This window comes from Gossypium hirsutum, chromosome A08 (assembly GCF_007990345.1).
Source record: "Gossypium hirsutum isolate 1008001.06 chromosome A08, Gossypium_hirsutum_v2.1, whole genome shotgun sequence".
Taxonomy (NCBI): Eukaryota; Viridiplantae; Streptophyta; class Magnoliopsida; order Malvales; family Malvaceae; genus Gossypium; species Gossypium hirsutum.
In genome coordinates this window covers 126,383,106-126,521,855 of record NC_053431.1, presented here as the reverse complement: position 1 = coordinate 126,521,855, position 138,750 = coordinate 126,383,106, and the positions used below count along the sequence as shown (strand labels likewise).

Genomic DNA, 138,750 nt, shown 5'->3' with positions numbered 1-138,750 from the left:
TATTTTAATTTAAGTTAATTTTTAGTTTAATCTTGAAATTTAATAATTTTTTTCATTTTGAATTCCGTTAAAATGTGATGAGTTGAAAATTTAAAAAATATAATACATATTTTAATAAAATTTAAGGTGATAAAGTGACATCATACTTTAACAAAATCTAAATTTAGGGACTAAATAAGAAAAAAAATATTTAATTTAGATACTATTATGGACCTAAAAAAATTCAAAGACTAAATATTATTTTAGCCCATTTAAATTTTAACATAAACATAAATAGTAAAAATAGTGCTAATGTGTTGATTGAATTTTAGCTTGATCGGCATCGATATTGTTGTTAGTACAAGAGGACGTGAGTTTAAGTGCGTTGAAGCGCATTATCCTGCTATTTAAGGGTTAGGGAGAGATTATAGATAATTTTAGATATCATATAAAAAAGAATAAATATAATAAAAACTTATAACGAGATTAATGTTTAAAAAAAATAACCTGATATCTTTAACTTTTTCCTTTTAATTTATTGAAAAAGTGAAAAGAAAAAAAAATAAATTCTTCTCCAAGCTTTGTGACTTCTTTTTTGATCTTCTTATAAATAATTATTGTTCGTGTTTCTTTAAAAAAAAAGTACAAAAACAAAAACCAATCAAAGCAAAACAATTGTATGCCAAAAAGCTCAAAGTTTCTAGCATTATCCTTATGGACCACATTGCTAAAACATCAAATATCTCTAACCATAACTCTTCGTAACCAAGCAAGGTATATATATATATATATATACATATATATATTTGATGCATTAATAATATATAAATATATGATACTCATAAATTAAATCATGTTATATGGTTAAAAGAAATTCATACAACATGACATAATTTAATTTAAGGGATCAAATATACATGAGGGCAATTTGGTCAAAAAGCATACTTTTTATTTATTTATTTAAGATTATGCACTAATGACTCGATGGAAGTATATGGGGCAATGTTTTTTGAACGAAATATGAGATTTTTTTCCCCGATCTTGTCAAACTCTAACATTGATATACTTTTTTAATGGAGGTTGAAGTTAAATTATAATTTTTTTGTGAGCCTTATATATTAATTTATGATTTATTACTTTTGAAAGGATTAAATAAAAAAAATATTTTTATATAAAATGTAATTTTACCGTACAGTAACTTTTAAGGACAGATTTTCTATTAAGGGTCAAGACCGTTGTTTGCCCCTCTAAAATTTCCCATATTTGTTTAAGCAATCATATTAATTATAAAAGCAAATTATTATGGACTCGGTAATTAAGCATGGTTAAAAGTAAGCAAAATTTAATGAACAAATTGATTAAAATTTTTAATTGAAAATCTTAAAAGAATTTAAATTTTTTTAATTTAAATACTAAATTTCAAAATTTTTCATAGACTAAGGACATAATTTGACCTTAATGATTCCATGGTAAAGGACTAAACCCATTTGTAATTGTATTTTCTTGCATTTGCATTGGAATTTCATCCCCGAAATACCCATTATTATCTTCATAATACCAAGGCATGCCACTGGGATTCAACAGCCACCCGTCAACCGGGTCCATGCACACGAACTCGGTCCCTGACTCAACAGATTCGTAACTTGTCCCTAAACTCGGCAACTCCACTATCTGGCTCAGCTCCTCAGGTGTCGACACTTCATCCATGTTCATCGATGACGAAGACGAAGAAGACAAAAACGACGTCGTAGCATCGACGTTGTTATTAGTATTATTACTTAAAAACTCCATTGCGGCTGCTTTAGCGGCGGCGGCTTGGACATCACGGGGAGAGTTAGAAACCGGACGCGGCAACAACTCAGCGAATTCAGGGAAGTTGAGGATCGCCGAGTTACCCTTGATGCTCAACGCGGCAACGTCGTGAGCACGTGCAGCCATTTCCGGCGTCGAGAAAGTACCTAACCAGATCCGGTTCTTCTTTCGGGGCTCACGAATTTCGGATACCCATTTACCCCACGCCCGCATTCGGACCCCACGGTAAACCGGATGTTTACTAATACTATCCCTCGGACGACGCTTTTCGGGTATCGGGTCAGTTCCCGATCTCTGTTTACCATCATAAGACTTATTGCTGCGAGTGATCAACTCAGTTTCAGAGTTTGGTGAGTCAGCCATTGCCTTTTTTTAACAAACAAAAATTCAATATAATGCTAAATTACTACGTAAATCATGCAAGTTTCTATGAGTTTATGAAGACAAGAAATGCAGTTAGGTTTTTTTTTTTCTTGGTGGATTTTCTAAGAGAGGAAAAAAAAAACAGGAAATGAGAGGAAAGAGAGAAAGGAAAGAGAGGGAAAGTGGAAGGAAACAACGAAATTTGAGGCAAAACGTGGGCGTTTTATAAGTAATTTTCTCACGGTAATATAACGGACCAACTCGACCGACCATGGATTTTTAAAAATATCTCGGTGATTTAAATAATGATTTGTTTAATACCAATAATAATAACAATAGTATAGTAATTATAATAAGGGTTAAATCTTAGAGTTATCCCTCAATTTTGGTCTAATATTTAATTTTATACATAAAATTTTGATTTGATTTAATTCTAATAAATTATTAACATAGTTATAATTGATATAACACATCATTTTATGTTTTTATATATTATATACATAGATAATTATATTTATCTAATATAAAAATAAATTGATATTTTTATCTATTTACATGTGTATAATTGAATCAATAAATTTCATGTATCAAATTGCACATTACATCAAAAATCATGTATAATTTTGAGATTATCCCTAATAATAATAGTAATTAATAATGATTTATTCAAAGGTAAAAGTACCTTGGAGATCCCTGTATTATATGGATAGGATCAAATTAGTCCCTATACTATTAAAATTAATCAAATAAGTCCAATTGTAATAGAGTTAACATTTATTGTATACAAAATATATACTGTTTCTCAATTGCAGTTCAATTCCAAACAAAAATTCCAAACAGAATATTTCATTTACAGAATTATAAAAACTTCAAAAATATTATCTTTTTTAAACAGTAAACGTTAACTCTATTATAAATTGACCTAATTTGATTTTTTTAGTAGTACGTGGATTAATTGATTCATTTAATAATAGAGGGACCTCTTAAGTACATTCACATTTATTTATATCTCGACTAGCGAGTTTAATAGTATGATATAACATAATTTGGTAATTTTTCAATTTGGTTTTTAGATTTTTTTTGTCAGTATTAATCTTAGAATTTAACCATGAACTTGAATTCCATTTAGGCGTGATGATGCGACACTTTCGTAAAGTGCCATATTATCACCTATATATAATCTAAAAAAATACAAAAAACTTTAACGAAATCTAATTTTAAAAGTTCCACGTCATCACAATGCTACATCATCACCTATATATTTTAAAGTGCCACATCATCATACTTTAACGAAATTTAATATTAGTGACCAAATTGAAAAATGTTATGTTTCGAGACTAATATGAAAAAAAATGTTAAATTTGGGGACTAGATTTTACATTATGCTTTTTTAACCATTTTGTTGACCTCAAAGCTTTGCTACATGTGGTTGATCCACATTCGATGGTCTAATCTTCTTTAGAAATGCTATCATTTGTCGCAAATAATAGGATGAGATGCCATTTATTTTTATTTTTTTCATAATTTTTAATAGGGTTAGCTTGAAAGTTCAAATTACTATTTATAATAGATATATAATAATGGGGCGACGGAATGGGTTGCTGACATCGAAATTAAACTCTAACACCTACAATATTTAAATATTATTAGTTTTATACTTTTATAACTAAATGATTGAGATGTTCATTAGGTCGAGTTTAACCAAATTTGGGTTGGATCAATGCATCGTATAATTATCTAATCTCAATTCAGTTCAAAATATTATACTCAAAATTTATCAAAATCTGTTTATATTTATTAATGGATAACCAAATCTATTTAGTCCTGCACATATATATTTTTTGAATTTTTTAAAGCTATAATTATTTTTATTTAATATTTAGTAAGTATACATATTTTTATTCTACTAGTTTTTTTTTACCTTAAGTTAATTTTTTGAATCTAATATTTTTATTCAAACATTCTCAAGTTTCCGGTGGACTTTCAAATTTGGACGAATAATCCGACCCTTTAACATGTCTACATGAGGAATTAAAACATTCCAATGACAACATATTAAATATTAACCATATAAATGTATATATTAAGGATTTGTAGTTGGTACACTGCCAATAACTGCCATGCATCTCATGCTTTTTATCTATTTAATTTTTCTTTATTATACCCTACAATTAGAGGTATTTATTGATTGGGTTCATCTCGAGTTTATGTATGATGTTAGTATACTTTATGTTTGACTAAGCCCAATTTAACCTAAAATATAGGCCTCAAATTTTGTCAAAACTCGCTCATATTTGTAAATGGTTAATCGAAGATTCAAAGTCCATTTTAGATTTACCTGTATTATTTATAAAAAAAATATTTAAACTATTTTAATTAAATATTTAATATTTTAAATATAATCAACTTAATATATATTTAAAATGTTTATATCATAATATTTATATATTAATATAATTTTATTATGATATATTATAAACTATATAATGTGTAAAAATAATATAATATAATATAGGGTAAACTATAATAAACATCACCCAATTACGGTTTTATTTGGTCATCTAACTATGAAAAGTTATAAAATAATCACACAACTATTAGTAAATTTCTTTTTTGATCACTCAACTATGAAAAATTACAAAATGATCACCCGACTATTCAAAATTTTTTTTATCACCAACTAGCTAACGTAAAAATGGAAATACCCAAAAATATAATATAGTTGGGTGACTAAAAAAGACAAAATTGAATAGTTTGGGTGACCATTTTGTAACTTTTCATAGTTGAGTAACTACTAATGTAGTTTACCCTGTAATATATTACACTTAGAAAACAGGTTAGGTTGGGGTCAAGCTTTGGATGTTTGTGTAATGCCCTGAAAATTTTTATAGTAAAATATTATCCGTGATATAGTAAAATAAGTAAATAAAGTGACAAAAAGGGAAATTTTGAGTTATGTCATTATTGGGAAGTATATTATGACATATTGATTCAAGAAAGGATTAAATTGTAAAAGTGAGAAAAGTTTTGTGGCCCAAGAGTAAATACTCAAAATTTGAAGTATTAAAGTGTAAATATGAAAAGTTGAAGGACTAATAGTGCAAATATTTTAAGGGTGGAATGATTTAGAAACCAAGGAAAATTGATGAATTAGGACCAAATTGAATAGGTGAAGAATTATGAGGGACTAAATTGCAATTTTACCAAATTAAGTGATGACTCAAGATTGGAATTTTAAAAGATCACAAAGGGCAAAATGGTCAATTGGAAGAGAGAGAAATCTAGAGACAATGATGATGTTGGAGATATTTTAGATAAATTAAATAAATAAATATTAGTTTATTAATACTTTAAATTAATTTTTAAATGATATTTTATTATTTTATTATTATTTTATTTAATATATATATATGTAAGGAAAGAAAGGGGAGGATGATCACCATTATCATGCAACTAACGTGAGAAGAAGAAGAAGAAGAAGAAAGAAAGTTTTCCTTTTCTTACAATTTAGTCCTTCCTCCAAAAATTCATTATTTTCACCTAAAAATTGAAAGAATTTCCATAGCCATCAAGAGAGAAAGATAGCAAGGAGATGATGGGGAGCAAGAATATCAAGTTGGATTCAAGAAATAGAAGCTGGAGGAGAGAGAAAAATCAAGTTAAAGATTGAAGTCAATAAGAAAAGGTAAGTACATCAAGATTTCAACATGTTTTTAAGTTTGTTATTATTAACAAAGCATGGAAATAATGTTATAGTAGAGTTTTCTTACATAAGGTCCTATGTTCTTGATATGTTAGTGAAGAGAAAATAAGAGAAAGTGATGAAGTCGATAAGAAAAGGTAAGTACATCAAGATTTCAATATGTTTTTAAGTTTGTTATTATTAACAAAGCATGGAAATAATGTTATAGTAGAGTTTTCTTACATAAGGTCCTATGTTCTTGATATGTTAGTGAAGAGAAAATAAGAGAAAGTGGTGAGAAATGGTGTAGAAAAAGAAAATAAGGGTGTTATAACATGGAAATTAATATCTTGCACTAAAACAGTTATGGACAGCAGCAGTAGTCTAACTTTGAAAAATCACCAAAAATTGTAGAAATCTAATTATAGGATGAATAAAATATGAGATTAAAGCTTATTGAGTCTAGTTTCTTATAGAAGAAACGGTGTAAGTAATGGATTTTTAAAGGAAGGACTAAATTGTAAGAAAAGGAAAACTTTCTTTCTTCTTCTTCTTCTTCTCACGTTAGTTGCATGAGAATGGTGATCATCCTCCCCTTTCTTTCCTTACATATATATATGTTAAATAAAATAATAATAAAATAATAAAATATCACTTAAAAATCAATTTAAAGTATTCAATTTATCTAAAATATCTCCAACATCATCATTGTCTCTAGATTTCTCTCTCTTCCAATTGACCATTTTGCCCTTTGTGATCTTTTAAAATTCCAATCTTGAGTCATCACTTAATTTGGTAAAATTGCAATTTAGTCCCTCATAATTCTTCACCTATTCAATTTGGTCCTAATTCATCAATTTTCCTTGGTTTCTAAATCATTCCACCCTTAAAATATTTGCACTATTAGTCCTTCAACTTTTCATATTTACACTTTAATACTTCAAATTTTGAGTATTTACTCTTGGGCCACAAAACTTTTCTCACTTTTACAATTTAATCCTTTCTTGAATCAATATGTCATAATATACTTCCCAATATTGACATAACTCAAAATTTCCCTTTTTGTCACTTTATTTCCTTATTTTACTATATCACGGATAATATTTTACTATAAAAATTTTCGGGGTATTACAGTTTGAGCTCGAGTCCAATCTATATTTTAAATGAATTCAAATTTTTTGTCTAAACCCATCTTTCAGGCCTAATATTTTTGTCCCAATCCTCCTAAATTTTAGACTAAACTTCAAATTTAGATAAATAACTCAACCCTTAAACAAGTATACCTATGTTACCCTTACCCTCTCAACTCATATATTAACGAACTACAATCAATGGAATCCATTAAATAACAATAGATTCAAGAGTGCTTTATGTTGGAAAATATGGACATCACGTATATGTGAAGAGTAATTACATGTTATTATTTACTATCATAAAAGGTTAGCCCAATTTAAAAGTGGTCTAATTTGATTAAGGTTTATTAGACTTTAGTTATTAAATAAAGTATAGGCCAAATATGTGTAGATAGTCTAGTAACTAATTTCTAGTTAATGAGGAACTAATAAAAAATTAGGATTAATGTGCAAAAATTATATATATTAGGGTTATGGTCCTTAAATTACATATACGTAACTTTTCTAACATCCCATCTTTAGAAACCACATTCTCTGAATTACTTTGTGCCAATTTGAAAGATCAAAACCATAAGATCCGAAGATTTTAAAAAATCGATAGATTTAAGTATACTTATATATCTAAATTTTATAACACTTTAATCAAAAGCTTTGTTGAAATATTCATATCATATCACGGATCCAATTCTTGAAAAAAAGTAATATCCTTAATTCAAATGAAGAAGACCACGTACATTGTGACTTTTCCAATATTCTACTAATTTTGGAATGCTTGAAACATTGAAAATGACTTATTAGAAAAGAAATAAATTAAAGAAAATGGAAAGCCATGAATGGTTTTAGAATATCCAGTGAGTGTAAATGGTTTGATTTTATAATTTCTTTAATAAAACTTAAAATTGCGTACCAATTTTGATTTAATGTGCAATCTAATACGTGAATTTTTTATTTGGTGTACTCATACGTATGAAATTTCAATTTTGAATCAATTGTAGACATTTAAATAATAAATACATCAATTTATTTACGTATTAGATAAATATGCAATATATAAAGGTAAATGGTTGTATATTAATAATTGTGTCGGTGATTTGTAAAAATTGAATCAATTGAAATTTTCATGTGTAAAGTTACACAAAATCAAAGTTTATATGTATTGTTTTGAGATTTATCCCGAAAATTTTTAGTTGTAGAATTAAATTAAAATTAAAGTTTTATAGTATACATGAATGTTTATGAGCTGAGTCAAGTTGGGCAGTGACTCGATTTAAAAAAAACTAATATAATATTAATAAGGGAAATTATTATTACATTGTTAGTGGAGCTTTTAGACTCTATCATTAGAATTAGAAGGTTGACAAGTGTATTATAAGAGTATAGTAAAATATTTAAAAAAGAGGCACATATCAAATTTTTAAAGTTATTTGTGGAATAAAAAAATACGCCACCAGTATACCAAATACTTACCCTATTAATAAAGATATTTTTGTATTAATATTTAGGGTTATTATTTAGTTTATTAACAGTGTATTTATTTAACTCCACAATTAAATTAAAAATTACCATGTTTGTGGAGTTTTTGAACTTCACTAGTAATGTAACAAATATTCGAGTTAGGGTAACTTGAGAGAAAACTATTCCTACCCAAGTCAGGCAAAGAATGAATCGAATCACTCGATCGGTGAACAAATTTGTGTATATAATTATATTAAAATCAATGTTTCTAATGTATAACATATGAAATCTAAATTTTTATTGATGGAGCTTAACCTGACACAAAAAAATTTAGGAAGTGTCGTTGATTTAATGAAATTTAAAATTTTTAAAGAAAAATTAAATATCACATTACTTTCATGTCATGTGATTATCATCTTTTGTCCTTGGACTTTCTTCTTAATCATTCCAACATGATAATGACATGATTGGAAGAGATTAATTCGGAAGGTTATTTTTTAATATATTTTAATTATTTATTTCCTCTTCTATTTCATCATTTAAATTAATTTTATATTAATTATTTTTACTAAATAGTATGCTCAAAGTTTTTGTATTTTTTTTTATATTTAAAATTTCATCTTATATTTTTATTTTAAAGTATTTAATCCATTTATTTTTTGGATTAAAAAATTCAAGTTCAGTTGTTAACACCATTAAGATTAATCTGTTAAAATTATTGGTGTGACATTTTAAATTAAAAAAAATGTACTCACTCAAAAGTGACGTGATAAAAAATGACATTATAATGAACTTGAATTTAACAAATAATTTTAACGATGTTAACAATTCTAAAAATTCACGTTAGCATTTTAATTAAAATAAAATATTTAAACTAACTAATAATATTATAAACGTTAAGGTACCAAATTTATGTCGATTGAGTCTTAGCTCGATTGACATGAGTATTGTTGACAATGCAGGAGAACGTGGGTTCAAGTGCGTTGAAGCATATTATTCTCCTATTTATGGGCTGGAGAGGGGTTATAGATAATTTTAGGCAATGAGTCAAAAAGAATATATATAATCAGAACTTATAATAAGATTGTTCTTATTCGTAATTAAATTTATAAATTTGACATAAATATTAATAACTAAAATTAAATAAAATATTTATTAATAGTAATTTGAAAAAAAAATTTATAGACTTTTTATTCTAAAATTTACTTTTTATCTATCAAATTTATGGAGACAAAGAAATAATCCTATTCTTAAATGACAAAACCTAAAAAAACTACTAGTCTTTGGATTTAGCAAAAAATAACAATGGCCTAAATTCTCTTACCCAAGTTAATGTTCCTCTTCATATAACAAAACTACAAAAGTGTCTCAAATCAATACCATGTTTGTGAGCTGTTAAAAACAAAGAATCTAATTGATGAATTAAATTTGTTTTTATGCCATTTTCCTTTATTTTTAAATTTACGGGTAAACTGTACTAGTAGTCACTTAATTTTTAGTAAATTTCTTTTTTGATCACTAAACTATTAGTAAAAAAGTTGTAGTCACCCAACTATAAAAAGTTAAAAAATGGTCTCTCAACGATTTAGTTTTATCATTTTTTGTTGCTGTTGGGTAGGTAATGGTGGAAGCTTTTGAAATTGACATAGTAGCAACTTTAACTCTCAATATTTATAAATCATTTCAATTTAATATTTATTCCAAAAAAAATTTAACCATCAACATTTACATGTTGTGTAATTTGATCCTTTTTCTTGCAGTTTTGCTTTTCTTTGTGATCATTTCACCTAAAAAACTAAAAAACGACAGCCAATCAATATAGCACATGCCATAATATTGCTAACAAACATTTAACTTTGATTTTGTGCAATTTTATACATTAAAATGTTAATTTGATCCATTTTTTACGGACCACTAATATAATTATTATTATAACATTATTTTACATAACATGTTGCATATACTAATTATAGTTACTATAAAAATAAATTGATATATTTATTTATTTAAATGTAAATAATTGAATCAAAATCAGAGTTGTATATATATATTTGAACTACAATCAAAGATTCATGTATATAATTGCACCAGATAAAAATTTAATATATCAATCTGCACATTAAAACAAAATTTATGTATAAGTTTTATACTTACCCTTTTTCTAAAATAATAAAATTTCATTTATCATCTACTAGTAAAACCAAAACCCTAAGGGTAGAAAAGCTCTAGATTAGCTTTATTTTGCGTTTTGGTTTTTTATCCTATACATAATGAATGGCCAAACCAAACCCTTTTCTATGTTTTGTTTTTTTAATAATTATTTTTTTCTATTTTTTATGATTTTTGATGATTTTTTTTATTTTTTATGAGAATTATGTTTTTATTGATGATATGATCGAACTATTTTCCTATTTTATTTGTTCAAATTTTAGTCTATATATGAGTAGGATAAGAAAAGTGTTTTTAAAATGGTATAAATTTTTTTTATTGATTGAGTCTTAACTCGATTGACATCAGTATTGTTGTCAATGTAAGAGAACGTGGGTTCGGGTATGCTCAAGTATGTTATTTTTTATTTAAGGATTGGGGAAAAAAGAGCAGATATGATAAAAGCCTATAATGAGCTAAAGACTCCTCTGAGCCAACCAAATTTAATAAATTGTACAAAAAGAAACCTCTATATTTAATAAATTGTAAAATATACTCTAAAAAAATTAATTAATATATATGTATAATTTATTTTTCCTCCACAAGTACCAATTACAGTATCATTAATGGGCTAAGGACTCCTTTGGGCCGACCAAATTTATTGCTGAAATAATGATTTATGGGATTTCAAGTTTAAAACCCAAAGTATCATTTTCATTATGGATCCATATACTCATACTTCTATAACTATATAACAATGTAAATTGCTATTTAATTAATAAAAAATTATGGATAATTAATTTTGCATTCTGAGATTATTATAAATTTAATTACGGAGTTTTTTATTTTACAATTAATGGATAAAATAATAATTTTTTAATTAAACACAAATCGTTCAGATAATAAGTGAATATTACGTGTTTAAACACATTCAAACCGATAACCTCCAATATGCTACAACAACTTAATCTGCATAATCCTTAACGCAGTATTATGTTTGTTATGGTTGTGTGTTGCAAAATGTTGTTTTATCTTTTTTTCTTGTTCCATAACTCTTTAGCTAGGTCGCGCCAATCGGTCATTAACGACCACCCTGAACGGAGGCTACAACACCGTAAAAGAACACAAAAGGCGCTATCACTGCTCGTTGGAAAATATACGAAGGAGTTGTCAATTGGACACCGTATAGGAAGACCATATGAACGGAAGCAATCACTAACCACATCATTAACCGAACGTACTCCCATCGGATCGAATTCGCCTTGAGCTTCGAAGGGCTCGTCAACATTACTATGATGTTCGTGGATGCCAAGAATCCAATGGAGTCCCACACCAAGAACCAAGTTAGGCTCTTCGGTGAGACGTCTCCCGCAATCGATTTGCCTTGTCTGTGGTTCCCCGTAAGTGGCCTATCCACGTTCGAATCTACATTTCCCCCGTCTTGCCAAACTCCCCCAGGAGGATTCAATGCTACTTCGAATGTCACGGTAGCTATTAGTACTGCCGCTACCATGGTACCTCTTCGCATTTCCTCGAGCCATTTGAAAGAATCCATGGTATTCTTTTCCGAGGTTGAGTCTTTCATCGTCATGTCTACTTCGATCACTGCATTGTTAGCTCGAGATGAGTCGGTTAATACTTGGTTTTCAAGTTTTGGCATGCTTGCAAGATGGAGCATGTGGGCAATCTCTTCATGATTTGATTGCTTTGGACCTTTTAGCAATATATCCAAAGCCTTTAGATTATTGGAATTCACTGCGTTCACATCAAGTTCAGGTTGTTGTAGTAGTAAATTCATTACCTGCATAAAAAAGTTCAAAAATATATTTGCTAATACCTGTACTTTGACAATAATCAAAATTTAGTCCTTATATTAAAAACAAAGGTAAAATTAAATCTAGATTTAAAACATTCTAATCTAATAGTTTAGTGTGTCAGCAGTTTCCCTAAAAAATTGTCATCAATAAATCCATAGCATCATACTATCTTGAGAAAAAAAATAAAAAATCATTATAAACTCAATAAATATATTTAATATTATGCAAATTTTGAAGAAAGATACAAATGAAGTCCGCAATTGAAATAGAATTTTTAAATAAAAAAACAAATCTCATTAACTTGAACCCTAAACTTGATTTTAATCATAAAAGCTAACAACTTGAAGCCATAAGCCTAAACTAAAATCTAATTTAAATTCAAAGTGATTTAAATTTAAAATATATAGAACTTGTAACGGTTCGAAATGATTTAAACTCTGAGTTCAAAACAGCTGAAACTCAAAATGATTCAAATTTGAAGTGATCAAACTCTCAATTACCTAACTTTAACTTCAAGGTGGTGTCAAAGGAGTTGGTAGGCTAGATCCCCTAAAATGGGAAAATATCATATTGACTCCTTTAAATTTTATAAAATTATATGTTAGTATATAATAAATTTATATTTTGACTCTAAATAATAAAATTTTAATTTAGTCTTTCAAAAATTATAAAGATATAAGATAATATATAATAAAATTACGGTTCCAAAAATAATTTTTATCTTTCCCTCTTCGTAACTTGAAAACTTAAACCTTTAAATAGAAGGACCCGAATAAAAATTAATTAAAATTAAAAATAACTCAAATCTAAATATGACCAAATTCAAAATAACCCAAATCAAACTAAATTAAATAAAAGCAAAAAATTTAAAATTTAAATTCACCAATACAAATACAAAGTTTAAAAGTTTAACATATACCTCGTGCTGTTTCCTCAAAGCAGCCAAGTGCAACACAGTGTTACCATCTTCATCCTTCAAATTCAACATCTCTTCAACTTTAATCCCATCAATGAAACCCTTAACAAATTTACATCCATTTTCATTCTTCACAGCTAAATGCAAAATCGTGTCCTTTTTATCAGTAATCTCTTTAATAGATTCCGGGCAAGCCATTACCAATTCTCCGACGACTCTTTCTCGTCCTTTAATCACCGCTAAATGCAAAGCAACACGGCCCTTATCATCTTTCCTTCTACAAAGCTCGTGGCCGCCGATCTCCCTTTCAATTTTCAGCAACTCGTTCACCGTTTCGACGTGTCCGTTCGCAGAGGCCAAGTGAAGTGGGGTGTACCCTTTGCGATTCGCCGTTTTGGCGAGACCTGGATTTTGGTTAAGGATTTGGCGAACGAAATCGGCGTGGCCGTGAGAGGAGGATACGTGCAACGGAGTCTCCAGTGAAGCGTGGTGGGTGTTGTCTTCGAGGATGAGTGGATCTTCTTCGATGAGTTGAAGTAAAGTTGAGGTTTCGCCTTTGCGAGAAGCTTCGAATAGCTTCTCGTCCATGGCGGAAACTCACTGTTTAAGCGGTTTTTGGGGGTTAAACTCAATAATTTTGATGCAAAAATTTCATGGAAGAATGAACCTTTTGTGTTGCAGAGTCAACCTTAATTGGTCAACATTATTGACAATAAGGTAATAAGCTCCATAACTGTGACGTGATAAGGTTCTTCTAGAACCTGCATAGTTCTCTAGAGTGAAAGCAATTGGTAAGTATTTGGTAAAACTACCACGGACGTTCTTGTGTTAAGTAATTGTTAAAAATTAGTTTTTTAAATCACCGTAACGTACATATAACACATCACAAGACATTATTTGATTCTTTTTGCAGCTAGTTTTTAACAATATAAATTAATAAAATTTTTAATAGAAATAACTAATTTATTTTTTGATTTAGGACTAATTTAAGAAATTGATCTCTGTATTATTAAAAAAAATCAAATAAGATCAAATTTCAACAAAGTTAACATCTATTGTTTAAAACATGTAAATTACTGTTTAGCAGAGTTCATATTTTGAAAGCTTTTATGGTTTTGCAAATGAAATTTATTTGTTTGAAGCTGAATTGCAAATAAAAAATAAATTTCATATCATCATTTAAACAATAATATTAACTTTGTTATAATTTGACCTTATTTGATTATAACTAAATTTACCTATTTTATATAATAGAGGGACTAATTTAATTTAACCCCTAAAGTAACAAATACATTCACCATTCTCTAATGCTAGTTTAGTATTATTTTTTGAAAATGTTTTTTAAAAATACAATGGATGAGTGATTTTAAAACGTGATGCTGAAAAGTTTAGTTTATGATTTAAGCTTTAGCATTCTTAAAATTGCTTTTGAGAATATAAAATATTCATTTTAAATATAATGTTGTAAAATAAAATATGTATTTAAATGGTGTTCAAATTCGTTAGTATTATTATAATTCGATAAAAATATAATAAATGAATTTATTTTAACTTGTTATTAATATTTCGACATGTACAATATAATTTTTTGTTGATGAGTGGTATCAACAAGGGAGGATACAAAGAGGAGATGAGGGTGATGGAAAGAAGGTCAGTTCACTTAAATATGTAGAGAACCAAGGAAGGACAAGAGGAGTAAGATTGCTATGAAGGTTGAGAAGCCTAGGCATAAAAAGTAAATGCTCAAGGTTGCTATGCAGAAGAAGATCCTTTCTCCTTCATCTTGAAAGGTATTTACATGAGATACTCCTTTGTCTGATAGTTGTGACATGACAGGTTGTTATTAAGGAGTTGTTATTGTGGAATGTGTGAGAGATGTACGTGGTGGGATTCGTTCTGTTATTCCTTTAAGGCAATACAATATTGTTATTATCAGGAAGAGATTCACAGCCTTTGAAAGGAGTGTTTACAATTGGATGAGTATTTAGACTGAAAAGTGGATAACTAGGCTATAGTATCAGTTGGTTAGATGTTGGTGATGTTCTCGCTACTAGTAAGTGGTCCTACAAGAGGTGGCTCGTCTGAGAGGTTGGATAGCTGGTGATAATTTGAAAGACTAGAAGTGAAGGACCATCCATGGATGTCTTTCTATCATCTCTCAGAGTGCCACATGTCAAATTCAAGCAACATTTATAAAAATTGTCCTTTTAGATTTAGGATCAATTTTATATAATGTACAAATATTAGGGGCCTAAATTTACTATCATGCCAATAAAACAAAGGTCGCGTTAGAATTCTATCAGACAACTAATGAAAGAGTGACTAAATATTTAATTTTAAAATGTTGGAATGAATAAAATGGAAAAAATTTAGTTGAGTGAAAGGACTCGATTTGGTTAAACCGTATAGATTACCATTTAAATTGCTCCTCCACCCCTCGTCATTAAGATTTTGTAATTGAGATTTGCAATTCAATAATTAAACTAAATTCTCATTCTTTCTTATAGGTATCATTACAAATTAAAGTGTTTATGGGTCCAGCAAGATAGGGCCTAGGTTTGTTTTTAAAAAATTTCCAAACCTAGCCCAACCTGCCCAAATGGCGACTCTCATTGTTTAAGATATAATATAGTATTTTCTATTTATTTTATTTATAAAATATATAAATATTAACTTAAAATTAATTATATATATTTTAAGATTTTGAACAATGAATTAAACCATGCCAAAGTTTAAAACACTAAATTCAAGCCTAGTACAAAGCGGATCAGACCAATCGAAACTAGTGGGCTGCTGGTCACGAACACCTTTAATTACAAATTATAGACGTTTGAATACTTATAATTAGAATAAAATTAATATAAAAACATAAATTAAATTGAAATACATTTATGAGATTTTTTTAAAAATAATTTCATTATAGGTTTGTTCTTTTTTTAAATAATGATTAGAACGATCAAGGGCGAAGTTAAATTTTTTTTAAAGGGGTCGAAATTAAATTGTAATTTTTATGATAGTAAAAATGTAATTTTACCATTTTAATAGCCTATATATTTATAAACGTTAAAGGATTAAATCAAATTTTTATCATTTTTAGAGAGGACCAAAGTGTAATTTTATATTTACTAATTTAAAACTTTAAAAATTTTAAAAGGTCTAAATGAAAAACTTTCCATTTTAAGGGGGTTGAGACTCTTACCAACCCCCTAACTACGCCTCTGTCCATAAGTAGGAGGATAATGCGTTTCAACACACTTGAAACACATGTTTTCTTACATTGATAACAATATTCTATATTGATCATGTAACGTCCCCCTACCCGAGACCGTTGCCGGAGTCAAGCAGGAGACATTACAAAACTTATCTTAGCACTTAAACAGTTTTCGTAGTAAACTATCCATCTGCGTCACGGTCGCTAAAAAAATCATATCTCGAGTTACGAAACTCGAAATCCAATTCCATAAATTTTCCCTGAAACTAGACTCATATATCTACTTACTAATTTTTTCTAGAATTTTTGGTCAGGCCAATTAGTACAGTTTATTAGAAAAATTCTCCCATGTTTCAGGGTTTAGCTACTCTGACCCTTGTGCACTACGAATAAAATTTCTTCCTGTACAGAAATCCAATAACATATTTGTCAATTATACCATATGGAATTCTAAAGTCTAAGTCAGAACAGGGAATCCAGAAATTGCTCTAACCCTGTTTCACCAAAAAGTAAATATCTCATAAAATACAACTCTTTTACCTATTTTGTTTCTTCCATATAAAAATAGATTCATTAAGCTTCAATTACATATTTTATTCATCATCTAATTCATTTTATACTATTTTTGGTATATTTTCAAAATTAGACTACTGTTACTGTCCAAATCTGTTTTAGTATAAAATATTGATAACTAAGTTTATAACATCTTCATTTCTTCTCTCTACAATATTTACCAACACTTCCTCTTATTACTCTTCACTAACATATCAAAACATACCATACTTAAGGTTTTGGTAACATTTACAAAACATACCAAAATATCACTTAACAACTTAGATACTTTCAAAATGACCAAAAGACATCCTAGGTACAATGCCATTTTCCAAAAAGATAGAAACTTCACCAATTGAGTTCGGGGATCGGCTTGTATGTTGAGTCCTTATACTTTCGTACCTAGCCTGTGCATGGAAACAAACCGTACGCTGAGAATACTCTCAATGGTATTTCTATAAACAATAGCTTAATCAACTTTAAAACATGGTAATTCAAACACATTATTGCTATTATTCAATATCAATCAGTACTTTAATAATCTTTACTTTATTTACCCTTATTAACATAACTCGGACACTAACGGATACACGGATCCAACCCACATTCCGGGATAAGCACATAGTGCTTCATCGGAACAAATCCGGAACTTTAACATTATAGTACACAAAGTACTTCATTGGAACAAATCCGGAACATTAACAGTAGTCGACACATAGTGTCTCATCGTCTCAATGTCGGAATATCCCAATACTTCCAATTCCTATGACATGTCAACTATATCCGACTAGCCCGACACTGTTAATAGGGTATTCAAAATCACATTCATTTCAATATGGTAAAAATACTTACCTCATTCACATTTTCATACAATATAAATATCAAATATAGAAATAACGATTAAGCTCGGTTTATAGAAATACAAACCACTATTTATCGAATTTAATCGATATCTTCGTTCACTTTCTCTTTTCCCTTCTTTGATGACGTATCCGGTGCTACGTTTGCTACTAACAATCATACAATTAAAAATCATCAATATACTAATTCATAAAACACATTTTCACCTTTCTATCAAACTTTTACAAAAATTCCAATTTCATCCTTTTTCCATTACTAATCTTTTTTCTTTAACTTAAGCTTCATATTCTCCTTTAATCAACTCATTAACAATTTCTAACTCATAAAATTCATTATAAAACATATATTTTGAGCTCTATTCAACTTAATCCCTATTTAAACCTAACTTAGAATTCTTTTAATAAATCACTCAATTTTCACTTCTAACTTCAATTTCTATCAATTTAACCCATAAAACCTCAATTTGTTCAACTAAATCAATATCTAAAAATTTTCTATTTTTCTTCATTTTAACCTCATACATGTAGAACTTTCAATTAGGCATCCATAAACATAAAAATTATAAGAAAATAAGCTAAAACATCTTACCAATCAAGCTTTAAGGCCTTAATCCTCAAAATTTCCCTTTTCTATTTCTTTCTTTCTTTCTTTCTTTCTTTCTCACGTTTGCTCTCTGTAACTCTTTCTATCTTTCTTTCTTTTTTTTTAACTTACTCATAAATCTATATTCTATATAATAATATTAATAATATAATATTCTTCTAATAAAATAACTTAATCTATAAGAAAAACTATTTTAACACATTTAATATCTTTACCAACTATTACACATGTTATATCATACATTCATACACATGGCACTTAGGGTCTAATTGCTAGATTAGTCTCTTTACTAATCTTTAATCTATAATTAAACTTTTATACCGTATGCAATTTAGTCATTTAAACTAAATTCAAGCTACTTCACTTAATTAAACACTAAATAACCATTCAACTATAATTCATAAATATTTCTAATAAATACTCATGAATTAATTTCACGGAAACAGTACTCAAGACTCAATTTCCAATACCGTAACTTTCGGTTCATTACAGATCAAATTAAGACTCAAATCACTGAAGTCGTGAAAAGTAAATTGAAAATAAATATGAGAAAAAATCATACATGCTAATTCTCCAACATCAAACAAGACAAATGAAAGTATTTGCAAAAGTAAATTCAATGTATAATTATTATATTAGAAAACGATAGATTAGGCCTTGATTATAAAAAACGGTTCACATTTTTTGAGTTAGAAACTAAAAATAAAAATAAAAGGAGCATCTTATCTTAGTCGAGGACAAATTGTGGATCACATAAAGGCAATGCAACCCTCAAAAAGGGTGGGTTAGAAAATTTTTATATTCTTACTTTTTATTTTAAATATAATATAAAATCATTTTTAAATATATTATAGTAAATATTTTATTTATACATATCAATTATCAAATACATATTTTTATCGAATCTAAAGTCTAAACATATATACTATGGCCATATGAAATTTAAAAAAAAAATCTTCATTTAGACCTCATAAAATTTTAATATCACACAAAAAATAAAAAATAAAAAATAAAAAATATTACTATAATAATAAACAATATAAATCTATTATCAAAGCATATCATATCAAAATAAATAATTAACTCATTAAAATTTAAAGTAAAATTGGCTTTTAGATTCTCAATTAAGTATTTAAAGTTTTGATTTTATTTCAATTTACCCCAAACATGATAAAGAATGTGACGCATGACACATTTTTACGATAAAAGGGGACGGAATAACCAAATTTAATTGTCAATAACGAGATCAAATGATAAATTAATTTAATTTTCGAATTTTAAAAATTATAGAGGGACTAAAATAAATTTATACCATTTTTTATATCATCGTTAATTCACAACCTCACTCACCCTCGCTCACGCACTCTGGGTTACCACTTTGCACAGACAAAAGCAGAGAAACAAAGAAACGAAACTCAGGTAGAGGGAGAAAAGGCTACAGTTACGGTCACAGTCATAGACAGCTCTGCTAGGAAATTGAAACTGATTGGAATTTTCATTTGTTGTTTTTAAAATAAACAAAATTTAGTAAATAACAATTCGTGAAGATGGTGAGGATAATTCCCATGGCATCGTCCTCAATACGACCTTCGTTATCTCCGTTTAGGTGCTCAAGCGGTGTTTCTTCATCGCGGTTTGGTGTTTCCCTTTCTCCGGTTCACCTTCACCGGCACCTCGGTTTCTCTAATCTCGGCAGCGGTAAGCAGACTTTGTGTGTGTGTTTATATCAATTTAATTTCCTCTTATGCCCTAGAATTTCTTTTACTGATTTAATTATTGATTGAAGAAATATATGGAATCGAGCATTGATGTGAAATCTCCGGAGCTCATAAAGAACAGATTTACAATGCAAATTATATTAGGCTTAATTGCAGTAGGCGTACCAAACTATGGCCTAGATTCTAGATTGGTCCCAAACTTCAAAAGACGTTCAATTGAATCCTCAAAGTATAGTATCATCGTCAGTCGCACCATTAGCTTTGTTGAGGGTCCCTGATTCTGTTTAGAGAAGTCTGTGAGGTATTGTCTGTTGAGAGCCGGTCAATCCTCTAGCATGTCCGGAATTGTCCCTAAGGAGGTTTTGTCTCCTGATTATGTCACAGGAAAGTCCGGGAAGTGTCGTTTGCATCTAAACAGACTGCCGAGTTGGGCCACAACTGTGGCTCCTAGCATCGCTATTAAACCATGTGAACCACCCTGTACCAACTAAAAACAGCTCTCAGGCTAAAATGGAGCATAGACACCCAAAAACACAATACCAGCTTAATTGTTAAGTGCCAGCTTAAATTTGGGATGTAGCATATTTAAAACATGTAAGCCAAATTTGTAAACATTACATGAATATACTTACGGTATGATTTGCTTGGATTTGATGTGTTAAAAAATAGTCCTCCTGAATGTTAAGGACACAGTTAATTTTTTAGTAAGTCAAGTTATTCATACAATAGATATGAGCGTATTTACAATTGGATTCCCATGTTTTTAAAATATTTTATATAAGATCTGAACTGGCATTTAATACCTAAATTGATAGTTAGCTGATACAATATCGATACTTTGAGGACTTATTTAGAATGTTTTGAAATTTAGGGACCAATTTAGAATCTAGGTGATATTTAGGGACTAATTTATTGAAATACTTTAATTTTTCTCACTTGTCAGATTGTGAGAATGAGTAACAATATCTGGAGTTTCTATTGAGTTTTATAGAATGGAAGAAATGATTTTGAAGATATTTGATGTAAATGTAATCTCTTTTGAAATCTTATCCAGTTGTTCCGCAGTCGCAATTCTTTGGTTTCAAAGCCTCTAAGATGTCGAGAACTGAAGAAACTAAGCAAGGGAAGCCTCTGGTTGGAAATGTGGTACGAGCAAGCACCGCTGCTGCACAAGAAACCGAGGCCCTAGAGTGGGTTGAAAAGGACAAACGAAGAATGCTCCATGTCGTTTATCGAGTTGGGGATTTGGATAGGACCATCAAGTATGTTATTTCAAGATAATGCTATTGTTGTCCAAAAAAAAGAGATAACGCTATTGTTCATGTTTCTTTTTATTGATCTTGTGAGCGGAATGTGAGTTAATGGATTTATTCTTTTGTATACAATCTTGTGTTTGAATCTTTGTATCAAACTCGAATATTTTGTGGTTGCAGATTCTATACTGAGTGTCTGGGGATGAAGCTGTTGAGGAAACGGGACATACCAGAGGAGAGATACACGAACGCCTTTCTTGGATATGGGCCAGAAGATTCTCACTTCGTTATTGAACTCACTTATAGTAAGCTATCGCCTAGTGGACTACTCATTGGCTTTTCTAAGCTATAATAAATCTGAAATGTATCTATATAAATATATATATTTGAGATAAATTTCGTGTGTATCCATGAATAGTAGAGTTGACAGTACATATGAGCTTAGCCATAGATAATTTTTTTCCTTGAATGTTATTACCAGATTATGGAGTTGACAAATATGACATTGGAACTGCATTTGGTCATTTCGGTATTGCTGTTGAGGATGTAAGTTCGAACTATTTTAACAAGATGATAGACTGTTACGTATCTTAGAACTGCTATGTCCTTGTTTGCATAGCAGAATGCTTAAATGCTCCCCTGATTAGGTTGCCAAGACCGTGGAGCTCGTAAAGGCCAAGGGTGGAAAAGTAACCCGAGAACCTGGTCCCGTGAAAGGTGGTTCTACTGTAATTGCATTTATTGAGGATCCTGATGGTTACAAGTTTGAACTGCTTGAAAGGGGACCTACTCCTGAACCTTTGTGCCAAGTAATGCTCCGTGTAGGCGATCTTGATCGTTCCATAAATTTTTATGAGAAGGTGAGAGTTTCAGATATTTGGCCGCGGTATCTGATGTTATTCACAGTCTTTTTCATGAACACCCTTTTATTTTATTATTATTACTTTTGGTGCGTGGGGTTTAAGTCTTGCCATAGGTCTTAGTTTCTATCTCCTTTTGTTGCAGGCATTTGGCATGAAGCTTCTTCGTACACGAGATAATCCACAGTACAAGGTAAATAACTTTCCTCTATTCCGTATGGTGAATAGAAACTGTTAAAATATGTATTCCAGGGAGAGATATGGAAAAAGAAAGGATTCAAGTGTATATTCTTATGTTGCTCTAACGCTTCATTTTTGTTGAATTTACCATGTTCAACACTCGTGTCTAATACACGGATATGAGAATATAATCCACAAAGATCCTCCATAGTCATGTAAAAACCTAGGAAAATCTGACCATCCTGTTTCGGGCACCCATGTCCTGAATTGCTTTGTTTATGGCTATATGTTTTGGTTTTTTGTGTTAATGCGATTGATGAAAATATTCCGTGAACCTTTTAGTAACAGTATTAGGATAATATACATTGACATATGTCTCTGAATTTTCCTTCAGTATACTATAGCCATGATGGGTTACGGGCCTGAAGATAAAAATGCTGTGCTTGAGTTAACGTACAACTACGGGGTCACTGATTATGACAAAGGAAATGCTTATGCTCAGGTAGAAAATTTTCTGCTTTCTTTTCACTTCAATGTGAAAAAGATCATTTTCGTAACTGCATTCAGTATGTTTCATGATTCTACTTGTTTTCTCTGACCTTATTTCTTATATGCTGGAAACAAGTTAAATGCATATTAATCGCGTTTCTGCAGATTGCAATCGGCACAGATGATGTTTACAAAACTGCAGAGGCAGTTAGACTTTTTGGTGGAAAAATTACCCAGGAACCTGGACCTTTACCTGGTATTAACACCAAGATCACCGCATGCTTAGATCCCGATGGTTGGAAGACGGTATATATACCTTTTGAACCATTTATACATTGATGCTTGCTGTCTGAAACCCAAACTTTTCTTAATTGCTTCATGTTCATCTATACCACCTATATCTCAAAAACGAAGAAAGTATATGACATTGTTCTCTAATTCGTATGCATTGCTCTGATGCCGAGTTTTATTAACTTTCTGGACAAAAGACTCTTCTGTCAGTTAGGATTATGAGACTTCTTTACTTTATTTGCAGGTTTTCGTCGATAACATTGATTTCCTCAAGGAATTGGAGTAAGTTTCGGTTGAACTCGTGTTCTTATCCTTCAGAAAATGAAATTCAAATCCAAGCTGAAAGGATTTGTCGAAGAAAACCTCCATAGAGAATGGCAGCCAATTCCGTTTTGTAGATAAATGTTTTTGGGGTGACAATCGGGTAGCCGTTAGATTTGTTAAAAGCGAAGAAATCTTTAGATATAAAGTGTACGTTCAGTGATCTTCCTGTTTTTATTTCAATGAAGCATTTATGTATTTTTGTTCGATACATATTTGGATATGGATATTGAAAAATATGATCTTTTAAATATATTAAAAAATCTTGAAAAAAAATGAATATATCAGTTTTATACATATACTTTAGTCCAAACATTTACATCTATATCAGATATATACCTCTAAAAACGAAGATATTTTTAAGGATATACAAATAATACTACTATGGTACAAAAATTTTCGAAGACAATCAAAATAAATTATTTGTAAGGAAAAAGAAAGGTGTTATTAGTAAATTGGCCTCTAATTTATACTTCAATTTTTAAATTGGTCTTAAATTTTTTTTTAGTTATAAATGGTCTATGAACCATCGATTTTATCTTGGTTTATCAAAGATAAATATCAATCTATAACAATTTGACATGTGACCTATTATTATTGGCCGTCGCATATATTTTGAATTAAAATAAGATAAATTGATAGTTTAAGAATCACTCCGGATAATTAAAAAAAAACACTTAAAAAGACCAATCTAAAATTAGAAGCTACTTTAACAATAAAATCATTAAAAAAAAAAACAAAACCAAAATTATATAGAAGTATAACATTTTATGTATCTAGGATAAGACAAATTAAAACAAATAAAAATAAAAATCCAATATGGCTTACTAAACCACTTTCTTTTTAATTATTTAAATATTTAAATATCTTTAATTAAAATTTTTAAACTTTCATCAGATTTTATTTTTTTAAAACTATTTTTAGATTTTAATTAGATATTTTTTAACTCTTATATAGTTTTGTGATATGTAATTTATTTAATCGTCAAAATCAACAAATTATGTAATATTATTTTTGTAAGTAGATGAAATAAAAAAATAATAATGAAGTTGAGTCTGCGGAGTAGCACGAGTTAAGGTTTCTTTAGTCTACCTTGTAGCACGAAATTCTCTTTTTTAGGGTTTTATTAGGGTTTTTTTTTGCGATTCGAAAGGATTTTGATTCTAAAAAATTAAAGAAGCGATATGATTGACATCAATACGGTGGATGAAGGTCTAGCCAATCTCAACATTATGAATGAAGAGGAAGATCCCATGGTGCTATTAGGTGACGATATTGCCATTGATAATTTATATGAATTATGTTTGGTAGGGAGAGTTCTTACGGATAGTGTGGGGAATTTTCCATCTTTAAAAAATACTCTGGCTGATTTGTGGCATCCACTGAGAGGGGTGACTATCACGGAGATGGAGGACAAGCGGATCTTTTTCAAATTCTATAGCGAGATCGACTTGGAACGAGTTATGGATGGTATGCCATGGTTTTTGAACTTTCATCTTATTATTTTCCACAAATTAACAGGGGCTGAGGAACCAAATACAGTTCCTCTTTGGGATACGGTTTTTTGGGTTCAAATTCACAATTTTCCAATCGGATTCATAACGGAGGGAACGGCATGATAGTTTGGGGATTTCATTGGAAATTTTTTGGAATATGACACATCGATGGTGACAAGAGAGGTTAGCAAATTCATACGAATTGGAGTTATAATTGATACTCGTCTCCCGATCAAAAGGAAGAAACGATTTGGCATTGGATAGAATAGATTCATTTACGCATTATTCCAGTATGAAAGATTGTCACTATTTTGTTTTCTTTGTGGTCAACTTGGACATGGTGAAGTGGATTTTGGTTGGGATTTGTCGTTGAAGGTTGCACCAAGAAGGGGTGGTCAACTGATGAGTAAATGGCTACGAAAGGAACTTGAAACTAATATGTGGATCAATATGAAAATCGATGGGGAAATAAGAGAAAGGAAATTTGGAATGGATGTAACAAATAATAGTGATCATTGAGGAGGAAGAGGATCATTGTGACGATTTACAAGGCATATACAAAAAAATATGGATATAAGGGTCCATGAAAAGTCAGAGCAATTGGAGGAAAAGGGTGAGGAATTTGTTGATGGAAAAAAGAGGCAGAGGTTTAATCCGGAAGTAGGTAACTCTTGAGATAACAAAGGGGTATTGGAGTTGGGGTTGGAAAATGGAATATCAGCGGCCACTATTAAGTTGGTTGATAGAGCACAATGAAAATTATTGGCCGGAATGTTCGTGGTTTGGAGCAACCACGAATAGTTAGACGTCTCAAAAACAAATTGAGACATATTCAATCCCAAATTTCGTTTCATATGAAAACAAAGGTCACAAGCAAATGAAGACAATAAGAAGACAATGTGGATTTATGAACGGTATTAATGTTGAAGCGATAGGAACGAGGGGGGATTATCATTAGTATGGAGGGAGGGATTGAATTTAACTTTAAAAAGCTTTTCGAAATCTCATATTGATGTGGAGGTCAAAGAAGAAAATGAGTGGAAACATGGAGATTCATGGGATTTTATGGGGCACCAATGGAGTATGATAGAAGGGAGTCATGGGAACAACAAGCCCTGGCTGATCGTCGGAGATTTAATAAATTTTTTTTTGAAAAACAATAGGGAAGAATTAGGGAGGAAAGATAGATGGCTACATTTAGGGAAGTATTAGAAGATTGTGAGATGACTGATTTGGGATTTTCTGGACAATGGTATACTTGGGAAAGTGGTAGGCTTGTTAGCAACAATATTAGGGAGAGGTTGGATAGATGAATTGCAAATCCAGAGTGGTGGGATTTGTTTCCAGGTCATGTAGTAAGCTATTTACAACATAGTTTCTCAGATCATTGTCCGATAGTTGTGAATACAAATGGGGATGGGGGGATGTAAGTTGGGGGGCGACAATGGCAATTTCGATTTAATGCTGTTTAGATACTGAGTCCATGTTTTGAGGAGCAAATTAAATATGAATGGAATTCAAGTAATCAGGATGTATTAGTGAAATTGAAGAAATTGGGAATGAGTTTGAATTATTGGGTGAAAAAGGAGAAAAAACTAAAGGAACAGCAAATAGTAGAGCTAAATGCTAGATTGTTTGAATTGGGAGTAGCGAGATCAGTGAAGCAACCTTGGAGGAAATTACAGAGATCAAATTTGAGCTGAATTTTGAAGCTCACAAGGAGGAGATTTTTTTGGAACAGAGGGCGAGAACTAATTGGCTTCGGTTAGGTAAAAAATATGACATAATTGGCTTCGATTAGGTAAAAAAATACGACATTCTTTCATAGAAGTGCATTATATCGCAAGAAGAAAAATATGGTCAAGGAGTTGGAAGATGAATCTGGGATTTTAGTTACTGATATTGATGAGATGTCTCTGTTTTCATCTAAAGAGATTAGTGATTGCAATAGACTGCTTGCGTTATGCTCACTATGTATAACGGAGGAACTCAATAGAGATTTAATGGTAGAATTTAAAGTAGAAGAGGTCATTGTGGCGATAAAATCTATAGCCCCCTTAAGGCATCAGGTAAGGACGGATTTCCTGCAATTTTTTATCAAAAGTACTGGCATATTGTTAGGAATGAAATTAAAATTACCAGGTACTATTTGGATGTACTAAACGACCGGAGAAATATGGAGGAAATTAACAAAACAAGTATCGCCTTTATTATTAAGGTAAATTCACCGAAGTTAATGAGCTAGTTTAGACCCATAAGTCTTTGCAATGTGTTCTATAAAATTATTTCAAAAGTGCTAGTCAACAGGTTTCGCCAGGTCCCTAACTACTGCATCGAAGATAATCAAGGGGCATTTATCCCAGGAAGGCAAATCATAGACAATATTTTGTGGCTGACAAAATTCTACACTCTTTCAAGAAAAGAAAAGGGTCATCAATGAAAGGCTTTGCTTTAAAGCTTGATATGAGCAAAGCATATGACAGGATAGAATGGAGTTTTTTAGAAAAATTAATGCGCATGTTAGGGTTTTGTGAAGCCTGGATCTTACTTATTATGAGATGTGTCATTAGTGTGGCGTATACAGTAGTGCTTAATGAAAGACATGGGGAAGAATTTTGGCCTCAAAGAGGATTACGACAAGGGGATCCACTAAGCCAGTATTTGTTATTTTTTGTGCTGAAGGATTCTCACGATTAATCGCACTAGCTATGAGGGGAGGCTTGTTGTTGGGACAAGGGTGGGAAGAGGTAATGTCTCAGTATCGTACCTATTTTTTTGCGGATGATAGTGTGCTTTTTGGACTGGCATCAATAGAAAGAGCAAATAATATGAAGAATATGATCAAAGAATATAAAAAGATTTTAGGTCAATTGGTTAATTTTGACAAGTATTTAATATATTTCAGTGGTAATGTAGATCCAGAAACACAGGAGCAGGTGGGAGGAATTTTGGGAGTAAGAATTTCTAATAATCCTGAAAAATATCTGGGGTTGCCGACTATGGTAGGATGACAGAAAAAGCATGCTTTCATGGATATTAAAGAGCGTTTTGTTAAACTATTGAATAATTGGAGTTTGTTTGAGTTTCTTATCGACTGGGGGAAAAGAGGTTTTCTTAAAGTCCATTTTACAAGCGATACCGATCTATGCAATGAAATGTTTTAAGTTACCGATTTCAATTTGTCGAGATCTAGAGAACTTAATGTTTAAATTTTGGTGGCGTAATTCCAAAACAAATAAAGGCATACACTGGTGCAAGTGGAGTAATATGTGTATCCCCAAAGCGAAGGGAGGGTTAGGTTTTAAAGATTTAAAAAGTTTATTTTGGCCCTGTTAGCGAAGCAGGGGTGGAAAATTATTACGCAGCCTCATTCTTTGTTTGTGCGTGTCATGAAAGAAAAATATTTTCCAAAAGGGGAGTTTATGAGTGTTGGTTTATGCTCTTACCCTTCGTATACCTGGTGTAGTATTTGGGGTGCTAGACAACTTCTCGAATAGGGAATTGGTTGGCGAGTTGGGAACGTTGATGCAATTAACATATGGAATGATATTTGGTTACCGGGGCCTGGAATGGAAGAATACAATGTCAGAACATAGATATCAGATATACTGTTGTTTCTGATTTAATCAATAGGAATACTACTACCTGGAAGCAAGACACTATCCGATCACTATTCGGAGAGGAGCAACTGAAAAATATTCTTTCAATTCCATTGGTGTGTAGCAGACCGCAGGATGAGTTAATATGGAGAGGTGACAATACAGGGGTATACACAGTTAAAAGTGGCTACAAATGGGTTATTATAATGGGGATCCTATATTACATAATGAAATTTCATCTACTTTCTTTACAAAGTTATGGGGTCTTATGGTACCAAGTAATCTGTATACTTATGTGGAGAATAGCAAATGAGTTCATACCCACTTTACACAACCTAAGAATCCGTAAACTGGTTGTAAATACACTTTGCCCTTTGTGTCAAGCAAATGAGGAAACAGTGAGCCACCTATTTAGGGATTGCACTTTCATGCAGCAAGTATTGCGAGGGATGGGAGCGACAAATACAACATGCAATAGAGAACCCAATTGGAAAAAATGGTTAGAAACAGAGTTCGACAGTCAGAATACAGAAGCATGTAAAATAAGATCTATCGTATACTGGGCTATTTGGTACAATCGCAATAAGATTTATCATGAAGGAACAAGAGAACAAGTAAATGAAATAGTGGCGTTTATCAATGCTTATTATGCAGAAATAGCATTTATGAGGGAGTTTTTAAAAAATGCGAATGGAGTCAATGATTCTGTTTGGAAACCACCGGATGATAACATTATAAAAATCAACTTTGACGCCTCATTAAACCAACACACGAGAAGATCAGTATAAGGAATTTTAGCTCGAAATAAAGAAGGGTTAGTAATGGCTGCTTGTACCTTTCAATGGGAGAATATTCCAGATCTAGTTATGGCAGAGGCAAGGGCGTGTTTGCAAGCAATCACTATGGCGGAGGAAATGGGTTTCCAAGACATTTGTGTTGAAGGAGATGCGTTGACCATAATATGTAAAGTAAACTCCTTAGAAGAAAATAAATCGAACATTAGCAATATGATTAAAGAAATAAAGGGGAGAACCCCTAAATTTAGAAGACTAAGCTTTAAGTACGTACCAAGGGAAGCCAACAAAACGGCTCACGGGATGGTGATAGAAGGACGACGATATGAAAATTCCCAATACTGGATGGAGAAGGTTCCACATGCGGTGGAAAGACTGGTGAATCGCGATAAAGGAAGCGGTGATGACGATGGTTAAATGGCAAAATAGAGTCCAGATTATGTGACATTGGGTCTGTCAGAAGAACTCGTGATTTTGACAGAGAATGAGGATTGAAATGCATGATTTTAGAGCAGCATCAGTCTTTTAAATGACTGATACATGATAGGCTTTATTTTCAAAGGACAGAGAAGAAGGGTTTCCAGGCCTGAGTTTCTTTTAGTTTTCTAGTTGATTCAGTTTCTTCTTCTGTTTTATTAGGTTATTTTGCTTTAAGTTATTTTATTGGGATTTTCAAAGCACCGTTTTGGTGCCCAGTAGTTAATAAACAGCTGTTGTTTTCTTTTTGAATGCCTGTAACCGAATTATTACTTCTTCCATTAATAACAGTATCAGTTGGTTTAAAAAAAACAAATTATGAAATATTTAATATTTAATTATAAATTATAAATTATAATTTTTTATATAATTCAAGAAAATGCATTTCTATTTAATCTTGAAAATAAACAAATCATGTAATATTTCCTGTTCCACGAGTCAAGATTTAAATAGTTAATATTTTAATTATAATTTTTTTATTTTTATATAATTTTTAAAAATAAATTTCTATTTAATCTTGAAAATAAATAAAATCATGTAATATATCCTTTTTCATGAGTCAAGATTTAAATATTAAAATTTTAAATAAATTTAAATTGGAAATATAAATCATAAAATTGTAGTCAAAGAGAGGACAACAAAAAAATTCGCAAATAAATAAATTCAATTCTTCAAATGATCTTCAAAACAATAGTGGGTGCAAAAAAAATGTAAACAGAGTACTTCATATATTTATATATATATAAAAAATAAAATAATTATATATAGTGTCTTCGACGATTCAATGCTTCCAATGAAATATTTATGGCAAAATTTGTACCCACATCGATCGAAGGCAAGGCACCCCATTGTAGTTCACAAAGAGCATGTAATAACCAGGTTGTGCAATGTTGCCATTCATGGGAGCTTGAAGAACAATGTTGTTTGTATTTGGGGCTACATCTTTATTAAATTCCAAAATTCCCAATTGAATTAATCTCTGATTCATGCAAATCCCGTGGGTCACAAACGGCGGCGAGTAAATCGTCACTTGAAGTTTTTGTTGGTCGATTACGCCGTTTCCCCGAATCTGTACTGTGAATTTCTGGCCATACTTCAATTGGTTATCAGACTTTTCGGTGATGATCTCTTGTCGGAACATGGCCAAGTTAGGGTCCAAGTAATGTGGCGAGAATTTCTCGACCCGAACTTCAGTGGGAAATAATGCATCATCTAGGTAACCTGGGTTCGTGTTGCTTCCGGCGATGAGGACTTTAGCATCAGGGAGGATAGCGAATGAGGAGTGGTACATGCGAGGGATGTTGGATGGGTTAAGCACAGTGAACTTGGAACCAGTTCCATCGGTTTGGAATTTGTACAAAACAGGGTTCAAATTCGGCTCCCTAGCATCATCCCAACCGGCTGAACCAGTCTTTGCACCGTTAACAATAAGCACATCTCCTGTTGGAAGAACTGCCATGTCTCCCAACAGACGAGCCGAAGGCATGTTAAAGATATTCCATTTGCTGTCCCTTTTAGTGAAATCAAGGCGAGCACAATCACAGCTCCCGGGCAAGAACACTTTAGGACGCTGCAAATCAGCTTTTTCATACGCATCGTGCGGTGCTCCACCGCATACCAAAATCTCAGCGGGGATCACTTTGCGATCCTCATTAGGCTTGAGTATAATCGGAAGGAGGCAAGCACTTCCTGATGCTGGATAATTACGAGCACCATTAGGGAGCACCGGAAACTCGTGGATGATATTGTGGGTTTTAGGGTTCAAAAGAACCGAACGATTATTAGCGAAGATGAAGACGTTGCCATCAGTCGAAAGGTAAACGAAAGGGTACAAATTATTCTCTACGGGATCGTGTGTTTCCACCAAGAACTTGAAATCGACCACATCTTGGTGGGTGTTTTTCTTGCCTTCTGGTGGAACAAATTCATATGTCGGAAAATCTCGACCTCCGAACACCATAAATTTACCGTCACCTAAGGTTACTTGTGTGGCATACCTTCAAACCCCCAACCAAAAAAAAAGAAAAAAAAGAGAGAGTCAAATTCAAGCTTTTAATCCTTAAAAAAGTGAAAAAAAAATGTAATAAAATTTAGGATTCTTACCATCTTCCATTTGCAAGTGCACCAGGATATTCTTTCCAATCACAAGTATCGCATAAGTCGAGGATTCTCACGGTGTCGGAGCCATTGTTATACCCGCCAGTGCTTACCAATCGACCATTGATATCAAGACCACCCGATGAACACCAAGTGTCATATTTCAACTATAACAAAGAAAATGAAAATGTTAAAAAAAACATAAAATTATAAGAAATCATGAAGCAAATCAAAAATTGCGAGAGTTTTTTTTTCCCTCGTTGAGGCTTCATCCAACTACTATTGATGTTACATCTCGTCTCAAACTATAATATTTTTTTAAAAAATATTGATCTTAAATAATGGGGTTAGATCCCAGTAATAACTAAGCAAAATAAGATTAAAAAAAGTACCCTAAGTGGCCTAAGCTTTCCTGTATCAATGTCCATGAGAACCGAATGAGCAAAGCAATCTTCTTCATTGGTTCCCTCAACGTGTCGGCATGGCGGTCCCGGTAATTTTATCTTCGAGATCTTCCACACTGTGGCGTCAAACATCAAAGCCTGATTGATCTTAGGAAGCAATATCAAATGCATGGCGGAAACACCGCCATTCTCAAGGAACAATTCCCAACTCCCTTTAAACGTAGTTGCAGCCTCAATCATATTTGCATTGCCAATTCCATCATTGGCTAGAGAGGTTTCGAGGGTATCATCTCCGGGCTTTCCAACCGTCACCTCGGTAGTTCCACCTTGGTTGCCTGTAGTAGCAGCTACATCATCATCAACAATCAAGGGACCGCTAAAGAAACCGCCACCATCGGTAGCAAGAGAGTCCGGCCCCTTGAAACCGGCTAACTCGGCTTTGCCAGGATGACGAGAAGGGTACGTAAAATGTTCACCATTCACATATGCAAAAAAGAAAGGTAATGCAACAAGAACTCTCCAAAACAATCCCATCTTTTATTATTTAGATATATAATGTAAAATTTAACTTTTTTTTATTCTGTGAATCATCTGCTTTGTTTTTCCAAAATGCGTTTCGTTGCCTTTTATATGCATTTTTACGTTTCAAAGTGCATGAATTTTAGGAGAAATTTGTGATCTCACCATGTTTAAAGGAAGATTAGTTAATAAAATGTTAAACTTGGCTACTAATTCCTGTATTATATTTAAATTGTGAATTTAGTCTTTAAACTTTAATTTGATATTTTTTGCCCCTATACTTTTCAATTTTAAAAATTTTAGTCTTGACTAAATGGTAACTGTTAAATTCATTTAGTTAAATTATGCTAATTTTAAAATATAATATCATATGTGTAATGCCATGTCAACTTGTTATTTTTATCCATTACTCTAAAAAAGTTGATGGATTTAATGATTGTTTTTTGTGTCAAAATTTAAATTTCAGAATTTGAAAAGCATAGAAACTAAAAAAAGTGATGCAATTGGTAGGGGTGTGCAAAATTCGGGTAAAACCGAAAAAATTCGGTTAACCGACCGAATTCAGTTAATCAGTTGGTTAACTGAAATAATTCGATCGGGGGTCGGTTAATAATTTTTTGAGTTTTGGGTTAACGGTTAATTCGGTTCGAAATCGGTCGGTTAACCGAATTTTTTCGGTTTAACTGAAAAAATTAATAAATAAAATTATAATATATAAATAGTCTACTATTCACTCAAACCCAATCCAACATAAACCCAAATACCCAATCTAATATATATTAACCCAAGTACCCAACCCAACCCAACCCAATTACCCAACTCAATCATAAAAATTACAAATAATTTAATAAATAAAAATAAAAATCTAAAACTAAAACTAAAAATAAAAAATATATAATTTTATACAAATAATTCGGTTAATTTGGGTACTTCGGGTAATTAAGGTAATTCAATTAATTCGGTTAATTTTATACTTATTTTAACAAAAAATTAAAAAATATATAATTTTCAGTTAATTCGGTTAACCGACGAATTAACTGAAAAAATTTCGGTTCGTTTAACGGTTAAAAATTTTGAAGGGTTGGTTAATTCGGATAATGTTTTTTTGGGTCGGTTAACCGACTGAACACCTTTACCAATTGGAGAATATGGATTAAATTTACAATTTTATACAATTGGCATCGAGCTATTTTTTCGCAAAACCTCTTACAATATTGTTATCGCAATAAAGTTTAAACACTAAGCAGTGGCGAAGTTAAGGGGGCAGGTAAGGGCCCCGACCCACCTAAAATGAAAAAAAAATCATTTAAATATTTAATATTTTAATTATAAATTTTTAATTTTTATATAATTTAAAAAAATGCTTTTTTATTTAATCTTGAAATAAATAAATCATGTAATATTTCCTTTTCCATGAGTCAAGTTTTAAATATTAAAATTTTAAATAAATTTAAGTTGGAAATATAAATCATAAAAATGTAGTCAAAGTGAGGACAAGAAAAAAAATTCACAATTAAATAAATTCTGTAACACGCCTAACCCTTATCCATCGCCGGAATAAGGTTACGAAACATTACCGGACTTTATGAATTAAATACAAACATTTCACAACCATTAATATACATATCAAGAATCATTTGTATAACACTCATATCATCCTTTTTATAGGCCCTCAAGGCCCAAAATATGCGTTAGAAATAAATCGGGACCAAATCAAAAACTCAAAGAATTTTTCCCAAAATCTTAAAATTTTTCTAAGAAACAGGGGACAAGCCCGTGTGGCTCACACGGCCAGGAGACACGCAGTGTCTTAGGCCATGTGGGCATTCGATGTGGGGCACACAGCCATGTCCTAGCCTGTGTCCTTACCCGTGTAACTCTCTGACTTGTGTCACACGGCCAACCACACGCCCGTGTGTTAGGCCGTGTCCAAGGTGCAGGGGTCACATGGCCAAGTCACATGCCCGTGTGCTAGGCCGTGTGTAAAAATCTGGGCATTCTGTTTTAAAATTTCAAGGTGTAGGGGACACACGGCTAGACCATATGCCTATGTGCCAGGTCGAGTGTCACACATGACTGAGACACACACCCCCGTATGGACGAAAAGAGGTCATTTTAAGACCATTTTTCTCACCCCATCTTGGTTTTAACTATGCACAACCAATTTCACATTCAATAACCATAACAAGACCTTTAAATCAAGCCAATATCAAGTTTTTATAGCTAACATATTGTCACATTAAATCAAATATCTTAACTTATCAAATTAACTACTTACATCTAGGTGTATAAGCTACTAAATTCAATATTTCAAACCATACCTCAATAAACCTATTGATTGTTTATCATCAAACATTTCAAACATGCTTAATACATAAATTATCCATACTATTGTAAGTTGGTTTGATATGCAAATAAAGTATAAATCTTAATATTTTCACAAACCATTATTACCCTATACATGCTATATAAACCAAAATATACATTGCAAAATTTGCTTGACTAGTTGGATAGTGTAGGTTAATGTGCTAATCCAATCTCCCGACTTCTTAAAAATATACAAAGAACATTAAACAACACTAGTAAGCTTAATAAAGCTTAGTTAGTAAGTTCGTTGGCTTTAAATATATATTACCGAATATACTACAATAATTCATTTAGGTAAATCATTTCACAAAAATTTCTTGCTAATCATAATTTCGATTGATGAATTCATTTATTTGAGTTCAATATCAATAATATTTTAGATTCTTCCATATTAATTCCATATAGCACTTACCAATCTTTGCCAAATTAGAGAACGTCTTACGGATTTGAGTACATCGTAAACGAAAGCCTGAAGGCTGCACAGAAGTACATAAATGCTAAACTGAAATCCATAATGGTAGATCGGAAGCTCATAAGACCTGAACGAAAACCCAGAAGGGTTAAACTGAAGCTCAAAAGAGCTGAACTGAAACCCAATAGGGTTAAACCGAAGCTCCAAAAGAGCTAAACGGAAAACCCTTAGGGTTAAACTGAAATTTATATGAGTTAACTGAAGTTCATGAGAGCTAAATGGAAATCAAACATGGAAGTTTGGAACAAATACTGAACTCCAGTTTACTTGGGTAATTAACTGTCAATTCCTCTTTTTCACTGAATGACTGTATTCAATCCCGCGTTCCGTTCGCCTTGCACTATCAATTCAATTTTTATAATTTAACAATAAATTTTATTTTCATTAAATTTTATAAATAATTACATAATAGCATTCATCAATTTAACATTTAACATTAAAATTTAACCAAACGAACTTACTTGCGCTAAATTGTGGAGTTTGTAGTAGTTTGAGAACTATTTGGCGAATTTTCCTTTTTCTCATTTATCTTTGGACTCTTGATATAAAATATAAAATCATTTATTCATTAGCATACATTTCAATTTCAATCCACTTTACAGCTTATATCCTTTAATTTTTGAAATTACATAATTACCCTAAATTTTATAGTTTTTACAATTTAATCCCTCATCAATTAGCCTATCAAATAAGCTAATTTTTCTCAATTGGAAATTTACCTAAGTATTTTAGGCTATTTTACAGCCTTTGATACATAAAAAATTTAATAACAAACCCTAATTCTTAAATTCTTCACAATTTATTCCTAAAATCAATATCTATCAAATTCACTTATTAAAATCATCATATAATGAAATTAAAGTTTCAAATCCATGTTAACTCATCATAAATATCCAACATTCATCAATGGTAACTTTCAAAATCACCCATGAAATAAAAAACTAATGAAATAGATAGTTGTACCCGATTGTAAAAGTCTTAAAAACACAAAAATTACAAAAAAATGCAAGAATTGAACTCACTTGTAGCAAAAATATGAAAAACCAGCTTAGAGGAACTCTTCTATAGCTGTTTTTGGCTAAATATTGATGAAAAAATGTCTAGATTTTTAACTTGGTCACTATTTTTATTTTTACCTTAATTTCCAAAATGACCATTTTGTCCCTAAACCATCCAATTTCAAGATTTTTCTCTGCTTATACTGTTCAAACCTTTTAATTAGTGCCGAATGACCTTTTCGGTCCTCCCTCATTCTCCACTTAAGCTATTTAATCACTATATCTTTAATTAGCAAGTTTTACATTTTTTTCAATTTAGTCTTTTTTATTTTATTAACTATCAAAACATTAAAATTTTCTAATGAAACTTTAATACTAACTTATTGACACTCCGTAAATATTTATAAAAATATTTACAACTCGATTTGTAAAATCGAGATCTCGATGCCTCGTTTCCAAAACCAATTAATCTAATAAATTCTTCTAAAACACAAAGTTCTAATTCCAAGAATCTTTCTAAATTCATATTTGACTCATAAATAATTAATTAATAAAATTTTCAAACTCACTCGTTGGATTTAGTGGTCTCAAACCTCTATTTTCAACACCACTAAAAATTATGTTATTACAAATTAAATTCTTCATATGATCTTCAAAACAATAGTGGGTACAATAAAAATGTAAATAGAGTACTTCATATATTTTTATATATATATAAATAAAATAATTACATATAGTTTCTTCAACAATTCAATGCTTCCAATGAAATATTTATGGCAAAATTTGTACCCACATCGATCGAAGGCAAGGCACCCCATTGTAGTTCACGAAGAGCATGTAATAACCAGGTTGCGCAATGTTGCCATTCATGGGAGCTTGAAGAACAATGTCATTTATATTTGGGGCTACATCTTTATTAAATTCCAAAATTCCCAATTGAATCAATCTCTGATTCATGCAGATTCCGTGGGTCACAAACGGCGGCGAGTACATCGTCACTTGAAGTTTTTGTTGGTCGATTACACCGTTTCCTCGGATCTGCACTGTGAATTTTTGGCCATACTTCAATTGGTTATTGGACTTTTCGGCGATAATCTCTTGTCGGAACATGGCCAAGTTAGGGTCTAAATAATGTGGCGAGAATTTCTCGACCCGAACTTCAGTGGGAAACAATGCGTCATCGAGGTAACCTGGGTTCGTGTTGCTTCCAGCGATGAGGACTTTTGCGTCAGGGAGGACAGCGAACGATGAGTGGTACATGCGAGGGATGTTGGATGGGTTAAGCACGGTGAACTTGGAGCCAGTTCCATCGGTTTTGAATTTGTACAAAACAGGGTTCAAATTCGGCTCCCTGGCGTCATCCCAACCGGCTGAACCGGTCTTTGCACCGTTAACAATAAGCACATCTCCTGTTGGAAGAACCGCCATGTCTCCCAACAGACGAGCTGACGGCATGTTTAAGATTTTCCATTTGCTGTTCCTTTTGGTGAAATCAAGGCGAGCACAATCACTGCTCCCGGGCAAAAACACCTTAGGACGCTGCAAATCAGCTTTTTCATACGCATCGTGCGGTGCTCCACCGCATATCAAAATTTCAGCGGGGATCACTCTGCGGTCCTCATTAGGCTTGAGTATGATCGGAAGGAGGCAAGCACTTCCTGACGCAGGATAATTTCGAGCACCATTAGGGAGCACCGGGAACTCGTGGATGATATTGTGGGTGTTAGGGTTCAAAAGAACTGAACGGTTGTTAGCGAAGATGAAGACGTTGCCGTCAGTCGAAAGGTAAACGAAAGGGTACAAATTATTCTCTACGGGGTCGTGTGTTTCCACCAAGAACTTGAAATCGACCACATCTTGATGGGTGTTTTTCTTGCCTTCTGGCGGAACAAATTCGTATGTCGGGAAATCTCGACCTCCGAACACCATGAATTTACCATCACCTAAGGTTACTTGTGTGGCATACCTTCAAACCCCCCAACCATTCAAGCTTTTAATCATTAAAAAAATGAAGAAAAAAATGTAATAAAATTTAGGGTTCTTACCATCTTCCATTTGCAAGTGCACCGGGATATTCTTTCCAATCACAAGTATCACATAAGTCGAGGATTCTCACGGTGTCGGAGCCATTGTTATAACCACCAGTGCTTACCAATCGACCATTGATATCAAGACCACCTGATGAACACCAAGTGTCATATTTCAACTGTAACAAAGAAAATGAAAATGTTAAAAAAAAACATAAAATTGTAAGAAATCATAATGCAAATAAAAAATTGAAAGAGTTTTTTTTCCCTCTTCGGCTCCATCCAACTACTATTGATGTTACATCTCGTCTCGAACTCAAATATCTTTAAAAAACATTAATCTTAAATAATGGGGTTAGATACCAGTAATAACTAAGCAAAATAAAATTAAAAAAACGTACCCTAAGTGTCCTAAGCTTTCCTGTATCAATGTCCATGAGAACCGAATGAGCAAAGCAATCTTCTTCATTGGTTCCCTCGACGTGTCGGCATGGCGGTCCTGGTAATTTTATCTTCGAGATCTTCCACACTGTGGCGTCAAACATCAAAGCTTGATTGATCTTAGGAAGTAATATCAAATGCATGGCGGAAACACCGCCATTCTCAAGGAACAATTCCCAACTCCCTTTAAACGTAGTTGCAGCCTCAATCATATTTGCCTTGCCAACTCCATCATTGCCATCAGCTAGAGACGCATCGAGGATATCGTCTCCGGGCTTTCCAACTGTCACCTCAGTAGTTCCACCTTGGTTGCCGGGAGTAGCAGTTACATCATCATTGACAACCAAGGGACCGCTAAAGAAACCGCCACCATCGGTAGCAAGAGAGTCCGGCCCCTTGAAACCGGCTAACTCGGCTTTGCCAGTATGACGGGAAGGGTACGTAAAGTATTCACAGTTGACATATGCAAAAAAGAGAGGTAATATAATAAGAACTCTCCAAAACAATCCCATCTTTTATTATTTAGATAAATAATGCAAAACCTAACTTGTTTTTTATTCTGTGAATCATCTTCTTCGTTTTTTCAGAATGGATTTCGTTGCCTTTTATATACATTTTTATGTTTCAAAGTTCATGAATTTCAGGAGAAATTAGTGATCTCACCTTGTTTATAGGAAGATTAGTTAATAAAATGTTAAATTTGGCTATTAATTCCTGTATTATATTTAAATTGTGAATTTAGTCCTTAAACTTTAATTTGATACTTTTTGTCCCTATACTTTTCAATTTTTAAAATTTTAGTCTTGACTAAATGGTAATTGTTAAATTCATTTAGTTAAATTATGTTATTTTTAAAATATAATATCATATATGTAATATCATGTCAACTTGCTATTTTTATGCATTACTCTAAAAAAGTTGATGGATTTAATGATTGTCATTTGTGTCAATAAATTTCAGAACTTAAAAAGTATAGAGACTAAAAAAAGTAATCCAATTAGAGAATATGGACTAAATTTATAACTTTATACAATTGGCATCGAGCTATTTTTCCTCAGGACCTCCCCATAATATTGTTACCACAATAAAGCTTAACCACCAAGCAGTGGCAAAGTCAAGAGGGCTGGCAGGGGCCCCGACCCACCTAAAATGGGAAAATTTTCATTTAGGCTCTTTATAATTTATAAAATTTTAAATTAGTAATGGTAAAATTACACTTTATCCCTTTCAAAAATGAAAAAAAAACTAATCATTTAAAAATTATAAATATGTAAACTTTTAAATTTTACTGTGATAAAAATATACACTTTAGCCTCGATATTTACTGTGGGTATGATAACACGATTTAATACATTGTAAAGGAGATAGCACGATTTAATTAAATAAAAACAAATAAAAATAAAAATGCAATATAATTTACTAGACCTGCTCATGGCCCGCCCGAAATGTGGGAGGGTTTGGGCAAAAATATAGGCCCGAAAAATGGGCTTGGACAAAAAAATGAGGCCCGTTTAAAAAATGGGTTGGGCCTCGGGGCCCGGGCCGGCCCGTATTCACTAAACGAAAAAAAAATCTGCTATTTTTTTTAATGTTATTTTCTTGTTGTTTTCTCCTTATTTTGCTACCATATTACTATTAGTTGCTCCTATTTTGTTGTTATTATTTGGATATTGTATAAATCTTATTTTATTATTAATTTTGTTATTACTTTAAAGGCATTTATTAATTTTATTATTATTTTAGAGGTATTTGCTTGTTAAGTTGCATCTATCTTAGTGTTATTTAAGTCTACATATTTTTTAAAATTTATTTTCAATTTGTTGGAAAATATTTATTTTAATTTTTTTAGTATTTTTTATGTATTATATATATTTAAAAATTATATAAAATAATATAAAAATAAATACGGCCGGGTTGGGCCGGGTCCGGGTTTTAATATTTTTATTTGGATTGGGCTTTGGCAAAATTTTAAGCTCATTTTTTGGGTCCGGCCCGGCCCGAACCCAATGAATGGGCTTAAATTTTTAGTTGAGCCCGACCCATGATCACCTCTATAATTTACTAAGCCACTCTCATTTTAAATATTTTAATATCTTTAATTTAAAATTTTGAACTCTCATAAGATTTTATATTGCGTTTTTAAACTAATTTTTTTATATTTTAATTAGATGTTTTTAAACTTTTATACGGTTTTATGATATGAATTTTATTTATTCTTCAAAATCAATAGATAGTGTAATATTTTACTATTTTAATTATATATTTTAAATTTTATATATAACTTCGATATGCATTTCTATTTAATATTGAAAACAAACAAATCTTGTAATATTTCCTTTTCCATGAGTCCTACTTAAATATTAAACTTTTAAATAAATTTAAGCGATTCATAAAAATTATAAAATTCGAAATATAAATCATAAAAATCTAACTAAGGTCACGACGAGAAAAGAAATCACAAACAAATAAATCCAATAGTCCACATTTTATATTGTATATGATCTTTAAAACAATAATGTATGCAACAAAATGTGACCAAGGTGATTCAAATATTTTTATTTATAAAAAATATAATAATTACATATAACGACTTCGACGATTCAATGCTTTCAGTGAAATATCTATGGCAAAAATTGAACCCACATTGATTGGCGGCAAGGCACCCCATTATAGTTTACGAAGAGCATGTAATAACCAGGTGGCGCAATGTTGCCATTCATGGGAGCTTGAAGAACAATGTTGTTTGTATTTGGAGCAACATTTTTGTTAAATTCCACAATTCCCAATTGAATCAATCTCTGATTCATGGAGATCCCATGGGTCACAAATGGTGGTGAGTAAACCGTCACTTGAAGTTTTTGTTGGTCGATTTCGCCATTTCCACGGATCTGTACTGTGAGTTTCTGGCCGTACTTCACTTGGTTATTGGACTTCTCGACAATGATCTCTTGTCGGAACATGGCCAAGTTCGGGTCCAAGTAATGTGGTGAGAATTTCTCGACCCGGACTTCAGTGGGGAACAATGCATCATCGAGGTAACCGGGGTTCGTGTTGCTTCCAGCAATGAGGATTTTTGCGTCAGGAAGGAGTGCAAATGAGGAGTGGTACATGCGGGGGATGTTGGATGGGTTAAGCACAGTGAATTTGGAACCAGTTCCATCGGTTTGATATTTGTACAAAACAGGGTTCAAATTCGGCTCCCTAGCGTCATCCCAACCAGCTGAACCAGTCTTGGCACCGTTAACAATAAGCACATCTCCTGTTGGTAAAACGGCCATGTCTCCCAACAGACGAGCTGATGGCATGTTTATGATCTTCCATTTGCCGTTCCTTTTGGTGATATCAAGGCGAGCACAGTCGGTGTTCCCTGGCAAAAACACTTTAGGACGTTGCAAATCGGCCTTGGCGTACGCATCATGTGATGCGCCACCGCATATCAAAACCTCGGCGGGGATCACTCTACGATCTTCATTAGGCTTGAGCATGATCGGAAGGAGGCAAGCACTTCCTGACGCAGGATAATTACGAGCACCATTGGGGAGCACTGGGAACTCGTGGATGATCGTTTGGGTGTTAGGGTTCAAAAGAACCGAACGATTGTTAGCGAAGATGAAGACATTTCCATCAGTCGAAAGGTAAACGAAAGGGTACAAATTGTTCTCCACCGGATCGTGTGTTTCCACCAATAAATTAAAATCGACTACATCTTTAAGGGTGTTTTTCTGGCCTTGTGGAGGAACAAATTCATATGTTGGGAAATCTCGACCGCCGAACACCATGAATCTACCATCGCCTAAGGTTACTTGGGTTGCGTACCTTTAAAAAAAAACCAAAATACTCAAATTCAAGCTTTTAATCATTAAAAAAAATGAAAAATGTAACAAGTTTAGGGTTCTTACCATCTTCCATTTCCAAGTGCACCAGGATATTCTTCCCACCCACAAGTATCGCATAAGTCAAGGATTCTCACGGTGTCAGAGCCATTGTTATAACCGCCAGTACTTACCAATCGACCATTGCTATCAAGGGCACCCGATGAACACCAAGTGTCATAGTTCAACTATAACAAAGAAAATGAAAATGTTAAAAAAACATAAAATTGTAAGAAATTGTAACTAGTTTAATGTCTTTTTAAAGCAAATTATTTTCGAGTTTTGCAAATAAAAAATTGTGTTTTTTTTCCTCTTTGAGGCTTCGTCCATCTAATAATAACTAAACAAAATAAAATTAGAAAAACGTACCCTAAGTGGCCTAATCTTTCCTGTTTCAACGTCCATAAGAATCGAATGAACATAGCAATCTTCTTCATTGGTTCCCTCGATACGTCGGCACGGCGGTCCCGGTAATTTCATTTTTGAGATTTTCCACACTGTGGCATCGAACATCAAAGCTTGGTTGATCTTAGGAAGCAATATCAAATGCATGGCGGAAACACCGGCGTTCTCAACAAATACTTCCCAACTCCCTTTAAACGTAGTTTTAGCCTCCACAATATTTCCGTTGCTAATTCCATTTTTGGCAGCAACTTGAGTTGATTCGACACTATTTGCATTGCCATTAGTATTATCACCGTCGACCTTTCCAAGGTTTTCAACCTTCACCTCAGTAGTTCCACCAGCATTACCGCCAGCAGCAGATCCATCGTCATCGGCAATCAAGGGACCACTATAAAAACCACCACCATCAACGGCCAGTGAGTCTGGCCCCTTGTAACCGGCTAACTCGGCTTTGCCAACATGACGTTTAGGGTACAAAAAATGCTCGCCGTTGACATATACAAAAAGGAGAGGTAATATAATAAGACCTCTCCAAAACAACGACGCCATCATTTTATTATTTAACTATATAACTTATAACCTAACTTTTTTTATTATATGGATCTACTGCTTGGTTTTTTCACAATGGGTTCCATCTCCTTTTATATGCATTTTCCCGATTCGAAGTGCATGAAATTTAGGGAAAATTAGTGATTGCTCTTTGTTTAGAGGAAGATTAGTTAGTAAAATGTTAAATATTTTGTTGTTAGTCCCTTTATTGTTCCTTGTTTAGAGGAAGTTTAGTTAATAAAAAGGTTAAATTTTGCTATTAGTCCCTATATTATGTGTAAATAATGAATTTAGCTCTTGTACTTTAATTTGATCATTTTTAGTCCCTGTACTTTTTCATTTTTAAAATTTTAATCTTGACTAAACTGTAACTATTAAATTCATTTAGTTAATTTTTTTTATTTCCAAAATATTATATCATATTTGTATTGCTATATTAACTTGATATTTCACTCATGAAAAAGTTAGTTAATGGATTTAATGAACAAATAGTAGAATTTGACCTTAACAAAAATATTTTGGGTTTTTTCTAATAGAGTTCCTTGTTTAGAGGAAGATTAGTTAATAAAAGGTCCAATTTTATTATCAGTCCCTATACTATGTTTAAATTATAGATTTAGTCCTCACACTTTAATTTTAGTACGTCATATACTTTGTGAATTTTAAAATTTTAATCATGATCAAACAAAAAAATGTTAAATTCATTAAGTTCAATTCTATTATTTCCAAAATATGATACTACTAACATATTATTATATGTAATGTTATATCAACTTGTTATATTCACATATCAGTATTATGTTATGGTCAGAGCCCCACTCAAGGTGATCTAGTTGAATTGGGAGAAGTTGTAGGTATTACTGTGGGCCAATCCATTGGAGAATCGGGAACGCTACTAACATTAGGAACTTTTCATACTGGTAGAGTATTTAGTAGAATTTGACCTTAATAAAATTATTTTGGGTTTTTTTTATTAGCTCTCCTTGTTTACAAGAAGGTTAGTTAATAAAATGTTAAATTTTACTATCAGTCCCTATATTATGTTTAAATTATGGATTTAGTCCTCACACTCTAATTTTAGTCATATGCTTTATGAATTTTAAAATTTTAATCATGATCAAAGAATAAATGTTAAATTCATTAAGGTCAATTCTATTATTTCCAAAATATGATGCTACTAACATATTATTATGTATAATGTTATATCAACTTGCTATTTTCACATATCACTATTATGTTATGGTCAGAGCCCCACTCACAATGATGTAATTGAATTGGGAGAAGTTGTAGGTATTATTGTGGGGCAATCTGTTGGAGAATTGGGAACGCAACTAAGATTATGAACTTTTCATATCGATATAGTATTTAGTAGAATTTGACCTTAATAAAAATATTTTGGGTTTTTTTTATTAGCACTCCGTGTTTACAAGAAGATTAGTTAATGAAAGGTTAAATTTTGCTATTAATCCCTATATTATATTTAAATTATGGATTTAGTCCCACACCTTAATTTTAGTCTTATGCTTTGTGAATTTTAAAATTTTAATCATGATCAAACAATAAATGATAAATTAATTAAGTTCAATTCTAATATTTCCAAAATATCATATTACAAACATATTATTACTAGTAATGTTATATCAACTTGCAATTTAGACATATCACTATTATGATATTGTCGAAGCCCCACTCATGGTGACCTAGTTGAATTGGGAGAAGTTGTAGGTATTAATGCGAGGCAATCCACTAGAGAATCGCGAACACCACTAACAGTAAGAACTTTTAATGAAAAAAATCAAATTCAAGATTTGGTTTTTTTTATATATATAATTTTACAAAATGAATTTCTATTTAATCTTGAAAATAAACAAATCATGTAATATTTCTTTTTCCATTAGTCAATTTTAGATATTAAACTTTTAAATAAATTTAATTTTGAATAAAAAATCTAAATATATATAATAAAAATCTAATCAGTGGAGAAAAGAAATTGCAAATAAATAAATCCAATAGTCCACATTTTGTATTGTATATGATCTTTAAAAGAATAATGTGTGCAACAAAACGTGAACAAAGTGATTCATTAATTTTTCTTTATAAGAGAATATAATAATTTCATATAACGACTTTGCGATTCAATGCTTCCAGTGAAATATCTATGGCAAAAATTGAACCCACATCGATTGGCGGCAAGGCACCCCATTGTAGTTTACGAAGAGCATGTAATAACCAGGTGGCGCAATGTTGCCATTCATGGGAGCTTGAAGAATAATGTTGTTTGTATTTGAGGTAACATTTTTGTTAAATTCCACAATTCCCAATTGAATCAATCTCTGATTCATGGAGATCCCATGGGTCACAAACGGAGGTGAGTAAATCGTCACTTGAAGCTTTTGTTGGTCAATTTCGCCATTTCCACGGATTTGTACTGTGAATTTTTTGCCGTACTTCACTTGGCTATTGGACTTGTCAACAATGATATCTTGTCGGAACATGGCCAAGTTTGGGTCCAAGTAATGTGGTGAGAATTTCTCAACCCGGACTTCAGTGGGGAACAATGCATCATCGAGGTAACCAGGGTTTGTGTTGCTTCCGGCGATGAGGATTTTTGCGTCGGGAAGGAGGGCGAACGAGGAGTGGTACATGCGGGGGATGTTGGATGGGTTAAGCACAGTGAATTTGGAACCAGTTCCATCGGTTTGATATTTGTACAAAACAGGGTTCAAATTCGGCTCCCTAGCGTCATCCCAACCAGCTGAACCAGTCTTGGCACCGTTAACAATAAGCACATCTCCTGTTGGTAAAACGGCCATGTCTCCCAACAGACGAGCTGATGGCATGTTTATGATCTTCCATTTGCCGTTCCTTTTGGTGATATCAAGGCGAGCACAGTCGGTGTTCCCTGGCAAAAACACTTTAGGACGCTGCAAATCGGCCTTGGCGTACGCATCATGTGATGCACCACCGCATATCAAAACCTCGGCGGGGATCACTCTACGATCTTCATTAGGCTTGAGCATGATCGGAAGGAGGCAAGCACTTCCTGACGCAGGATAATTACGAGCACCATTGGGGAGCACTGGGAACTCGTGGATGATCGTTTGGGTGTTAGGGTTCAAAAGAACCGAACGATTGTTAGCGAAGATGAAGACATTTCCATCAGTCGAAAGGTAAACGAAAGGGTACAAATTATTTTCCACGGGATCGTGTGTTTCCACCAAGAAATTAAAATCGACCACATCCTTAAGGGTGTTTTTCTGGCCTTGTGGAGGAACAAATTCGTATGTTGGGAAATCTCGACCGCCGAACACCATGAATCTACCATCGCCTAAGGTTACTTGTGTTGCGTACCTTAAAAAAAAACCCAAAATACTCAAATTCAAGCTTTTAATCATTAAAAAAAATGAAAAATGTAATAAGTTTAGGGTTTTTACCATCTTCCATTTCCAAGTGCACCAGGATATTCTTCCCACCCACAAGTATCGCATAAGTCAAGGATTCTGACGGTGTCGGAGCCATTGTTATAACCGCCAGTGCTTACCAATCGACCATTGATATCAAGAGCACCCGATGAACACCAAGTGTCATAATTCAACTGTAACAAAGAATATGAAAATGTTAAAAAAAAGCATAGAATTGTAAAAAATTGTAATGAGTTTAATGTTTGTTTTAAGCAAATTATTTTCGAGTTTTGTAAATAAAAAATTGAGTTTTGTTTTCCTCTTTGAGGCTCCGTCCAGCTACTATTGATGCTACATCTCACCTTAAACTAAATTTATTTTAAAAAAATTCGATCTTAAAAGATCAAGTTAGATCCCAATAATAACCAAGTAAAAAAAGATTAAAAAATGTACCCTAAGTGGCCTAATTTTTCCTGTTTCAACATCCATGAGAATCGAATGAACATAGCAATCTTCTTCATTGGTTCCCTCAACGTGTCGACACGGTGGTCCCGGTAATTTCATCTTGGAGATTTTCCACACCGTGGCATCGAACATTAAAGCCTGGTTGATACTAGGAAGCAATATCAAATGCATGGCGGAAACACCGGCGTTCTCAACAAACAATTCCCAACTCCCTTTAAACGTAGTTTTGGCCTCCACAATATTTCCATTTCCAATTCCATTTTTGGCAGCAACTTTAGTCGATTCGACACTATTTGCGTTGCCATTAGTATTATCACCGTCGGCCTTTCCAAGGTTTTCAACCGTCACCTCGGTAGTTCCACCAGCATTGCCGCTAGCAGTAGATCCATCGTCATCGGCAATCAAGGGACCGCTATAGAAACCGCCACCGTCGACGGCAAGAGAGTCCGGTCCCTTGTAACCGGCTAACTCGGCTTTGCCAACATGACGTTTAGGGTACAAAAAATGCTCGCCATTGACATATACAAAAAGGAGAGGTAATATAATAATACCTCTCCAAAACAACGACGCCATCTTTTATTATTTAACTATATAATAAAAACCTAAGTTGTTTTATTCTATGGATCTACTGCTTGGTTTTTTGACAATGGGTTTCATCCCCTTTTATATGCAATTTCACGTTTCGAAGTGCATGAAATTTAGGGAAATTAGTGATTGTTCCTTGTTTAGAGGAAGATTAGTTAGTAAAATGTTAAATATTTTGTTATTAGTCCCTTTATTATATGTAATTTTTAAATTTAATCCTTAAACTTTAGTTTAATGTATAAGGATTAAATCTATAACTTATCCAAAGTATAGAGACAAATAGTAAAATATGACTTTAATAAAATCAAATATTTATATTTATATTTATATATTTATTTATTTATTTTTACCAACGATTGCTTCTTGTTTAGAGGATGATTAGTTAATAAAAAGTTTTTTTTTCTATTTGTCCCTATATGTAAATTGTGAATTTAGTTATCATACTTTAATTTGATATTTTTAAAATTTCTATACTTTTTTATTTTTAAAATTTTATTCTTGATTAAACAATAGGTATTAAATTCATTTAGTTAATTTCTTTTATTTCCAAAATATGATATTATATGTGTAATGCTATGTAGATTTAAGGGACAAATAGTCGGATTTGACCTTATTTTGGGATCTTTTATTAGCGCTTATTGTTTAGAGGAAGATTAGTTAATAGAAGGTTAAATTTTGCTACCAGTCCCTATACTATGTGTAAGTTATAGATTTAGTCTCACACTTTAATTTTACTCATTTTTAGTTCCTATACTTTCCAAATTTTAAAATTTTAGTCATAATGAAACGGTAAATGCTAAATTCATTAAATTAAATTCTATTATTTTCAAAATACGAGACTACAAACATATTATTATATGTGATGTCATGTCAACTTGCTATTTTCACATATCATTCATAAACATATCAGGTTAAAATTGGAAACAGTAAGAAATAGGAGTATTTTGGATAGTTCTAATTAATTACATAATACAAAAAATTATAATTTTTAAATAATAGAATTATATTGTTTTTAAATATTCTTTAAAAACAATTATTTTCTCCTTAGCATATTGTTTTAAAACTTTATATACTATTCATATAGTATTTAAAGTTTTTATAATATATAGTATTTGAATACAATGTTTTTACAATAAATGGTAGGTAAAAATATTGTTTAAAAATTTAAAACTTTTTTAAAATAAAAATATTTAGATGAAATAATATAAATCTATTTTTCACAAATTTACTTATTTTTAGAAAAATTTAAAAAGATTTAATATATACAACTAGCTCGTAAATTACAAAGGTAAGAAAACTAGCATATCATATTACAAAATCTTTAAAAATAATCATAAATGCATATTAAAAAAATTAAAAATGTTAATGCTTAATTTTTAATAGTAAAAAATAATTAAATATTGAAAATTTTAAATATTTAAACTTGATATATCCTACTTTACTGTCTTTCTTGTTTAATTTTATACTAATTTTTTAGCAAAAAAAATATAAATAGTTTAAATTAATACAAAATCAGTTCATGCAAAAATTGGTATTAATATAAAACTATATATTTTTGTTGTTTTTTAAATAGTAAAATAGGTTTATGGGTAGGGCGAGCCAGGCTTGGAATTTCTTTTGTAATTTGAGCCTTGGCCTAGCTCATGGACAAGTTTAATCCACTATCGTGAAGTCTGTTATATCATTTCATGGATAGACAATGTAGAATGGAGGTTCAACTATGTAGTGTTAAGTGTATCAAATGTTCCTAAACTATTACATAATTTTTATATCGGTCTCTAAATTTAGGGTACGCAACAAGACGGTCTCACCCTGATTTTTACATCTATTGTTTACCATTGATTAGTAGAGTTGTTCATGGCTAATCAGCACAATCAGCTCGACTCGCTTTAGGCTCGAACTTATATTTTACTAACTTGATTTTACCCGTTTTACTATCTATAAATGCTAACAATATAAAAAATAATTTAATATTAATATTAATATATTTTTATAACTATATTTTATTTAAATTTTTTCCTCGAACCATCATTTAACCTCAAAAAATTATTTATGATATATTAATTTCACAAAATTAAAGCAAATATTTGTTATAAAATATTATAAAACTAAAAAATTATAAAGAGAGATTAAAATGAATCTAATTATCCACATTTTGTATTATATAAGATCTTCAAATAACAACGTGTGAAACAAAACGTGAACAATGATTCGTATTACATATAGTGGCTTTGACAATTCAATGCTTGTTGTGAAAGATCTAAGGTAAAATTCGAACCCACATTGATCGACGGCAAGGTACTCCATTGTAGTTCACAAAGAGCATGTAATAACCAGGTGGTGCAATGTTGCTATTAATGGGAGTTTGAAGAACAATGTTGTTTGTATTTAGGGCAACATATTTGTTAAATTCCACAATTCCCAATTGAATCAATCTCTGATTCATAGCAACCCCGTGGGTCACAAATGGCGGCGAGTAAATCGTCACTTGAAGCTTTTGTTGGTCAATTTCGACGTTTCCACGGATCTGCGTTGTAAATTTCTGACCGTATTTCACCTGGTTATTGGACTTTTCAACAATGATCTCTTGTTGGAACATACCCAAGTTCGGGTCCAAGTAATGTGGTGAGAACTTCTCAACCCGAACTTCGGTGGGGAACAAAGCATCATCAAGGTAACCTAGGTTTGTGTTGCTTCCAGCGATGAGGATTTTTGCATCGGGAAAGACAGCAAAGGAAGAGTGGTACATGCGGGGGATGTTGGATGGGTTAAGCACGGTGAACTTGGAACCAGTTCCATCGGTTTGGAACTTGTACAAAACTGGGTGTAAATTCGGGTCCCTAGCGTCATCCCAACCGGCTGAACCGGTCTTGGCACCGTTGACAAGTAACACATCTCCCGTCGAAAGCACCACCATGTCTCCCAAGAGTCGAGCTTATGGCATGTTTTGGATCTTCCACTTGCCATTCCTTTTGGTGATGTCAATACGAGCACAATCGGTGTTTCCTGGCAAAAACACCTTAGGGCGTTGCAAATCGGCCTTTGTATATGCATCATGCGGCGTTCCACCGCACACCAAAACCTCGACAGGGATTGATTTCCTATCTTCATTAGGTTTAAGCATGATTGGAAGGAGAGAAGCGCATCCCGATGACGGATAATTATGAGCACCACCAGGGAGCACTGGGTACTCGTGGATAATCGTGTGGGTTTGGGTGTTCAAAAGAACCGAACAATTATTGGCAAAAACGAAGAGGTTGCCATCAGTTGAAAGGAAAACGAAAGGGTATAAATTGTTCTCAATGGGATCGTGTGTTTCTTTCAAGAATGGGAAATTGATCACTTCATTAATAGTGTTTTTTTGTCCTTCTGGAGGAACAAATTCGTATGTCGGGAAATCCCGACCGCCAAACACCATGAACTTACCATCAGCTAATGTTACTTGTGTGGCATACCTTTAATGAAAAAAACAAAAAAAATTATCAAATTCAAGCTGTTAAACGTTAGATCCTAAACCCTAAACATGAAAATTATAATAATCTTTAGATTTTATTACCATCTTCCGTTTCCAAGTGCACCGGGAAATTCTTGCCACTCACAAGTATCACATAAGTCAAGGATTCTCACGGTGTCAGAGCCATTGTTGTAACCACCAGTACTTACCAATCGACCATTGATATCGAGAGCACCCGATGAACACCAAGTGTCATAGTTCAACTATTATAAAGAAAATGAAAATTTTAAAAGAAAAACCTTTGAGTTTTGTGAATAGAAACAATAAAGGAAATTTGTAGTAAACCATTGTGAAATATAAAAGAAATAAACAAAATAATAATTAAAAAACATACCCTAAGTGGCCTAATATGTGCTGTTTCAACATCTAAGAGGATTGAATGTGCAAAGCAATCTTCTTCATTAGTTCCCTCGACATGTCGGCATGGTGGTCCCGGTAATTTCAGCTTTGACACTTTCCACACCGTGGCATCAAAAATCAAAGCCTGATTGATAATTGGAAGCAACACCACATGCATAGTGGAAACACCAGAGTTTTCAACGAATAATTCCCAACTCCCCTTAAACGTAGTTTGAGCCGTCACTATATTATAACCGACGAGTTGAGATGAATCGTTAGTATTATCGTTGCCATTACCATTATCAACAACGACTCCAGACGAATCGTCGGTATTTTCGTCACCACCCTTTTCATTTACAAGGCTTTCGACTGGTAATGTATGGAAACTTTCATCGTATTTTTTTCTTTTTTGCTCTTCTTTTTCTCCTTCTTATTCTTCTTGTTCTTCTTTTTCTTCTTCTTTTTACTCTTTTTATCATCATCGTCATTGTCATTGTCATCATCGTCACTCTCATCTTCAACGACGGTCTTCGAAGCTTTGACACTATCATCGTCTTCTATGGGGCTACTAAGGAAACCACCGCCATCGCCGTGGAGGTAATCGAGGTCCTTGAACCCGACTACCTCGGGTTTATCAAAATGTCGTTTAGTATATATAAAATGGCTGCTTGCATACACAAATAGGAGAGGTAATATAAGAAGCCCTCTCCAAAACAATGCCATTTTTATTATTTATATAATTTAAACCTAGATTATTCCTATGATCTACGACTCTGCTTTTCCACAAAGAGTTTCGTCGCCTTTTATATGCATTTTCACGTTACAAAGTGCATGAATTTAGGGGAAATTAGTGTTTAGTCCTTGTTTAATGGAAGATTAGTTAACAAAAGATAATATTTTAATCATTCAACAACGGTTTTTTAGGAAATTATAAGACTTAAAGGCTTTTTTTTGTTAGGAAATTAAAATAAAATAAAAATCTTTTTTTTCCAGAAAAAATAAAATATTTTGTTAATGTAATATCCGTTAGGGATAAATATCAAATTTATATATGAAATTTGGTCTAATGTGTAATTTTATATGTGAATTTTGATTTGGTGCAATTATGCACATAAAACTTGAATTATGGTTTATATGTGTAGTGAAACTTTGATTTTCATTTAATTATACGCATTTAAAGAAATGAATACATCCATTCATTTTTACATTGGATTAATATAATTTTCTGTGTATGCAATATCTTGATGTAAAATGATCAAAATTTAATAATGTTATTAGTGATTTGTGAAAACTGAATCAAATTTAAATTCTACGTATAAAATCACACAAAATCGATGTTCATGTATGTCATTGCACATTAGATTAAAGTTCATGTATAGTTTTGATATTAAATTATTTATCCCTATTATCATGAAGTTTGTTATATTATTTCACAAGATTTCTTACCTAACAATGCACGATTTAACTGTAGGTATCAATTAAAATATGTTAAAATCGCTGATGAGGGATCTGCTCCTTCGGGAGAAGTATTTGAGGTGTCGTTCTCAAAGACACTGACTCAGTTCCTCAACAATGGAAGGTGTTGTCCCCTGGGGGAGGGTTTTGTCTCCCTTCTACGAAGAGTCGTGTACGATTAATAGGGGAGTCAATAGACCTGTTCATGGGCTGGGTTATCCACCCAGTCCCGCTTGAAATTTGGGAAGATTTGGGCAAAAGTATTAGGCTCGACAAATGGGCTTGGGCAAAAAAATAAGCCCATTTGAAATATGGGTTGGGCTAGCTCAGGCTTGAACATTCAAGGCTTGACCCGATTTAAGTTTATAATACTTTGTATTATGTTGTTTTTTTGATATTATGTAATTTAGAGTACATTAAAAAAATACATATATATTAAATATATAATACTACTCTAATGTAAATATTAAAATAATGTTAAGATAATTATATAAAAAAATTTAATAATAAAAAATATAAAATTATTAAAGATTAAAATAATATAATATAAATAAAAAATTAAAAATAATATGGGTGGGTCTAAAATAGACTTAAATTAGTCTTTTGCAAATATGAGCGGGTTTGGGTAAAATTTTAGGCCCAAATTTCGGGTCAGGTTGGGCTTGGGCAAGCATAAAGTATGTCACTATTATGCATAGGCCCGACCCATAAGCACCTCTAGGGGAGTGTCTCAACCATATGTGGACGTATGACCACCCACCTGTTAGATATGGTGCCCTTAGTGCAGTATTTTCGTCTAAGTTTAATAAAACGAGAGGAAATATTGACTTGTTGGTTATTTAACATTTAACTAATACTAAGCAGTATTACATGGTTAGATCATAATACGAAAAGACAACTTGTATTAATAGATGAACCTAAACATGTCCTTAGTTTAATCGGAAATGAGGAAACCGATTGAAAGACTAATATGTCATCAGTCAAATCTAATTAGGGAAAAACTTTGTCTTGAGCATCGGAGCAAATGACTTCCAAAAAATAGAAACATATATGTGACTGACTAGAATGACAGTACATTGGATAGGACCCAAATAGAATAGATCCTAGATCAGTTTATTGATTTATTCGCTTGTGACGTTCATAGTGTGGCATACCTTAATCCTGAGTAGGTGATGGACTATATATATGTGACTCGTATACTTTAATGTAATTCATGTTAATTACAATGTTGTTTTTTAATTACATGACTACCAAGTAGCTTTTTTTAATTTAAAATGTCAAACCAACAAATTTGAAAAAAAAATGTTAATAGTTGAACATGAATTTTGAAATTTGAAAAAGTAAATGGACTAAGTTCCTAAAAATAAAAATATAGAAACTAAATTTTAAATTTCCAAAAAGTATAAAGACTTATGACATATTTTAACCTTTTATCTTCGAGGGTTAAAGATAAGGTAAGCTATGGCTACGGGAGTGAAGAAATTTTTACTTTGAAATGTTCTTCAATGTTTAAGCCAATGAAGAGTTCTAACTAATGAATAAAGTGAGAGGGAGTTCTAGTAATAACAGTAAGAAGATGAATATTAAGATGATACCAAGGTTTTCATAAACAACTTGGTGGGCAAATTAGTCAAATCATGATTCTCGGTTTAATTTGTTTGTCCAGTTCGATTGAATAAAATATTAAAATCATAAAAATTAAAAAAATAGAGAAAACAAATTCAACCACCAATCAAATCAATTCACACCAATTTAATCAATTCGTTCCGGTTCATAAGTCAACCTATCCAACCTCTTATTTCAAATTGACACCCCAATTAATTTCCGATCCAATTTTGAAAACAATAGATGATACCCAAGTTTATATTTGTCTTAGAACTACTCTTTAACTCATGTGAGAAGGGTTGGCTTATTCCCCTTTTTGGCCTTTCGTTGACAAATTTGATAAGATTTAAGGTTTATGTCGTGTGGCTTTAGGGTTTTTGGCTTGTTTATGGGAGTAGGTATAACATACATTACTAGATTAAGGTATACCCAACATAGTGGTGGAAAACAAAATTGTGTAACTAATATATTTATATAAAAATATGCAATTTTGATGAGGCTTTGGTTGAAATGGTAAAATAAAGATATTTAAAAATTAATGAGGCTTTGATTGAGTAAGTTTGTGACTTAGGCTCTTTTGAGTTGCATCATTACGGTTTGTATTATTTTCTGCTTCAGTTACTTTAAGTTTAGATTATTTTAGGTTATTTATTCAAATCAATTCATGTTTAAATCATTTTTGGATTCGATTTGTTTCGAGTTACAAGTTTAAGTTGTTAACTTTTTTGTCAAAATCGAATTGGGTTATGTTTGAATTAGTATTGATAATAATTAATTGTGCTGGAGTGTACCTAAAGTGAAAAGTAAATTACATCCAAAGTCACTAAACCATTAGTAAGTTTATATTTTGGTTATTTAATTTCAAAAAAGTTATAAAAAGGTCTCTAGATTATTCGAAAGTTTTCATTTAAGTCACTAGACTATTAAAATCATTGTTCTATAGCCTTCTCTGTTTGCACCATTGTACCAATCGAAAGCTCTCATTTCCTTCTTTTTTACAACTCAGTTTTTTTTCATAAACAACTTTGGACATTACGAATCTACGTACCAAATCTAAATAATTTTCTTATTTGATCTCCAATATTGATCGTCACATTGATTTGGAACTAATCTATGTTTTTCTACTCATCAATGGGTATTAATTTACCTTACTTATTGTTAAATTGTCGCTTGGAGCATGCGAGCTACACTTAAAAAAAACTTTAATAGCCCAGTGAATTAAATAAAAACATTTGAATTGTTTAAGGACTTAAATAAATTTTTTTAAATAACTTAGTAATTATTTTATAATTTTTATAAGTTAAATGACCAAAACATAAATTTTAACAATAAAATAACGAAGTTAGTGTAATTTACCTTAAAACAAAAAAAAAAGAAATAAAAAGAAGACAAGGCAATGCTATACTTTATTACATTATTATATTTGTTACCTTCAAGCTATTGTGCTGTACCAAAAGGGAAGCCACTTCAGCTGTTTAGCATTCGAAAGGGGACGCAAAGAGTAATTTTCTCTTAGGGTTTTTTCTGCTACACTTGTTGTTCTTTGTAATCTCTCTCTTCTCTTATCTTTCTTGCCATTAATTTTCGTTCATTTTTATTACAATTTTCGTTTTCATTTATCCTTTTTAAGTTTTAGGGTTTCTTTTTGTGTTCTCAATTGACTTCGATTGTTATTGTTATTGTTATTATCCATTTTTTTCATTGTTGAAGGGGGGAAACACAAAATGGTATTGTCGGATGATGAAATCAAGAGGCTGTTTCGAATTCGAAAGACTGTAATGCAGATGTTGAAAGATAGGGGTTATTTCGTTGGAGATTTTGAGATTAATTTGTCAAAACAACAATTCATTTCCAAATACGGCGAAAATATGAAAAGGGAGGATCTTGTTATCAATAAAACCAAGCGGAATGATAACTCTGATCAGGTATCCCTTAATTATTTCTCTAACTTTGAACCACAAGTGGATTTCAAATCCATTTCTAAATTGCTTTTTTTAATGTATTGTACTATAGCCATGTTGAGTCTTTGGGTTTCAAGCTATTTTTGAATTGCTTTTGAATGTATTGTAGTATGGCATGTTGAGTGTTTTAGAACTTGTTATTGTTGTTCTTGGATTTTGATCAGTTTTCTTCTTTGATTGTCATCTATCTATTGGAATATGGTGTCTTGAATGTTTAAGAACTTGTTGGTTTTGAATTTGGGTTTATATTCATCTTTGTTTGTTGACTTATTAAATTATGTGTTTTAAATTTTGCATACTAGATCAATGTATCGAAATATGGTGTGTTGAATGTTTAAAATCGTGTCTTTGCTCTTGGATTTTGATCTGCATTCATTTTTGTTTGTCATCTATGTATTGAACTGTAGCATCTTGAATGTCTTTGTTCGTCGACTTATTAAATTATGTGTTATAATTTTTGCACACTAGATCAATGCATTGAAATATGGTGTGTTGAATGCTTAAAATCTTGTTTTCGCTCTTGGATTTTTATCTATATCCATCTTTGATTGTCATCTATGTATTGGAATGTGGTGTGTTGAATGTTTAAAAACTTGTCGCTGTTCTTGAATTATGATTTAAATCATCTTTGCTTATTGTCTTATTAATTTACGAGTGATAATTTTTTTGCGTGCAAGATCTATGTTTTCTTCCCTGAAGAAGCCAAAGTTGGTGTTAAGACAATGAAGACATATACCAACCGCATGAAATCAGAGAATGTATTTAGGGCTATACTAGTTGTGCAACAGAATTTAACTCCCTTTGCTCGAACTTGTATAAATGAAATTTCTTCAAAGTTCCATTTGGAGGTTTTCCAGGTAAAATTCATTACGTTTATGATCTTCAAATTCCACCCAAGTCATCATGATGTTTATCGATAATTTCTTAATCAATGACTTGCTTTATCCAATCTTTCTCAATGTGATGCTTGGCATATATTATTGTATACAGAAAGCTTTGAGGCCAATGGTTTATCTAATCAAGTGTACATTCTTGAGCTTATCAACATGATAGGCGAACACCATTTATTAGAAAATTTTTGCTAAAATCGGTATACATGCATTTGTATGTATGTATTAGTTGTATAATCATATTATAACAACTGAAGCATTGATGTTTAGGTTGCCTCATTCATGTATATATATATCAGTTGTATAATCATATACACCCCTGTTCTTGAAATCTGCTTTTTCAAATAGCATACACATATTTTAAAATTTCTCTTCCCGTGGTTCTTATCTTGAACTTTTTTGGTGCAGGAAGCCGAGCTCCTGGTCAATGTAAAAGAACATGCTCTCGTGCCTGAACATCAGGTGCTTACTAATGAGGAGAAAAAGACTTTGCTTCATAGATATACCGTAAAGGAAACACAGGTCAGTATTCTGTAACCCGAATTACTATGTATCTGTATAACCCGGTATTGTAAAGTGATTTTCCCAAATCTTTGTTAGCCTATATGATATTAGTTGTTTTTCAACTTTATACTTAGATTCATATTAATATGTTCTTGCAAGCGGTTAATTAGGTGTAGGACCACAGCTCTACTTGAATCATGTTTTGTAGAGTCTTTGCTAATTCAACTTGAGATATTAGGTGCCTTAGTAGGAATGCATGATTTGTTTCCACGTGTTTCGGTTGGCTGGCTAGCTTAGTAAAAATTCTGAAGTGTTTGAGCTCGCCTTTGCTTGTTAAAGCTGTATGTGCATGTGTATTTGTCAATTGAAATCGCATACTTTCTGCTACAGTTTCCCCGATGTAATGCTACATTTCTAGGACTAAAATTTGTGTTCTTGATTGTTAGCTCGGGTAGTTCCTGTTTCTGTTGTTTTGTTTACCTTTCTATGGCTCCCTTAATCATGTGTGAGGAATATACCTCTTGGGTAATGGGAAGTGAGCTAGTCTCCATAAATGCCCATTCCTTTGTTGTTGGGAATAGAAATCTTCCTTGTTCGTTAGGAACCAAGTACAGCGGCAAGTAAGTCTGGTAGGCGGTAAGTACATACAATGCAAGTAGGGGCTCTGTTGGAAGAGCCCAAATGATGTAACCAGACGGTCTAGCTTCAAAAAAGCATTCTGCCCCGTTATAGTCTATTCAATAGACTGACACTAGATAAAACAGTTGGCTAGTTCGTACAAAGATGTCTCGGTAATTCCAAGCTACAAGAAATGTGTGCAAGAACAATGCAAATCTTAGATATTAATTCATGATAGATGCTGTTTTAAGGCTTGTTCTGTGTTTATGTCCGACATGTTCGTTCTTTTGCATTGACATATGATTTGCTTTGCTTAATGTCGAAAGGAATCATTCTTATATGCAAACTTGTAGTGCCCATCATCTGCATGCATTCCTTAAACATACTTGGAATCTGATACTCACATTTTTCGAGTTCAAGTAACAGAAGTTTTTAATCATATCATATGATTTTGGAATGGATTGAATGCAGCTGCCTCGTATCCAGGTGAGTGATCCAATCGCAAGATACTTCGGGCTGAAACGTGGACAAGTGGTGAAAATAATCCGGCCTAGTGAAACTGCCGGTCGTTATATCACTTACCGATATGTTGTGTAAGCATGTACCCTGTTCGACAACATTATCCTCCGATAAAGCAATTTTTTTTTTCTCTAAAACAAAGCCGAACTAACCGCCCGTATCCTAGTATTCATGTTGTATTCGTGTATTGTCAAGTGTCAAGTATCATAATTGTGCTCAAGAAATTATATATTTATATAAATTTTGACACATTAATAATTTGAATTGATGCAATAACTTTTTATAGTCCATCTACTATAGCTTCATCATTTTAAAATTTTCTATTATATATGTATTTTTAGTTTAAGGTCAATTTTTTTTTGGTTAATTCAGTCTAATAATTTGATGTTGCTTGTTTTTTGAAACGTATAATGATGTGACTCACATATATGGACTTTTTTTGGCAAATAATTTTTTTTCTGCACATTTAAAAGAAGGTAAAAGAAGAAAAATTATCTAATATTTATCTAATTGTAAAAACAAATTCAAAGCATGCATATCGCGTCACTCACTGCACGTTTAAAAATAATTTTAAATTATTTGATGAAGTTAATGGAAATTATATGAACTTGTTGATTAAAGTTAATTATGAAAATTCATTTATCTCTAATAAAAATTCTTTAAATTAGTCTTTATATAATAAAATTTTAATCAGATCATGATACTACTTTATTAATAATTTGGACAAAATACGATTTATTTATGATTCGATCTATAAAAAAAAAATTTAACTATCTCAAAAATCTACATATTTTTGAATTATTGTGGCTGAAAGGAAATACAACGATTTTTTCAATAAAAATGCGTGAAGTTTTTTGGGGAGATGATTGGGTTTTTTATAGGTTGGGTTATGGATAAATCAGTTGAGCATGATACTTATTTTTTTAATTTATCAGTAAATTAATAATAAATTATGAAGGTGTCATGATTTGAATAAAAATTTAATGTATGGTAACTATCCTGAAGAATTTTTAATTCGAAGACTAAAATGAACTTTACAAAGTAATATAAGGACTTATTATAGAACTTTACAAAGAAATATTTATCAGCTGCCTAGTAGAATTTGACCAAACTTGTTGCCGGCAAAAGAAATAATCAAATTGTAATAAAAGAACTAAATTCACTAAAAACACGTTTGTACAGGGACTTATTATAGAATTAGACCTATATAGAAATGTAGGAGGGTCCCGCAATGCATAGATTTTTATCTCCTTCCTTTACGGTTTTGCTTCGCGGATCTCAAATGTGTATCAAATCAAGCTAATAGGTTGCTTTTTTGTCACCATTTCAAAATCCCCTATAAATACATATATACTCTTACTGTCCAAACACTCCGTTACATCACCGATCCAATCAATCGCTTCAACTATCTCACCAAACACATATCCAATGGCTCCGATCGCTGTCGGCGACGTGTTACCGGACGGTACTCTCTCCTACTTCGACGCCGATGATAAGCTCCAGCAGGTGTCCGTACATTCCCTGGCTGCCGGTAAAAAGGTTATCATCTTTGGCGTTCCCGGTGCCTTTACCCCTACTTGCAGGTAAAACGGTCGGCTCCTTCTGTATCAGATTTATTAACGGTCCGTTGCCGGGAACGGTGGTCTATTATTATTATTTTTTGGTTCATGGAGGGTTTTGATTTGGTGTGACGCAGCTTGAAGCATGTTCCTGGATTCATCGAGAAAGCAGGGGAGCTGAAATCCAAGGGCGTTGATGAAATTATTTGCATTAGCGGTAAATTTCTATCTTTTATTCTGTTTTATTTGAAAAAAAATCAATTAGCGTCAATTTAGTCTAATTTTTTATTTTTAGCATTCATGGAAGAAATATATTGTTATAAAATGTTGATGCCATATTTGATGAAATCTTCTCAAAGTATAATGTGCATTTGAGTTTGTATATGTAATACTAAAAGTGAAAGAAATGTGCAATTTAAGCCCTAAATAATAAATCTGGGTAATTTGGACCATGTACGTTTTATAATAAAACAATGGAAAACTGTCTAAATTTTGAGCTAAATTTATGAAATTTGATAATATACATCTGATAGGTAGATAGAATTGAAGCAGGGAAAAGAATTTCTTAACATATATTCTCGGACCCTATTAATTTAGTCTATTTATTATTAAATTTTAACAGAGTTAATATTTACGGTTTACTAGTGTTAATATCTTTTGAAATTTTTATGGTTTTTGCAAATAAAACTTTTTGTTTGGAGTTGAACTGCTAGGGAAAAAAATATTTTGCTTTATTTGTCAATTTCTTTAGCCTATATACTCTCGTATTTCAGTTCGTATACTTAGATTTTACTTGTTTGCACCAATATCAAGCATAGCAGGATTTAGTTTACTTAGTTGTATAAAACAGGGATTAACCCGTTAGTTAATTCCGATCTTTATTTGGATTAGATATTTTTAGAAAAAAAACACTCTTTGAAAAGCAAACCCTAAAGTTTGTTGGGTGTAAAAGTTTACAAGCAATAGAATGTGTAAACCCTAAAGTTTCCAATATTTGATTGCCCGATTCGACATTAGTTTATCGACAGAAACCTGACTTGAATTTGCAGTGAATGATCCCTTTGTGATGAAGGCATGGACCAAAACTTACCCTGAGAACAAAGATGTCAAGTTTCTAGCTGATGGTTCAGCAACATACACCCATGCCCTTGGTCTTGAGCTCAACCTTGGCGATAAAGGTCTCGGCACTCGTTCTAGGAGGTTCGCACTCTTGGTCGATGACCTTAAGGTGAAGGCAGCAAATGTCGAATCTGGAGGGGAGTTTACCGTGTCAAGTGCTGATGATATCCTTAAAGCTCTTTAGATTTGCTTTGTGCCTAATAAGGTCTATGTTTTCTTGGCCTCGGCTATTAATATAGATTGCTTTATTTAGCACACCTTTTATGGTATTGTTAATAATAAAATACGTCTCTTGGAGGATGTAAGATCGAACGTGTTTAAGAGCGAATATGTTCCGTTTTGTATCGAAGAACCATGTTCCGTTTTGTGTCAAAGAACCAATTACTTCTTTCTTATTTTTCTTCTTCGTGTGGCATGATGAGAATGTTGCGGTATCAAATTTAAGTTTTTAACTGACGATTAAAGATATTAGGAAAATATTATTTCGCAACTAAAATGAGTTATATTATTTAGTATCTTAATCTTTTTATTTTAACAAAAACTAATAAAAATATGCATATGGTGATATTTAAACCTATTTTAATTGAGTTAGTAAAATTTTTAATTTACCAACTAAAGCTTTATTTTAACAATTTTATACATTTTCTTTTTATTATCTCTATTAATTGTATATATTAATAAAATATTGAATTAATGTTACTAAGATTGATGACAACACTATAATAAATAATTTGATTCAAATTTTTTAATTTTAATACTATACATATTTCATATGTCACTATTTAATAGTTTTAAACTATATTTTTATTATTTATTGTATGTTATTTTTAAATATTCATACGTATTTTAAATTTGTGGTTTATGCTAAAATTTTTAGTATTGATAATAATATTATTTTATCATTGGTTTTTTCTCTTTTAAATTGCTTTGTAAGCAATTGTCAGAGTATTTTTAACAACTTTCACTCAAAAGTTTATTGGAAGCATGGAGATACAATAAGTATTTTTAAAATTATAATTTATAACATCTTTTAAGTAAAAATGAATTTATGAAGTATGAACACTTAGTAGGCTGTTCTTTTTTCTAAACTTCTAAGTAAAAATAATAATTTATAACATTTTAAAGGTATCTTTAAATTAACATTATCCAGTACACGAGTTACCTGTAATAAAAGAAAAATTTGAGGGATTAAACATAAAATTAAAAAGCATCGGGGATTATTCCAAAATAAAATCTCTCACCTCTTACACAATAACACATGGCCGAATAAAAACCAGACACGTGGCGCTAGGGTTTATATACTATATCCCCCCACCGTTATGGTATCCATAATCTCAGCGGTCAGCTGTTATAGAAAGGAGAAGAGAGCGAGAGGAAGAGAGACAAATGGGGTCTAGAGACAAGGACCAAACAACATCGCATCATCAGCCGCTCCTTAGCAGCCTTGTTGTAGGACCATCGGCAAGCGACGGAGCTGACGGTGGTGCAAGCGGAGGACGAGGCCGTGGTGGTGGTGGTAGCGATTATGAGCCCGGGGAGGTCCGGCGTGAACCGCATCCTTATTCTCGTTCTGATCGATACAAAGATGAACCTGGTTGGTTTTTATTTTTAATGGAATCGTTTTTACTTTTTTTTTAGTTTCTTCTTTGGTTTAATCGATTATTGTTTATTGTTTGATTTTGTTTCAGTGTTTTTTTGTTAATATATTGATAACGGTGAAGTTAAAATTATTTTTCAGCCTTGTTTTAGTCGAAAGTAAAAAGGAATCATGTGATTTGAAATTTGAAATTTGAAACCCTAGATCGATGTAGGTATTGAAATGTATGATTATGTTGGATATTTATAGGTATTGATGAAATTAAACGTCTTAATTTGACTGCAAATTTACATGTCCAGTAAATTTATACTGCTATTGAGGAATTAATAAAGCTATTAAGTGAAATTAGGGTTGGTTAATAAGAGTATAGTTCGTGTCCTCAAGATAGGAAATTAAGCTGTGGGGCAAATAGCCTAATTGCAATGTGTTTGAATATTCTATGGATACATCTTAGTCTAAAGGGATTTGTTTATGCTTGTTGAGGGGAGTCCGACTTTTTCCGGAGAAGTTTTTCAAGTGTGTCATAAGTCAGGAGCCGATGAGGTGCTCCCGCTTTGTGAACCTGCTGCCGCTTCAGGTAGCTTTAGGCACTCAGGTTCTTGTTAGAGCTGGGAGATAAAACTCCTACCGGGGACGATACCGACCCATCGAGGGGTCTGTTGGCTCCCAACAGATGATACTTAGAAGACTTTTCTGGAATGAATCGGTATCCCTTCATCAATGTTTATAATCCAATGTCATGTAAACAGACCCGCTCTTCATGTTGTTCTACTTCTAGTATTCCTCGTACCTTGTTTCTATATGATTTATTTGCATATGGGTCTTGTAGCCCTTTTTAAATGCTTAGATGTTTATGTGAACATTATTTGGTAACTATTCCAGTTCAATGATGTTTGTTCAGTGTCTATGTAATAGTTACACAACAGTTGGGATTGTACAACCTGTTATCTCTTCCTTATGTTGCATGTCGAGCAAATGGATCTAATACCCTTATGGTGTATTGAGTTGCAAATGAATTTTGCTGTTGTGTGTTACAGCTGTGAGTGTTTCCTGCAAGAACTTGGGTCTTGATGAAGGAATGTTGGTATGAGTGCAATCTTGGATCATTGTTGGGGTTAATTTTTTTTAGTAAAACAGGTTGTGTTTTGTGTCAAATGCCATTGATATGTGTTGGGTATGATGAATGGACTTGTGGTACTGTTCACTAAGGACAACATTGCATCTTGGTCTTGAAGCTGTTATCACTTATCAAATTGGGCAAGAATTTGAAGATAGTTACTATGGGGTTGGGTTTGATAGAATGACATGTCTAATTTGAAATGCTAATTTCAATTGCTATTTGAGAGGCTTGCACTCAAGTTTTTCAAGATATTTGCAAAACATCATATGGGAATTGGAATACTGACAATGTCAAGCGGTTTAAAATGGCTATCAGTGGTAAGGTCGGTCCCTTGGCTGGAAAAATTATTGTGTTTGAGGGCTTTACTCTTTTGGAACACTGCATAGGGCCATGATTACTAATTTTGTTTGTGGGAGTGAGCGGTCTCTCCTGGACTTTTGTTGGTTTTATTAATTTACGGAATGATAATGGAGCATCTGGTAACTTATAATGAACTTTGGGGTGGAATTCGCTTAGTTTTTGTATTGTTTTTTTTTTCTTTTCCTTGGGGTGGGTAAGTGGGTTTAGCTTTGATGGCTTTTGAATAATACTTTATCGGGGATAGTAGTATCATGTTACAAGTAAATGGGGTATTATGGAATATCCTTTGTATACTATATTCTATCTTCATGAAGCAACCTCTTTGTTTCTGTATTATTTTGTGTTTAATGGGGTATAGTTGAGCTGGTGGGCAAAGTTATCAGATAATTAAGCATTTAGCATAAGCGGTCTCCCTTGGGGATGGAAGAAGCCCTGTCGGTTTGTACTTTCTATCCATCAAGTTATGCATAGGGAAGTTAACTCATGTCAGGTGGATATCTTTTGTGGAACCTTTTCAAATAATGTGCTGAGATGTGCCATTCCGCAAATTCGTTGGCTATCGGCTTACTGGTTAATTTCAACTTTCACAAGGGGGGATATCTTTTGCAGTTTACATCCTTTAGTTCTCCTTCGTTGCCTCGGACTACTTCTCTTTATCAAGGCAATTTGTATGAAGGTTTTAGGTGTATTTGGTTGTTAATGGTTTTTATGTTGCCTATATGCTCGTTTTATTCACTGTGGGGTGCATTGTGGATGCTCTCCTTCGAGTCCTTTCGACCCCTGCTGTATCAAATGTGGTTGCTCCAGGTTTTCGATTTTGGGGTCCATAGTTCAGATATTAGGTTGAAAATCCATATTTCAGATATTAGGAAAGCGACCTTTTTTTCTTCCTGCTGACTGAGCTGTTGCATGGATAATGGTAAATTGGTATTGCCCCTGCATTATGTACTGGTAATTGGTAAAATGCTGTATTTGAAAGTAACAAGGGCAGTTAACTTTTGAAACAAGTTCCCTTCTGTTCGGGATTTTTCTTTCCGTACTCATGATGAGGAGATCTTGACCAGTGGTAACCATCCTTGCGAACTTTAATCTATTGGACAATTGAACGTTTGATTGACCGACATATAAATACATCTTTTCCCATAATCTTTCTAGTATTTTAATTAGTTTATGCTTATCTATGAGTTTTTGGCTATTTTTTTCCAGGATATAGAATTCGTGCAGGTTCAAGTTCTCCTATACGTCGTAGGGACGTAGATCACCGTAATGGTTCCCATTTTGATCGCTCAGGTGGTCCGTCACGTGTCCGTGATTTTGGTAATGGGAGGGATCCTGGAAGATACCGAGACTCTTCACCTCCTTATAATCGAGGGCCAGGTGGTGGCAGGCAACACAGCAGCCGGGGTTTTGATGGAACTGGTTATGGTCCTGGACCTATCGGAGGTGAAGGCATGACTCGAAATAATCCTAATGTACGCCCTAGGGAAGGTGACTGGATATGTCCAGATCCTTTGTAAGTTCATATCACCTTCATACCCTGAATTTTGTTTCGTCCTCTTTAATGTCTGGGTAAACTACATTAGCCGTCACCCCAACTATGAATTTTTTTTTTTGGTCACCCAACTTTGAAAAATTACAAAATGGTCACTCAACTATTAAATTGTCCTTTTTGGTCACATAACTATCTTAGATTTTTGGGTGTTTTCATTTTTACATTACCAATTGGTGATTAAAAAAGACAAAATTGAAGTTGGCTGGCCATTTTGTAACTTCTCATAGTGTATCCTTAATATTTTTGTGCTGCTTGCTTTGCATTTCGTTGACTACTTATTTCCCCATTTTTTAATCTGTACTCTTTTTCCAGTTATGTGTTTTGTAGTTCGAAACAAGCATAGATCGTTTAAGTTTTTTTGATATTTGCCAATCACCATGTCACAGGTGCGCGAACTTAAACTTTGCAAGGAGAGAATACTGCAACAATTGCAAGAGATTTCGCTATGCGCCCACTGGAAGTCCCCGTGGAGGCTACCCTGGTCCCCCACCTCCACATGCCCCTCCCAGGCGCTTTCCCGGCTCACCCGTGGATCTATCACCACCTCGCAGGAACATAAACAGCAACTTCAGGTCTCCTCCTCGTAGTTGGGCTAGGGAAGGTCCACGAGACTTTAGAGCTGCTGGTCCACCACCTCCAAGGCATGAAGGCAGGTTTTTTGATCATAGCATGCGTAGAGACCGACTTGAATATCTAGACGATGACTACAGGGGAAGGAGTAGATTCGATAGGCCAATGCCAATGGATTGGGGACAGAGAGATCGTGGAAGGGATAACTTCTTCAATTCCAGGAAAGGATACGAGAGACGACTACCATCTCCACCACTTCCACCACCACAGCTTCCACCCCGTGGCAGGCCACGTGACTTGAGAGAAAGGAGTAGATCACCAATCAGGGGTGCACCTCCACCGAAGGAATACCGTCGCGATTTGTACATGGAACGAGGACGAGAGGATCTACGAGGAGGTGTTGGACGAGACAGAATAGGAGGCCCGTATTAACCAAATGGCAGAAAAGCGTATTGGGATATAAACTTTTGTATCGATTATTGTAGCTAATAAATTTGGGATTTACAGCTTTTTTTGGTTGGGTTTGGTTTTTACACTCTAAATGCAGCTTGTTATCGTTGTAAACCCTTTTCCAAGTGTTATGAAGACAGCTAGGACTTTATTTTTCAGTGCTTTGGTTAAACATGAATCCAATTTGCTTTCTTTGCATTCCATTTAGCTGTTGAATTTGCTACCTTAGTACTCAAATGCATCATTATCTTTTTGGATCTGAAATCAAATTGGTACATCAAATCCGTTTTTTTTTTATATATGTATATCTCTAAATCCAAAGAAAAATGTATTCTATCAATCCTGAGTTTACTGTAGCGATAGTTACATACTCGAATAGTTATACTCTTTGTTGACAAATCATAACTTGATTTAATGGACTGAGTTTGAGAAGTTTCAATTTTATTGTTTTATTAATTTAAAAAAGCTCTTCTAATAATTTTTAAAATTTTAAAATCGTACCATATCATTGTTAAATCTTAAAGACCTTTTCAACATTATGCCAAGTAAAATTTTAATTATCGAAATACTAAACATTTTTACCTGCCAACTTAACTCAAATATTAAAATATTCATAGTCGAACACAAACCCATTCAATAGCTCAAACCAAACCAATATTTAAAGAATGCCCATATCAAGTTCAAGATATATTTTAGGTCAAAATGCCTTTATACCAAATATATTTCTTGATACTACTAAATATAAATTTATATTTTTTATGCTAAGAAAAAAAGGCATTATTAAAATCCAAATCGCATACTTCAATTAAAAAAAAAAGAAGCATAATGTTTATTGATTTCAAGCATTAGGAGTTGGTTCCCAGGAAATTAAGAGAAAAAACACACATTTTATGTGAAAACCAAATTCTAATTGCTTTTATTACCATAATAATAATAAACCGGGAATCCGTCTTTGTAGGTGAATTTGAGAGCCTTACAGCCTTGATTTTGTTGATGCAGATGACGTAGCCGGTGCACTCTACAAATATAAAACATAAATAAATAAAGGTAAACGACAATTTGGTACAATTAAATTCATTCAAAACTACAAAAATCACCATCATTATTATTAGATTATATTGCAGGTAAAAAAATTATATAAAAATCATATTTATTAAAAGTATATGTAAAAAAAAAAACAACTCAAGATAAAAAAAATTCTAAAATTCAGTGTCATTAATTTATTAAATGAGTTTTTATTAGTTTTATTATAAATATAAAAAGACAAAAACACCTCCATAATAATATAACTTAATTGGTAAAAGACATTTTAATCATTTTCTAACTAAATTGATATCCGATTAATTTATGACACCAACTCAACGAGGGATTTTAAATATAGAATTATCATACAATTGTTTAACTACAAATATGGCAACATACTAAAAAAAATTTCAAACCATTTTGGTATATAATAAATAAATAAAAATAACCAAAAACTGATAATAAAAATGGAACCAAAATCAAAATTTTCATGTATTTTTGAAATTGATCTCAGAAAGCTTTAAAACAACTATAATACGTGCGTTGAACATATTATATTAATTTGGTTTTATCATATATATATATGTATATGTATATATTATGTTCATATTAGATTCGACTACTAGCAACACCCAAAGATCAATAAATACAAAATACTAAACTAAAATAAAATAGAAAGATAGGGGTCTTACCAATGGGATGCCCTTCATAGCTCTTTCTTCCAAAAACTTTGATGGTTTATAAAAGCTACCGTACATTTCCGACCATTTTTTAAGACTTCTATATACATGGTTCGCGCCAACCATATCTGCCCAAAATACTATACCACCACTGCCCGAAAGAAGAATAATGATAAGATCATGGGTGAATTATGTCTTAACAAAGTAAAATCAAATTAATACAAAATAGTGGACTGAGAACCGAAATAATCTGAACTAAAACCGACTCACATGGCAACAATGAGACCTACATATGACAATTATGCATGATGAAACTCAAACTTGTATACTCAAGACTTTAGCTTTTACAAACGATGCCTCGACATAGTTGGCAATTTTATTTTTTAAAATTGTGTGAAAAGATGCGTATAATCAAGAAACCGATCCAGTTTGTAAAGGATCTATAATTTCTCACGTCACTGAGGAAAATATCTAATGCTTTCAAAAATGTGAAAAACATTTTCCATGAAAAAATGGTTCCTAATCGAATATTATGAATCAAATAATAGATTGAGGATGAACTTTGCAATGACATCATATCAAATTTCAAAAATGCGAAAGACATTTTCCATGAAACAATGATGTCTTTCCATGAAACAATGGTTCCTAAACAATATTCGGAATCAATAATGGACTGAGGATGAACTTTGCAATGACATTACATCAAATTACAAATGAGAGACCACGGCCAATGCCGAAAGACTTACCGATAAGATGGGAAGCTCATCCCAAGAACAGATGCAACATCAAGGTCTGATGCTCGAACCACAACCCCTTCATCAAGAACTCGGCATGCCTCATTAACTACTGGGAAGAGTATCATCTCCAGAACTTCTCTATCAGTAACCGAAATAGGCTGTCAAACAAAAGCAACGATGCATTAGATATTTCACCTACAAAGGCCAAACGTATCATAATCTTGTTTAAAGCATTATATGTTTGTGTCCATCTTACTTTTTACATGTCTTCTAGTAGCTAGTTTCTCATGTCGTATACTTATGTCTTCAAAGTTACCAGGTGATTATCTTAAAGTTGGCAGTCAATGGACAAAATTCCATACCTAGATTATAGAATATTTTGGAGGCAAGGGTACATACCTTTCCACCGGGCATAATATTGGTAAGCCGTCTAGATTCCTCGATAATAGACAATACAGAAGGATCAGGCTTTGGTTTGCTTCCCTTCTCATAAATATAGTATCCTTTCCCGTTGTTTTTCCCTGAAATGCCAAAATTCATTAAGCATCCCAATATGGAATATGCATTGACAATACTGTTATAAGTGGGAAAAAATGTCCCAGGAACAGTATGTGTTTACCATTTCTTCCGTCTTTAGCCAAAAGTTCAAGCAATGGAGACTTGAATATTCGATCAGAGAATGCCTTAGCATATTCTTGCCCGACAGCAAAAGCCACACCATAGCCAGCCAAGTCTTGAAGCCTGCAGAATTGCAAAGGAGAAGCATAACTTATCACCATATATTATACCAGGGCATATAAGTTTGAAAACATTACTTCAAAGTGAATCGCCACAACCAGATGGACTGAAATCCGATCTTTACTAGAACTCTAAGCCTATGATTTTCTGATTAGATTATCCAATTACGGAAAGACCTGTTATACCTTCCTTTTCAAATTGCAGAAGCATATATTATGATGAAATTATTATTGTACCAAAGCTACAATATATATAATCAAAGTTGGAAACGCGCTCACTGAAATCATGAAAATATATATAACTAAAAGACATAATGCTAAGGAAAGAAGATTACTGGAAAGGGCCCAGAGGAAAGCCAAAATTGCAGATCACCCGGTCAATTCTGTACGCGTCCACACCTAAACTGACCAATAAATGCGAACCTTGTGTATAGGGGAAGAATGTTCGATTGACTGCAAAGCCAGTGCAGTTACCAACCACAACAGGAACTTTCTTTATTACTTTGCCAACCGTCATAAGATCAAGAATTATTTGTGGGGAAGTTTTCTGTGTTCGTACAATCTCCAAAAGAGGCATCAGATGGGCAGGACTGTTTTAAGAGAGCCAAAACAAATAAGCAAATAAAAAAAAAGTCAGTTTATTAAGGATCAAAATCAAACGATATATCTATAATATCTATATAATCATATATAAAAAGGTCATGCTGACACGTGGAATGCCTTCCTTCTTTTTTATTTATTTATTTACATTTTATAGTAAAATGGTAAATTTTAAATTTTAATCCTCATGCTACACACAAATTTTAATTTATATAATAATGGTCAAATTTCAATTTTGATCCCCGTGTTACACTCAAATTTAAGATTCAATCTTTTATACCTCTACTTTTTAACATAATTTGGTACCTCAAGTTTTTACAATGACATTGATTAGCTCAAATACTTTATTTTGAGTAAAATGCTGATATAACTTTTAAGAGTTATTAATACTAATAAAATTATTTGTTAAATTCAAGTCCATTGCAATGCCTTATTTCCTCTCTTTTTTAATTTCAAAAAGTTTTTTAACCAACAAATTTAAGAGAAGAATTTAATGGTGTTAACAATTGGATCTGAATTTTTAAATTTGAAAAATAGAGGGACTAAATTTCTAAAAATAAAAGTACAAATACTAAATTTTAAATATACAAAGAGTACAAAAATTTGATGTATATTTTAATATTCAAATATTTACTTGATAATTTGACTTAAAATTAATTAATAATTATCCCAACGCAAACCATGGTAGGATCCATGCTAGTATATATATGTGTGTGTATGAATATACCAAACTCATTTTATGTAATCTCTAATTCGTTCAAAAGTACCAAAATATAATCCTGTTCGAAAAGTCATAGAGGATTTAGATTAGATTCCTCCAAATATAAAGAAGCATATGATAGAGAAATAAAAAGGCAATAGCATAGCACAAAAATAGGGAAAATAAGTTCAATAACCTGAAAAAGTGAGCTCCTATAAGACGATCTTGCGAGTTCATTTTTTCTCCTATTAAATTGAGGTCAATAGTGGATGTGTTTGTTGCCAAAATGCAGTGAGGAGGGCAAGCCTTCTCTATCTCACTGAATATTTTTTGCTTTAAAGCAACATTTTCAACAACTGCCTGCAATTAAAAACTACATTAGAAACATTTCATTGCAAAACCTCCAACATCAGAAAAACCCGAGTTAGAAAGTAGAGACTAGTGATTCACAGATTATGAACAAGAATAATTATGAAAATTTATTTGTGGCCAGGTCATGGCAATCAATAGTTCACCTCTATGACCATGTCTACGTCTTTAAATTCAGAGTAATCCAGAACTCCTTTAAGCATTGAGAGAGCTTTTTCTGCCTTATCCTTGGTCATTTTTCCTCTATTTGCTAAACCTCTAACATTCGCTGCCAACAAAAATAAGAAAAGAAAAAGATATAGTCTTAAATTTCGGTAACATGTAAATAGTTCCACATGCAACATAGACGTCTCAACACATTCATTATCTTTTAAAGTAAGAATTAAAACATTATAATTCCTTGCGAAGAAAGGAAAACAATCATCAGTTTATTGGCTACTAAAAGCGCAACAACTATGAATAACCCACCTTCTACCGTTTTTATTCCCTTCAGGAGATATTCAGAGTTAACTTCCTTGAGAACAACAAATATATTGTTCACAATAAGAGCCGTAGCTATTCCAGAGCCCATTAGGCCTCCTCCAATAATAGCAACTTTCTTTACTTGCCTTGGTTTGAGACCAACATCAGTAACATTTGGCACCTGCAAAAGTAAAATTTCAGAAGAAAAAAATACCACAAAAAATCCCAATTGGTTGTCAGACTTCACTATAAAAAAGTTTGAATTCCTCAATTACCATCAAAAAGTTTGAATTCCTCAACACCTTATAGACAGCCAACTATTTTCACATGGCAAGTGCTACCACTTGCTGAATTACCGCTGAAGGAATTAAAATGAGAAAAAAGTGCAAAGTGTTCCAGCTATCAGCAACTACCTTTGATGTAGCCCGCTGGGCAAGGAACACATGAACAAGACCTCTTGATGTGTCTGAAAGGACTATCTCCTTAAAAACTTTAGCCTCCTGCATGGATAAATTCCAATGTGAATAACAAATATGAACAATCCAAATGTTTAAGCACAACTGAGTGGAGATTCTTATGGGACTAAACTATCACAGAAAATATTAAAGGGAAAGGATCCTACAAAATCAATCACTGCACGCCCCAATAGTCTATGAGATACAATAATAAATGATCCATTAAAAAAGAAGGGGGGGGGGGAGCAGCATTTACCACTATATGTAAACAACAAAAGTACATCAGAAGCAATTTCTTTAGCAAGGAAGACAACTATGCAAGTAAATGCAATAGGTCTGAAAACCAGAAACTACCTTCAGAACTCCACTATATCCCCCATGGACAATACCCTCCTCAATTACATCTAGACATACTTGATGCTGAGGCAAATTTGGAGCAGTTTTTTTGGCTTGTAGTCTTGCCATTCTCAACACCTCCCGTGCTTCAGAGAGGGATCCAATTTTGTCGGTTCTGTGAAGTGAACGCAACCATGGCTTACGTCCCTCTGCCATGTCTAAAGCCCATTCACGAGAAACTTTCAGAAGCTCTTTAGAAGGGACAAGTGCATCAATAAGACCTAGCTTCTTCCCTTCTTCAGACATGATTGGTTTGGATGACTGCAAAGCATTATACTTGCACGTGTTAGATTTACCAAGTGAAAACATTGGACTCCACAACTATTAAAAATGAAAATCTTTTTCAAGCTTAGAAAGCGCAATACAGCATCAGCTTAGGGTCATGGGATAAATAACAGAGGTAGATTTACTGTCTAATCATATCATATTATTAGAACAATCAAAGCAAATTAAATCCAGTTATCTCAATTTATTTTTTATCATAAAACTTTATCTTTTCTTAATCCACTCAATGTGTCCAGCAACTAGGTTACAACTAAGGAATGAAAATTTAATGACAACACTTTCTATCTTCTATAGAAGATGGAACTAAAACCATGAAATTCTAACATTTTGATGACAACCCACCCCTCACAATCCCTCCCTTTTCGTAGTAACAAAGCCATTAGAAAGAGGAAAACAAGCCATTAGAAAGTTCAAAAAGCATTAGAGACACAAAGTATTACCAGCATCACTTCAATAGCTTTTGAAAGCCCTACAAGCCTTGGGAGACGCTGTGTGCCTTTGAAAGAGCCATAGCACAACAAGCCAGTCAGTGCTTGAGAAGTACAAACTAGTAGCTATCATCTAAAGACAAAATAACTGCTCATCTACACATGTTTTTGTCAACATATACTACTGGCCCTACCTCCAAAACCAGGAATCACTCCAAGTGACAATTCTGGCAAGCCAAGTTGAGTCCTAGGAGCAGCAATACGTGCATGGCAACCCTGCATAAGAATAACAAAGATTAGACAACCAAGCAAATTTACAATCACGACATTCAAAATTGTTAGCAAAAGAAGATAATGACGTAAAAATATAAATTAGGAGAGAAAAAACACAAACCATTGCAAATTCTAAGCCACCTCCGAGAGCCAATCCTTCAACAGCAGCCACAATAGGCTTCTTGCAATCTGAGAGAATGAAAGTACTGCATAACATGAGCCATAAATAACAGCCAAAAAAAAAAAATCAACATAAGAAAAGGAATCAGGAACCTTCTACAGCATTAGTGACAAGATCAACAGATACATCAGGCATGACCGACACATCACCTGTTTAACCACCAATCAAATACACAATCAGAGATTCTAAATTTCCACTCCTCACTAAATTTAAGTAATTAACTAGATAATCACTAAATTCACACTCAAATTAAATTGCCTAACTAATAAACTCATACCGGTTCCATGAACTTTCGTGAAAACATTGATATCAAAACCACCGGAAAACCTTCCTCCCTTGCCTTCGTCAACCAATTCAAAAAAAAAAAACCAAAAACAAAAGTCAGCGAGCTAAATTCGAAGAATCAACATGCAATAAAATGATGATTCGATTAAAAACTCGAGACTCACCGGTAAGAACAATAGCTTTAACATCGTTTCGCCCCGTCGCCTCAGCGAATTTCTCCTTCAATCCATCAATTACTGCAAAAATTCAAAAAAAAAATCAAATCACCGAATCATAAATCAAAAATAAAGAAATGAAAAAAAGGGCAAATCAAAAGCTTTACTTGGAATAGCTAAAGCGTTAACAGGAGGATTGGAGATGGTGATGACTGCAACGCCGTCGTTTCCGACCTCCATCGTCACTTTACTTTGCGACATCGTTCTTTTTAGCTCTTCTTTTTTTTTTCTGCGCTTTTTTTTTTTTTTTGCTGTTATTCAATTTATAAATAATGGATGTTTCACTAAGAGGATAAATATAACGAAGGCTTTTAGAATGCCGTGCTTTGTCTGGCAAAACTATTGAGTGTGAATGTGAAGTGGAAATATTAGTTGACAATAGTCCCTATATTATTAGTAATTTATGTATTTAATCTTTATATTCTAATTTGAAGATTTTTATAGTGTGTTTTACGAGTTTTAAAATTTTAATCTATGATCAAATGATAGTAGTTAAATTTAACTGACCAAACACGTATAATGACATACCAACGAGCTATTTTCATATATATACTTGTACAAAAGTCATCTCGTTTTAATTAAATAGATTTAATGGAACATTCTTTAAATCAATACTAAAATTTTAAAATTCAAATTGTATAGAATTAGTTTTTATATGAAATTTTCTTTCTAGATTGGGGAAAATTTTTCTAATGATCTTAATAAGTTAAAATTTTTAGATTATAAGTTTTGGAAAAAAAATTTTGAGCTAAATTATCTATTTATTTCATTTATCATAACCAAGTTACTTTTATTTCTCTTTTTTTCTAATTTTATTTACAATATATATTTTTTATATCTATTTAAAATATACTACATTGTATATTTCACACAAATTTATGTTTATATGTAAATATAATATTTAAAATATGATTTATATATTTAAATTAAATTTTATAAGTTAATTACATTTATTACTTAAAAAGTATTTATAAATTTCAAATTGTTAAAAATATAAATAATGAGTTGTTATAAAGTCTTTTTATATTTTTATTATAATAATTATAATATTAACGGATTTAAATATAATTTAAATATATTTTTTACATTAAAAATCATATTAAAATAAATTTTTAAAAGAACATTTCGATAAAAAAATTTAAAACTTTTTGAAATAATTTTAAAATCACTTTTTCATGGTATTTTAAAATCAATACTAAATTAACCTTAAAAATATTAAATTTAAGAATATGATTAAATTTACATTTATACATATTAGAAGATTAATAATAAAATTTGACCAAATTATATAAATTGTGTGAAAATTGGGAAACTATATATTTTCTCCACGTTTTTAAATTAATATTTTCTCATATTTGCAGTGCAGTGCTTTCAGTGCCATGTGGATTTTAATGCCCTAGGTCGGTGGCCGTCTGGCCAGTATGATGTAGGAACTACGGCGCTTTGATCTCTCAACGACAAGTCTTTCGTCTCCTCTATCAAAAAAAATTTCCGACCTTCCAAGAATGAAATTAATGCCTTTTTGTGAGTTTTTTTTTAACGGAATATGATTATACATAGGGTAATCTAAACTCAATCTGAGACAACATAAGGAAATTCCTTTAGAATGGGTTGAAATTAAATTATATATTTTTATGATAATAAAAATATAATTTCATCATTTTAATATCTATATTTTTATAATTTTTAAATGATTAAATCAAATTTTTATAAATTTTAAAGTGGCTTAAATGGAAAATTTTCCATTTTAGGAGCGGGCCGCTATCAGCCTTCCTTGGCTACACCCTCTACTCACACTAAACTATTACTAAATTTCGGTCACTTAAGTTTAAAAGGCTACAAAATGATCATTGAACTATTTGAAAGTTTTTATTTAAGTCACTGAACTACTTGAAAGTTTTTATTTAAGTCATTAGACTATTAATTTTTTCTTTTAAAAATTCGATTAACGAGCTCTAAGTGACGATTCCACGATCGATACAATAGATCAATACACATTGACGAGTTGAATAACATACCTTAGGTCCAAGTCAATCTGATAATCAGTTTTGGAGATTGGAAAAAAAAGCCATTTAAGTTTTGGTTCGAAGATTCATGATGTTCAAAGTTATTTCGTGAAAAATTAGAATTGTAAAAGAGAAGGGGAAGAAAAACTTTCGTTTGGTATGGTGATGTGAACAGAGAAGACCATATAACAACGATTTTATCAGTTCAACGACTTGAATAAAAACTTTCAACTAATTCGATGACCATATTATAACTTTTTGAAGTTGAGTGACCAAAACATAAATTTACTAATATTTTAGTAACCTTAAGTGTAATTTACCCTTATACAACACAAGATATGCTACTAATAAAGTTAAAAATATAATACAAAGGTAATACTAATATAAAAATGTATGTATAAATATATTTAATGTTACAAATAAATTAAACTTATAAAAAATCAATTATATATAAAATAATTAAATACAATCATATTGAAAAATAAAGTTAATTGCACTAGACGTAGCTCCTACACTTAAATTTTGTGCGTATTTATCTGTGTTAATTTTTTTTACATGTTAAATTTATGTTGTTTATATAGTATGTATATATAGGATTTTTTATTTCAATAAACAAAAACCTCAAATGGTATGCCCATGAGATTATTTATCAAAATGGTATGTTTGCTACAATGTTCTATCAGTGTCCCTTAGACAAATTAGCAGCACCAGATTGAAATATAATGATCTGAAATATTCAATGACTCGATATGTAAATTTCTCATATTGATTGAAAAGCTTTTAAGGGTGCAGCTGACCATGTGCCTGCACCAAACTTTAATAAGGTAAATTGCTTTATAAACCGTTCTTGTTTATTATTACTTTTTATTTCCTTAAAACACCAAAAATAGAGAGACATCTTATCAAGTCTAATTTCTTTTTACCAAAAAATATTTTTGTAAAAAAGCCAATTCCAATTGGAATAAAATAATTTAAACAAAAAAATATTTTTTAAAAAATAAATAAAATTTAATTCTAGTTGGAATTGGTTTTTTTACAAAAATACACTTTGATAGAAAAAAACTTTTTAAAGTAATTAGTAAGATGTCTCCCTATTTTTGGTGTTGAAGGGGAATAAAAGAAAATAATAAATAAAAAGGGTTTATGAAGCAATTTACATTATTTAAAGTTTGATGCCGCACAAAAGTTCTTTTAGCAGCCAATCAAAATAGAAAATTTACATATCAGGTCCCTAAATATTTTAAGTCATCATATTTCTAGACAATACTGACAGAATACTATAACAAACGTACCATTTTAATAAATATTTTCATGCACGTACCATTTGAGTTATTATTATTATTTATATCATTGGGTAAAAAATTCGTATATACATTATAATTTAATTTATATATTTTAAATATATATATCGTGTGGGATCTGAATTTATCATTTAACAGCTAGATTGACAATTACATTGAAAAAAAGACATGATCAATACAATATGAATATTTTACGAATTTAATTAAAATAATTTGAAGTTTAAAGATAATTTAGGGACTTATGGTGAAATTAACCCCAGGAAAAGTACATAACGACAATATAAGTGCACGCATCCGCGGTCTCGCTATCATTTTCCTTTTGCGTTGACGACTCAAATGTTATCTTTTAAAAAAGAAAATACCATATCTTCTATGCTCTTTTCATAAAAGGGTAATATACATTTTTCCCTTAAATTTATCAATTAAATTCACTTTGGTACATATATGTTTTTTCACACTAGTGCTTAAATTTGGTAACTAGATCTATTTGATCCATGAATTTGAGTAAAAAGTATTATGAAGGTCACTGTACTAGGAGTCAGATTGTATTTTGTTCCATCTTTTTAAAAAAGACAAATTAGACTTTGTCTGTGAGATTAAAGAGTAAATGGGTTATTCTGTTAAAAAATTAGTTTTTTTACATCAACATAAGGTACAAGTGGCACGGCAATTTTCAATAGTACAAATGGATAAAATTGTTAATGAGAAAATCGATTTACTCTTTGATTTAACATATAATGACTACTTACTTTTTTTAGGAGACAAAATGAATTTTGACTCCTAATACAGGGGCCTTTGTGATCCTTTTACCATAAATTTGATTTCCATCTACATTATTTGATGCAATGGCACCTTGAGTTTATGCTATATCATCACCTGAAAATAAAAAAATGTCACATCATATATGAGGTTAAAATATGTTTAAAGTTTCTATACTATTCATTTATTTGAAATTTAGTTTTAGTCCCTCTTTTTTAATTGTAGGGAATTAATTTGTATACTTTTTAGATTTCACAATTAAAGTCTAATTGTTAATTTTAAAGTGTTATATTGATAATTCTATTATTGGATTGTCATCGGCATATCTCATTTAGAATTAATATATCATTTTTATTTTTAAAATATAATATTTTTCTCACTTTAATCTTTAATGTGTTTCTTTCTCAAATAAGAAAGGGTGACTTGGTGTTCGAGATTTTGAAGATTATAAAATTACTCTCAATAGTGTAAAATATTGTAGATTTTTTATAGTAATTTTTATTTCTCTATTTATTTTCTTGTTTGGTCATGTAAATTATATTTAATAATTAAGTAAATAATATTAACAGGACAACCAGTAAAAAGAAAAGGGTAAACTACACTAAAAATCCAAAAATTAAGAGAAAAAAATCTTATTCAATATTCACAATTAAAGGTTCTCACAAAAAAGTTACAAAAGAAAATTCAAAATAATCTTTAAAAATTCAAAATATTCATAAAACATTTTTCTTTCAATATTTTATAAATATATAATTCAAAAATTTCAAAATTTATATACTAATGCTAAATTTATATATATTTTTTAAAAATCCAAAATGATAAATTTGAGGCTAGATTATCAAATTAAGTTGACCATTTTAATTATCTTTTTTTCCTCTTGTTTTTTTAAAAGAGTTCTTAAATAAATATATATTCAAGGTTTTTATGTTTTTTAAATTAAAAATTAGTCATATTGTCAATAAGATTTCACTATGGTTTGTTTTATTTTTTAATTTAATTTGACTCGAATTTCATTTCACTCAACTTGATATAAAGAAAATCAAATCGAATTGAGATTATAAAATAATACTCTTGTAAAGAAAATCATTTCATTCAACTTAAAATTTTTTCACTTAATTTGATCGAATGTTCTCAAATGCATCAATTTTAAGACTTAAACTAATCACTTTTGAGGTCGAAATTCTGAATGAAGAACAAGGTAAATTATGCGAAGTTATTGTTACATCGAAAATCCTAGGTTTGAGTATATTAAAATATATATACATAATGCAAGCTTTGCTTCTAATGTTTAGTGTTCCTCTTGTTTTCCTTTCCTTTGTAAGGTTACCATCGATTAATCGTCGATCAATTTTTCATATCAATTGTCACTCAACTCGGGAATGGGAGGTCTTGGAGTCGGACTAACCGGAGGCTTGGATGCTTTTTTGTCACTATCAACCTTAAACAAGTTTTCCATATCAATTGGACTTCTTTTTAGGGGATCAATGCCCCAACCCATGAAATCCAAGAGCGTCGGTGTCTCCGCAGAACTCAACCTTGTGGCGTCATCATCGGAATTCGAGGACGAGGATTGTGCAAGGCTATCGGCATGAAGGACGTCCTCGATTCTCGACAAGATTGAAAAAGCCAAACTTTCGATAATCCTCGAATAGCTTTCCAGGATAGCATGTCCTATGTCCTGCGAATGTTCGAAATAGTGTAAAATCTTATGAATTTGAATACATCGAGGAAATAATAACTACAATATTATCGTTATACTTATTACCTTGTTATCTTGGATCTTAGATATATCGAGTGAGGATTGTGGAAGCCCCGGAAATCGATACTTAAGTAGGTGAAGGATCGTCTCGACTCTCTCTTCGAAGAGTTCCCGTTTCTCTATACTAACGGCGGAACCCCAGGACGACTTTCCTTCTTTATGATGCATCTTCCTCTTCCAAATAATTATCGATGCTTCGATTCTATTCTTAAGGTCGAGAACTTTGTGTTCGGTTGACAAATCCATAGACGAAAGGAATTGCGCTGGATCGAAGTATTCAACCGTTATACTTTTATAAACTGAATCACCAAGGCTTGATCTCCCATTCTATATCGACATCACGGCGAACATCGATCAAAATTATGAAAAATTGTTCAACGTTTTAGTTTCCAATGAGTTGAATTTCTTTTACCTTAGGGAGGGAATCGATGTAACTCTCGGGGACTTCAATTTCAGATAGGACCGAAGCATTAATGGCCATGGCTGCTTTTAGTACTTGGCTCACAGCTTCTTTTTCGGACAACAACCATCTTCGCGATGTCTCCGACAACCCGTTTGGTGGAACCTTAACTTTCGGATGCCACCATTTCCCTTCCCTCCGACTACTTTCATTTTCCGGATCATCATTTTTCGACACATACCAAAACTCTTGTTCTTGTCCGAAATTGTCTAGTGTATCCTATTACATTATAATTCAATTAGCAACCGTAGCACTGTCCCAATTTTAATCATGTTAGAAAGATGTGATTACGTACGATAAGTAACGTATCGAGCTTTCGTAGGCCGGGTATGTTAACAAGCAAATCCTTCCTTTGTTTCGTGACCATAATCTATCAAAATCAAAACAATATTAAAAGCAGTAACAAAAAATGCAAACATTGAAGTACATCAAGTTTTTATAAGAAATCGTGACTCCTATGTGGTCGGATCTGTACCTCCATATTCGTCCCGTCTTTCGATTTTTGTTGTGAAGGAACAAATTCAACAATGTGATCAGTTACAGATAAAAGCCAATCCATTTCTTTTCTCCATCTAGCTTTCCTTTCTGGTGCCATTGGTGCCAATTTCCCTTGCTCTCCAAAAATGGATGCTACATTATATAATTAAGCTCAAAATCAAACTTTTATTACATTTGTATCGTATATGTTCGACATATATTCAGACATAAACAACGAACAAAACATTCTTACCGGCTAGATTCGTCACTGCATTCGACAAAGCCAAAGCCGAAGAAACACCTTTGCCTCCTCCAGACATGTCTTCACCTAAAAGCAACTTAGCAAACCTTTCCTTCATTTGATCCATATCTAAATCACCCAAAATAATAACAATAACAATTTTAAAGAATAATAATAATTCTAATCCAAAATTTAATTTAGTTAACTCATGAAATCAATTTTAAAACATGGCATAAATAGATTTAAAGTTTAAATCTAATTATCAACAACCCTTTTTCATTTTCTTTTTTTATCCCCATTCTAAGGCTAAGGATTAGTGGCGGATGTAGATTTTTTAAGGAATTTAATGAGAATATTTTAAAATTTTGGTAGGCATAATTAAAATTTTGAAAGCTTAACGGTAATTTACAAAAAAAACTTGGGGGCCTAATTAAATTTTTAAATATTTTTGTGGGTCAAATCCCTTTTGGCCCCGATGATCGTCTGACCTTTACTAAAAGATAGCAATAAGACTAGATGGGGTACTTTTTTTTTTTTTTTTTCCTTTCACCTCAACTTAATCTAACCAAGTTTTAGGTCCCTCATTGAAATTTAAAAGGTGTTTCGAACAAATTTAAAATTAAAATCTCAATATCTTCAACCAATTTTTCCTTATCCTATGTTGAGGTCAAGGATCGCAAGGAGGCCAAACAATGCTGTTCTTTTTTTCAACTTGACACCAACATGATCCGACTTTTAAGCATATACCGCATCCTGAAATTTAAAAGTTGACATTTAACAAGTTTAAAGTTCATATCTTTGCATCTTTAAACTTTTTTTATCTCTATGATGAGGTTAAGAGTTACAATATGGTAAACCGGGATGGTCTCAAATCCCAACTTTAGCTCAACTTTTAAGTATATACACTTGAAATTGTCTCAAATTGAATTCTAAAAGAAGACATTGAAATTGAAGTTTAAAGTTAAAATCTCTATATCTTCACCTCTCTTTCTTTATCTTATGTTGAAGCCAAAGATCACAACATGACCGAACAAAAATGTTACAACATAATAAGGCAAAACGGTCTTGGGCCTCAACTTTTGACCCAAAATCGTCTCACCTTGAAGACATCAAAATCAAATAACCTTAAAAGGTGACATCAAACAAATTTAAAGTTCAAAACTTAGCATTTTTTTTGCCCTTATCACCATGTTGAGGTTTTGGGTTACAACATGGTGCGGCAAGACGGTATTAAACCCCAACTTTTGACTCAAATTTTAGGTATATATACCCGAAACTATCTTGCCTTAAATTGGAAGAAAAAAAAGACATCTAAACCGAATAAGTTTAAAAGGTGACATTAAACAAGTTTGAATTTCATATATTAGCATATTTAGTTTTTTTTTCTCTTTCGTCTCCATGTTAAGGTTAAGGGTTACAACATGGCGAGGCAAAACCATCTCAAGCCCCGACTTTGACTCGATTTTTAAGTATATATATCCGAAACTATCTCATTTTGAGTTAAAAAAAAAAAGACATCAAAGTCGAATTATAAACTTCTTATCTTAGCATATTTAACCTTTCCCCGCTTTTTCTCCATGTTAAGGCTAAAGGTTACAATATGGCGTGGCAGGACCGTCCCAAAACTCAATTTTGACTCAACTTTTAGGTATATATACCCGAAAACATCTAACCTCAAATTTTAAAAAATATATATCGATATCGAATAAATTTTAAAGTTAGAATTTTAATATTTGCAAACCTGATTGGGGCTTCTCCTTGGGAGCCTCTCCTATAGAAGGGGGTTGATCCTCCGTTGGTTTATTTGTATTTCTTGCATCAATGGTCCTCAATTGTTGTTGCTGCTTATGATCATCATCATCGTGATCATCATCATGATCATCATGATTTGTTCGCCTAATACGAAAAGATCCCCAACTTTGAATGCTACATCGACGAGACAATGCTCGAACCATTGTCTCAATTATCTTCTTTATTTTTCTCTTCTTCTTTTTCTTCTTTGTGTAAACAACAAAGAATATAAAGGGTTTTTATTTATATTTATTTTTTTAGTTATAACAGCATTTTATATATTTCACAAAAAAAAAACTACAATTTTAAAAATGAGAGGCTAAACAAAGGGTTTTTATTTATTTTTATTTCGGTTGTTAATAGATTAACATAAATTATGAAGAAAGAAAAGGTAAATTTTGTCTAAGAAAAGACAATTGTATCTAAAAGCATGTCAATGGGTGCCGAAATGTTCGATAAAAAAGAAGAAGAAAAAAATACAATTTTAACGAATTTAACTAATTTTATCCCGTTATGAATTTCCGTTATGTTTCTGTTAAAGATACTAATTGTTTTCAGTTAATATTATATTTTGTTTAAGCGATTAATGAGAGATTAATGTTAGTAAGTTATTTGAGTTTAATTTAAAAAAATTGAATTGAATTTGGTAATTTTGACTTAATCTCGAGTTTGAGCAACTTAAATTAGGGGTGAATCAAAAAAAAAATTTGAGGCATAATTAAATTATATATTTTTACAATAATAAAATTATAATTTTACCATTTTAAAGCCTATATTTTTTATAATTTTTAAAGGATTAAATCAAAATTTCATCATTTTGGAAGGGTTAAAGTGTAATTTTACCATTACTGATTTAAAATTTTATAAATTATAAAGGACTTAAATGAAACATTTTCCATTTTAGGAGGGGCCTTGGCCACTGACTTAAACTATGGATTGAGTACTCAAACATTGTAATGCTCGATTTGAACACTTCACAAGTCTAATTGGGCTTGTCATTTTAATATATATTTATATTGTGAAATTTTATTTTTACCTTTATTATATAGAATGAGTTTAAGTACATGAACGAGTTCGAGCTTGAATATAAACGAGCTTAATTGAGCTCAAGTAACTCAATTAAGTCTCGAGTTGAACTCAAGCTTAGAAATCGATGCTTGAGTCAAGTATTGTGCCTCAAATTTCTAGTTGATATTGAGCTCGAGTTTGCCACTATTTGAAAATATTTAAATATATATAAATAAACATGTTAAGATATTTTAGTTTGACTTCAAAAAAAAAAAACTCAAATTCAATTTAATAATTATTAAGTCGAGTTCAAGTTCAAGCAACTCAAGCTATCGGTTGAATTGAATTTTAACACCATAATACCGGACTCAAATAGCTTGCGAGTTTAATCATGTTTTTCATTTTTAATATATTTTATATTATGAAATTACATTTTACTCTTATTTTTTTTAGAAAGAGCTTAAGTATGAACGAACTCAAGCTAGAGCACGAACGAGCTTAATCGAGCTCGAGCGCAAGTAGCTCCATTAAGTCTTAATTGAACTTGAGTTTGAAAATTGATGCTCGATTTAGCTCAAGTCTAATTATTGATCATATTTTAAATTGTTATGTAAACATCAAAAAGTTATAATCGAGTCCTAAAAGTATCAACCAAGTCCTTCCATCAACTTATATGTCTATTTAAGCATTCAATGTTGGTTTGAATCTAACATGGATAATATTTAAAACGTGTGAATCAATTTGTAAATAAGTCAGATATAAGTTGTTCATACAACAAGTATACAAATTTTTACAATTTGATTCACATATTTTAAATATGTTTAACATCAAATTTGAGCTGACATTTAATGCACAAACTAATGGTTTGGCTGATTAAAGGACTTGATTAATATGATTCTACTACTTTGAGGTCTCAAATAGAACGTTTTGAAGTTCATAAACCAAATTAGACCATAAATTGAGGACACGTGGTGCAATTAACCCTAAAAATGTAGGTTCGAATATGTCGTGGAGCATATTTAAAACATATGGACCAAATTGTAAAATATATTATATCCAAGTCGTCTATATAGTAAGTATATACATGTTTTTAATTTGATTTGTTTGTTTTAAATACAGTCGCGTCAAATTTGAGCTGTCATTTAATGTTCAAATTGATAATTAGATTAGTTAAATAACTTAATTAATACAATATTGATACTTTAAAAACTCAATTAGAATATTATAAAATTTAAAAACTAATTTAAAATTTATTTTTTTATCTAATGAAAAATAAATGAACATTTATTCAGATGTCTTTTTTTTTAATTTGGATTCTATCCCGATAAAATGTAGGTGCAATCATAAGGGTGCAAATGAGACATTAGCACTCAAAAGCTATTTGAATTCAATTTAAAAATAACTTGAATTCAATTCGATAATTTTCAAGCTAAAATCAAGTTCAAGCTCAGTAATACTCTGAATAACTTATGATTCTTATTAAGTTTTTTTGTTTAATATATATTTCAAACATTTTCATATTATCAAATTATATTATTGCCTTTAATATATATTATTAACTATAAGCTTAATTATTGAGTCTAGCTCGAGCTTAAATACACATGAACTTAATCGAGTTCGAGTACAAAAAATGATAAAACGAGTTAATTATATCTCAAATTGTGAGCTCAAACATAAAAACAAATGTTTGATTGAGCTCAAGCCAAGTATAGAGCTTTAAATTTTGAGTCAACCTTGAGCTTGCTAGTATTCTAAACTTAACTTGATTACACCCTTAGGTGGAGGATAGAACTAATCTAGTTCGAATTTAATGGAATTTAGATATATTTTTTTAAAGATATGATTCAACTCGATTATAAAATAAATAATTTTAATTTTTATATAATTATATTTTTTAAATAAAAAATTTATTCGAAATAGATAAAATCAAGTCGAGTTCGAATAGTGATAAATTTAAACTTGAAATTAACTTAAAATTTAAAATTTGATACTTAACTAAATCTTGACTCGAATATCAATTCTTAAATTCGAGCTGAATTGGACACTTAATCAAATTACTCTAACTCTATTAAACTCATTTATCAAACTTCATACTCGAAATGTATTAAACTCACGAATCAAAGTATATTTTTTGAATTTAATTCGTCATCTAAAGAATTAGGGCATGTCACTTACTGCGACATGTAAGATTTAGAGTTTTTAAGCCACGTGGCGTTACAATCGTAAAAGTTCCTTCGTGTTCTCCGTTTTTAGACCGTCGAGGTTGTCGGAATCTGAAGATTCAAAGTGAAGGACAAAAAAGAAAAGGCTTTTCCCCTTTCTTCTATGAAGGGATTTTCCCGCCAAATTAATTCACCATTAACGGCCTATCACCATCATCTTCATCATGATCATAATTCAACTTTCATTTCCTCTCAAATCCGCCTTCTTCGTTACCTTTCTTTCCGTTTCCCTCTTCCATTTCAAACCCCTCTTCAGCCCGACACGTAAACAAACCCTAACCCATTACGGATCCAACAACCTAACCGTCCGTAACAACTACATAATCCGGTTCACTGACTACAAACCGGCATCCGATCATCGTTCTTACTTGGAATCCAACCTTCGATCCGACGGCTGGGAATGGATCGAAAGACGCAACGCGGCAGCTAAGTTCCCCACCGATTTTGGGCTGGTTTCGATCGAGGGTTCAGTGAAAGAAGCCTTGATTGAGGAAATCGAGAGGCTGGGATTCGTTAAAGATGTCAACGTTGATTTAAGCTATAACAGGGGTCTGCTTGGTGCTGGTGGTGGTGCTTTTGAGAATGGACGAAAACGACCCGGAAAGATTTTTACTTCGATGTCGTTTAGTGAAGAAAAACATTGCCATGTTTCGGGTTTAAGTAATTCGTCGATTAATTGGAGTCGCCATCTTTTGTCGCAGGTAAATTACCCAAAGTTTTTTCTATTCTATTCCTTTTGTTTTTTTAGAATTTAAATAAAGAAGTTGTGGAATTACTTGTATTTGATGTTGCAGAGGTCTCAAGTTACTTCCTTATTCGGAGCTGATGCTCTTTGGCGAAAAGGGTACACTGGTGCCAAAGTCAAAATGGCTATTTTCGATACTGGAATACGTGCTGATCACCCTCATTTTCGAAACATTAAGGTGTGTGTATTAATATATGTATATGTGTTTGTATATACATAAGTGGCTTTTCAATGGGGAACTTTAATTTTCACTTATGGGAGCAAACTCTTTTCAGGAACGTACTAATTGGACTAACGAAGATACTTTGAATGATAATCTTGGACACGGAACATTTGTGGCCGGTGTTATCGCCGGTGAAGATGCTGAGTGTCTTGGTTTTGCACCTGATACCGAGATTTATGCGTTTCGTGTTTTCACGGATGCGCAGGTAACGCATGTTGGTATTAGAAATTTTCTTCATTTTTTGTATTGTCGTTGGAAGTTGTTCCTTGGCCTTTATAAATCAGACCCTTTTTTTTACTAGAATACTAGAATTAGAATATATTTTAACTGAGAAATAAATATTGAATAGGCAAGATAATGAAAGAGTTTTATGTTTAATGCATTATACCCTGAGGTTTTTTTGTTTTGGCATTTGACTTATGATATAAAGTTTAGTTAGATTATGAGAATTTTGTGCTCAGCTTATTGCAGGTATCATATACATCATGGTTCCTTGATGCTTTCAACTATGCTATTGCAACCAACATGGATGTGTTAAACTTGAGCATAGGTGGACCTGATTACTTGGATCTCCCATTTGTAGAGAAGGTAGACTCCCTTTGGCATGTTACATGTCAACCGTCATTTGATATTTTCATTTCACAACCGAGAAATTGTGAATAAAAATGTCGGTTTTAGTCTGTTTTGTCGATTTGGACTTTTCAACTTTGCCCTTAAGACTTTGGTAGCATATGGAAATGCTTCATTCATAATGATTCATTTCTTTATTGGAGTTCGTTGAATTTTCTACATAAACTTCTATACCTCTTCTAAATTCCATGAATCGTGAATTGATCATTCTAATTAGTGAGTTGAGTTTCTCTTCATAGATTTTAATACATTTTGAACTGTTTGTCTTCTTTGGACATTAATTTCTTAACGAGGATAATTTGTGATGTTACCCACTTTGGTGGTGAACTTGAAATATTATGCACGCGTACACTTTTGCATACGTTCCTTTTTTCTTTTTAATAACATGTAGCTGAGCCCTTTTCGGTTAATGTTTGCTGCTTTATGGTTCTCCAGGTTTGGGAAATAACAGCCAATAATATTATTATGGTATCAGCCATTGGAAATGATGGGCCACTTTATGGAACTTTAAACAATCCAGCTGACCAAAGTGACGTTATTGGTGTTGGTGGCATCGATTATAGTGATCACATAGCCTCATTTTCGTCACGTGGCATGAGTACTTGGGAGATTCCTCATGGGTATCATATCCTTCTAGCATAAAGTATTACATATTTTGTATTTTTGTACTTATTCTACTTGGTTTTGAACCTCTAAATAAGTTTATACTATTTACGTCACTTTTTTTTCCTCCGTTTTGGTCATGAATATGTAGTACTCCTTATTTTTATGCAATAGCTTTTCCAGCCCACAATCTGTTTTTCATTTGAAGAAAGTGTGCTGAATAACACTTGAAGATTTAACTTGGTTAATTCCCTTTGCAGTTATGGTCGTGTCAAACCAGATGTTGTGGCATATGGACGGGAAATTATGGGATCTAAGATCAGTACCGGATGTAAAAGCCTATCAGGCACTAGTGTGGCAAGCCCTGTGGTTGCTGGTGTGGTATGCCTGCTTGTTAGTATCATTCCTGAGAACAAACGGAAGGAAATTCTGAATCCTGCAAGCATGAAACAAGCACTAGTTGAGGGTGCCGCTAAGCTTACTGGTCCAAACATGTATGAACAGGGTGCAGGGAGAGTAGATCTGTAAGTTCACCTGGTTTCGGTGCTTCTTCCTTATAACATTCAGAATTTTTCCTTTTAGATCTATTTAGTATGTTAATAATTGATTAAGTTTATTTCTTTGTCAGATTAGAATCATATGAAATCCTTAAGAGTTACCAACCTCGAGCAAGCATATTTCCTAGTGTTCTTGATTATACAGATTGTCCGTATTCCTGGCCCTTTTGTCTGCAACCACTTTATGCTGGTGCGATGCCTGTGATATTCAATGCTACTGTTCTGAATGGGATGGGTGTCATTGGCTATGTTCGTAGTCCACCGATATGGCATCCTTCAAATGAGGAAGGGAATCTTTTAAGTATTCGCTTTACTTATTCAGAAGTCATCTGGCCTTGGACAGGTTACTTAGCACTTCACATGCAAATTAAGGAAGAAGGTGCACATTTTTCCGGAGTGATTGAGGGCAATGTAACTGTTAGAGTACATTCTCCTCCAGCCCAAGGGGAGAGGGCTGTTCGAACTAGTACTTGCGTTCTTAAGTTGAAATTGAATGTGGTTCCAACTCCACCACGATCAAAACGGGTTTTATGGGACCAATTTCACAGTATTAAATATCCTCCTGGATATATTCCAAGAGACTCATTGGATGTACGGAACGACATTCTTGATTGGCATGGGGATCACCTACATACAAATTTTCACATTATGTTCAACATGTTACGAGATGCTGGCTATTATATTGAGACACTTGGTTCTCCTCTTACGTGTTTCGATGCTAGCCAATACGGAACTCTTTTGATGGTTGATCTTGAGGATGAATACTTCCAAGAAGAAATTGAAAAGCTCAGGGATGATGTCATTAATACTGGTTTGGGTTTGGCTGTTTTCGCTGAATGGTATAATGTGGATACAATGGTCAAAATGAGATTTTTCGATGACAACACGAGGAGTTGGTGGACACCAGTGACTGGAGGTGCAAATATCCCAGCATTAAATGATCTTTTGGCTCCATTTGGGATAGCTTTCGGGGATAAGATTCTGAATGGTGATTTTTCTATTGACGATGAACAGAGTCGATATGCATCTGGAACAGATATAGTGAGGTTCCCAAGAGGTGGTTATGTACATAGCTTTCCTTTTTTGGATAGCTCGGAAAGTGGGGCCACTCAAAATTTGTTGCTGAATTCCGGCATGAACAAGGTGATTAAACATCTATAGTCTTTTAATAATTTCAGCATACGTGACTTTTAACATTGAAAATTATGTGATCTCTTGGCATATGCAGGCAGACTCACCTATCCTTGGCCTGCTAGAAGTCGGTGAAGGTCGCATTGCTGTATATGGAGACTCGAACTGCTTAGACAGCAGCCATATGGTGACCAATTGCTACCGGCTTCTAAGAAAAATACTAGATTTCACAGGTTCAAATATTAAAGATCCTGTGCTTTTCTCCAAGTCTGTTAAGCAAGATATGCCATTGTATGAAGATGACAACCACTTATCATCTCGAAGAACCGATGTAAATTTCTCCGTGTATTCTGCTGTCCTTGGAAAGGATTTAATCTGTCGGACTGACTCTAGATTCGAAGTGTGGGGAACTAAAGGATACAATTTACACATTAGGGGAAGAAACAGAAAACTACCTGGCTATCATGTTATTGGTTTAGGAAGAGGCTTAAATTCCACTATTGATACATCAAATTCTCGGCGTCCCAAGTTTACAGAGAAAAATAAGGGCGATTATTTCGGAAACAGGTACTTGGGTGAGGTAAGAAGCATAAAACTCTGTCTAAACAGATTCATTCTTTTTATATATTGAACCCGAAGACCGATAAAACTTACCTCTTGTTTTCGCAGCTCGATGTGCCTGAACTAGTTGCTAGTCAGTGGCTTGTACCTGCAGTTATCGCAATTACAGGTTGGTGAACATCTTTTATAGACACACACATATATAGATGTTGATGTAAATCTTCTTTGCATTTTTGGCCTTGTATTTGATTAATATCTTTGTTCTTTTCACCAAAAAATATATATATATCTCTGGTTCTTCAGGCTTTGTACTATTCTTCAGCATATGGCGGATTCGACAAAAACGAAGGAGGCGAAGGCGATCAATGTCAGGTCGGTTAGCCAATCTATAGTTGAAGGATAAGACTTTTTCGAAGTTAGTTTCTCTTTTCACTAATTTTCTATCTGTACTGTTATACCTTTTGAAAGTTTTGATAGCAGCAAGCACCACACAAGTTTAACCTTGAAATCATATATGCAGAATTAGTAGCAAGTTTCATTATTCATATATGTTTGGGTGAATGTACCTGAGAGACCCCTTTATTATTGGGAACTGATCAAATTAGTCCCTCTACAATTAAAAAGAATCAAATAAGGCTAAACTGAAATAGAGTTAACATTAACTGTTTAAAAATTTATCATTTAGTGTTTAACAAAATTAATATTTATAAAGTTTTTATAGTTCTGTAAAGTTTTTATAGTTCTGTTTTGTTACATTTTGGACTTGATTCTTTTCAATAGTATAGGAATTAAATTGATCCATTTAATAATAGAGGGACTAATTTGATCCGGTCCCTATAATATAGGGACATCCCCAATACTTTAACCTATATATTTGTATATAGATACGCATGCATGCATCCATACATATACATAGTGATAATATGATATGTGTCAAATCAAAGATAGATCCAAATTTTGAAACAAATAAAAGAATCAACCAAAGCGTATCCATTGTTTTCTTGTGTCTCCCTAATAAATACAAAATCAAATTAAATGAAAATTTGTGTTGTCTTATTCAAAAGCATGCCAATGGGAACTTTACAAAAAAAAATGAGGCATTATAAAAGAGATTGAAATTTGAGCTACACCTTCAGCTGTTCTTCTTCATCCTTACCGCTTCCGTTTCCTGGCTGGTCTGATCTCTCATTGCTCGAGCTAGAAAGGGTTTCGTTTCCTGGTTGATTCGAGCAACTTTCATTGATAGAGATGAAAGGGTTAGAACCGTATTCAGTGCTTGGTTCACTGTACTCGACACTAGCACCGTATCCTTGAGAGTCCAACACCATTCTCTTGGACTCTTCTGTGTTTTCGTTGTGCTGGCTTGTATGGATGTCTGAGTTTTCATGAGAGCTGTGGATATTGCTATGTTCGGGACTTGCACTGTCGTTAAGATCGGACATCGATACATCACCTTCTAAAGCTCGGATTATCTGCTTGGTTAAAAGTTTCGGGTCAGAGTCTAATCATGAGTGGAACATAATTGTTCCAATTATCTTTTCGTATTAGAGTTGTCATGACTCGAATCGAGTAAATCATCCCGATCAATTGAAACCTATATATGATTTAACTCAATCTGATCATAAAAGATTAATGACCTAAAGCTATCTAACTCGAATTCAACCTGAATTCCGATTGGCTGTACCTAATATCAAAACAATTGAAAACTAAAATAACAACGATCCGAGATGATTTAAACATGCAACGACTCAATCGGCTAAAAACACCCTAAATTTGAATGATTTTGTACTTATAACTCAAAACTTGGAATAATTTAAATTTAACATGTAGCACAAATTTAAAATTGACCCGAACCCAAATTTACCTGGCTCATTCGTGGTCGATCTCGAGCTGAAAGTTGAACACAAGCAGCAGCACAAGCAACCATACGAACCATCTCGTTGTGGTCATATTCCCTTCCTAATTTCGGATCAGCCAAACAGTCGAAGTTCCCATCATCTAAAGCTTTTGTGAGCAAAGGTCTTGCCTGTAAATCCCAAATTGTACGTTTCACTTAATAATGATTCTAAGTTGATTTAAGAAATTGAACCTCGGTATATGCAATTAATTCATGAAGAGGGATGAAAAAGAGAAAATAAGAACTTAACCCAATCAGCTAAACTGTCTTCTTTGTAAGAAGAGCCAACCGGTTTGTGCCCGGTAATTAATTCCAAAATCATAACTCCGAACGAGAAAACATCTGATTTATCCGTGAGTTTTCCGCTTGAAGCATACTCAGGAGCCAAATACCTAAAGAGTTAATAGTGGATGGAACGTATGTTACTCAAATGGAGTGTTAAATGCAAGTATATTCATTTAAAAAAAATATATGTTTTTAGATGATCATTTGAAAGGTTATGTTTTTATATTCGTGTTTGAATATGTGTCAAATATAAATGTAGAATACCAATATCTTAAAGAAAAAAAAATCAAAAGAACATAGATAAAAAAAAATTAGTATATACAAATTTTTAATTTACAAACATAAATATATATATATACACACCAAGAAACAAGATCTTACCCAAAAGTACCCATCACTCTGGTAGAGACATGAGTGTTAACATCATATGAAAACTTAGCTAGTCCAAAATCAGCAACCTGAAAACACAAATTTTCTCTATGTTATTTATATTGAAATCTGGAAATGAATTTGAATACGAGTAAATTTAAATATATGTCTTAATAATTACAATGTAAATTTAAATTAATATAAAGCGCAATGAATGAAGAATTGAAAATAATTCATTCATGACATACGCATTAAAACCCCACCTATTATAATTTTGCATGCAAAACTAGAATGTGAAAAACTGAACTGTCTTTTATCTTACCGACCAATGCTAATAATTAACAAGTTAAAAGAAACACAAATGGTCAATTAAAAAAGCAGGATTTTCCTTGAACAGCTTGAGGGTATGCATTTACGCTGCTATTTGTCTTGAATATTTAGAAATTTCAAAAAAAAATGAAATGAAAATTAATTACCTTAGCTTCGAAATTGAAATCCAAAAGAATATTAGCTGCTTTAATATCACGATGAATGATCTTTGGATGACCTGGAAAATTAATATTTGATAATTTTTAACATAAATTAAGAGATATTGAAACCTTAAAAATCTAAAGAGTAAAAAAGAACATACAATCTTCATGAAGATATGCTAGTCCTTTTGCAGATCCTAAAGCAATTTTCATTCGAGTTGACCAGTCCATGATAGGTCGTCCATCTCCTGCAAATCACCATTCTCATATCATTTCAGCTGATGAAAAAAAAAAACTTTGACCCGTTTTAAGATGTGACTTACCTATAAAGTAAATAAACTCAAAATTTTTTAAGTTCAGAAAACCAACTTGAAAATTTGAATATCCAATCACAAAAGAATATAAAATGACTTGAATCTAGAAATGATCTGAAAATTTTAAGACGTAGTAGGAGCGGAACATAATGGTGGCCAAGGGACCTTTGCCCTCCAAAAATTATTGGAAATTTTTTATTTTTCCTTTGAAATTTTTAAAAAATTTTAATTAAGCTGCTCAAATTTTTGAAAAAATTAAAATATATTAAAATTTTTAAAATTTTCATTAAACTCTTAAATTTTTGAAAATTTTAATTAACACCCAAAACTTTATCCCAAAAACCTAAATTAACTTGACCTAAAACTAACCTAATTAACCCATTTTGAGAAGTGTAAGTATGAGTATTGAATATAAGGTATCTACTTACAGCATAGTGTATTTAATTCTTTTCTGTTACTAAAACTTTGAATACTTATATTAGACATAAATACTAAAGTGGAAAAATGAAAAGACAATCTTACCATGGAAGTGAAACTCCAAAGTGTTGTTTGGAACAAACTCATAAACAAGCATCCTCGTTGTCTCGGATATACAATATCCAACCAACGAGACAAGATGTTTATGATGAAGGCGGCTAATGATCTCAACTTCCGCTTTAAATTCTCTCTCCCCTTGCCTGCTTTCGACCTTCAGTTGCTTCACCGCCACTTCTTTCCCGTCGACGAGTATTCCTCGATAAACGTACCCGAAACCACCTTGTCCTATAAGGTTGGCATCGGAGAAGCCATTTGTTGCCGTTGCTAGTTCCTCGTAGGTAAACATTCTATTTGAGAGACTTAATGCAATTTTAGGTGCGGTCGGTAGGAATGGGTTTTCAGGAATTGAATCTATATTAGTGTCGAAACCTCCAAAGTTGCACGTAAAAGGGGGTGGAGGCGGCGGAAGCAATGGTATTAAAGATGTCGAAGAGTGTTCCGGCGACGGAAATTTCGGTGGTGGAGACTGTGGAGGAATGGGTTCTGAATCTGTTGGATTTTGTTGCCCTTGATTATTGGGTTCTGAATCTGGTGGATTTTGTTGCCCTTTATTATGTTGACCACCATGAGTATCATCTAAAATAAATAAATGACATCAAATAAGGTATATGACATCAAATTTTTTCATGTTTGCAATAAATAGATTAATGTATATAATTAAAAGAATGGCACAAAACACAAGATGCAATATCAACAAAATGAAACACTTGAATATATAATACAAATTATTAACTTAACAAAAATTTAGTCAACTAAATATGTTTTATTGATGAGGTTGTTACCTATCTCTTTTAAGAGTTTATACGAGTTTATATTTATAAGACATTAATAAATCAAGATGATGCACGATACATTTTTTCATGCATTTTGAATGAGATATTTTTACTCTATAAATTTAATCTAAATTTCAACAAAAACATTTTGTGAATTCAGCTCTCAATAAAATCGAGACCATAGACAAATAAACAAATAAATTTAATAAAATATATAAAAGAAATAATTAATTAACCTTTGGGCCTAGGAGATGGAGGAGGTGTGTAGTAACTTTCTTCATCTCTTCTTGTTCTTGTTCTTTTTCTCTTTTGAGAAGATATAAGTGTAAATAGCAAACTCAAAACCAATAATATGGCTATCCCCCCTATTGCTATCCCCAGTACCAGCATCGTCGGCACTCCACCTCTGGAATGAGATGGCGGCGGCAGAGGATATGCAGTCGTTGAAGTCCATGTAGGCGGTGGTGGTGGTGGTTGCAATGGAGTGTTGGAAGAACTTCTCGGGGTTGGTTGCCGCGTAGAAGGGTGTGGAGGGTAAATAATATTGGAGGATGGTGGCAGAGGATAAGTGATGGCTGGTGGCGGAAGAGAAGGGTTGGTGGTGGATGATGGTGAAGGAAAGGTGGTGAATGGAAGCGGAGAGGAAGGGTTGGTGGACAATAGCGGGGGGAAAGTGGTGACTGGTGACTGAAGGGTAGTGGGGAATGACGGCGAAGGAAATGACGCGAAGGGAGGAGGAGCAGTGGTTGAAGACGGAGCAGCAGAAGGGGTTACTACTGGAGGCTGTGGATATGGGGTGAGTGGCGTTTTGGAGGGAGTGATAGTTGGAGGCGGAGCTGCGGAGGTCGATGGTTGTGGTGATGGCGATATAGCATTGATCGTTGGTGGTAACGCTGCTGGTGCCGGTGCCGGTGCCGGTGCTGGCGATGACATTGCTCTATAGGAAACTGAAAAATGTAAAAAGTAAGAACTCTTAAAATGAAGTAAAATCCTTATTGGGTTATTGGTTAAAAAAAGTTATTTAGATAAATACTTAAGATAAATATTAGAAAAAGTAGAAAATAATCTGATTATAATTATAATAAAAATTTATAAATATAATTACCCTCGAAAATAATATTTCGAATATAATTATAATATAAAATGTTACGTAATATCGTGGACTTTTGAATTTAGGACGAAAGGCTATTTATTAGTTCCTAGATTTTGGGAACTGCTTTTTTTCGGCACTCTTAGAAGCTTCTTTTAATTTCTTCTTTCAAGTACGACATTTTGAAAAATTATTCACATATAATAAAAAATATTATATTTAATAAAAATAATATATTAATTAATAATTCACATATAATCTTGTTTGTAAAGTTTTTTTCATAAAAAATCTACTGTTAATATACCAAATATTTTACCATAAAATAATAATATTTTTTATTATATAACTATCAAATAAATATTTTTTAAAATATCATACTGATTAATGTCATATAAGAATTTTAATTGTGTTAACCGTTATTTTTTAAATCTAAAAAACAAAATAAATTATAATATAAAAAAATAAAAGTAATTTTACTTTTTGAAAAAATGTTATTAAAATATTTTATTTTATGCTGTATAATTTGGAAATCATTTGTTTTCTCTTTAATGAAATTTTTTGAAAAAAAAAAGTATAATCAATTAATTAATTATGAATTTATATCTTTATTTTTATCAACCTCTATTACTTATTCATGGCTATCTTTACGAATCAAATATGTTCCAAATTCAAGTAATTATCTTTTTTTTTTCTCATTATTATCATTTAGTTTTTGGCGTAAGATTAATATGACTTCAAAACACATAAAAAACCCACTTTTTTTTCCTCATATTAATTTTTAATGGGTTTGAAATAAACTTTTATTTGCGTTCAAAAACAAAATAAGAAATAAATTGTACTTCAGAAGAGGTCCCTATTGTGTTTGATTGATATTTTGACATACAAATATATAAATAAGAAATATATTATATGTGAAATTAAAAAAATACATTAAATGTGTATCAAATAATATTTCCAAACTTTCAAACGTTTTAATTGAGTCATTAAAGTATTAATATTATATCAATCGAGTCTTTTTATTAAATTAATTATTAACTTATTATAATTTAAATTTTGAAATTAAACACATTTTAAAATATGTGAATTAAATTGTAAAAATATGTGTATTATTTGATTAATACAATATTAATACATTTAAATGATGATACGATATTTATTAACTAAGAAGAGATGATTAATATATTATGACTCAATTTAAATATTTCCAAGTTCAATGATGAATTTAAAATTTGACAGAGATATTTGGTATATTCCTGAGTTTCAGACCCCATGGCATTTATCTTACTCACCAAGCCCATCTGGATGACACGTGGTGGGACCTACGGCAGTGATGGGCTCAACGTGTCAACTTGATAGTCTCGCCAGCCTGCTCAAACTTTAAGCATTGGATGCTTACCCCCACTTCCCACTTGCTCGTGTTTGTAACACTCGCCAGCGAGTGAAGAGTTAGATTCTGTGGTCCCCACTTTAAAGTACAAAGAAAATAAATAGAAATGAATATGGTTAAAACTTGTCCTAACTCCCTTTTCTCTTGTAAATTTAAAATTTAGTCCTTATACTTCTATTTCTAGGAATTTAATCATTTTACTTTTCAGATTGCAAAATTCAAGTTCAACTATTAATACTTTAAAATTATTTTGTTAAATTCAAGTTTATTACAGAGTCATTTCTTTGTACATGGCTGCCAGTTGAGTTTTTTTTATTTATTTTAAAAGTCACACCAACAAAGTTAACAAAAAATTAATAATGTTAATAATTGGACTTGAAATTTGAAATCTGAAAGTAGAGAGACTAAATTCTTAGAAATAAAAATAAAGGGACTAAAATCTAAACTTGTGAGGAGTATAGAGACTCAAGGCATATTTTAACCAATGAATATTTAAGGTTAAAGTGTGCTTCAAGTTCCTATACTTTTTTGTATATTTATAATTTAGCCCTCAGACTTTTATTTTAAGGAATAATTCTTCTTTTTTTTTTGAATTTAAAAATGTAAGTTTGATTGTTAACACCATTAAATTTTCTGTTAAACTCAAATGCATAACAATGCTATATGTTTCTGTTAAATGACTGTCGAGTGAGTATTTATTTTTATTTAAAATCTTACACCAATAAATTTAATAAAATAATTTTAACGGGTGTTAGCATTTATATCTATATTTCAAAATCTACAAAGTAGAATGACTAAATTTTACATGCACAAGGAGTACATGCACTTAAAGTATATTTTAACCAATATTTAATAAATCAACTATGAAATAAAAACGGTGAAGAATTTAAAGATAAACACTAAAAACTTTATTTAAACTTAAATTTAAACTCAAAATTCAAAACCCAATATAAATCTTAAATTCTAAATCATAAATCTTAAATCTGAAATTCGAGAAAAACATGATAATTATAATTAACATATTCAATCAATTATAAATTTACATGTTAACCATAGTTTAAGCCCGTCTTGATATAAACATATTGACTTTATCGATATTATAATTTTAAATTTTTTTAAAAAAAAGGAGACTAAAGTACACCGTATTAAAGTATACAAATAAAAGCATTAAAATCATAAATTGACCATATAATTTTAAAATTTTTCAGTTTATATGATAGGTATACATTATTTTATTTGTATAGAGTATGTATAATATATAAAAATTACATATTTTAAAATAATTTTTATGAATAATTTTGAACGTGTATTGAATCATGGGCATAGGGCATCTTGAAGGAATAATTTGGCTGACTCGATGCTTATGTTAAGGGTATGGAAACCCATATGGAACTATCACTATTTTAATATAATAATAATTTGATACCTTTATTCAAGTTTTAAGGTAATTTTGTTTATTTTATTTTAAAAAATAGTAAATTAGTAATTGTATATTATATTAAAGAGTAAAAAGATCTTTTTTTTTCAAGTTTATCTATTTCTACTGTTAAAAACTAGTTCTTATATATCAAAATGAGGCATACGTCACATTTGAATATTCCATCAGCCAAACCAGTTTTTAACAGTGTAAATTTTTATAGGGTAATTTTTAGAATATTTAAGCTAACTTCCAGACTATCATCTATCGTTTTAGATGACAATTCATTATATATGTGATATGTATTATATTTTTTAAAATTGAATTAGATACCACGTGCCAAAATCTTGTGCAATCACCAGTCTGGTGGAGATTTTGTGGCATCAAGCAAAAATTGAATTTTTTTTATCATTTAACTATTTAAGTTTGTATTTTTTGATCACTCAATTATCTTGAATTTTTAGGTGTTTTTATATTTACATTAGTCAGCTAGTGAAGAAAAAAATAAAAATTTAAATAGTTGATTAATTATTTTGTAACTTTTTATAATTAAGTGGCCCAAAAAATATTTACTGTATTCAAGTGTACATATTCATATAATTCCTAGAAAGGAGAAGTGTATGGCATTGAACCCACACAACGCCTTGTTATTGGTTAATATGTTCATAGTTTGTGCCGAAAGACGTTGGAAGTTAGAACTAAAAGTACATTTATGCTATTTTCCCAATAACTAGAGTTAGGATCCATCAAAAATAGCATATCAAATGGGATTATAAATTATTAATTTATCAATTCAAAGGAAATTTGTGAAATTCTGTTATCAGTCCTTGTACTATGAGTAAATTGTGAATTTAATCTATATACTTTAATTTAGTCAATTTTTTTTAAATTAGTCAATTTTAATCCCTATATTGTTCAAATTTTAAATTTTCGGTATCGATCAAAATAATAGTAGTAAAATCTATTTGGATGAATTCTACTATTAGTCTTGCTTCAATTAAATCGTTCTTAATTTTTATATTTTTTAAATTTTAAAATTTCAAAATTGACACAAATAACATTATCATTGACTTTGACTTTTTATTAATAACATGTAGAAATAAAAAGTTAATAAGGTATTGTACATGTGATGATGTGATTTTTATATCATATTTTAAAAATAGTAAATTTTATTAAATTTTATTTAGATTGAAATTTTAAAATTAAAAAAAATATATGAATAAAAAAAATTACGAATAAAATTCATAATTTATATACAAAATTTAACTAAAGAAAATTATATATAATATTCTTTATTTAATTTAAGAAAAACAACAATTAGTTCTACTTCATATATCATCTTAATCAATATCACTAAACACATTTAATTTTTTTAATTATGTTCCATAATCATATTTTTTTTATTTGATATAAAACTTTCAACAAAAAATTTTAAATATAATAAGTAAATAATGAAAAATATTAAGTTAATTTTATTTTTAAAATCTTATATTTGAAATAAATTTATTCAAAATAAAATAAGTAATATCAAATAATTTAATAATATAAATTCATTTATTCAAAAATAAGTAATATCAAATAATTTAATAATATAAATTCAATCTTAAAAAAATTAGTACTAAATTCATTATTTAATTTTTTAATATATATTTTATATATTCTCCCCAATAATTTTTCAGGGATTAGAAAAAGAAATGAAAAATCTAAAATTAAAAACAAAACTCAATGAGAAAAAAAGAAGATATTTCATGTGAAGCAGACAAACGGAAAACTAAAAGCCACCGCCAAATAGTGAAAATGGATAAGGCAGTGAAACACGCGCCTCCACCATCCCTCCCGCCACCTCCGCCATATCTCCTAAATAATGCAATTGCCCATTCCCATCACCATACCCTACTAAACTATTCATCCCCGATGAAAACACCGTCGTGCTGTTTCCATTAACCCGCGGCACCACCACCGGCGATTGGCTTGTTATCGTACCGCAACCGTTGTTCATTGCTTGTCCTACGATATCTCTACCCTCCAACACCACCATGGAGTCCTCCGGAGACGGCGATGGCGATGACGAAGACGAAATCAATACAGCATGCCATCCTTCACCTTCAGATTTCACCGAATTATTCGAAACCGCCAGTGGCGGCACCACCTTCAACCGCCGTTTCTCCAACATAATTCGCCTACTCCGCTGCTTTTCGAGCACCAAACACGAAACGAAACCAGGATCCTCGACGACCTGGCGAAGAAACGCCACCACCTGCATCGGCCGCCGCTCCGTCGTCTCCAATCGCTCGTTCATCCCTTTCAACTCTTCTTCCAACCATTTCTGCTCCTCTTTCATCCTCGCTATCTCCATCACAATTTCACCGTCGCCGTCAACGCCGCCATCTAAAACCTCACCTTTCTTCAACCGCACGCATCGATTTCCCCCAGTTTTTTTCCTCACCACGTTCTTCAACAAATGCTTTTGACCTCGAAGAAACCATTCATTCGCAAATTCCCACTTATCTGAATCAACCTTCCTAAAACCCTAATCATCAACCACAAATCATATGCATCTTTAAACCATTTCAAATACACACACACATATATATTGAATTGAAATTTAAAACTTACATAAGTATTAAGCTGGCGAACGAAGCTAGTAAAATTGCTATGTTTGAAGTAAAAAGGCAAAATATTGTGAGAGAAATCTAAAGGGTCGATGACTATGAAACTGTTGTTAGCTTTGCCCCAAGTGATAAGATCGTCGGTCGCCGGATCGTTGACCATCTGGTAAGTTTTAGCGACGAAGGGCGAAACGACGTCGTTACAGTTAGCAGCTTCCATAATCAAACATGAAAGCTGCTAGCTTTTTTTTTTTTCAGTGAGGAGAGGAGTATCTTGGCTCGAATAAATATTACTTGACAAAAAGATTGGACCAAATTGATTGAATGGAAAATTAGAAGTAAATTTTATTAAATTTGATAATTGAATTGATTTTAAGGGATAAAATAATATTTAATCCTTAAATTTAATATTTTTTCTCAATTTGATTTCTGAATTCTCGGTTCACATTAATTTAATAACTTTTTTTAATTTGATCCTAAATTTGGATTATTGTGATTAGTTTACACTCTAAATAATATTGTTATTTATTCTTATTAAAATGTTTACGTAATTTAAAAAAAATCATTTCAACTCATCATGTTTACATATTTTATTAATAATGAAAATTATGTATTTAAAAAAATAAGTATTTTAATCAAAATAATTTTCCGTGAACTATCCACCATATATTAAAATTATTAAATATTAACTTCAATGAATAATATCTAAAAATTTTAATTTAACTGTTGTGATAAATTTTCAAATTATTAATTATTATCTAATTCCCAATACATCAAATATAATTTTTTTATAAATATATATAATTTTTAAAGCAAAATATATATTTTTTATTAAAGAAGAGACCTAATATTCTTTTAAAAGTGGCAACACATGAGATTCACGTGTGTCGCCCAGGGCATAAGGGGCATGATGACTTGACGTCATCCTCACCTTCCTCCGGCTTATCACCGACAGTCTGCTCAGGGTTCCAAACGCAATGGTGGCAACTAAACACGAGGGTTGCGCTCGTTGCGGGACTTAACCCAACACCTTACGGCACGAGCTAACGACAGCCATGCACCACTTGTGTCCACGTTCCCGAAGGCACCCCTCTCTTTCAAGAGGATTCGCAGCATGTCAAGCCCTAGTAAGGTTCTTCGCTTTGCATCGAATTAAACCACATGCTCCACCGCTTGTGCTGGCCCCCGTCAATTCCTTTGAGTTTCATTCTTGCGAATGTACTCCCCAGGCGGGATTTGCTTCGTTTTTATCATGTTTTGATATACTCATGTTCCAAAATGGAGTTTGGATATTTTCAAAGTACATTTGAATGTGCTCTCCTTCTATATGTGTTGGGAGTTTGTTGCAACGCATTTTAACTAATTCGGACTACTAAGTGTTATAAATAATTAGATAAACTACACTCGAAGTTACTAAATTATTAACAAATTTATGTTTTACGCACTTAACTTTAAAAAATTATAAAATAATTATTGAACTATTTAAAAGTTTTCATTTAAATCACTTAACAATTCAAAAAAAATTATTTAAATTATTGAGCGGTTATGTTTTTTATTTAAAAAGTTTGACTGATGAACTCTAAAAAATGATTTGACGATCAATACTGTAAATTAAAGCCATTAACGAATAAAAAACAATACTTAAGATTCAATTTCATTTAACCGTCAATGTCGAAATTCAAAAATATCCGTATTATGTCCAAAATTACCATATATTTTTCCACAAGCAGTTAAACAAATGAAATCTAATATTACTCATTATACACGGACTCAAATACAAGTGTGCTAATAAGCATTGCTTGACATAAATATTTCACATTCATATCCAAATATGCATAGTTCAACATAAATGTCGAATACAAACACTTCAAGGAAAACGAAAATGTCATATAATGTTATGCAAGGAGAAGCTTGAAAACACAAAACAAGGTGTTTCTGCTCCAGAAAATTTTACATATTTCAATAGTGTACTTACATGTATGTGTGTGTATATGTAAATCAAGATATTACACCAGTTGTTTAACTTGAAGCATAAAAATGGAGTCAGAAAAAAATATTCAACTCGTACCAGTCATCATCCACTCTGATAAGGTATTGTGAGGTCATCAATGTCGGACCGAATCCATGCCGAATTGGTTCCAGTTGAGCTCCACAAATGCATCAGTGAATTTCACGAGCCCATTTTTTGGCCGGTTAAATCAAATGCCGGAAGATATTAAAACGTTGTATTCGTTTAAACGCTTTTGGAACCGAGCCAATCGGTTCTGCAATTGTAAAATGCCTGCAGCCTTGTGTGAAAGAATGGCACTTAATTTAGAGATATAGTTATCCAACTGATTGCCTGGTTGGTCAGCTTCAGCTAGCAGATTCATCTCCTGTAAGCATAACAAAGTTACTCATCTGGACTCGGGTTTGAGTTTCGCTACGAATAAAGGGTCAGAGCAATATAGCCATTTACCTCTCGAACAATCTCTATTGTGTGCTCCACTTGCCTTCGATGAGCGGATACGAGGTCTTCCTCTTCCTAGTAATAAATAAATGAGACGAATTTAATTTCGGAAATATATACAATTAGGAAAGATAAATCAGATGATCGGATCGATTGATCGTACCTTCAACAGGGCATTTAGATCATCATCTGAATTAGTCTCCTCAGAGTGATCCAAATCATCCTCGGCCAGTCGGTTCAGACCACTTTTCTGGCCCATGTAATAATCCGGATATGTTACGGACACATTTCCTTCTACCCTTCCACTAGCAACACGGTCGACTTTAAAAGGAGACATATCTCTTTCAATCCGGTCAGACCATCGAGGTTTGTTATCAGGTATGATGTCCTCAAAGGTATCAGTTGGTAAAGATGAAGCCAAGGGCAATGCGGTCGAGTCCCGAAGATTCGAAGATGAAGATAGCGAATCCTTCTTGGCTGCATTGTTCCCTTTCGATAGGCTCTTCACCCTGCAATGCAAGTATCTGCGTCATTATTTAGTTCTACAATTCGACATTAGTTACAGAACCACATACCGATCAGCATATCTGAGTGTATTCAAGGTATGTTCACACGACCCTGAGCTTGGTGAAATACATGATATCATAACTGTACGCGAGTCGCCGACAAATGAATCTCTAAGAACTTCAGTCAGCTTACTTCCTCTGAAAGGAATGTGTCCTTGATCATTATCAAGAGCTCTAATGCATTCTTTTAAAGCAAGTAAACTTTTATTAATTTCAGCTCCTTCCATTCTGCAGAAATACAAAAAATAAAAATAATTCAGATTGTTAATACATCTATAATTCAGATTGTTAATACATCTATGTTACAGTTCCGTGGCTATTGCATATGCAAAAACATTTTATACCTCGTCTGTTTGTCGTTATCAGTCGTATCAGCACCGCGCTCGCTTCCAGCAAGGTCGATAAAAGAAATCTTCCCCACAAGTTTAGCCGGTTTCTTTTCACTCCCATCAGCTGATCTCTTGATGGCAAGCTGAAGAATTGCATGCGACCTCGAGGATTCTTCGTTTGCTCCCGTGGTGCCGGTACTTCTAGTCGCGTTACCTCTCTCGATTAACTCTTTGATCGTTTCGACATCTAATACCTTGTACTGTTGCAAACCTACAATACATACCTGTTGTTTACCATCTTCTCTCATGAAAAGTTTTCTGCAAAATGTATAATTCTAATCAGTGAATTATGAACTATAGGACAATTTATCTACGATTCCGAATACGTATAAACATAACTTACCTCCGATCATTAAGGAGATCGAAGACTTTCCCGCCATATATCTCGAAGAAACTAACAAAGAGTTGGAAACCTTGGTTCCTATATGAATGGTACATTAATCTTAATATATCTTGTGATGCTTTTAGAGGCAGTGGTTGCATAGTATACGTCTTTCCACTTCCTGAACCCAGAAACAAAAACATAGTCAACTAAAGTTCATTTGCAATAGCATGACTTCTAAATTTAAGATAGGTACTTGCCTGTTTGGCCATATGCAAAACAAGTAGCTTTTGTTCGATTGAAAATTAGTGGAACTATCGGCTCAACAGTCTCGGAATACACCTAGAACAATGGAGAATGAACTTGTGCAACTAGCTAAATGGCATATTAAAAAAAGGGTGGATGCACTTGAGAGGTCCCTCTATTATAAAGACTTGATCAAATTAGTCCTTGTACTATTAAAATAATCAAATTAGGCCAAATTAAAATAGAGTTAACATTTATTGTTTAAAAAATTCTTAAAATCTTTTATTTGGAATTAAATTGCAATTAAAAAAAACAATTTTCAAGACATCTTTTATAAGGTAAACTTTGACTCTGTTACAATTTGGACTTATTTAAATTTTTTATATTATAAGGACTAAATTTATCATTTAATTATAGAGGGACTAATTTAATTGAATCTTTATAATACAGGGACCTATCAATACTTTAACCCATTAAAAAGTTATTCAGATCTTGGATATATTCACCTTCTCATTGCTAACATCTTCATTCAGCACAGCATCAAAAAGAAACTCATGCTTTTCAACATATTCTGTCAGGTCAACCTGCAGGGTCATTAATAATTAAATCTCATGTAAAAATACTGCTTCTCACTCATATAATTAATGGTTAATATAACTTTTAGTCCTTAACTTGGTAATTAGGTCCACTTTGGTACCTATAATTTTTTTCCACTTTAGTACCTAAACTAGGTAGTAGATCTATTTTAGTTTCTGAATTTGGCAAATATAAAAGTTTAATGATGTGGCATTTTGTGACTATGCCACATCATTAAAATTTGATAGACTCCAAGCTCAAGGACTAAAATGAATAAAATTGTCAAGTTCAAGTACCAAAGTGAATTCAATTGTTGATTTTAGGGGCTAAAAGTCATATTAACACTATAATTAACCATGGAAGATGTAAGTATTACAGCTGGTAGAGATTATCATGAGTTAGCGAGGCTTTCAAATAATAAGTCAATTTGAATTTTCCATGAAAGCTAAAAGAAAGAGCAATTAACTTCCTTTGTCTCTAATTTTAAACAAGAAATCTCTTGAAAATGCCATAGCTACTGCGGCTTTCATATAAGAAGTCAATTTGGGTTTTCCATGAAATCAAAGCAAAGAGAAATTAACTTCCTTAATTTCTAATTTTAAACAAGTAATCTTCTTAAAAATTCCATAGCATCACAAATAAATCAAACATGAGTATCATAATTCATAACACCCAACTGCCGAAAAAAAGAGAAGCCCTGCCAGCTACTCACCTTTAGCTTTTTCTCGTGAACTGCTAGTGAATTGGAATTTGACAGTATAGTAATAATATCTTCTTCTTTCTTTGCCACTTCCTTTTTATTCAATGGTCTCTTGCGCACCTGCATTAGAAGTTATCATTAGCTTTTTTAACTTTATAATTTGGTATCTAAATTTAATTTTAATATGTAATTTTGTATATAAATTTTTTTTATTTTAATTTAATACTTAAATTTGATCTTAATATTTAATTTGGTACTCAAATGAAATAATATCTTGGAGCCGACTGAATGTTTAATACATTAACTAAAAAAATTCAAATGTTAAAGTAAACATTTATGCTAAACTTATATGAAAAAGAAATTTCAAATATCAAAGCAAATATTTATGTTAAACTTAGATATTTAGATGAGAAAAAAAAACTTCAAATATCAAATTGGAAAATTTTAAATATTAATTAAATTTAAAACTAAACTTAAATATTAAATTGAGATAATAAAAAACTCAAACTGCAAGATTATCTTCTTGAGGTTGTTAGCATGCACAAGCCATGATTCAGTATGCCAAATTCAATAGCCCTTTAACTTTAGTTCAGATAATCACTAAAAGCTGAGCACTCACGTTTTCAAGCTCCACAATTTCGTTTTATTTCTTGACACAGCCATCAATCAAAAAATAGAAAAATTGTCTTTTCATTCTCTAATACATGATAATTGTACTTTAAACTTTTAAAATTAAAATTTTTATTTAGTACCTCAAAAATAATAAAATTGTATTAATAATACAATATAAAATTATATTTTAATTTTATAAAAAATTATAATTAAATTTCTAACCTTTCGAATTTATGAATTCATCCTTCATCAATTCGATAAAGCAATTTAATATTTACTATGCAATAAAGAAAACAAAAAGAAGCATTCAATTAACGTACCACAACTTTAATCTTTGCAACATTGTAAGCTCTTTCTTTATCTACAGAGATGCTTTTTAGAACGTTATTCTCAGCCATTCCTCGTGCTCTGTTTGAAAATCTGTCGGTCGATTGATACGGGTCGAAATCATTAAAACTTTTACCTTGAGCAGATTTTTGAAGCCCGTATCCTTCATATATGTTATAAGCCTGTAACTCAGAAAAAAAAAACAAAAAAAAGAACAAAATTACCATATATTTACTGAATATCAGATCAATCATCACCGAAGAACAAAATTATTACATATTTTAACTAAAATACAGTTTAACTAAAAGCTATGGATTAACAAAACAGGAAAAGATGGTAATCTAATTGAAGAAAAGAGTAAAACCTCAGGAAGTAGCTCAGTATCAAATGAATACAAATCCAGTAAGCTGGGGCTGAGCTCACTGTACGCCACGTATTTATCACCGTTCATCCTCAAACTCATCGATCTAGAAGAAATAGGCGGTGCCGCCGCCGCTGGCTCCGGCGACACGTATTTATCACCATTCATCCTCAGGCTAAACGATCTAGAAGAAATCGGAAGTGCCGCCGGCTCCGGTGACTTCTTGCTCACTCTTTTCCCGCCATAAATCTCGACTCCTATCCAAACAGCAAAACAAAAATAAATAAAAATAATAAAACAGTCACAACGCCATTACACGAAATGCCAACTGTAAATGCGATCGAAAGTGTGGAAAAAGAACCTGAGAATAACGGAAATCGGAGGACTGAAGACATTTTCCGTTAAACGCAGAGCGGATGAAGTCATCGGAGTGTTGTCGTTGGTGGTGCGCCGTCGAATTCTGTTTTCCGATCCGTCTTCCTACGACGTTCATTCTCACTCGCCGGTCGTAAAAAGAATCTTTTTGCAAGGTTTAGAGGAATTTGTTGACAATAAAGAAAACCAAAAGAAAATAGGAAAGAATATATACAAGTAGTTGGCATAATATCGTTATCAGTTTTTATATATAAAGTTATAAACTGCGACGAGAATTATATTTGAAAAATTCAGTTCGAATGATTTTTTTTTTCTTTTGTTAAACGTAGGCGTTTCGCGGGAAGAAGTGGCGCGTGTAAAACACGCTAAAGGAAAGGACAAATGACGAGTCTACGTGCAATGCGACTTAGATTTGCTTAGGCGGTTTTTGTCTTTTTCCTTTTTATGGATTAAGCTTATTGTAAATGAGTCATTAGTTGTAGAAAGCAATTTGATTAAAAAATTTTAAATTAGATTTGATAATTATCTCGTCAAATTTTGGGTAATTTAAACTATTAATTGAGTTGAATTTGAGTATTATAATACTTGATTCGAATAATTCATGAGTTTAATCGAATTTTTTATTTTAATTTATTTTTATATTGTAAAATTTTATTTTTAATTGTATGAAAAGCGCTTAAGTATGCTTAAACTTGAGCTTAAATTCAAACGAGCTTATTGAGCTTGAATTCAAGCTTGACTACTAAATTTGATAAGCAACTTTAATTGAGCTTAAGTAGCTCGATTATGTTTAGACCTGAGCTCGAGTTTAGAATTGATGTTCGATCAAACTCGAGCTCAAACTTGTCACTTGTCGTGTTCAGCTCGACTCAATTACACCTCTAAATGAGATGCGCTTCACTTCTTTGTAAGTCGATCAGAGTTTATGTTTCAAGATGCTTCCTGGATACTTAAGTTAATACATGTTGATACAAGGCCTGGTGTAGGAAGTAGTTTATATGATACAAGTTGTTTAGGCTTTTTTTTTTTTAAGATGGAGTACATTTATATAAACAGTGAATTTAGTGTGGATTTAAAGATAGGGGTGTCTTATGCAAAGTTGACAATAACGTCACAGGATGCTAACGTTAGAATCACAAATTAGTGTCCTACTTATATGCGATAGAATGTGACTCGACTAAATTTTATAGAGTCAACGATAGAATCATAAAATGCTAATGGTAGGATCTTGGAATAGTTCTCCCATTACTTATCATAAGTCATCGTTTTCTCTTAAAATGACATGTCTGATATAATATGCATTTCGAACGTTCATTACTAATGCTTGTAGATAGAGATAAAATAATATTTAGTCCTTAAACTTAGTATATTTTCTCACATTGATTTTTTTTAACTTTTTTTTGTCCACATTCGTCCCAAATTTAGATTTTATTAAAGTATGATAATGCGACACTCTAGATTGTACTACATCATAATATGATTTTTTTTAAATTAAAATTTATTTATATTTTAAAAAAAATTAAGAATTTCAAGATTTATATATTTTTAAAATTTTCAAATAATGATATGTCGCAATCTCAAGTGTCACGTTATCACACTTAATTGAATAAAAGCTCAAGGACCAAATTAAAAAATAACCAAATTTCAGAACTACTATGGAAAAAAAATCTAAGAATCAAGTTAAAAAAATTTGTTAAGTTAAGGGACTAAATGTTATAGTTATCCCTTATAGAGAAAAGAATTTTTGTGAAAGTGAAGGACGGTGGACCATACTCACAGAATCAGCGCGTGGTCCTAGCTTATTATTATTGTGTAGTAGGGAATTTGCGTCTGGGGGATTAGAGTTGGCAAGTAGAATGTCAAAGCGGGGTTGTTGCTGCTCACGTCCTTAACCGACATGAGATTGTTCTTTGTATAACCCAGACTATAATATCATATTAAATTAAATGCTGACCAAGTATTTCATTCACGCTACCTACATTATTATTTTTTATATTAATAATTTTAGTATGGATTAATTTGATTTTGATACCTTTCCTACATTTTTAGTTAAATTATGTAATTAGTATATGTATTATGGATATGTTTTGAATTTAGTCCTTACATTGTAGTTTGCATAATTTTAATCAATGCTGTAAGAACTGGATCATTCATCGAACCAGAACAAAAAGAAAAATACACATAAATAAATAATAATATTAAAGGTTTTTTATCAGATTCAACCGAGTTTTTACCTATTTAATCAGTTTTGCACCGGTTAACTATTTCAATTTTATAATATTGGTTTAATCAATTGGACCATCGGTTCTCGATTAAATCAGATTAACTAACCAATCTAGTATGATTCAAGTAATCATGATTTTATTTCTTGTACTTTTCGTATGTTGAAATCTCAATCTTAAACTAAACAGTAGCAGTTAAATACGTTAGGTAAAATTTTATTATTAATCTTGTACCATGCATAAGTTGTGGATTGAGTATCTATTCTTCAATTTGATTGGTTTTAGTTCTTATACTTTTCGAATTCAAATGGTAGTTGTTAAATCTATTAACTAAAAAAATACATCTATTTTGTTAACATTACATGGAAATAACAAGTTAACATAGCATAACAAATGTAATAACATGTTTCTGGTATAAGATTTTGGGAATAGAAAATTTTAACTTTACGATTTAATGGCCATGGTTTGTGATAGGGCTAGTACTAAAATTCCAAATTTTGAGAAGTGCATGATTAAAAATGACTAAATTAGAGTATAAGAACTAAATTCATAACTTATGCATAGCGCAGGGACTAATAGGAGTGTTTGACCAATTCTTTTGGTTCGTTACTTAAGGATCACGATTAACGAGCACGATGACGTTATGATTATTTAATAGTCGGAACCATTAATTAAAACCTAAACCGTATAATGATAATGTTACCAATGGTATCATTAATGTATATTATCAATGTAATTGTAATATATTATCAACCACTTATACCATAATAAATCTGGACGACGTCCATACATTATGGTCCTTAAATAAAAATAAAATTTAAAATAAAAATCTATATATATATATAAATACATATGATGAGACTCAAATATATCGTGATCCTATTTAAATGATTTTTTTATTTAAACTATGTATGCTTTTTTTTTAATTTTATTCTCATTTAAGTTTAGATTTATAATTTTAAGGTTTAAAATTGACTTAACCTATTCGTTGTAATGATTTTATTAGAGTAATAGTTATTCAGATATATATTATATGTGATTATACTTGTAACTAAAATTTTACTTATATTTTCTTAATAAAAATCCAATCAAAATTAAATATTATAAATAACTTAAATTGATATTCATTTCTTCGGATTGAATCAATTTATTTATTTTTCATTTTTTTTCACTCGAATTAAAATTGAATTGGTTTCAATAGGTTTAGTTATTGTTTTAATCCTTATATTAATGCTGAAATTTGAAAGTTAATTTCATATAGTTTAAATTTTTATTTTTATAACAACTGAGTTAGAGTTTTAGTTTGTCAAACCGCGCGGCCTTAAACATGTTGGGCCTTGAGTCTCTTCCAAACAATTGGCTAATTTTGTTGAGACGAATGATCCCAAGTAAACATGAAAGGTTTGAAATATGCGTATCAGTTGGGGGCTCCTTTGAGCTGCTCGTGACATTTTGCCTCACATATTCTAGCGACACCATTGTCACGTCATTGGAACCAAACTGATTTATTTTCTCTCAAAACTACCATAAAGCCTCAGTAGGTTCCTAACCAGCCTCACTGTCGATAAGTCCCTTCATCAAACAAGATACTCATGCCTTGGCCTGTAGTATTCTGTTGAATCACTCGGTCTGCATAATGCATTCAACTTCACGATCATAGGAGACCTTTACCCCCATTGACACACATTTGGACTTACCTCGATTTTGATCCTCTTGAAAAGGCTTAAGCATACAGACATGGAATACAGATGAACCTTAAATTTTGCTAGCAACTCCAGTTTTGTAACAACCAAAAATCCGTGGGCACCAGAAAAGTGTGTTATCGGGCCTCCGTCTTAGTGAAATAAGTTCGAAAATAATTATTAAAAATATTTATGAGTCTAGTAGTGTGTTTAATTAGGTTTTAATTAAGTAAATTTAGCTTAATTTAGAGTAATTAGTAAAAAGGATTAAATTGAATAAGAGTAAAAGTTTAATTATAGATTAAAGAAAAATTAGAAGGACTTAAGAGGAAATTAAACCATTTCCTATAGCTGAGGCGGTTTAACGTGGAAAATATCAAAAATTTTATTGATTAAAAAAATATATATATATTTATTTAAAAATTAAGTATATTATATTATATTATATTATATTATTATTATATATAAAAGAAACAAATAAGTTAAAAGAAACAGAGTGAAAGCAAACGAAACAGAGAAGAACAGGGGAGAAAGAAAGGAAAGAAGAAAGAAAAGGGGAAATAAGGTTTATGAAGCTTGGAGTTAATTGGTAAGCTCAATCAAGTCCTTTTCTCATAATTTTGATATTTTAGAAGTCTTAAAACAAGTTTTTGATGAAATTAAGTTGTTAGTTTGGAAGTTCTTAGGTTTTTAAACAAAGTTCATGTTGAATAAAATGATGAAATAGGGGTTTAATTGAACGAAATTCAAGTTAGAATAGATATAAGGATTGAATTGCAAAGTAAGCTATAAGTTTTGTGTTTTAGGGACTAGATTGAGGAAAATTCGGAATTAAGAAAATATGTTGAAAATTTAATAGTTAAATTTGAGTTTAAATGAAATTTGAATAGGAATAAGGTGTGAATTGGTGTTATAAATTTGGTTATTAACATTTTTCATTAAAACAGTTTTGGGAAGTAGCAATGGTCTGACTTTGAAAATTCACTAAAATTTTATAAATTGAACTAGAGGATGAACAAAATATGGAATTAAAGCTTATTGAGTCTAGTTTCTTATAGTAGAAACAGTGTAAGCAATTAATTGATGAATCAAGAGATATTTGAAATTTTGTAATACTAGTTCGGGGTGATTTCGAGATGCCCTGTTTTAACTTTGGAAAATCATTAAAAATTGTACAAAAATTATTATGGAGTTTAATTTATATATGTGAACTCCTTAATGAATCTAGTTTCAAAATAAATAAACAAGAACCTTATTCGAGTTCTGTACAATGAGATAATTTAGTTTTAGTAGAGAGAGGTCAGAACTGTCAAATGAAATAACAGGGGAGTATTTAACGAATAAACTGTATTAAATGGCTAGACCAAAAATTCTGGAAATTTTATGATTATAAGATATATGAGTCTAGTTTTAAGGAAAATTTATGGATATTAATTTGAAGTTTCGTAGCTCAATATATAAATAATTTAGTAATAATGACTCAAGTAGACAGCTTAATGGTGAAATTATATATATACATTAAAAATGGTTAAATTTGCATGTTTAGGCTCATGAATTAAATTGAATCATGTTGTATTGATGATTATAAATTATTATTTTCGTAGCCAACAAAGAACCTGAGGCATCAGCATCGAAAGGAAAGGAGAAAGTCATCGAGTACTAAAACGGGAGAATTACGGTGTGTATTACTATAATTCGAATTTTAATTATTATTGATTGCTGAATTTTTTTATTGTTATGTATGGTAAGTAAGACTTGAGGTAAGTATGTGAAATTGATATGAATATTGAGTGAAAATGAAAGTGATGCAAATTGAATCAAATTGAATTGAATAAGTGAATTATGGAAGATGTAATTATTTGAAAAGCGTATTGATTGAAAAATGATTGGTGATTTGAATTGTGAATTGAAAGTGATATAGGATTGAGAAAGTGAATTGAATACCCTATTAACTAGTCGGGCTGAGTCGGATATAGTTGGCATGCCATAGGATTGGAAGTGTTCAGGGATACTTCGACCTCGAGTCGATGAGACACTGGGTATCACTATATTTCTTCGGATAGATTCGATGAGGTACTGGGTACCAACTTTACTTCGGCTAGGCCGATGAGACACTGGGTGTCAACTATTACTTCGAACTATCCGATGAGGCACTGGGTACCATATTGGTGTGTTTGGTTGGATCCGTGTATCCGCCAAAGTCCGAGTTACGTTAATAGGGTGAAAAATTGAAATGTGAATTTGAGGCATTGAAACGAGAAAAATAAATTGAATTACGAATTGAAATTGGAATTGTGATAATAAGAGAAAAGTATGAAATGTATATTCATAAGTGATATAAATTTAAGTTTGAGAAAATACATTGATTTATGAATTAGTACATATGACATTAATTGTTAGGTATTTTAATATTTATGTTTTTACTATTGTTGATATAATTTGAATTATGGTAATATCATTGAGTATATCCATACTCAGCGTACGGTTGTTTCCGTGCGCAGGCTAGTAGAAGTCAAGTGTCCCGGTTCAGCATCCAGAACATTCCCGACTCCAACACAAATTTGGTGATGTATATTTTTCTTTTGGGTAAAGGTGGCATGTACATAGGTGTTATATAGTCACTTGAATATGCATATTACTTTGGGTAGTGAAGGTTGAATTATAAGATTTAGATGGTTAAATGAAATGGTAAGAAAAGTATATGATATTTTGATACATGAACATTAAGTTGTTAAATGAATGAAGTTTTTAATCAATTTTGAATGATGCTATGATAGTTATTAAGTTGAAATTATGTTAATGATATAAATATTTGTTATATGAATGTGAAAAATTGGTGCTGGTTGTTTTAGTTTGAATTTGCAGAAGGTTTTAGGTAAAAATAAGCAGACCGAAATTTTTATAAAAAAAAATTCAGAATATTCGAACAAGTTCCGTTCTACTTTTAACACGTGCTTGAACTTTGAGAGTTCAAGATAGGGACTCAATTATTATATTATAACATAAAAGTTATATTAATTGTAAATTATTAGTAAGTTGTCTGATATGTCCAGTAATGCCTCATAACCTCGTTTCGGTAACGGTTTGGGTTTAGGAGGTGTTACAATTGTTGGTATCAGAGCTATCAGGTTTAGCTGATTCTCGGGCTAAATTGGGCTCGAAAGTGAGTTTAGAAGTACATGCCACTGTCGAGTCGAAATCGAGTCGGGATTTCTGGATGCTAATGTATTTATTTGATTTTGTTTTATAGATAAAATGTCAGATGAAAGAATGGATAATGTTGAACAGGAAATGTATACTGGAAGTCGAGAATTAGAAGAAACTGAATCTGTTACACCTGGTGTGGATCCGTTAAATAATCAATCTCCTAACGTAGGGAGAGAAAGAAATACCTCACAAGTGTTAAGAGATATAGCTGATGCATTACAGCATATAGTGAGAGCTATACCTGCTACTACATCTGTACCTACTGTCAGACAGGCCCCGATTAAAGAGGTACGAAAATATGGTGCCACGGAATTTCAGGGATTAAAAGGAGCTGATCCATCCGTTGCTGAAAATTGGATAGAAACAACAAAAAGAGTTTTGCAACAATTAGACTGCACCCCCCGAGAGAGTCTGATATGTGCTATATCACTGTTACAAGGAGAAGCGTATCTCTGGTGGGAATCTTTGGTTAGACATTTGCCTGATGATCAGGTAACTTGGGACTTGTTTCAAAAAGAATTTTAGAAGAAGTATATTGGGGAATTGTACATCGAAGAGAAAAAGCAAGAGTTTTTAGTGTTGAAACAGGGGAATATGTCAGTACTGGATTATGAGCGAGAGTTCTCTAGATTGAGCAGGTATGCTTTAGAATATGTTCCAACCGAGGCTAATAGTTGTAAACGATTTCTACGGGGACTACGAGATGAAATCAAGATTCAATTGGTAAGTCTCAAAATTACTGAACTTGTTGATCTGGTCGAGCGAGCAAAAAAGATAGAACAAGTACTGGGCCTGGATAAAAAATCAGAAATTGGTAAATCAGCTGGGAAACGTATGGGAACTACTAGTTTTAATCCACTACCGAAGAGATTCAAAGAATCAAGAAGTGACTGGAAATCTAGTTTTAGTTTAGACAGAGGTGGTAGAAGCAAAGGTAAACAGATGACAGTAACTACTAGCAGTGTGAGAGGTCCATCTCGAGGTGTAGAAATTCCAAACTGTGAGCACTGCGGAAAGAAACACAGAGGAGAATGTTGAAAAGTAACTAGAGGTTGCTTTAGATGTGGTTCTACAGACCATTTTATCAGAGACTGTCCGAATACTGATAGTGCTGCACCTGTATCATCACAAAGATCAGTATTTACTGCTAGAGGCAGAGGGTCAGGTAGAGGTAATTCGGCTTCTAGAGGAGGTGTTGGTAGAAGGAGCAGTGATATTGCTACTCAGCTGTCTGAAGCCAGAGTACCAACTAGAGCATATGTGGTCAGAAAACGAGAAGAAGGCGATGCACATGATGTTGTTGCAGGTATATTTCTATTGTATTCTGACCCTATTTATGCTTTAATTGATCCGGGTTCGTCATACTCTTATATAAATTCAAAACTAGTCGAATCGGGGAAATTAGAATCTGAAATGTCTAAAGTTTCTATAGAAGTGTCTAGCCCTTTGGGACAAACGGTGTTAGTAGATAGAGTATGTCAGAGGTGCCCGTTAATAATACATGATAAAATGTTTCTTGTGGACTTGTTGATCATGCCTTTTGGTGATTTTGATATCATTTTGGGTATGGACTGGCTATATGAACATGGGGTAGTTTTGGATTGCTATAAAAAGAGGTTTAGTATTCAGACAGAAAATGGGGATAGAATTGAAGTGAATGGCATCCGTACCAGTGGTTCGACACGCATTATTTCAGCGATGAAGGCTAATAAATTACTGCAGCAGGGTTGTCCAGCATACTTGGCATATGTTATTAATTCTAATTCAGTTGGGAGTCAGTGCAGTCAAATTAGGATTGTACGTGAGTTTCCAGATGTATTCCCAGAAGAATTACCGGGCTTACCACCTGACAGAGAGGTTGAATTTGCTATTGAGGTGTATCTAGGTACAACACCAATTTCTATACCTCCGTATCGAATGTCGCCCACTGAGTTGAAAGAGTTGAAGGTGCAGTTACAAGATTTACTAGATCGTGGATTTATTAGACCAAGCATTTCACCCTGGGGAGCTCCAGTGTTGTTTGTTAAAAAGAAAGATGGTTCTATGCGGTTATGCATTGATTATTGACAGTTGAATAAAGTGACGATCAAGAACCGGTATCCGTTGCCTCGTATAGATGATTTGTTTAATCAACTTAAGGGAGCTTCAGTATTTTCAAAAATTGATTTGAGATCCGGGTATTATCAGCTAAAGGTAAAAGAAAGTGATGTACCGAAGACAGCTTTCCGTACGAGGTATGGCCATTATGAGTTTTTGGTAATGCCATTTGGGTTAACAAATGCCCTAGCTGCTTTTATGGATCTCATGAATCGTATCTTTCAGCCATATTTAGATCAATTTGTGGTGGTTTTTATTGATGATATATTGGTTTATTCAAAGTCAGAGTCAGAACATGATCGACATCTAAGGATTGTGCTACAGACTTTACGAGAGAAACAGCTATATGGAAAGCTCAGTAAATGCGTGTTCTGGTTATCAGAAGTGGTATTTCTGGGACATGTAGTATCTGCAGATGGAATCCGAGTTGATCCGAAAAAGATTGAAGTAATTGTTCAATGGAATGCACCGAGGAATGTATCTGAAGTACGTAGTTTTCTTGGTTTAGCTGGGTATTACAGAAGATTTGTAAATGGATTTTCAAATATAGCTTTGCCGATGACCAAGTTGCTGCAGAAGAATATTCCTTTTATCTGGGATGATCAGTGTCAGAAAAGTTTTGAAACATTGAAGCGAATGTTAACCAAGGCACCAATTTTGACATTGCCAGAATCGAGTAAAGATTTTTTAGTGTATAGTGATGCTTCTTTGAATGGTTTGGGTTGTGTATTGATACAGGATGGGAAGGTAATAGCCTATGCATCTCGTCAATTGAAACCACATGAAAGGAATTATCCCACTCATGATCTTGAGTTAGCAGCTGTGATTTTTGCATTAAAGATTTGGAGACATTATCTTTATGGTGAAAAATGCTACATCTATACTGATCATAAGAGTTTGAAGTATCTTCTTTCTCAGAAGGAATTGAATTTGAGACAAAGGCGTTGGATAGAGCTTCTAAAAGATTATGATTGTGTTATAGACTATCATCCGGGAAAAGCTAATGTTGTAGCTGATGCATTAAGCAGAAAAGTTGTAATTGAATTAAGAGCAATGTTTGCACGGCTTAGTATCAGTGAGGATGGGAGTCTTTTGGCCGAATTGAGAGTAAAACCGGTAATGTTTGATCAGATTAGATCAGCTCAGTTGGAGGATAACAAATTATTGAAGAAAAGAGAGATGGTACAGAATGGCACAGCAGAAAATTTAGTATTGATGATTGTGGATGCTTGAGGTTTCAAAATCGGATTTGTATTCCAAATACTTCTGAGCTTAAAAAGTTGATTCTACGAGAAGCTCATGATAGTTCATTTGCTATGCACCCCGGAGGCACGAAAATGTATCGAGATTTAAGAGAATTATACTGGTGGCCAGGGATGAAAAGAGACATAGTAGAATTTGTAAGTAAATGTTTGACTTGTCAACGGGTAAAGGCAGAACATCAGGTTCCTACTGGATTGCTTCAGCCTATTAACATTCCTGAATGGAAATGGGATCGTATCACGATGGATTTTCTTACGGGATTACCGTTGTCAGCAAGCAAAAAGAATGCTATTTGGGTGATAGTTGATAGACTTACCAAGTCAGCACATTTTATAGCAGTCAGGACTGATTGGTCGTTGCAGAAGCTTGCAGACGTGTATATTCGAGAAATTGTTAGACTACATGGCATTCCGATATCAATAATTTCAGATCGAGATCCTCGGTTCACATCGAGATTTTGGAGACAGTTACATGAGTCGTTGGGTACTAGACTTAGTTTCAGTACAGCTTTTCATCCCCAAACTGACGGACAGTCTGAACGGGTAATTCAGGTACTAGAAGATATGCTTCGAGCCTGTATTATTGAGTTTGAAGCAGGTTGGGAGCGATATTTGCCACTAGCTGAGTTTGTCTATAATAATAGTTTCCAATCTAGTATTCAGATGGCTCCGTATGAAGCGTTATATGGTCGAAAATGTAGATCACCAGTATGTTGGACGGAGTTGAATGAAAGAAAAATAATTGGGCCGAAATTGATTCGTGAAACAGAAGAAACAGTCAAGAAGATTCAACAGAGATTAAAAGCAGCTTTTGACAGACAAAAATCTTATGCTGATCTGAAACGTCGGGACATTGAATATTCAGTTGGAGATAAAGTGTTTCTCAAAGTTTCTCATTGGAAGAAAGTATTAAGATTTGGCCGAAAAGGAAAGTTAAGTCCTCGGTTTATCGGACCATATGAAGTTATAGAGAGAGTTGGACCAGTTGCTTACCGATTAGCTTTACCTCCGGAATTACAACAAATTCATGATGTTTTTCATGTTTCCATGTTACGAAGGTATCGATCGGATCTAGCTCATATTATCTCTACTGAAAACATTGATATTAGACCAGATCTGTCATATGAAGAGGAACCAGTTCAAATACTAGCTCGAGAAGTGAAATAATTAAGAAACAAACGAGTCCCTCTGGTAAAAGTACTGTGGAGAAGCCATAGTGTAGAAGAAGCAACGTGGGAGCCAGAGGAAACTATGAGATCGCAGTATCCTCACTTATTTTCAGGTAAAATTTCGAGGACGAAATTTTTTTAAGGGGGGAGGAAATGTAACAACCCAAAATCCGTGGGCACAAGAAAAGTGTGTTATCGGGCCTCCGTCTTAGTGAAATAAGTTCGAAAATAATTATTAAAAATATTTATGAGTCTAGTAGTGTGTTTAATTAGGTTTTAATTAAGTAAATTTAGCTTAATTTAGAGTAATTAGTAAAAATGATTAAATTGAATAAGAGTAAAAGTTTAATTATAGATTAAAGAAAAATTAGAAGGACTTAAGAGGAAATTAAACCATTTCCTATAGCTGAGGCGGTTTAACGTGGAAAATATCAAAGATTTTATTGATTAAAAAATATATATATTTATTTAAAAATTAAGTATATTATATTATATTATATTATATTATATTATATTATATATAAAAGAAACAAATAAGTTAAAAGAAACAGAATGAAAGCAAACGAAACAGAGAAGAACAGGGGAGAAAGAAAGGAAAGAAGAAAGAAAAGGGGAAATAAGGTTTATGAAGCTTGGAGTTAATTGGTAAGCTCAATCAAGTCCTTTTCTCATAATTTTGATATTTTAGAAGTCTTAAAACAAGTTTTTGATGAAATTAAGTTGTTAGTTTGGAAGTTCTTAGGTTTTTAAACAAAGTTCATGTTGAATAAAATGATGAAATAGGGGTTTAATTGAACGAAATTCAAGTTAGAATAGATATAAGGATTGAATTGCAAAGTAAGCTATAAGTTTTGTGTTTTAGGGACTAGATTCAGGAAAATTTGGAATTAAGAAAATATGTTGAAAATTTAATAGTTAAATTTGAGTTTAAATGAAATTTGAATAGGAATAAGGTGTGAATTGGTGTTATAAATTTGGTTATTAACATTTTTCATTAAAACAGTTTTGGGAAGTAGCAATGGTCTGACTTTGAAAATTCACTAAAAATTTTATAAATTGAACTAGAGGATGAACAAAATATGGAATTAAAGCTTATTGAGTCTAGTTTCTTATAGTAGAAACAGTGTAAGCAATTAATTGATGAATTAAGAGATATTTGAAATTTTGTAATACTGGTTCTGGGTGATTTCGAGATGCCCTGTTTTAACTTTGGAAAATCATTAAAAATTGTACAAAAATTATTATGGAGTTTAATTTATATATGTGAACTCCTTAATGAATCTAGTTTCAAAATAAATAAACAAGAACCTTATTCGAGTTCTGTACAATGAGATAATTTAGTTTTAGTAGAGAGAGGTCAGAACTGTCAAATGAAATAACAGGGGAGTATTTAACGAATAAACTGTATTAAATGGCTAGACCAAAAATTCTGGAAATTTTATTATTAGAAGATATATGAGTCTAGTTTTAAGAAAAATTTACGGATATTAATTTGGAGTTTCGTAGCTCAATATATAAATAATTTAGTAACAATGACTCAAGTAGACAGCTTAATGGTGAAATTATATATATACATTAAAAATGGTTAAATTTGCATGTTTAGGCTCATGAATTAAATTGAATCATGTTGTATTGATGATTATAAATTATTATTTTCGTAGCCAACAAAGAACCTGAGGCATCAGCATCGAAAGGAAAGGAGAAAGTCATCGAGTACTAAAACGGGAGAATTACGGTGTGTATTACTATAATTCGAATTTTAATTATTATTGATTGCTGAATTTTTTTTATTGTTATGTATGGTAAGTAAGACTTGAGGTAAGTATGTGAAATTGATATGAATATTGAGTGAAAATGAAAGTGATGCAAATTGAATCAAATTGAATTGAATAAGTGAATTATGGAAGATGTAATTATTTGAAAAGCGTATTGATTGAAAAATGATTGGTGATTTGAATTGTGAATTGAAAGTGATATAGGATTGAGAAAATGAATTAAATACCCTATTAACTAGTCGGGCTGAGTCGGATATAGTTGGCATGCCATAGGATTAGAAGTGTTCAGGGATACTTCGACCTCGAGTCGATGAGACACTGGGTGTCACTATATTTCTTCGGATAGATTCGATGAGGTACTGGGTACCAACTTTACTTCGGCTAGGCTGATGAGACACTGGGTGTCAACTATTACTTCGAACTATCCGATGAGGCACTGGGTGCCATATTGGTGTGTTTGGTTGGATCCGTGTATCCGCCAAAGTCCGAGTTACGTTAATAGGGTGAAAAATTGAAATGTGAATTTGAGGCATTGAAACGAGAAAAATAAATTGAATTACGAATTGAAATTGGAATTGTGATAATAAGAGAAAAGTATGAAATGTATATTCATAAGTGATATAAATTTAAGTTTGAGAAAATACATTGATTTATGAATTAGTACATATGACATTAATTGTTAGGTATTTTAATATTTATGTTTTTACTATTGTTGATATAATTTGAATAATGGTAATATCACTGAGTATATCCATACTCAGCGTACGGTTGTTTCCGTGCGCAGGCTAGTAGAAGTTAAGTGTCCCGGTTCAGCATCCAGAACATTCCCGACTCCAACACAAATTTGGTGATGTATATTTTTCTTTTGGGTAAAGGTGGCATGTACATAGGTGTTATATAGTCACTTGAATATGCATATTACTTTGGGTAGTGAAGGTTGAATTATAAGATTTAGATGGTTAAATGAAATGGTAAGAAAAATATATGATATTTTGATACATGAACATTAAGTTGTTAAATGAATGAAGTTTTTAATCAATTTTGAATGATGCTATGATAGTTATTAAGTTGAAATTATGTTAATGATATAAATATTTGTTATATGAATGTGAAAAATTGGTGCTGGTTGTTTTAGTTTGAATTTGCAGAAGGTTTTAGGTAAAAATAAGCAGACCGAAATTTTTATAAAAAAAAAATTCAGAATATTCGAACAAGTTCCGTTCTACTTTTAACACGTGCTTGAACTTTGAGAGTTCAATATAGGGACTCAATTATTATATTATACCATAAAAGTTATATTAATTGTAAATTATTAGTAAGTTGTCTGATATGTCCGGTAATGCCTCATAACCTCGTTCCGGTAACGGTTTGGGGTTAGGAGGTGTTACAAGTTTGTAGGTCACTCTGCCTGCCCTCTTCAAAACTCTGAAAGGTCCCTCATTCCATCACATAAGCTCCTTGCGCAAGCCAATATGGCGCAAATTCAAGTGTAATTTGGAAAGGATTGAGACACCAACTTGAAGTTGCACATCTTTGCAATTTTGATCAACCCACTTCTTTTTGCGCCGACTTGCCTTATGTAGGCAAGATCTGACCGTAGTTGTTGGATATGATCCAATTTTCTTAGAACTTGCATCAAAGTGGGGCCATGAAAGCCTATCTGAGATAGTGACGGGGCAACAATCACTCACACCCAAGGTTGTTACGACCCATTATGGAAGACCAAATCCTATAGCTTATTGATTTGCCTCGTGACATAAGTACAGTTGGACATAATCTATAATGAATTAAAATAACTCTGGACAAGACTTACATAATGTGGGATTTAATCCAAATATAAATCTGGATAGAACCCACTTGATTTACACAGGGCGAGACTCGAACTTGAACACTTAAAATTCAAAACCTCATAGACATCTCTCTATTTTTTATTTATTATTCAATTAATAAATAAACAAAATTGAAACATTATCATCTCTTGTCATTAAAGTGATGATATATGTTTTCTGTTTAACACTATTAGCACCATATATTTCAAAAGCTTTAATCACAATTATTATCCGCAATATCAAAATGAGTTTACTAACAAAATTATAAAATTAAAAAAATTAAATTTAAAGTAAAATGATTAAATCCACCATAGAAAAAAATTAAATTTATAGTTAAACAAATTCGATATAAAAAAATAAACGTAAACCGAATTGAATTAGAGGTGTTTATGAGTTGGGTCGAGCTTAGATATGATATTAAAAACATTTTATGTTTGCTTAAGTTCAGTTTAGCTTAAAATATGAGTCTAAAATTTTATCAAAGCCCGTACATATTTGTAAGTATAACTAACTCAAGTCCATTTTAGGCTCGCCCATATTTTAAATGGGTTGAAATTTTTTGTCCGAGCCTATATTTCATTCCTAATATTTTTTATTTAAACCCTTCTAAATTTCAAACCAGCCTTTGAGCTTGAACAAGTAACTGAACAGTGGATGGGCCTAGCCATGAGATGATGGGCCAATAAACGCTGGACGAAACTTAATGGCTGATTCACCAGAAAATTAGGCTTATTGCCATTGCTGAGTTGGGGGGTGCGTTGTGGACCGACTGAGTCGAGAACGAGTCGGAGAAAAACAGCTATTTGCCAATTAACGGGGAAAACAGTAACCACTAAAAACCAACAATGGCATCATCCATTTGCCTATCCTTATCGCCGCCGTCTAAAACTCTATCTCCGCCTTCCACTTCCACCAGCAGTGGTTGCAAATGCTGCTCCGTCGTCTCCGTTTCAAAATGCCATAAACCGACGAGGAGAAAGAGGCAGCAGGTGATTTGTACGGCTCCTGAGGAAGAGAAATTGACTCGTCGTAATCCCCTCGATTTCCCCGTTGTAAGTTCCTTTATTTTTCGAATAATTGATGCTAAATTATTGGAGTTAGATTCGATTATTCGAGCTATCTAGATCCTTACGCTTAGAGTCGTTTGTTAGCTTAATCGATTTTTTAGAAAAATTTCAATTAATATTAAAAATTTAGATTCGAATTCTATCTTACTCAACTCAAATACAAAAATCGAGTTTAATTTTCACTAGATAAACAAGCTTAATTGAGCCGAATTAAGTGAGCTCGAGAACTCAATTTTTATACATAAAACGAAAAAATTTTACAATTATAACGCAATTTGTCGATTAATGTAATCTGTTGATCTGATGCAAGTTCAAGTACATGATTGTGCAGGAACCAAATGTTGTAAAGTTGAATAGTTTGGGGGTCATTTAGATATTAACCCTTATATATAATTTTTGTGGTAAAATAACATATAATCCCTGAACTTGGCTGCTTTTCCACCTTGGTCCATTGATTCTTTTGTCCACATGAGTCGCAGAACTTGACAGCTTTTTCAATTTGGTCCTTGGATACCTTTGTTATAATATGATAATGTCGCACTTTAAAATGTGCTACATCAATCATCATCACCTAATTTTTTTAAAAAATCTTTATTGTTTTTTTTTTGGTATCTTTGTAGATTTTATATAACTTTTTTTTTAAATTGGACATATCACCTTCTTAAAGTGTCATATTATCACACTGAATGTTGCCAAATTCCAAGGTTGATGTGAGCTAAAAAAAAGTTTAAGGACCAAATTGATAAAACTTACCAATTTTAAGGACTAAATGTTGCCTTTTTTTTTTCCCTTTGCAAATTCGAACACCTTGGGGTTTTTTACTTGGCAGGAATGGGAGAGGCCTAAACCAGGGCGTAGAACTGACATTTTCCCTCAATTCAGTCCCATGAAAACACCATTACTGGCGCCAATGCCATATGATCCTCCCGAAGAAAATGAAGAAGAAGAGGAAGAAAAGAAAGAGGAAGAAGAGGAAGATCTAGAAAAGGAACAGGAACCCGAAAACCCCGAAAAGCAGTCATGAGAAACAATGGTTAGTACTTGGTTAGATAGCTTGCTTCAATTTTCTCTTTGTTGCATTGCCGTTGAGTGAAATGTGGTCACCATTTTGCATTGTTTTTCGAGCTTTATCATCATACTTCCTTTTAAAGTTTGAATGAAATGTTTATGATCATCCATTTTGTAGTAAAATCTACTACTTATTTAGGCTAAAATAGAGAAAATTAGGCAGTAGTTATGTTGTTCGGATAATAATATTTAACACATAGATATAAGGTTGTGATCTGAAAAACCAAACTAATTATAATTATAACGACATTTGATACTTATACTCAAATTTTAATCACTAGTCTTTTTGAGATGTAATATACGAAATTCAATATTTCAAATCATGAAATAAAAATTCGGAGTCGACAGATTGAATTAAGTAAAAAATCGATTATATAAATATTTTATTTATAATTTAATGAGATTTCAACTTTTCAATATGTTAATTCTATACTGAAAGATAAAACCATTAAAACCAAAGTTCATTATATGTTAATATAAATTTTTATAGATATAAAATTATTAATTGGGTTAAATGATTTTATTTTATTCTTTAATCTAATCATTAAAAAAGCAGATAAAAAATTAAAAATTAATTTAAAAGATCAAAACCTTATACTAAATTAAATTAACCCAAAACAGATCAAATCAAACCTCATTGAAATTTAAATTATTTGGTATTAACTGACCCGCAATGGTAAGTACTAACCGGTATATGATCAGTATTAAAAACCAATATACAATTTTTGTTAATTATCAATTATATTTATCATTTGTTTTTACATTAAATTAACATTTATTATACACACGTACTCAGCGTAGGCGGTGCAGTCATTTCTTGCCGACAAATCGAGCCCCCCACGCATACTCGGCAATGTGATGCCTACACCGAAACGACCCCGGGTGCTTCGTCGGCGAACATAAGCATCGCTTTACCATCGAACCAGCTCGCTGGTCTCTAGTAACCCCGGTTCTCGGTGCATGACGGGCGGTGGTGGCAGCAATCAATGATGCTTGGAGAACCAACAACCTGCGTCGCACCGCCGAGTCATGTTTTCCGGCGGATGGAACGGTTGCGTAGCACATCTTTTTTTGTAAAGCTGAAGGAGCTTTTTTTGTTGCGGTGGAGATTATATATATGAGGAAAAGAAGAAAGGTATAAAAGGAGCGGTGGGCAAGTAAAGTTTTTTGGGGGTTTCTAAAGCAGCTTCTTTTCATTAAATTGCATCAAAAGGTTTATGCTTTATCCTCAAAGCTTCCAGACCAAAAAGCGTCAGCTGCTCATACGGCCACCTGTCATGCCTAACATATTAAAGGATAAATTCAATCTAAGGTCATTAAATTATTAATGAGTTAACGTTTTAGTTACTTAACTTTAAAAAGTTATAAAATGATTACTGAATTATTCAAAAATTTTCATTTAAGTTATTGAATTATCAGAAAGTTTTTATTTAAGTCACTTGATTGTTAAAAAAAACTTTAACTAGTGAGGTTCAAATGACGATTCGATAATTGGTACGATGAATTAGTACTATTGATGAGCAGAAGAACATACTTTTTATTCAAGTCGATCTGACGGTTAATATCAAAAATTGAAAAAGAAGTTTAAATTTGATTCGTAAATTCGTAACGTTTAACTATAATTCATGAAAAAATTTAAATTGTAAAACTGAAAGATAAGTAGACTTTCAATTAGTACAAGTAGTGTAAACAAAAAAGGTCATACAACAATAATTTTAACAATTTAATAATTTAAATAAAAAATTTTAAATAATTCAATAATTATTTTATAATTTTTTAAATTTAAATTATTAAAAACATAAAATTAATAATAGTTTAATTTTTTTTTTAATTATGAGGTCGAAGTCTGGTTAAAGGCCTAGGTGCTGCCCATCTATATCCTATTTAAACGTGGCAGCATCTCAATGGCCACATATACTTTTGGCCAAGGAGTTTGCCTTGTATTAGTCTCTAAAGCTTGCACGAATTGATTACTAAAGTCTTATATGAAAATCCAAAATTAATTCAATAATTCATATAATTATTCTTTAAAAATAAATTGGATAAAAATAATGTTTGAATTTTAATAAATGTTTTTTAAATCAAATTGGATGGATTGAAACAAGAATTGATTAATATATTAATCAAATAAAGAGGTTGAATTAATTTTAAACTATTTGGAATTGAATAAAAAAATATAGTTAAACTAATTTTATAAACTTTTAATATTTAATTAATATTTATAAATATTTGATGCATTATTAATCTTATCGATTAAATATAAGAAATATCTAAACTTGACAACTTGTATCTATTTAGTACTTAAATTTTTTTTTTGAACTTAACTGGTATTTAAACTTAAAAACTATAATCTAATTTGGTACTAAAAATTTGACGTAATATTGATGACCAATAATATGGGGCACGTGACAACCTCACATTTTAACAATTACTATTAGTTATTAGTGTCACGTCAATATATTTTAACAATTTTTACTAAATATATAAAAAAAATTTACTAAATTAACTTATAATTTTCAAATTTAAGCACCAATAAAGCCCCCAAAAAATTAAATACTAAATAAATATAAATTACCAAATTAAGTTATCTCATATATATATTAACCCAATAAAAAATTAATAATTTGATGAGTTTCACCAATTATCAATTTTTTAGAGCATTGATTATAATATCGAAGAGATCACGTTTTCTGATGCTTCCTTGATTGATGAATGCAAAATTTTCAGTTAAGGTGTGCATGTGTTTTTTCATGTGAGCTAAGGTTTTTAGTGGAGGAGAAGCTGGAAATTAAATTAGGCTTTTTGGCATTACCTCCTAGTCCAATCCAACTAGATCATTTTACATACAAGTAATTTCAAATTTTGGTTTTCGAGTTTAATTCATTTTCAATCTAACTTAATTTTTTTATTTAAATTGAATAGGTTTGAATTGTTGATTTTTTATGATAAAAAATTTAGTTCGGATTTAAGTTTAAGTTGATTAAAAAATCAAATTAGACTTAATAGATCTAATTTTACTACAAATATTATATTTAAACAATATAGTAAAAAAAGTTAGTATTTAGACTAGTACATTGATGGTGTAATATGATAATTTTTCCAGGTTAGAAATATTGAAAAGTTTCTGAATAGTTTTGAAATTATTTTGTAAATTTTTAAAGTTAAATGATTAAAATATAAATTTATAAATAATTTAGTGACTTAGATGTAATTCATCCTATTGTTTTTATAAGAAACAACTAACGTTATTCTTATTGTTTTAAATTGTTTAAGCTTTTGGGCCAGCTTAATTTGAGCCAAAGTGAAATTGACATCGACCAGATAACGATATAAAAAAATTGAGTCCAAATTTGATTTTATTCATAATTTCACTAGATATGTTCACGAGACGAGCTGGATTGGATCGAGTTTTCTTTCTAAAAATATTTTCACACTCGATTTTTGAGCTGTTAAAGCCCTTTCAAAAAAAAGAGTTAAATTTAATTATAAAAATAAATAAATAAGGTAAACTATATTTAATGTTATAAAAATATATAAAACATGAGTAAATTTATATTTTGATCACTTAACTTCAAAAAACTATAATATTATTATTGAATTATTTGAAAGTTTTCATTTAAGTTATTGAACTATTCAAAAGTTTTTATTTAAATCACTAAGCTATTAAGTTTTATTTAAGAAAAAAATTGACTAGTGAGCTCCAAGCAACGATTAGACGATTAGTATAGTGGAGTTACTCATTGAAGAGTTTAAGAACATACTTTAGATCAGGTTCAACTTTAAGGGTTGCTTGAGAATGCAGTTGTCCAGGGACTAGGGCTGAAACAGGCCCAAAAGATATTTTTTAAAATTTTAATGTGAGAAAAAAAAAGTTAGACTAAAACAATTTAATTAAATGTTTAATGTTTTTGATTTTTCACCATAGATACTTCATCTCCTAGGTCCCCAAACAATTTTCAGCTTTTATTGTATTACATTTTATATATATATATTTTTTAAATGGGCGCAATTTATTGTTTTACCTAAGGCCTTCAAAATATCAAGAACGGGCCTGCTTTAGATCAAAGTAAATCTAATGATCAATGGAAGAGATTGAAGAAAAAAATTATTTAGATTTTGATGTTTAAAATTATTTCATAAATTAAAAGATAAAAAACTGAACTGTAGAAGCAAAAGTGAGCCATTATGGTGACCTAAGTAGCAATAGCATCCTCAAAAAAAAAAATTGAATTCTCCTAGAAATTTTTAGAAAATTTTAACTAGGCTCCCTAAAATTTTTGAAAATTCTCATTAATCTTACAAGAATTTTAATTAGACTCCCAAATTAAAAAAAAAATTCATTAAACTCCTAAAATTTTTTAAAAAAATTACTAAACCTCCCAAAATTTAGTCCCAAGACCTGCCAATGTGTAGAAAAGAAAAGGGATAAGAGCTTTGATTAGTGCAATTGTGCAGTTAATGCAAATAGAAAAATTATACAATAATGATTTTAATAACCTAAGGATTTAAATTAAAAGTTTTAAATAATTTAAAGATAATTTTATAATTTTTTGAAAATGAGAGAGGAAAACCTATAACTACTAAAAGCTTAGTCTTTCTTAAGTTTATTTTTAATCAGTAAGACGAGTGAAACTTAGCGACTCGCTACTCGCTACTCGCTACTCGCTACTCGCTACTCGCTAGTTGGCTAACCGGGGTCAATCTTAGCGTAGTCGCCACGAGCGAGTAAAAAACACAAATTTTTCTCGTGTCCACGACGCGTTCGAGAAAATGCCACAATCAGTATCTTGACCATTCACTTTCCACGAAATTGCCTGCCCCCAAAACTAAGCTCTTCACAGTATAAAAATAATCATCATTCCCCACAAAATTCATCATTATTTATTTATAAGCTTTCCCCGTTTCTCTTCGTTTCCCCTTAAAAAAAGAAAACCCAGAAATTCTCCTTTCTTCTTTTCCTTTAATATTTACTTAACTTTGTTAGTTCATAATTATTCGAAGATGATGAGTTCAATAAAGGTGCATGTTGTTCAAGTCATTGTGGCGTTGTTGTTCGCAGTTTCGCAACTCGGTTACGGGCAAACCATGGATTCTTCGCCGGCACCGGCGCCGGGTCCATCGAATGACGGTGCTGCGATTGATCAAGGAATTGCTTATATGCTGCTTTTGATTGCCTTGGCAATTACTTACCTCATCCATTGATTTTTTTTATTTAGATTTATGCATATATGACCTTCCTTTTTTTTTTTCAAATTTTCGCAGTGGAATTAGTGAAAAAATTTTCAGTAGTTTTATGAGTATTGTAAATCCAGTAAATAATGAAACCAGTTTATTTTTTTATTTATTTTGCTTCTCTTGGAATATTTTTGATTTTCCTGTGGTAAATCCGTAGACAAATATTTTTCTAGTTTAATATGCTAAAATATGTTTCAATTTTGGTTTTTTTATTGTTAATCTTTAAAAATAGTTAAATTATTTTTTAACGAAAATGTTGGCTAAAAGCATTAATTAACGATTTTAGTAACCAGTATAGCAATTTATGTATATTTTTCAACAACATCTATTTACAAAAATATTCAAACAAGTTATAACCAAAAAAATATATATAAAAAAATTCATAAAAATTAAAACATATATAGTATACATGAATTGTCAGTCAGTATTTTCGTTAAAATATAACAACAATTTTACTCTTTTGAAAAAGAATAATGGTCAAATTTAACACGAAATAAATTAAAAAAATTACTATATATTTTAAAAATTATAATAATTATTTTTGAGCATATGGAAACTTTTCTCGAAAGAAAATGCGTTACAAGCAAATACGAGCCCGGATTTTATAAAACATATAGTTCGATTTAATTTGGTTTGAGTTAATATTGTAATTAATATTTTTATGAAATATGTTAATATTAATTATTAATATTTAATACAAATAAAAAATCTATTAAATTTATTTAGATAAAATAAAATGTTTATATTTGATACACATCTATATACTATATATAAAATGAAAGGCTTTAGGGCCTTCCTTCTTTTTCCACCTATTCTTGCTTTTTCTTTTCTTTTTATATTAGTAATAATAATGGTTAAATTTCAGTGTTAGTCCTTTTATTTTTATATTATATAAAAATATTAAAATTTGGTTCTTATAATATGTTCAAAATTGAGATTTAATCTTTGTATTTTAATTATTAACATAACTTGATACTCAATGTTCATTATATCATCAGTTATTCTAAATATTTTATTTTAATTGAAATGCTAATATGAAATTTTATAATTGTTAACAACATTAAAACACTTCGTTAAATTCATATTTATTATAATGTCATTTTTTGTCACATAATTATTGAGTCAGTATTTTTTTTTAATTTTAGAATGCCACACCAGTAAAATTTTATTGGTATTTACAATTAGACCTAAATTTTCATATTCCGAAAATAAAAAGGACAAAATTCTAAATATACAAATAGTATAAAAACTTGGAGCATATTGTAACGTTTAATTTTAACTATTTAGTAAAAAATAATTAACCCATTACGAAACGTGGGTCGAAAATCAATATTGGTTAATAATAAAAGTAAACTACTCCAAGGTTACTAAATTATTTTTACATTGTGGTTACTCAACTTTAAAAAGTTACAAAATGGCCATTAAACTATTCAAAAGTTTCATTTAAATCACTGAGATATTAAAATCATTGCTTTATGGCCTTCTATGTATGCATCGCCCACATCAATCAAAAGCTCGCATTCCCTTCATTTTTTATAATTCAATTTTTTTCATAAATAACTTTAAACATCACGGATCTACAAATCTAAATCTAAATAGCTTTATTTTTCGTCTCTAACACTAACTGTTAAATCGACTTCGATCTAATGTGTGTTAATATATTTATTGATGGGTATTGATCCACCATACTGATCGTTCAATCATCACTTGGAGCTTACTAACCGGACTTTAAAAAACAACTTAATAGCTTAGTGACTTAAATAAACTTTTTTGAATAATTTAATAACTTAAATGAAAACTTTCAAATAATTCAATGTTTATTTTATAACTTTAAAATTAAATTATCAGAAAGTAAACTTACTAATAATTTAGTGATATCAAGTATAATTTACATACCGATAAACTACAACCCACCATGTAAAATTTTTATTGATTTTATTGAATAATATTATTGGTCAATAAAATTAATTAATTTTAAATTATTAAAAATTATTTACAATACGTCACAATCCTCTAATTGGCCTTTCATGATAGGAAACTGAATACCAAGCTATTTTTCCACGTAACTCTTTGATGGCATTGTATTTGCATATTGGTAAATTCTGCTATTAGTCCCTATATTTTTGCATAAGTTGCTGATTTAATTTTTATATTTTACTTTGGTTAGATTTAGTCTTTATACTTTTCAAAATTTCAAATTTCAATATTAAACCAAACTATAATTGTTAAATATGTTTGATTAAATTTAATACTAATATTATACTATACATAAAATTATAGATTTAGTCTATGTTCTTGAATTGGACTACTCTTGATTTCTATACTTTTTAAAATGTGAAATCCTAGCCTTGGAACAAACAAGAACCGTTAACTCCATTAATTATTTTTTTTGTGTGTAATCAATATGTTTACACATGTAATAATATATTACTCATGTCATGTTTTAAAATTAACAGAGCTTAACTTATTGAGTTTAATAGCTACCACATGATTAGGACCGAAATTTTAATTCAAAAAGTACAAGAACTACAATTAGACAATTTAACGTATAGGGATTGTAAGGACTAAACCCACAACTTATGTATAGTACATGGATAGATGAAAGAATTTAACCTTGCATATTTGCCTCTCTCGTGCTTTTTTTTTATTGGTTCAGTTAAAAATCGACTTGAACTTGTATTGGTTGAATTAATTGAAAATTTAAAAGCATAACCGTCAACTTAATTGAAGTGTATTATTAATAGCTAACGAGGTATTGGCACAGTTGTCAAATGTTGAGGTTTTGGACTTTGCTTATGCCTTGCATAGGTTTTGTCCGGTTATTTTTGGACTAGTCTAGTTTTTTGTGCATTATAGTTGTTCAGACAGTAAAAGTATCATAAAGGCAAATGCATTAAGAGTCGGATTGCATTTTACCCTTTATACTAAAAAAATAGGCAAATTAATCCACGTATCTTAGATCAAAGAGCAACCTGATTCTTCTGTTGAAATTCATTTATATTTGTTAAAAATTAGTCCTTAAACGTTAACATGAGGTACACATGACATGTCACGTGTCACTGTCTAGTTATCTCATCAGCTACACCAGTTTTTAATAGTAAATATGGATAGAATTTTTAATAAAAAAAGACCAAATTGTTATTTGATCTAATATTCATTGGCTAATCTGCTCATATTTTGAGTAGAACAGACAAAATACAATATAATTCTTAGAACAAAACCTTTACCTTGATCAAACATATATTTATACTTCCTTTACCTTGATCGAGCATATATTTATACTTGTCATGTAATTATATTATTTTTTATCAGTGAAACTTACGAATAAAAGTTTATTATTGACAAGAAAACCAAGATGAAACAAATTCGATTAATTCGATAAATTTTCTTTTAGCAAAACAAAAATAACCATCGAACAATTTTTAATTGATAATTTTGTAAATCTAACCAAACCAGAAAAGAAAAACATAATAATAAATTAACAGCTATCAATTATCAAATTAATACATTCAAAAAATTCAAAATAAATAAAAAATATAAAAACTTATACTAAAATCATAATTGGGTAAATTATACCAAACTCACTAAATTATTAGTAATTTTACGTTTTGGTCATTTTAACTTCAAAAAATTTCAAAATAATTACTAAATTATTCTGAAGTTTTTGTTTAAGTCATTGGGTTGTTAAACTTATTGCTGTATGATATTATTTGTTCGCATTGCCTACACTAATTGAAAGCTCTCATCCTCCTTCTCTTTTACAAATCAATTTTTTTTCATGAAACAACTTTAAACGTCATGAATTTGCAAATTAAAATCAAAATAATATTTTTCTTCGATCTTCGACACTAATCGTCAGATTTACTTAGATCTAAGGTATGTTTTTCTACTCGTTGAAGTGTACTGATCCACCATACATATTGTCGAATCATAGCTTGAAGCTAGCTAGCCTAACTTAAAAAAAAAATTAACAACCCAACGACTTAAATAAAAACTTTTGAATAGCTTAATGATTTAAATAAAAAACTTTTGAATAGTTCAATAACTATTTTGTAATTTTTTAAAGTTAAATGACCAAAACGTAAATTTACAAATAATTTAATGACTTTAGGTGTAATTTACCTATCCTGTAAAAAAAATTAAAATATTAAACATTTGATTAATTCGAATAAATTCGATTAATTTCGTAAATAGAATCAAATTAACCAATAACTAAAAATTTTATTAAAAGTATATTTTGAACTGATTTTTTTATAATTAACCTTTTAATCGAACCGCTATCCAAAATCACCCCCTAATTTCTCTCTTTCTATTTATTTATGTTTCGACAGCTTTAATTTTTACATTTAATTCTTCATTTTTATTTATTTATTTTCCAATTACCGAAACTTTTTAAAGCGCGTAATTGGTTAGTAATTTATTGTTCTTATAATAAAAAGCTCATATATATATGTCATAATATATCCCTCCGTTTTATCTATTTGTCTTTTGGCTTTGTTGGGGGAAAAAGGAAACAGCAAAAGCCCCAGTAAAAAGAGGCAATTCGATTTGGGTATGTTTTAATGTTTATTTTTTTTGTTCATTTGGTGCATTCTTTTGTAGCAATCGGTTGTTGGGTATTTATTGTTAAGCAATTTTTTATTAGAGAAATGTAATTTTTTTAATCGATTTGGGGGATTAGTTCTTGGTTTATCATCTGATTTTTATTGAGTACCCAAATTGATTTTTTGTTTTAAATCAGGTTTTTCTTTAGAGCTTATGCTGAAAATTGTTGAAAGCTTTGAACTTTTCTTTGCTGTAAAAAAAGATTGGTACAGTTTTAAAGTATTTTGGTTTCTGAAATTGATTAAGATTTAGTTTTAGTATTTGGGGTTTTTTTTTCTAAGCAAAAGATCAATGGATTTTAAAAAAATGATGATCAGAGTGGAGATTTTACAGCTTAAATGATGGTTTTACACTTAGTTTTTTTGATGATATAAACATGCAATTTAGACATGGTTTACTTAGTACTTTTACGTCTAAAATTCATCATCTATGATTTGATGAACTAGAAATTTTGAGGTTGCAGTGAAAATTGATTATAAACTCTATTGAATGAATTATGAATTCCCATTTTTTGTTTTGTTGAATATTTGTTTCATATTTTTTGTTAAAATTAAATGAATATCCATTTAAATAAATGTTAATTCCATTTTTTTTGGCTATGATTTAGTAGGAGGTTTCCTCTTTGGATGGGAAAGAATGCAAGTTTTGAGAGGCGGAATTCGACAATCGAAGAGGATCAACGACAATCCGGAGAGCTCTGCTTCCTTAGTTCCGACTGCTCGGAATGCTGCTCGTAATATCTTTGAAATTTTAATGTTTTCTATAAATCTGATGTACTTGCTGTTTCATTTTATAATATGAATCTGTGATCAGCTAA

The 138,750-nt window shown here is 31.6% G+C and overlaps 20 protein-coding genes and 1 long non-coding RNA gene across 25 annotated transcripts in view; 7 read left to right on the top strand and 14 right to left on the bottom strand.

Annotated features, from left to right (window-relative positions):
- Positions 1 to 1,361: 1,361 nt before the first annotated feature.
- On the bottom strand, positions 1,362 to 2,351 carry LOC107932855 (ethylene-responsive transcription factor TINY-like). The gene has a single exon (NM_001327356.2). The coding sequence runs from the start codon at positions 2,152 to 2,154 to the stop codon at positions 1,435 to 1,437; it is 720 nt and encodes a 239-aa protein (NP_001314285.1). The 5' UTR covers positions 2,155 to 2,351; the 3' UTR covers positions 1,362 to 1,434.
- A 9,080-nt stretch (positions 2,352 to 11,431) lies between these two features.
- On the bottom strand, positions 11,432 to 14,104 carry LOC107932807 (ankyrin repeat-containing protein BDA1). Its single transcript, XM_016864904.2, has 2 exons — positions 13,309 to 14,104; positions 11,432 to 12,373 (listed from the first exon to the last, which is right to left on the bottom strand). Exons 1-2 carry the CDS (start codon positions 13,891 to 13,893, stop codon positions 11,654 to 11,656), a joined length of 1,305 nt encoding a protein of 434 aa, XP_016720393.1. The 5' UTR covers positions 13,894 to 14,104; the 3' UTR covers positions 11,432 to 11,653.
- Positions 14,105 to 19,823: 5,719 nt separating this feature from the next.
- Positions 19,824 to 23,855, top strand: LOC107932790 (probable lactoylglutathione lyase, chloroplastic). Its single transcript, XM_016864886.2, has 9 exons — positions 19,824 to 20,230; positions 21,305 to 21,512; positions 21,684 to 21,808; positions 21,985 to 22,049; positions 22,151 to 22,363; positions 22,509 to 22,556; positions 22,938 to 23,045; positions 23,198 to 23,338; positions 23,568 to 23,855. The coding sequence occupies exons 1-9, from the start codon at positions 20,080 to 20,082 to the stop codon at positions 23,607 to 23,609; spliced, it is 1,101 nt and encodes a 366-aa protein (XP_016720375.2). The 5' UTR covers positions 19,824 to 20,079; the 3' UTR covers positions 23,610 to 23,855.
- Positions 23,856 to 28,410: 4,555 nt separating this feature from the next.
- LOC107932806 (uncharacterized) lies at positions 28,411 to 30,031 on the bottom strand. Its single transcript, XR_001693491.2, has 3 exons — positions 29,808 to 30,031; positions 28,786 to 29,715; positions 28,411 to 28,704 (listed from the first exon to the last, which is right to left on the bottom strand). It is a non-coding gene; the product is annotated as an uncharacterized lncRNA (long non-coding RNA).
- Positions 30,032 to 30,656: 625 nt separating this feature from the next.
- Positions 30,657 to 33,117, bottom strand: LOC107932825 (aldehyde oxidase GLOX1). Its single transcript, XM_016864928.2, has 3 exons — positions 32,500 to 33,117; positions 32,114 to 32,274; positions 30,657 to 32,007 (listed from the first exon to the last, which is right to left on the bottom strand). Exons 1-3 carry the CDS (start codon positions 33,043 to 33,045, stop codon positions 30,813 to 30,815), a joined length of 1,902 nt encoding a protein of 633 aa, XP_016720417.1. The 5' UTR covers positions 33,046 to 33,117; the 3' UTR covers positions 30,657 to 30,812.
- A 4,431-nt stretch (positions 33,118 to 37,548) lies between these two features.
- LOC107932824 (aldehyde oxidase GLOX1) lies at positions 37,549 to 39,914 on the bottom strand. The gene is made up of 3 exons (XM_016864927.2): positions 39,296 to 39,914; positions 38,913 to 39,073; positions 37,549 to 38,833 (listed from the first exon to the last, which is right to left on the bottom strand). Exons 1-3 carry the CDS (start codon positions 39,845 to 39,847, stop codon positions 37,639 to 37,641), a joined length of 1,908 nt encoding a protein of 635 aa, XP_016720416.1. The 5' UTR covers positions 39,848 to 39,914; the 3' UTR covers positions 37,549 to 37,638.
- Positions 39,915 to 41,867: 1,953 nt separating this feature from the next.
- On the bottom strand, positions 41,868 to 44,229 carry LOC107932819 (aldehyde oxidase GLOX1). Its single transcript, XM_016864920.2, has 3 exons — positions 43,577 to 44,229; positions 43,235 to 43,395; positions 41,868 to 43,151 (listed from the first exon to the last, which is right to left on the bottom strand). The coding sequence occupies exons 1-3, from the start codon at positions 44,162 to 44,164 to the stop codon at positions 41,957 to 41,959; spliced, it is 1,944 nt and encodes a 647-aa protein (XP_016720409.1). The 5' UTR covers positions 44,165 to 44,229; the 3' UTR covers positions 41,868 to 41,956.
- A 1,933-nt stretch (positions 44,230 to 46,162) lies between these two features.
- LOC107932820 (aldehyde oxidase GLOX1) lies at positions 46,163 to 48,658 on the bottom strand. Its single transcript, XM_016864921.2, has 3 exons — positions 48,016 to 48,658; positions 47,596 to 47,756; positions 46,163 to 47,512 (listed from the first exon to the last, which is right to left on the bottom strand). The coding sequence occupies exons 1-3, from the start codon at positions 48,598 to 48,600 to the stop codon at positions 46,318 to 46,320; spliced, it is 1,941 nt and encodes a 646-aa protein (XP_016720410.1). The 5' UTR covers positions 48,601 to 48,658; the 3' UTR covers positions 46,163 to 46,317.
- Positions 48,659 to 50,747: 2,089 nt separating this feature from the next.
- LOC107932831 (aldehyde oxidase GLOX1) lies at positions 50,748 to 53,244 on the bottom strand. The gene is made up of 3 exons (XM_016864933.2): positions 52,461 to 53,244; positions 52,169 to 52,329; positions 50,748 to 52,067 (listed from the first exon to the last, which is right to left on the bottom strand). The coding sequence occupies exons 1-3, from the start codon at positions 52,641 to 52,643 to the stop codon at positions 51,548 to 51,550; spliced, it is 864 nt and encodes a 287-aa protein (XP_016720422.1). The 5' UTR covers positions 52,644 to 53,244; the 3' UTR covers positions 50,748 to 51,547.
- LOC107932836 (aldehyde oxidase GLOX1-like) lies at positions 50,873 to 51,529 on the bottom strand. Its single transcript, XM_016864937.1, has one exon. The coding sequence runs from the start codon at positions 51,527 to 51,529 to the stop codon at positions 50,873 to 50,875; it is 657 nt and encodes a 218-aa protein (XP_016720426.1).
- A 3,676-nt stretch (positions 53,245 to 56,920) lies between the features above and the next one.
- Positions 56,921 to 60,307, top strand: LOC107932797 (DNA-directed RNA polymerases II and IV subunit 5A). Of its 2 annotated transcripts, none has more exons than XM_016864895.2 (5): positions 56,921 to 57,070; positions 57,236 to 57,450; positions 58,164 to 58,343; positions 58,785 to 58,898; positions 59,970 to 60,307. In XM_016864895.2, the coding sequence occupies exons 2-5, from the start codon at positions 57,250 to 57,252 to the stop codon at positions 60,093 to 60,095; spliced, it is 621 nt and encodes a 206-aa protein (XP_016720384.1). In that variant the 5' UTR covers positions 56,921 to 57,070; positions 57,236 to 57,249; the 3' UTR covers positions 60,096 to 60,307. The 2 variants fall into 2 exon arrangements, with proteins under 2 accessions (XP_016720384.1, XP_016720385.1); XM_016864896.2 differs by having other exon boundaries at positions 56,932 to 57,026.
- A 981-nt stretch (positions 60,308 to 61,288) lies between these two features.
- On the top strand, positions 61,289 to 63,090 carry LOC107932890 (peroxiredoxin-2). The gene is made up of 3 exons (XM_016865010.2): positions 61,289 to 61,600; positions 61,714 to 61,793; positions 62,626 to 63,090. The coding sequence occupies exons 1-3, from the start codon at positions 61,446 to 61,448 to the stop codon at positions 62,877 to 62,879; spliced, it is 489 nt and encodes a 162-aa protein (XP_016720499.1). The 5' UTR covers positions 61,289 to 61,445; the 3' UTR covers positions 62,880 to 63,090.
- A 923-nt stretch (positions 63,091 to 64,013) lies between these two features.
- LOC107932860 (transcription initiation factor TFIID subunit 15) lies at positions 64,014 to 68,502 on the top strand. The gene is made up of 3 exons (XM_016864976.2): positions 64,014 to 64,289; positions 66,979 to 67,285; positions 67,711 to 68,502. Exons 1-3 carry the CDS (start codon positions 64,082 to 64,084, stop codon positions 68,324 to 68,326), a joined length of 1,131 nt encoding a protein of 376 aa, XP_016720465.1. The 5' UTR covers positions 64,014 to 64,081; the 3' UTR covers positions 68,327 to 68,502.
- A 650-nt stretch (positions 68,503 to 69,152) lies between these two features.
- On the bottom strand, positions 69,153 to 76,448 carry LOC107932835 (peroxisomal fatty acid beta-oxidation multifunctional protein AIM1-like). The gene is made up of 18 exons (NM_001398445.1): positions 76,278 to 76,448; positions 76,120 to 76,191; positions 75,948 to 76,010; positions 75,763 to 75,819; positions 75,611 to 75,678; positions 75,411 to 75,492; positions 75,229 to 75,284; positions 74,462 to 74,764; positions 74,066 to 74,152; positions 73,659 to 73,833; positions 73,337 to 73,458; positions 73,018 to 73,181; positions 71,857 to 72,111; positions 71,404 to 71,525; positions 71,184 to 71,305; positions 70,794 to 70,942; positions 70,060 to 70,198; positions 69,153 to 69,362 (listed from the first exon to the last, which is right to left on the bottom strand). Exons 1-18 carry the CDS (start codon positions 76,369 to 76,371, stop codon positions 69,318 to 69,320), a joined length of 2,175 nt encoding a protein of 724 aa, NP_001385374.1. The 5' UTR covers positions 76,372 to 76,448; the 3' UTR covers positions 69,153 to 69,317.
- A 4,971-nt stretch (positions 76,449 to 81,419) lies between these two features.
- LOC107932834 (rho guanine nucleotide exchange factor 8) lies at positions 81,420 to 85,248 on the bottom strand. Its single transcript, XM_016864935.2, has 7 exons — positions 84,915 to 85,248; positions 83,186 to 83,302; positions 82,931 to 83,085; positions 82,751 to 82,825; positions 82,408 to 82,674; positions 82,002 to 82,322; positions 81,420 to 81,914 (listed from the first exon to the last, which is right to left on the bottom strand). Exons 1-7 carry the CDS (start codon positions 85,126 to 85,128, stop codon positions 81,594 to 81,596), a joined length of 1,470 nt encoding a protein of 489 aa, XP_016720424.2. The 5' UTR covers positions 85,129 to 85,248; the 3' UTR covers positions 81,420 to 81,593.
- Positions 85,249 to 88,221: 2,973 nt separating this feature from the next.
- On the top strand, positions 88,222 to 93,185 carry LOC107932897 (subtilisin-like protease SBT6.1). Of its 2 annotated transcripts, XM_041075289.1 has the most exons (10): positions 88,222 to 88,895; positions 88,989 to 89,117; positions 89,215 to 89,367; positions 89,634 to 89,750; positions 90,228 to 90,412; positions 90,656 to 90,919; positions 91,024 to 92,095; positions 92,181 to 92,663; positions 92,753 to 92,813; positions 92,948 to 93,185. In XM_041075289.1, the coding sequence occupies exons 1-10, from the start codon at positions 88,359 to 88,361 to the stop codon at positions 93,034 to 93,036; spliced, it is 3,090 nt and encodes a 1,029-aa protein (XP_040931223.1). In that variant the 5' UTR covers positions 88,222 to 88,358; the 3' UTR covers positions 93,037 to 93,185. The 2 variants fall into 2 exon arrangements, with proteins under 2 accessions (XP_040931223.1, XP_040931224.1); XM_041075290.1 differs by lacking the exons at positions 88,222 to 88,895; positions 88,989 to 89,117 and having other exon boundaries at positions 89,287 to 89,367; positions 89,624 to 89,750.
- Positions 93,186 to 93,278: 93 nt separating this feature from the next.
- LOC107932856 (proline-rich receptor-like protein kinase PERK1) lies at positions 93,279 to 98,260 on the bottom strand. The gene is made up of 8 exons (XM_016864972.2): positions 97,526 to 98,260; positions 96,502 to 97,092; positions 95,827 to 95,913; positions 95,672 to 95,742; positions 95,208 to 95,284; positions 94,792 to 94,933; positions 94,509 to 94,670; positions 93,279 to 94,116 (listed from the first exon to the last, which is right to left on the bottom strand). The coding sequence occupies exons 1-8, from the start codon at positions 98,220 to 98,222 to the stop codon at positions 93,769 to 93,771; spliced, it is 2,175 nt and encodes a 724-aa protein (XP_016720461.2). The 5' UTR covers positions 98,223 to 98,260; the 3' UTR covers positions 93,279 to 93,768.
- A 4,649-nt stretch (positions 98,261 to 102,909) lies between these two features.
- On the bottom strand, positions 102,910 to 104,064 carry LOC107932823 (heat stress transcription factor C-1). The gene is made up of 2 exons (XM_016864925.2): positions 103,800 to 104,064; positions 102,910 to 103,713 (listed from the first exon to the last, which is right to left on the bottom strand). Exons 1-2 carry the CDS (start codon positions 104,010 to 104,012, stop codon positions 102,955 to 102,957), a joined length of 972 nt encoding a protein of 323 aa, XP_016720414.1. The 5' UTR covers positions 104,013 to 104,064; the 3' UTR covers positions 102,910 to 102,954.
- Positions 104,065 to 105,587: 1,523 nt separating this feature from the next.
- On the bottom strand, positions 105,588 to 110,967 carry LOC107932809 (kinesin-like protein KIN-13B). Of its 2 annotated transcripts, none has more exons than XM_016864907.2 (12): positions 110,702 to 110,967; positions 110,344 to 110,597; positions 109,973 to 110,161; positions 109,053 to 109,160; positions 108,271 to 108,348; positions 107,779 to 107,860; positions 107,540 to 107,699; positions 107,152 to 107,454; positions 106,817 to 107,035; positions 106,405 to 106,750; positions 106,251 to 106,316; positions 105,588 to 106,167 (listed from the first exon to the last, which is right to left on the bottom strand). In XM_016864907.2, the coding sequence occupies exons 1-12, from the start codon at positions 110,733 to 110,735 to the stop codon at positions 105,991 to 105,993; spliced, it is 2,016 nt and encodes a 671-aa protein (XP_016720396.1). In that variant the 5' UTR covers positions 110,736 to 110,967; the 3' UTR covers positions 105,588 to 105,990. The 2 variants fall into 2 exon arrangements, with proteins under 2 accessions (XP_016720396.1, XP_016720397.1); XM_016864908.2 differs by having other exon boundaries at positions 110,344 to 110,589; positions 110,702 to 110,935.
- Positions 110,968 to 126,590: 15,623 nt separating this feature from the next.
- Positions 126,591 to 129,318, top strand: LOC107932813 (lysine-specific demethylase 2A). The gene is made up of 3 exons (XM_016864915.2): positions 126,591 to 127,010; positions 127,855 to 128,058; positions 128,890 to 129,318. The coding sequence occupies exons 1-2, from the start codon at positions 126,804 to 126,806 to the stop codon at positions 128,047 to 128,049; spliced, it is 402 nt and encodes a 133-aa protein (XP_016720404.1). The 5' UTR covers positions 126,591 to 126,803; the 3' UTR covers positions 128,050 to 128,058; positions 128,890 to 129,318.
- Positions 129,319 to 137,612: 8,294 nt separating this feature from the next.
- The window catches only part of LOC107932881 (casein kinase 1-like protein HD16), a 6,534-nt gene continuing 5,396 nt past the window's right edge, over positions 137,613 to 138,750 (top strand). Inside the window, exons 1-3 of one of the 2 annotated variants that reach the window (XM_016865002.2) lie at positions 137,613 to 137,880; positions 138,541 to 138,666; positions 138,747 to 138,750. The exon at positions 138,747 to 138,750 is cut by the window's right edge and continues 202 nt beyond it. In XM_016865002.2, the coding sequence (XP_016720491.1) occupies positions 138,570 to 138,666; positions 138,747 to 138,750 (101 nt within the window). In that variant the 5' untranslated portion in view covers positions 137,613 to 137,880; positions 138,541 to 138,569. The remainder of the gene's footprint in view (positions 137,881 to 138,540; positions 138,667 to 138,746) is intronic. The other variant, XM_041075288.1, reaches the window with a different exon arrangement.

Excerpts from the sequence above, each read along its gene's own strand:
- LOC107932819 (XM_016864920.2), bottom strand. The coding sequence starts at position 44,164 with ATGATGGCGTCGTTGTTTTGGAGAGGTCTTATTATATTACCTCTCCTT. Across the intron at positions 43,396-43,576 it reads GAAAGATTAGGCCACTTAGG|TTGAACTATGACACTTGGTG; the intron begins GTACGTTTTTCT and ends TCTTTGTTATAG. Across the intron at positions 43,152-43,234 it reads GCACTTGGAAATGGAAGATG|GTACGCAACCCAAGTAACCT; the intron begins GTAAGAACCCTA and ends TTTTTTTTAAAG.
- LOC107932897 (XM_041075289.1), top strand. The coding sequence starts at position 88,359 with ATGATCATAATTCAACTTTCATTTCCTCTCAAATCCGCCTTCTTCGTT. Across the intron at positions 88,896-88,988 it reads GTCGCCATCTTTTGTCGCAG|AGGTCTCAAGTTACTTCCTT; the intron begins GTAAATTACCCA and ends TTGATGTTGCAG. Across the intron at positions 90,413-90,655 it reads ACTTGGGAGATTCCTCATGG|TTATGGTCGTGTCAAACCAG; the intron begins GTATCATATCCT and ends TTCCCTTTGCAG.
- LOC107932855 (NM_001327356.2), bottom strand. The coding sequence starts at position 2,154 with ATGGCTGACTCACCAAACTCTGAAACTGAGTTGATCACTCGCAGCAAT.
- LOC107932836 (XM_016864937.1), bottom strand. The coding sequence starts at position 51,529 with ATGGTGGTGCTTTCGACGGGAGATGTGTTACTTGTCAACGGTGCCAAG.
- LOC107932813 (XM_016864915.2), top strand. The coding sequence starts at position 126,804 with ATGGCATCATCCATTTGCCTATCCTTATCGCCGCCGTCTAAAACTCTA. Across the intron at positions 127,011-127,854 it reads ATCCCCTCGATTTCCCCGTT|GAATGGGAGAGGCCTAAACC; the intron begins GTAAGTTCCTTT and ends TTTACTTGGCAG.
- LOC107932823 (XM_016864925.2), bottom strand. The coding sequence starts at position 104,012 with ATGGAAGCTGCTAACTGTAACGACGTCGTTTCGCCCTTCGTCGCTAAA. Across the intron at positions 103,714-103,799 it reads TTCGCCAGCTTAATACTTAT|GGTTTTAGGAAGGTTGATTC; the intron begins GTAAGTTTTAAA and ends GTTGATGATTAG.
- LOC107932860 (XM_016864976.2), top strand. The coding sequence starts at position 64,082 with ATGGGGTCTAGAGACAAGGACCAAACAACATCGCATCATCAGCCGCTC. Across the intron at positions 64,290-66,978 it reads TCGATACAAAGATGAACCTG|GATATAGAATTCGTGCAGGT; the intron begins GTTGGTTTTTAT and ends ATTTTTTTCCAG. Across the intron at positions 67,286-67,710 it reads TGGATATGTCCAGATCCTTT|GTGCGCGAACTTAAACTTTG; the intron begins GTAAGTTCATAT and ends ACCATGTCACAG.
- LOC107932807 (XM_016864904.2), bottom strand. The coding sequence starts at position 13,893 with ATGGACGAGAAGCTATTCGAAGCTTCTCGCAAAGGCGAAACCTCAACT. Across the intron at positions 12,374-13,308 it reads CTTTGAGGAAACAGCACGAG|GTAATGAATTTACTACTACA; the intron begins GTATATGTTAAA and ends TTTTTTATGCAG.
- LOC107932824 (XM_016864927.2), bottom strand. The coding sequence starts at position 39,847 with ATGGGATTGTTTTGGAGAGTTCTTATTATATTACCTCTCTTTTTTGCA. Across the intron at positions 39,074-39,295 it reads GAAAGCTTAGGACACTTAGG|TTGAAATATGACACTTGGTG; the intron begins GTACGTTTTTTT and ends TCTTTGTTACAG. Across the intron at positions 38,834-38,912 it reads GCACTTGCAAATGGAAGATG|GTATGCCACACAAGTAACCT; the intron begins GTAAGAACCCTA and ends GGGGGTTTGAAG.
- LOC107932890 (XM_016865010.2), top strand. The coding sequence starts at position 61,446 with ATGGCTCCGATCGCTGTCGGCGACGTGTTACCGGACGGTACTCTCTCC. Across the intron at positions 61,601-61,713 it reads GCCTTTACCCCTACTTGCAG|CTTGAAGCATGTTCCTGGAT; the intron begins GTAAAACGGTCG and ends GGTGTGACGCAG. Across the intron at positions 61,794-62,625 it reads TGAAATTATTTGCATTAGCG|TGAATGATCCCTTTGTGATG; the intron begins GTAAATTTCTAT and ends TTGAATTTGCAG.
- LOC107932835 (NM_001398445.1), bottom strand. The coding sequence starts at position 76,371 with ATGTCGCAAAGTAAAGTGACGATGGAGGTCGGAAACGACGGCGTTGCA. Across the intron at positions 73,834-74,065 it reads CCCAGCGGGCTACATCAAAG|GTGCCAAATGTTACTGATGT; the intron begins GTAGTTGCTGAT and ends TTACTTTTGCAG. Across the intron at positions 73,182-73,336 it reads ACGTAGACATGGTCATAGAG|GCAGTTGTTGAAAATGTTGC; the intron begins GTGAACTATTGA and ends TTTTAATTGCAG.
- LOC107932825 (XM_016864928.2), bottom strand. The coding sequence starts at position 33,045 with ATGGGATTGTTTTGGAGAGTTCTTGTTGCATTACCTTTCTTTTTTGCA. Across the intron at positions 32,275-32,499 it reads GAAAGCTTAGGCCACTTAGG|TTGAAATATGACACTTGGTG; the intron begins GTACTTTTTTTA and ends TCTTTGTTATAG. Across the intron at positions 32,008-32,113 it reads GCACTTGCAAATGGAAGATG|GTATGCCACACAAGTAACCT; the intron begins GTAAGAATCCTA and ends GGGGGTTTGAAG.
- LOC107932834 (XM_016864935.2), bottom strand. The coding sequence starts at position 85,128 with ATGGTTCGAGCATTGTCTCGTCGATGTAGCATTCAAAGTTGGGGATCT. Across the intron at positions 83,086-83,185 it reads TGCAGTGACGAATCTAGCCG|CATCCATTTTTGGAGAGCAA; the intron begins GTAAGAATGTTT and ends TATATAATGTAG. Across the intron at positions 82,323-82,407 it reads ACATCGATTCCCTCCCTAAG|AATGGGAGATCAAGCCTTGG; the intron begins GTAAAAGAAATT and ends ATGTCGATATAG.
- LOC107932820 (XM_016864921.2), bottom strand. The coding sequence starts at position 48,600 with ATGGCGTCGTTGTTTTGGAGAGGTATTATTATATTACCTCTCCTTTTT. Across the intron at positions 47,757-48,015 it reads GAAAAATTAGGCCACTTAGG|TTGAATTATGACACTTGGTG; the intron begins GTACATTTTTTA and ends TCTTTGTTACAG. Across the intron at positions 47,513-47,595 it reads GCACTTGGAAATGGAAGATG|GTACGCAACACAAGTAACCT; the intron begins GTAAAAACCCTA and ends TTTTTTTTTAAG.
- LOC107932831 (XM_016864933.2), bottom strand. The coding sequence starts at position 52,643 with ATGCATGTGGTGTTGCTTCCAATTATCAATCAGGCTTTGATTTTTGAT. Across the intron at positions 52,330-52,460 it reads CACATATTAGGCCACTTAGG|TTGAACTATGACACTTGGTG; the intron begins GTATGTTTTTTA and ends TCTTTATAATAG. Across the intron at positions 52,068-52,168 it reads GCACTTGGAAACGGAAGATG|GTATGCCACACAAGTAACAT; the intron begins GTAATAAAATCT and ends TTTTCATTAAAG.
- LOC107932797 (XM_016864895.2), top strand. The coding sequence starts at position 57,250 with ATGGTATTGTCGGATGATGAAATCAAGAGGCTGTTTCGAATTCGAAAG. Across the intron at positions 57,451-58,163 it reads GGAATGATAACTCTGATCAG|ATCTATGTTTTCTTCCCTGA; the intron begins GTATCCCTTAAT and ends TTTGCGTGCAAG. Across the intron at positions 58,899-59,969 it reads ATACCGTAAAGGAAACACAG|CTGCCTCGTATCCAGGTGAG; the intron begins GTCAGTATTCTG and ends GATTGAATGCAG.
- LOC107932790 (XM_016864886.2), top strand. The coding sequence starts at position 20,080 with ATGGTGAGGATAATTCCCATGGCATCGTCCTCAATACGACCTTCGTTA. Across the intron at positions 21,513-21,683 it reads GATTTGGATAGGACCATCAA|ATTCTATACTGAGTGTCTGG; the intron begins GTATGTTATTTC and ends TTGTGGTTGCAG. Across the intron at positions 23,046-23,197 it reads AAGGAAATGCTTATGCTCAG|ATTGCAATCGGCACAGATGA; the intron begins GTAGAAAATTTT and ends GCGTTTCTGCAG.
- LOC107932809 (XM_016864908.2), bottom strand. The coding sequence starts at position 110,833 with ATGAACGTCGTAGGAAGACGGATCGGAAAACAGAATTCGACGGCGCAC. Across the intron at positions 109,161-109,972 it reads TTGCAAAGATTAAAGTTGTG|GTGCGCAAGAGACCATTGAA; the intron begins GTACGTTAATTG and ends CTTCTAATGCAG. Across the intron at positions 107,455-107,539 it reads GATCTCCTTAATGATCGGAG|AAAACTTTTCATGAGAGAAG; the intron begins GTAAGTTATGTT and ends TACATTTTGCAG.
- LOC107932856 (XM_016864972.2), bottom strand. The coding sequence starts at position 98,222 with ATGTCATCGCCAGCACCGGCACCGGCACCGGCACCAGCAGCGTTACCA. Across the intron at positions 97,093-97,525 it reads TCCATCTCCTAGGCCCAAAG|ATGATACTCATGGTGGTCAA; the intron begins GTTAATTAATTA and ends TATTTATTTTAG. Across the intron at positions 95,743-95,826 it reads AGCATATCTTCATGAAGATT|GTCATCCAAAGATCATTCAT; the intron begins GTATGTTCTTTT and ends TTAATTTTCCAG.